Consider the following 129,697-nt stretch of genomic DNA (forward strand, 5'->3'; position numbering starts at 1 on the left):
TTTAGCAAGCTGAATTCTGAAATTATAACTAAAACTCTGTGCAGTCTCCACTTTTTTTTTACAGTCTATTATTGCTCTTTGTCATGTCAACTCTAAAAAGAGAATCTCAAAACTGAAGGACCTTGCATGGTGACTTACTAGGATTTTAAAGTGACATTTCATCGTTGCTATGGTGTCATAACATGACTGGAGGCATGACCCCAAGGATGCCTACGGTGTGCTTCCTTCCCGTCTGACGCCAAACCAATAAGCAGTGTCACCCTACTGAGAAGTTACAAGAAAATGTTACCATACTTGACAGACAGGGAAAATAGCATTAACTCTAACACTGGATATTCAGGGCATGAGGAGTCAGTGGAAAGGAATGGCAGTCATAGACCGCCATAGATTTAATGTCATCATTTGGCACAGATTTAGCTGATTGCACATTTGTTTCATGAATACATGTGAAACTGATGAAAAACACATTCAAAGACAGTGTGACTGATCTCATCATTAGGATAATTTATGTTGTGTGTGTGATATCAGTACCTGATGTGGATGAATGAGTCAGAGTCAGGGATCGGTTGTAACATCACACCAGCAGACAACTGTCAGATGTGTGTGTGTGTGTGTGTGTTTCCTAGTCTGTAACCTGAGTTGATTATGGCTTGCGTGGCGCTCTGTCACCGGGGTAATGAATCACTGGGGATGTGCGGAGGCAGTGCACTGTAATGGCATTTAATGAGGGGGTTTTGATGTTGTCACAAGGCACAGCTGTTGCATAAACTCCTTCTCAACTGTATTATGATTTTAAAGTCAGCCGGCTACTCCATAAAGTTCTCTAGCTTTTCACCAATTATCTTCAAGTAACAGATGTGTTGTGCTTCTGATGCATACATATTTAACCTACTGCCTGAATTATCCTTTGTGTGTGGAAAACAGCATATCGTTGCTGTCTTTCCACATCACTGCGGTGACACTTGCTGCTTTGTGTACATCAAGACCAAAACCTTATTAAGACTCCTTTCCAAAGACATAACCTGTGCGTGTGTGTTTGTGTGTGTGTGTCTGTCTGTCTGTGTTTATGTAATCACCATGCAGAGTCTCCATGATACTTTCCACTCTGACACCACAATCCCAGCTGAAGTAGAAGGTGCTGAATGATGACAGAGGGGACTGGGCATATGATTTGAAAATCAGGGGGGTTTCATCCCAATTTCCCTTAACCCCTCCTCAGAGTTTGGACTTCCAGTTCTCAGGAACAGGGACACAGAGCACTTGGTGTCAAATGACATTGGACACTGATTGTAGGGTGACAACATGGATCAGGAATAGCAACAGAACATCTATAAAGGTCGTGGACAGACCCGAGCCCAGGCAGAGGCAGCACAAAGAGAGAGAAAGAAAGAGAGCCAGTAGATACAGCCAGCTGGAGCATCACTGTCCCCTTGAACAAACAGCCTCATCACAGACACAACAGCAGACCTTAAGAGCGATCAATAACCCAGTCGAGGTGACAGATTTTCCTACAGCAGAGACGATGCCAGTCAATACCATCCTGGAGAAGAGTAACGGTGTGGTGGTGGGAGCTGAGCTGACCTGCAGCCTACGGGAGGAGAACAAGGCTCACAGGGAGAGCTACAGCGCTGACTGGCATAGTGTCAGTCTCAAGACTCAGCCTCAGGACAGGTGAGAGCTCACATACCAACCAACACATTCTGCATGTCCCCTTAGGGGGAAAGGTTTCTATTTCCAGCAATAACATTGTGGCGGTGATTTGAAATCTCCCTTGCCATCTTCAGAATTGGATTGAGATCTACTTGACAATTCTTTTAGAACTTTTCTTATATTGGAGGGCAGTTTAATTAAGTAGGTAAATCATAGTGAGTGATCCCACAGTTTCTGACTTCAACTTTTCTCTAATGCCCGCAGGCAGACAATGAACATGAATGACAACTCTCGTAGGGAAACTCTTTCCCGGCAGTGGCAAGCCCGTCCGCTGAAACAAATCTGCCCCTCTGGTGTCTTCAGAGTGGGCACTGTGGAAAGAGGGGTGAGGGAGCACCAGCTACTGCCAAAGAGAAAAACCCTCCCCTTGCCAATCTTCACCCCCGCAGAGTTGGGTGTCAGGCTTGGACGTGGAGCCCCACACACCGAGGTGGACCTGCATATCTTCCCCACCCCGGACGGAGTCTGTCCTAGTAAGAGGACCGTGGACGAGATCACAAGAGACCTCCCCCCAGTCAAGCCAACCCTCATGGAGTTTTTCAAAGCACCCAGAGACCTGGGTCGCTCCATGTCTCAAGAGGCCCAGAGAGGGTGAAAAACAAAAAGAGAAAGAGGGGATGTTAGGAAGGGACAAGATGGGTGACAAATGGGAAGGATTGTGCGTTGAACTATGTGTGTCAGGAAGAGCATGACAAGATATATAGTTATTTATATATATACATATATATATATATATACATACATATATATCTAATGACAGTCATCCAAAACCGTAAATCTTTAGCACTATCAAGTACAGCACCAATCGTTGTTGGCATTTGGTGGTGAATGGTACTAGAAATAGCATTGTGATGAAGAGGCAGGGTGTGTGTTCTCAGCTGTGCCATGGGCTGATCCCTGCCTGTGCTGGCCAGCTGGCCTCACCATATCACCAATCTCTCAGTGGAATCACTGCCAGCCAGCTATTCCTCAACAATGCTACGTACAACATTTTGATGCCTTTATTTTGCATTGAAATGTGCAAATATCATTGTAAAGTACATCAAAGTGTTCTTGGAGATCAGATCAATAGATTGTACGTGTAATAGATGGTGAGGGACTGCAATGACACAGAAAGTGACGGATGGAAAATGACATGAATAAGGAAAGAAGGATAGTCAGAGGTGAAGAGGAGGAGTTTGGGGACTGGGTATGCAACTTCCATACCTCTACAAGCCCTTGACAATTTCTGTGGAGAGTATAGAATTCTCCGGTGTGATCACACACTACAGCTGTGTGAAATAATTAGGTGTCTAATTAGGAGGACTTAGAAAATCTAATAACACACTGTATATTAAGTGATCTGTATTGTTAGTTGATATGTGAACAGATACTGCATTAGTTAAGAATGCACATTCTTCTGAAAGAATTTTTAATGTGTGCAATCATGTCTAAACATTTTTCCTAGATATTTTTATTTTTCTTAATAAAAGCTGAGTTCCTCTTCACTTCTCATTGTGTTTTCTTTTAAATGGAAAATGAACATATTCTCATTACATTTAATAATGAATGGAAAAGGCTTTGTGGCATGGTACTCCACCCTCTGAACAATCCCCACTTCACCACTTTACATCCTTTATTCATCTTTCATGTTCCACCACCTGTGTTTGTTTCCAACACAGAGCGCACTGTTCCTCTGTTGGCGATTGGAGCTTTGTTGGATGCACTGCACCCCCTCAATTCCTCTACTCTCTAAATCTACAATAATATGCTCAATCTAATTTATCAATTATTTACTTCTGCCATTTGCTGCCCTTCTCTAATCTCTTTTCTCTTCTGAAAATATGTGTCTCTTTAAGCCCTTCTGACTTACTGTCCCTATCTCTCTGTCACGTCACTTTCACTTGTGTTTGTTAGGCAGTGTGTGGTGGTTTGATATTAATAGCTGGGTAAACATTGGCATTACCCTGGAGACAGTGTAGAGACAGTCGTATTGGCACATCCTTCCCATTTGAGCTCTTGATCCTAGTCTTTTATCAGAGATTTGGTTGTGCTGCTTTCACCCCCTATCTTTAAAATTACCCACCCACAGTGCACTGTCAAAGTGCAATCCACTTTTCAAACTCCAAATGAACCTCCGAAGCCTGAAACTATTTTCAGTCGATGCCAAGAAATGTGTGAATTGAGATGCTGTGTGTTGTCACAAACAAATCTCGTAAATTGACTTAGAAAATTCTTTCCTATGCCTCAGCTGTCTCAGATAATTGATGCTGGTTGTATCATTCCATTTGGCAAAGTTAACCTAACTGCTACTGCAAGCAAGTTAATGCAACCCTTAAGAACAGACTCACACTGTACACAAACTCCACTTTATCTCAGTTTGAACCAGAAAACACATCAGTTTTTCTTATTTAAACATACCAAGATTATTCAATTTTATTGATGTTCTTACTTTTCTTGTTGTCACCTAGGGATGACGTAGGGATTGAGTAGTGCCTCCTCCTAAGTACACATCAGTGTATTTAAAGAAAAGGTCACATGGTGTTTAACAGCAATCAATTGTACATGTTGTCACCAGTCTATGGTTGTCACACTCTTGGTACGTCATTCAGGTGTATGTGATGGCCTACATCAGTCACTGTGAATGCTTGTCAATAAAACTATAAATCTTGCTTCTGGTCTATTTGCCATTACACTTAACATGCATTGCTGCTCCCTATTGGATCATTTCGGTAATGCAGGGTAAAAATAGAAAAGCCATAAACACTCCATTAACATAGTCATAATCATGATCTTTGAGTGAAGATGAATAAATTCCAGATTGTTTTTTTCCCTACACAACCCATACAAAAAGCCTAATTGGTGGGTGAATAGTAATCTTTTTCTCTGCTTCTCCCTCCGCAGCACTGTTCTTCTCTATGAAAATAAAAAAATAAAAAAATGTCACACATATCTGAAGCATCTTATAAACTCATCTTTTCAGTCATTCATAATCAACTGCACCAGAATCACAAGCAGCATCCGAAATCAGTACCCGTCTTATCCCGATTGATGTGAAGCCTGCTGTTGACACCTCTCTCCTGCTTCGAAGGGCCCTTTGACATCAGGGGAGCAGACCCTGTTCACTGGCTATTGGCTGGGTGTTGCTGTGCGTTTGTTCGTAGCTGCTGCAGGCGTAACGTCAGCTCCTACAGTCCCAGGAGGAGCAGGCCTGATCACACAAAACAAAAAATACAAATCTGTGTTGCATCTCCTAAATGTTTTTTTATTGTACGATTGTATGATGGGCAATGATAACAAGCCCAAAGCCCAACGATCAATTATATACAGTAATCAGTAGTTTGTCCTTTCAAATACAGATTTGATAAATAGGTGGCAGATGTAGGCTATTCTGGAGATTCTGGAGGGGAACAAGCTGAAAAAGAATAGAAAATTAAATAATTCTCTCAACTTGAGATATGGCAAGACTAATAGACCATCTCTAAAAGTAGACCTTCTACCTGAAACAATTATCCTGGAAGCTCATCTGATGTAAAATGTACATAGAAATGTTATTAAAGTACTGTGTCTGTATCAGGTTTAACTTATTCTTTGCACTTCAGACAATTAAGATGATCAAATCTAAAACATAACACACCAATTCACTTAAAGATCCTTACACATCTAGCCATTTTAGGATTGACTTTACTGGCAGAATATACAGGTTGAATCTACCTCATACTGTGTAGCCTCTGTAGAAAAAATGTCCCTTCCTTTTTCATCAAAACCTCAAAGACTTGCTCTTTCTGTCAAAATTACATTCTGGTGTCTTCTATAAAAAAAATTCTCAGCCTATTATCATACAGTATGGATTTCATACAAACACATCAAAAGTTTTATTTGACACAGGATGTAAATCTGATTAGTGTTCAGGATTATCCTTTCTGTTTCAGAATGTGCATTTGACTTTTTATTTATTCTTACAGTTATTCTCTGCACCACCAGTGGAGAAGAAATGTAATTTGCTGCAAACCCCCACCTGAGGGGTTTTGCACTACTGGGCTTAGTGGCAGCCTACTGACTCTGAGTAATAATATAATTCTGGATGAATGCACGACATAAACATTCTTTGTTGCTACTGCTATGCATCTATTAATCCTTATTATACAGTTTAAGGTAAATTGATTTTCAAATGTGCTTGGCTACATCAATGTTCTCAACAGGTGGAACAACTCATGTTAAGTGCCTTCAGTGTGGGAAAATGTGCCGCTGATTGCCTGTTGCCCAATGCAATTTGATTGGCTATTTTTCAAGCACTGTTGTCGTTGTGAATTGTGTCTTTTAGTAATTTAGTAAAGATGTAGATTATTTAGATCAAACACCTTGGGGCCTACCAACTACAGGGTGAAGTTATTGTTATCAACCAAACCACTGGTGAAAATAGTTGACGTGGAGTGCTTCTCCAAGAAGAATGGCTAACTGCTAATGTTAGGCTAGCTTGTCAGAGAATTTTGGCTTCCAGTGTGTGTAGTTCGGAGGGGATGGTACCTCGTCGAGACCAGGTATTTTCATTCAGGATCTCAACATCACTCTGAGAGGATTGACAACCTACAAAGCAGCAGGACACCTACAACAGAAAGGTGATAAGAACAGGTATGTGCTCACCTAGGCTAAATGTGAAATAGCCTCTTAACTTATGTTAAATGTATTATTTTTTTAACTTTCTGGTTTGGCATCTGTCCAAATTAGATGTTGTCCAAGCAATTTTCCCACACAAAAAAACCACTGGACACCTATAATCTATCTATCTATCTATCTATCTATCTATCTATCTAATGAGTTGCCACATGAAATGTAATGGACATGCAGGGGTTATGTCTCTCTGTGGATGAGAGGAGGGGGGTTTGATGGGGTCTTGTTAGCCCAGTGTGGCCTGAGGCCAGAACCATGCAGGGTTGGACATGCAAGGCGTAGACTGTTAATGGTGGTGGCATATCTCTGGGTAAGCCTTGTTCTCTTGAACTATAACCAGATCTCTGGGAGCCTGACATAGTGAAGAAGTAAAACAGCTCAGCTTTATTTGTGAGTAAAAACTCTACTAAGTTGTCACTGCTTAAGTTTGAGTTCACTGACACTGAACTGTAAGAAATAAAAAGAAAGAAAACATGCTTTGTTACTTATTTTGAAAATTCTTAAGGAATCCAACATGGTGGATTCTTGACTCAGGAAATTTCAATTTAAAAATGACAATGAAACTTTTTACCTGACAGGTAGACTCAGGCCTTGATTATGTTCATAGCTTACCAGTTTAATTAACAAATATGAGTTAAACACTCATGCATTTTGTCATTACACCCAGACAGTAACTTACTGTTGATGTCTTAAAACATGGTTTCACATTTAAATTTCAAGACATCAAAGGTGCACTGGAAGGAACCTTTGGGACGCTTAAATAAAGCCATAGATTATTTGTACATCTGTGAGTGAGAGAATTAGACTTTGTGTTAAAGCTAAGTAGATTTCAATGAACTTGTTCTTACATATGATTATATCAAGATAAAGGTGATACACTCAAACTCAGTTTTACATCACAAGTTATGACCGATGATATTCTCTGTTTCATTTTTTATTCCATTTTAAAAGTCAAACCCCTACGTTGTTTTACTCTGATCTTTTCTAACATGGTCGTGTTATTCATGATAACCTGGTGCATCTGGACATTCTGGATCATCATCAGCTCTACAAGGTCTGCATATTGAAACTATTACACACACACACACACACACACACACACACAGCACAATCATCTGACTGTCCTCCTATTGTCTCATCTATTGTATCAGCCTGCTATCTTGTCCTCTTCCCTCGGGTCGACCAGGTCATTAATCCACATTGTGTCAAAGTGAGGTGGTGAACGTGAGTTTTCTCTCGTTGTCACTCAATGTTTGTTTGGCAACGACTCACCTTACAAAATTATTTTACAAATGCACTTTCTGACCAAGATTCTGAAAAGTCTATCAGTTGTCATCATTCTGCTGTCATTTAAAAGCTTGTTTTATCATGTGTCTGTGTACGTTTTAATAAATATTTGTCACCCTGATAGATTATTAAATGGTTTCCAGGCAATATGAATTTTATCTCTGGGGACAAGTTGTCTTTTAGCTCAGTGATGCAACATTCAGTAACTCGACAAACTTGTGTGATTTTCTGAAGTAAAACTATCTACTATTAATAGTAAATCCAGACATACAGCACAGTACAAGTCCTGCAATCAAATGTTTACTTCAAGTTAAACGAGAGGCATTACCAGTACAATGTACTTCAATTGACCTAATGTTTGTTCAAGGTGGAGCTTTCAACTCTAATATGATGCTGGATAGTTCCATTACAATTTAATTGTGAGATTTTGTGAGTAAAATCAAAATCTGCAACACAACATTTCATTGTCAGGAAAATGTAGTAGTACAGTGTTTTCCTATGAAGCAGATGCACACAGTAAGTCACTGTAGTATACAGTTGGGTTGCATACTCTGTAAGTTACAGTACAATGGTTCTGGAAAAAGCTCCATGCAACAATACTAGACTAGAGTTCAAGCTATAGGCTCGTTTTAAATGAACACTGCAGTAGATTTAATAAATTCCGAAGGGTGGCAGCTAATTGGCAGTTAATTAACATTAAAGGTAGAATAGTAATGATTATAGCAGCCATCAAGTGCAAGCGTGTTTCCAGTAAAGAAGAATGTACAATTTCTGATACTTAAGACCTTGCAGATTAATACTTAACACCCAAGAGAAATTTGGTGATTGGTAAGGGCATTTTTAGTGTGCACAAGTTTAAACTGAACATAAAACCATCTCCATTCCAGTTTCACAATCACTGAAAGTTTGGGATTAAAGATAGATGTGCAATCTGGTAATAGATCATCAAAATACTTGATTTTTGTGTTTTGACATTCTTCAAACTTTTAACAAATTTTCAAGCATCTGCACCGAAATGCAAAGCTGCTTCATGCAGCCATGTGCCGAGCCACAAATTTGGCTTTAAATCAATAGCGTAAGAGTTTTCTTAAAGGGTAACAGAAGATGGGTTTAGGCACCCATTATGCCTGTTAAACCCCAAATCCATATTTTAACCTGTGGATTTCTAAACTAAATGCCACTTAAAAAACTTTAATTTAAATAATTGAATTATCCCTTTAAAGTTGTAAACTGACTAGGACCTGCTGCAGCACTTGGATATGAATTTAACACACACTCTCACATACAAACTCATGCACACATGTTTTATGTAATTGTCCAAGCTCAAGAGTAGACCATAAATAATATAGCTGAGAGCCTGCTACCAAGCTGGTAATGTGACAGATAAGCAAAAACGGCAGTGAGTGTGAAATCCTGAGACTTAGTTTGTGTGTGACGACAGTCCCTCCTTGACATGACCACCAGGTTTAATAGAAGGAGCAGAGCCTGGAGGCATCATGGTCGCTGGGAGCTGCTGCAAGATAGTGGTGGGCTGTTGAGGAGCCTGGGAAGGAGAGATGGGACTGTAATGAGGCTCTCTGCCTGGAGGCACAGAGTCTGAGAATAAACTATATAATACATAACCTCGATACTTGCATGGGGTGATAGCTCTACTCCACAGTAAGGAAAACGAACAAAGGATATGCTTCCCATGTGCAAACATCACTTCTTGTAATACTAGAAACGATTGTATTATGACATAAAGCTCATTGATGTGTTTTGTGTTTGAGCTAAACCGAGAGCAGCAGGTTAGTTGTTGCTAAGATAATGAGCTTTAGCTGACAGCCTAATAGAACAGAATGAGTTAAAAATAATGCACACTTACAGGAAATGTATGAAAATGATCATATGGCTCAAAGTGTGGATAAATATGTTCTGTCCACGCCATATGTGAGAGCTTCAGCTGATATTATGCTCAGTATGTAATTATAACCTGTTTGCAGAGATGCAGAGGCACACAGTAGCGGGTTGCCAAGGTGTCGAAACACAAGCGACGGTCTGCATATGCACACACACACAGACACACACACTCACTCACTAACTCACTCACTCACTCACTTACTCACACTACCTTCGTCTGTGATCTACATTGACCTACAATATGCAGAACAGGCTGTTTAATTAATCTCACTTCTGAAGCTTAAGCAGAGCAGCTGGTAACTCAAAGATCCAAAACTATTGTCTATAAAAGTATCCACCCACTAAGGACTTTTTTTATGTTTTACTGTTTTTCAACCGTGAATCACAGTGGATGTAATTAGTTTTTTTAATACACTAAACAAACGAGAGAGAGAAAAATATCTGCTATTTAAATTATTTAAAACTTAGGTAGGTGTTCTAGATACTTATAGTCTGCAATGAGGTAATGTATGAGTCATCAAGTAATCAACACACAATTGAAAAGTAATAATAATTATGATGCTAATTAGAAGTACTTTTATTCTAATTAGAGATTTTCGTGAGTGATTTTTAATATGCATTCTGGAATTTCTAAGTATAGCCTTTTTATTTTTAAATGCACTAAAATGTAGTGTGCAACTGGGACACTGCTTTTCATTTAGGTTCAACTTTAAAATTCTATATAGGAGACGTTTTTTATCTTTCTTCCTGAGTATATGAAAACAGACAGCGAGGGTGCTGTGCACATTATGGCATGTGGTTTAGTTACCCGATAAAATACGTATATGCTAGGAGTGCAGTTTGAGCTATTCATTATTTTGTTATTGTTGGAACTATTCATTGTTTTGTCATATTTAATAGTTCAAGATTTATTTATTTAATTTCAGTTTTGCTTGAGTCATACAGCTACACAAATTGGTTTTATGATTAGTATTTTCTTTGGGTTATTTTTAGTGTCTGTCAGTGCTTTTGTTTTGATGTTACCAGGCCGCATTAGCCACCAGGTGTAGTCTACATACAGTACACAGGTGAACAGGTACTGTGTGTGGGAGGTAGACACCGGGGAGGGCTGATGGTTTTTTACCAGAGCCTAGAGACGCCAATGATCCTTTTTGTGAAATGTTTGTTTGCCAAGATATTGGATTAACAAACCTCACAGAATGCTATCTCTGCCTGGACAATGCACGGTTTTAAATGGTGCAACAGGTGATAACATAGACTACATCTTAAAGGAAAACGGCAACTTATTGGGACTTGAGCTTATTCACCGTATCCCACAGAGTTAGATAAGTTCATACTCTTCTCATCTCCGTGCGTGTCGTAACTCTCTTTAGCGCACCCCCCACTAGCCTAGCTTACCAGAGATGGTGGAGGTAACCGGCTCCCACTAGCCTACTGCTCCCAATTAGGTACAAATTAATGCCAACATGTTCCTATTTACACATTGTGATTTGTATAAGCGTGTACACATAACAAGGTCCCAGGAGACACAGCCATCTTCTAACTGTATACAAACTCGGAACTATATTCTCAGAAGACGAACCAATGCTACTTGGATGGAGTGATTAGTGCAACACCTGAAAAGCACCATTATTACTCTCTGCTCCTCAGCACGGGCTTCTCGTGCGCTTTGAGCAAATCACTCCGCCCAAATAGCAGAAGTAGAAGTGCGTCGGCTTCTGAGAATATTGTTCCCAGTTTGTATGCGGTTTAAAGATGGCTGTGTCTCATGTGACCTTTTTATTTAAACAGGCTGTGACTATACAAATCCCAATGTGTAAATAGGAACATGTTTGCATAATTTTGTCACTTATGGGGAGAAGTAGGCTAGTTGGAGTTGGTTACCTCCAGCATCTGTGGTAAACTAGGCTAGTGGTGGGTGAGCCTGACAGAGTTACGACACGCACGGAGATGAGAAGAGTATGTATGAACTTACATAAAGTTCCAATAAGTTGGTGTGTTCCTTAAATTTCTCCGCCCTACTTACAATTTATTATCAGGACAACAACAGTTAATATTAGACTTCTAGCACATAATTGTAGTAAGGTTTATAAGAAGGAGATATAAGTTAATGTGGTCTTTGTGTGCATGTTTGTATTTGTTGAAACTATTTTTCCTTCTATTGACCACCCATTACTAGTGTATAGTTAATGAATGCTTGTTGACACAGCATACCATTAACATTAATTAATTAATTAATTAATTTGTTTTGATGAAATACCCATGCTAGGTGAGTAGGGTTGGGAATCGTTAGGATTTTAGTAGTTGAGTGTGACAAATTAACACTGCACGTTGGGTCTGTTATTTTGAACAGACCCCCATTCTTCCCACAGGTGATTTTCCGGTATTAATATTTAAAAATAACAATGATGTGGCCACTGGTTAGTGTTTATGGTGTGCTTAGAAAGCTACCAACTCTGTATAATAGACGGTTCGAGCCTAAGAACTTCACTGTAGCACACAACACTAATTAGCACGCAGTTTACATTCTCTGTACCAACCTGCCTTCCAACTCTGCCCCCCCCCCACACACACACACACACACACACACACACACACACGCACACACTTGCTGTCAGTGGAAGGGGCCTCTACACCCCCACCGTATCTACAGCTCTGTAATTAAAACACTGTAATCTGGGTGGATCGTCTCTATTTTTAAAATCCCCCTGTCATTGAGTGGGTAAAGTGACACAATGGGACGCATCAAGCGGTGAAAGAGGAGGAGAAGAGGGGAGATAGGAACAACCGCAGCAGCAGGTGATGACCAATTCTGTGAGAGATGAGGAAACTAATTAACTGTTTTAGTGGCGGAGTGGCCTGAAGATAAATCTCATCTTGTTATCCAGTGCAGGCCATGCCCATCAACAGATGCTTTTTTTAAAGTTCTTTACAAATACCACCACAGAAATGCAATCTACATCTTGTGAATGTTAAAAGAAATTCCAAATAAAATCATCCCTGGACAAAAAAGTAGGTAAGGCTGGGCAAAACTTCAATATCAGAGATGATCGTCTTTCACACGGATTATATTGTGATGATACAATCATATGCTGTCATTTTGTAGAATTCTGGTAATTGTTGATGTATTTAATCAATGTGATGTTGGCGTGACGCTAATTTTAACTAAGTAATAAACTGTTGGGTGGTTTAATCAAGACGTTATATTAAATTCATGTTTTTAATGTAAAGTCCTAATCTCAAAGTTAATTTACTTACTTTAGTTATCCAATAAATGTGGTAGAAGTATAAAATTGCATGAAATTAAAATACTCAACCAAAGTACAAGTACCTCAAAACTGTGCTTAAGTGCAGTACTTGAGTAAAAGTAACGTGCTACATACCAGCACTGCCATACTTTGACACATAATATTAATAACAATAATTATAATAACTGTATTTGTATAGCTCATGTCATGCATAAAATGCAGCTCAAAGTACTTCACTGCATGGCATTAAAGACTAACAAAAACAAGAGAGAAAAGATAACATACGCAAGATAAATAATTTCATTAGAATAGAAAAAAAGATAAGACTATAAAATAAGGCAGAGATATAAAGTTAGTAAAAATGGTAGTAGAAAAAAAAGAAAAAGTAGAAAAAATAGATAAAAGTGAACTTCATTAACTAAATGCTAGCCTGAATAATTAGGTCTTCAGTTGATATATTGATTTAAACCATACCAGCCCTGAAATGAAGTAAGGAATGTTATGATATAAGCTCACTCTGAATGTTGAGGTTATTATTAGTACATATCAGGAACCATATATGCGTATGACATTTGTCAAATATGAATGAGACCCTGCAGCTTTTTAAAACAGCCCCCATAGGGACTGGGCTGCTCAGGTATGATTTAATGACACACACATCCTCACTCACACACACACACACACACACACACACGTACACACAGAAATGGCCATCTCCAGGGTTAAAGGGTTAGCTCATTGCATTAGTGATCATTTATTCATCATACCCAACGGTTAAATATGGAAAACCATGCATGAAGATGGAAAACAGCGTTGACCATATTGGTCGGGTGTTCTGCTGAAGGCATTAAAAACTAGTGGCATGGCATCACTGTTGCTTAGAACTTCTTCAAATTTTGATCGCTGGTGTTGGAGTTGTTGCAGTGACAGTAAGATGGCAGTTAAAGCTGTTGTCATTAGTCCAATAGTCTGACTCACTTTCACCCCCCTTTGCCCCTCACCCCCTACGGCATCAGCTCAAGAACATGGCCATTACCTTTCCCCGTTCCTATGGCAACACCACCCTGCAGCCCTTACAGTATGTGTTGGTAGCAGTGTGTGTATGTGTGTTTGCAATCATTTGTTTGTGTGTATGCACAGGCATAGATAACGTCAGCTAAGACTACAATCAATATTTTAAAGGTTTAGTGTCGTCCCCTTTCTCTTGCCTTGTTTGTTTCTGATAAACTTTCACTGCTCACAGCCTCAAGAAAGACACCATTCAGCTGTCTTCAATTGTCTAGTGGTGATATGTTGCAGTCCAGTGAATGTTTGTGGGTTTGTAATAAGTTTACAGTTGTGTTGTAATTATTTTTAATCAATCCAGCGGCAAGTGATAATAAATAATAAATCTCTGAATTGGAACAACTGGACGGTCAGAAAGGCTCCATACCTTCTCATCAGGGGCCATACAATGTCACGCCGACCCTTTAAGGAAAACAGGTTTGGAGCCATCTGCAATGACACAATGACAACAAGGAGGATATAAAAAAGAGATGATATCTAGCAACGACAACAGCATGAGAGTGACATTACATAGCCGAAATAGAGTAAAGGACTGGGAATAGAGCGTGGCTGTTCTGTCTTTGGCGATCCACTGGCTGGGCTGTAGGATTGTGGTAGAAAGAGAGCCAGAAAAGCACTGTGAGATAAGGCTTTGAATATAGCTCCTCTCACACTATTCTTTTTCTCTTCTCCCTAAGGAGGAGGGCTGACTGACAGACACTCCCCCCCACCACCTCCTCCTTCGCTGGCTGTGGGCAAGCTTCGTATAGTGCCTACCACAAACCTGAGCCAATTAACACATCTCCATGCACACTCTGAGTTTATTAATACATAATAAACTAGTTAGAAACAGACACCAATTATCTTGCTTTCGGCCATTTAAATGTAAGTGATTGGGGGAGGTGTGTCTTAGGCAGTGGGAAGGGTTTGTAATGATGCTGCAGAATAGCACACCAGTCTATGGTCGAAATCAATGGGATGAGACATCCACCGTCCCCTTGAGAGGATGCAGCCTTTAGAGAAAAGCATATTAACGCTGTTTGACGGAATGAGCTCCCACTCTGTTGTGTGTTTGCTTTTTATTTATTGTGTGCTTGATTAGTCCCGTGGTGATCGTCTCCATCTAAGGCAGCCAAGCTGGTGTCATTGTGTCTCAACTCCCTCGCTCCAGTCCTCCTCACTGAATGCTGACTTAATCACGCACAACCTGTGCCAAGCTCCCTTTTTCTGTTTTGATCTGACATCCCCAGTGCCAAGATGTCTCCTCGGTCTGACTGGGTCTCTGTGTGTATCCAGATGCAGCATTGACCTGGCCGTGATCTCTTATTAGATACAGAAACAGAGATGAAAGATGGTTTAGAGCAACGTATGCCTCGCCATTCCTCATGAGAATTAGATCTAACCTTACTGACGAAGGCCTGCACAGACAATGAGCCTTTGTGCTATCATGCTCTATCTAAAACTTTCCTTCGGGTTAGATAATTCAATTTAGAATAGAGTATGATTTCCTGAATTAAATTATAAACTATCTGTAACAGTGAGTCACACACTGATTTACCGTTCTGCCTCGTTTTCTCTCAATGCAGAAAAGCTGCAGAGCAGAATCAGACTGTACTGCAAAAGATCACACCACCACTGACTTTCTCTTAGTTTTTTTAAATGTGAGTGCAGATGTGTTCCCTTTGAATAGGTTTAAGCTCTCTAAACAAAATAGCACAAGTGAGTTCTTGTGACATAAACCTGTGAATACAAAGTATGTATTTGCAAGGGACATTTATTGTTTGTAACATACAAAATGGAGCACCACCTTTTGAGTGAAAAACCGCAACCTCTATCAGATTAGAGTTGCAAGTAATATTGTGCTTTTTAAAAAGCACAGATAAAAGTGTCCACATCTGTAAAGAATTTAATGAGAAGGAGAAAATTCATTACTTTTAAAAATAGAGCTTTTTATCGTTTTATTGTTGTCTGTTTTCACTGGCAAATACATTGTGTGTACCAGAACCACATTTCCACTTAATTTATTTCTAAACCCCAAAAAAAACCAAGAAGGGGACAGTGATGATACCCTAGTTACAACCATCTCTTTGTACTTATTATCTCTTACTTCATCCATTAATAGATGGTGGACGACATGTTTGTATGGATACAACTGCTAGTTCATAGTTCACAGAAATTCTTGAGCGTACAGACAGATAAAAATCATCAAGAGTGAAAAAGACAGAGCTGATGGAGTGAGACCACACTGCCAGGCAAAGTTCAGGACCGGCCAGGTAAAAAAGGCCAGTGACAAGTCACATCACCTTAAAAAACTGAAAAATGCCTCGGGGTTACAGTTGACAGCACGATATTCTTACGAAATCAACAAAAGTCACGTTGGTAAATTATGCTTGCATTCACACTGAGAGCAGCATACTGCAGAAACACATTGGTGAGTGTGAAATGATGTAGGTGTATAATTTCGTCGATGGTTTGAAACGCGTTAATTGAGTAAAGTGTTTATGTGTGCATGTGTGCGTTTTTTGCCAGCTTCATAGTGATCTGGGTAATGAAAAAAAATGACGCTATGTTTGTTCATTTGCCTGCATATAATAGATTTATTTAAAATTGCATGAGTTTGAATGCAAGGACTGTTTGTTCCCTGCTGAATTGGATGCGGCACAATTTGCCTGGGGTGATTTGGAGGAAAGGTGTGTGTGTGTGTGTATGTATGTGTGTGTACCAAAGGGAGGGAGAGAAAAGACTGTTTACTTCCATTCACCTGGGTAAGAGATGAAATACTATTTCTGTTCCTCAACTTCATTGCATGTGTTGTTATTTCTTCCTCCTTTGAATGCAACACATCGCATTAGAATCATTGAATGGGGCTGAGAAAGGCCACTCCATCCTTGTGGGACCTGCATTGGCATGGAGAACAGATCTTTTGTGTATCCTGCCCTCTAATCAAAAATACTGAGGGACTTAAAAATGGCTTTCACACTGTGAGTTGACAAATCTGTCTTGCTGCCTGACATTCCTGGTAAAAAAGGGAAGCACAAGAGATCTTCACAATGATATATATGTATATGGTAATGTCAATCAGAGACAAGCTTCTTGGAAGAGCTATCTATATTCCGATTCAGTGTTAAATGCCATTGCTGGTTTAATCACCATTATTTCTGTCATGATTCCATGGCCGCTGCACAGTTCATTATTTTCCTTGCGGTCTCTGTTGTAAAAGGTCAAAGATGATGCTTGATGACAAGCAAATGTACTTTGAAACTCACAAACCTGCACAACTGCAGACTGTTGATTGGGGTGAAGAGTCAACATGTTAACATGTTGTTCCTGCACTGCCACTGGAGCATCATCCCCAATAACATCCTCCTCCTGCACTTATTATAATTAACTACATCTCAGCCTTGTCAAGCAGTCCAACTTGTGGGCCCATAACGACATATAACATAGACCATGTTTATTGCAGATCATTTCATTTGTGAAGAGAAGCACCATAACAAGCACCACCCATGTGTCCACAAACTGTTGTGGAAACATGCTAACTCTTTAGCATATGCTCAGTGGTAGTGGGCGACTCGTATTGCCTCCGAAGTGAGAGAGAGAGAGAGAGAAAATAACTTTTAAGTGGCTCTCAGGCAAGATGGTGAGTCATTTTAACTGACATTTAGCCAAGTCAAGACTTTTGTGTAAGAAAGTGACAAGACACCAAAGAATCAATTGTCAATTGCAACATTCAGTGCCAGTGCTAATAGTTGTGTGTTTGTTTCGTGCCATATTAAGTGGGAGTGTTTTACATGTCAGCTTGTTAAAGACTAGATATCCAAACTATATGAGAATATTGGGTGCAATGTTTCTATCTTTGCAGTCTTGCTGAAATGTCAGTGAGTGACGCATCCTATCGCAGTCATTTTCAGTCAATACATACAGTACATGATCCGTGGTATTGGCTGCTACAAGTAGTTAAGAATTGTCATGTGAATCGAACAATAGAGTTGTTATTTTTGTCAGTCATCTTACAACATTTATAACTGTGTCCATCTCATCTATGCTTTTTCTGTTTTTTTTTCCTGTTGCTCTGTTTCTGGTTTTAGCACCGAAAAATTGCATTCCCATTCCCAGTAACGTTACAAAAACTACAACACTACACCGGCTCTAGCTAGACTAAAAAAGACAAGACAGGCAAGCCGCACACAATTGTTTGGGCTTGCGAGCCAGCCAAAGAGTCGTAACGTTACATTTTGAGTGGGTGGCAAGCGCTGAAATGGATGCCAGTAAGATTCTGAATGGAAAGTTACTTTTTAGTTTATTTCTTAAAATGTTACATGTAAGATTTAACACTACAGTAGCCGATATGCCATCGTTGTTTTCAATAAAAAAACATTTGCACAAAGCAAGCCAATCCACTTTTCCATGTTGATAAGAGCATCAAAGTGAGAAACAAAAAGAAATCAAGGGATATTTAGAATGGATAGAAAATGTGCGATTAATTGCAAGTTAACTATGACATTAATGCGATTAATTGCAATTAAATGTTTTAATCGTTGGACAGCACTAATTTGAATATGTAAAAAACAAAGAGATCTGTGTACTAATTCCGGGGTCTGGAACTAGGCTAACTTCAGACAAGGGGTGCTGCTTCAAACTTTTGAGCCACCTAACAAATAAAACAATAACGAAAGCAATAAACATGTGTAAACCCTGCAATGTCCCGGGGCCCCAGTGGGCCCTCTGAATCATTCAGCTCCCCCTAACTGTACCCCCTGCTCACCCTGTGGGGGTTGTGTTAAGGCAATGCCTGACTCGCATGAAGCACTGCATGCTTCTTTGTGTCCAACAAGTATTTACTGGTGCATGGTAACAATACCAAATTTAGTTTTCTTTTTCCTGACAATAACAGTAAATTTGAGGCTTACAAAGAACTATTATAAATTGTCTTATTAGCAGTTCTGTTCACCCTAAATAATTCAATTTATTGCAGTGGATCATTTAGCCTGACACCTTAACCTCCTCTCTGTAAACAGTCTCTTTATATGTAAGTGAAATCCGACCTACTGTTTATACAAATGCTTACAGTGTCCTTGCATTGATCTTTGTAAGGGTAAAAAGTAATTTTTGCTTTCATATTAACTGCTCTCTTTCATGCTCTGAAAACTTAAATGCAACAATAATTAACTTACACACAGGTGGTAGTAGTAACCATGTCAACATATTTACATGCATTGTAAAAACTCATTGTGCATGCCTATATGCAAAATATGTTTTGTCTGAAATTGTCTGTAAAGTTCACAGCTGTTAAAGTCTAATTATCCAATGAGCTTTATTAATTCATGTTGTTTTTATGAGAAACTTGTTGTTGAGTTAGGACTTCGCTGGTCTGTTGCACATCAGTGTCTGATGTGTGCTTGGTGAATAGGCACATGTGTGGATGCATGGGTGTCTTTGTAAGGATTCATCTACCCCAGCTCTCCTAACAACTAATGAAATAATAATGAGAACTTTGGTTGCTTTTGAGTAGGGCACAAGAGACAAGAATGACTTGATGCAGATAGAAATGCAGAAGAAATAAAAGAGGAAATTGAACTAAAATGTTGAGCTGGATACAATATTAACCTAATATCTGACACCTAGAATGACACTTTCTGTGAACTAGAAACAGTAAAAAAGTGTGTTTTTGTTCTTGAGAAAGAAAAGAGATGTGTGCAATGTGATGACACTCAGCGGCACAAAGAATAATGATATCACACCTCATGGATGTCGCGGCATGTCCTCTTTGTGTGAAATCCTTCTAACGCTGCATAACCTGCATAGGTTTGCTCACGGCTATATTAATTCACATTTATGCTCTCTTTTCCACATTGTCTGATGGCACAAAAGAAGACCATGATCTCTAGATTAAACTCTTAAGGTGCAGTGGGGACTGCTGCCAAGTTAAGTGGTCAAGGTGAGCCGGATGTTTCTTAATTGCTGGTCACTCTTCAGAGAGATCAGATTAAATGCCATGAAGCCAATATGAGCTTGGGCTGTTGTCTACAAGATGGATAACTCAGCCTGGCCTCTCATCGCCTTTCTATATAAAGCTGCAATAAATGCCACGCTCCTTGTACTTAGTGCCTATGTATTAAGTGTGATGTACCGTTTCACCTTATTGCTTTAAATGTTGTCTTTATTTTCAGATACAACTAGTTAAAGTATCCTTTTTGTGTAACTTCCTTAATATTAATCAATACGATCCTATCACATTTAAAAGTGCACATCCTAGTGAGTTAATGTATTCACTTAATGCTTTCATATTGTGCCTATGAGTAAATATCACATCTGATTAGATGTGAATAGAGAGATGGATCAGAGAATATTTCACAAGTCTGATTTGAGTTGAGTGTGAAATTAAATCTGTAGAGATTTGTATGGTACTAATTTAGTTCTGAGTTGAAAGACAAGACTTGGAAGAAAGCAGAATTTCATTTCAGTGTTGACAAGATATGTTTCATGAACAGATGACAACACTTTATATGGTCATTTTAATGTTTTAATTGCATGCTGCAAAGTCTTTTTTTGATACAAAATAATTCATGCAGCATCAGTGATTTCAAAAGTGCAAAACGGGTCCAAAAATCACTTTACAGATTAATAAGAGAGCATGCCAAACAGGACCAGAACCACTCCATAAAGCTCGGACGGAGTTTGTTGAAAAACGTGCAAGATTTCTGTATTTAGAGTGTATTTACCAAACGAGACCAAGAAAAATACTTTGTATAGAGAATACCCACATGTCCATCAAGTCCACATATCACACTGGAAGACGTGGAACCACAAGCATTCACAATCATGCTTTTTGACAGTTTTAAAAAATATTCATGAACAATCATTTCAAATTTACAAAAAAAAGAAAAAGACTAGCTAAACAAAAAATGAGGTTTACAGCTTGTAAACATTTTTGTCACTTTGTTCAGTTTGGCAACATTAAATTCACTCAAAAGATTCTACAGATCGGCCCACGTGTAAACAATTTCCCGTTTTACCACAAACTTTACGCACGAACATTGGTCACTGGACTACTTTCCTGTAGTCGTTTTTCGGAAGGAAATGTAATGTTTTTGCATATCTTTCCTCACTAATAAACACATGGGGCGTCTTTGAGTGGCCTAGTACATGCAGATACAGATCATGACCTGCGGAAGGAAACGCGCACCAGATCCTCACCGGATCTCCGCTCCAGTTCTCCACAGGACCCGCTGTCCGTGCTCTACCTGAGCCCGATCATGACCGTCTCCACGTCTTTAGAGGGTCTCCGGTCCTTTACCAGGAAGTTAATCATGCTCTCCGATTTGATCATCAGGTTGCACCCGAGGAAAAATATGCCGAACACGACGGTAAGCGACAACACGCAGAGCACCGCGATTTGCACCACACGCATGACGAAGAGTTTGCGCTCGTCTTGCACCAGCACCAGGGACCCTCCGCCGTCGCCGGTCACCACGTTGTCGGTTCCATTGCCGGAATATGTCGCCAAAGTCCCGGCGAGGGTCTGACTGCCGTTAAACAGCGCGCCCTGGGTCACGTCGAACAAGGAGAAGTTCATGTTTCCTTGCGGGTTATCAGCAAAAAGATTCCACTAGGCAGGCACACACACAGTCTCACCACAAAACCTGGACTCCAAGTAAAACTTTGCGTCATGTGACTGTTATGACAAAAATAAGAGGAAGAAATACAAAAAGAATACGCTTTAAAAGTCCAGCTCTATATGAAAACAACGAGTTTTTGCCAGTGCGTAATGACCTCATCCACATCCCCGGACTGCAGTCAAACAGCGTCTCATCAGGTGCAGCCAAAAGTACGTTTCAACTCAAAGTCTGCGTTCCTCTGGGTTTAAGTGAGTCTTCTTAGACAGTGCGCAAGGTGCAAAACGTCTTTGCTCCTTTGTAATAAGAGCCTGTGTTCGCCTGCGAGCGCTTCTTTTGTGCCAAGTCTGTGGTGCGTTTTAAAGTGATGATGAGTTCCCCGTTGACCACACCACCACTCCTCCTCATCAGGGGAGATAGTCAGAGGTCCTCAGATTATTCGCTGCTGCTCTGATGTGCAAAAAAAGAGAAAGAAAGAAAACTTTATTTGAACAAGTCTTAATCTGTAATTCAGTCTACCTTTTCATTTTATCTTCCTGCTATTATTTTGTAAATAACTGCTACTGACGTAAATGATATCTGCTTCTAATGCAAGATAGGAATTTAACATTAGATGCACATTTTACTCTCCCAGAATTCGTTTTATATATTTTTCTCCAGTGGTGTTGGAAGTTGTTTTCAGGAAGCATGAGCATCCTTGTTTCCTAAGAAACAAAAATCGTAATAGTTTCTTATTTCCAGAAAATTAGTTTTTAAAGAACCAGTTTAAACGTGGATATTTTTAAGTGTGCACTCATTTATGCACATTAATAATGCCCAAAAAGCCTCACCAATGTTGATCCAGACAGACGTTAACTTGGAATCATGAAATTGTTTGAAAATCATTTTAAAACCTGAAAGCCTTCAGTTCAATTTGAATGCAAATGAATTGAAGATTAGTATCTGCTTCTTTGATGGGTATTTGTGTGGAGTTAAATGTCTGTTGCTGAGGGAAATATCACCAATATAGGCACAGCCAGCTATAACTTAGAAATGAAGACATTAATTAATAATCTATTATTCAACCATGGTAAATATTTATCAGAAATATTGGCTCCTCTACTTTAGCTTTTTCCGCTGTTTCCTTTCAGGGAGCAGCTGTTATTAAACCTCTGCGAAGCAGTTGGCTCTCTGTCTTTATTGAATGTGTTAATCAAACATCACTTTGTCTTTTTCAGGTGTTCTGTGTCACCAAGCTCGATTCTTGGATCAGAGCTTCAGGGGGACTCAGACCCTAATGAGAATGTGTTACGGAGACAGTGCTTTGCAAAAATGTCCCCCCCCCCCACTAAATCAGTAACTTCCTTAGTTGATAATCTCTGAGCTAGCTACTGAACAACAACATCAGTTAACGCTTTTAACTAAACCTGGCACTTACATGTCACAGTGATAACAACCATTTTGATTTTAGTTGCTTATATTTCAATTTAAGTTCTAATCTGCAACTTGAAATGGCCAATTTCCTGTCTGGGGACCTAATTTTTTAGGGGGGCTGAGTTTAATTTAGGAGGCTTGAGACCCCCCCCCCCCATCCTAAATAGGCTCTAAAATCGCCCATGTGTATAACTATTGCAGCTGCCTGGGACACCATTACTAAAGTGGAGTTGAAACCCCTGCAACCTCACCTGTAATGAAATATGAGCCTCGGGTTAGAATGTTCCAGATGCAAGTATACCACATGATGAATTAAGTAAAAAGTTGGAAATCCTTATTGATCCCTATTACAATAACAATTTAAGTATTCTCTCCCTCCTCCTGCATGCAAAATGTGAGGTTTTATTCTAGGAGGTCTATACTGTATTGACAGGTTGCATTTATTACCAGTTGAACAGTCTTTATTACCCAATATTATCTCTGCATTTTTCTAAATGATCTGACTTTAAAGTAATGCCATTGAATTTGGGAGGCTCAAAAATGATTTCTCTCTCTTTAGGTCAGCACTTAATTAATCATAATGTCCTTATACCGATAATAAAAAAATAACTCCAGTGAGTGTATTATTAGATAAATTATACATAGTTAAGCTGATTTCTACCCATACATGAAAATTCTAACTTGTTTGCAAGATTCTCCCTTTTTCTGATGAGCGGATATCTACTACACATCAACACAGATTCTTACTGGATGGATGGACAGTTGCCGAGTAACTTTCAAAATAATCTGACTGATCATTTTTCCAGCTAGTCTTTGCTTTAAAATGTTAAACATTACAAATTTATGAAAATATCTGGCCAATTTTAATGGAAATGTAATTGCTGCAAGGAGGAAAGGCCATAAATTCAATAAAATGAGGTACTAGAACCAAGTTAGAAACTATCTAACTATATCTTGGCACCTGTTATGGTTTGGGGTTTTTGTTGGGGTATTTGTCCTGTTTGGCCTTCCCTGTGTTTTTGTCCCGGTTTTCCCATTAGTCTGGTGTTGTAGATTCTGTCTTGTGTTTCCATGCTTGTGTATGTTCTGTTTCCTGTTTTATTTTTTAGTCAGCTTCCTGTCTGGTCTTGTCTTGTCTAGCTTCGCTTTGTTTGTCTGATTGTTCAGCCCCACCCTAATGTGTTTCACCTGATGTCTCACCTGTTCCTCATTACCTCATTACCTCTTGTATTTAACCCCAGTGTTTCCTCTGCCTCTTGTTGGATCATTCCAGTTTGTTCAGTCGTGTGTCCTGTCTCTACGTTGCTGAGTTCACGGTATTGTTCCTGTTTCCCTGGATGTTTTCCCGTGAGTTTTTCCCCCGTCTTTTACCCCCGGACCTCTGTGGACTTCTTGCTTGTGTTTTGGGACTTTGCTACTTTGTTTTGGATCCCTGTCTTTGTTTGTGGACCTTCTGCTATTAAAGCATTGTGTACCTGCTCCCGCCTGCCTCCGTCTCTCTGCGTTTGGGTCCTCACCGCACACCCCCCACAACAGGCACCAATGTTAATCGGCAAAGGATTACAGCTGCTATATATATATTTTTTTTAAGTTTTATTAATCCCCAGTGGGGAAATTACAATTTACACTCTGGGTACACACTTACTGTTAGTATTCACACATATTTCAGGCCTGAAATACACACACATGCTCAGGACCTATACATGCACTAATGGAGAGATGTCAGAGTGTGTGGGCTGCCAGCTGAACCAGCGCCCTGAGCGGGGGGGGGGGGGGGGGGGGGGGGGGGGGGGTATAATGCCTTGCTCAAGAGCACCTGGCAGTCCCCAAGAGGTGAAGTGGCATGTCTCCAGCCACCAATCCACACTCCGTACTTATAACAATACATATGTAAGTATATTGTACATAAACACTCTCAATTGTTCTTTAAAAGATACAAAAGAGAAACTGCATTCTCCTATTTTTATCTTAATACCTAACTTTTACTTAAAATTATGTGAAATTACACTGATAAACTTCAACTTTTAACTGTATTTTTGCTTGTTTTAACCATGTGGTGTCCTTGAGTGCTATAAAAGGCGCCAATAAATGTAATGTATTATTATTATTAACAGGTTGATAAAAAGCGGCCTCAGATATTGCAAAAAGACTCCCAAAGACTTGTCTGCAGAGCCTGTCAAATTAATCTGCTGTTTGTCTCTAAACAAAGTCTATAAAATTGAATTTGGGATGCTCCTGATGTCTGGGTAAGCAGCTTTCAGCTACCAAGTGACAAGCTTGTGTACACACAATGATTAGCTCCATCTACAAATACCTTCCATAAGCCTTGAGGTGGTTTACTTTCAGATCATTTATTAATGGCTGATAAGAACAAGGAGCATTTCTCATGTGTAATACGATCAAGTAATCTCATTAGCCTGAGGATTTGGTTGCTGCAAATGAATTTGCAGTATGTTAATCAATCCTGCACAAGTTGATTCTGTTCTATTATTCATTGCAGTGTGATTATGGAAAGTAGCCTGTACTTACACTTCATCTCTCCATCATTATGTAAATCCTCCACTACAGTTAAAACCTAACAATCAAGGGACTGGAAACTTTGGTTTGAGGAATGTGTGTGTGTGTGTGTATGTGTGTGTGTGTGTGTGTGTGTGTGTGTGTGTGTGTGTGTGTACATTTAGGGACTATGATGATACAAAATCCGAAATCCAACTTTTGCAAGAAAGGATAGTACAAGCCTAGATTTCTTTATTGTTTATTATAGGGCGATCTCCAAGACTTTACAGAATCATTTTATAGAGTAAAACATTTTTCACAATTTGATGGTGGGGGGGGACACAAACGTGTTTCTTGACATGTCCCCGTCGTCCCCAGTGGACATTACACCCTAGCTAATAACACCTCTTTGAGGCTTTAAACTACAACACTTACTAAAGAATTTACAAATGAGGGGAAAGTAATTGCGAGGTCAAGGAGGAGGACTTTTTTTTAAAGATAATATATTTGGGGCTTTTCATAGCCTTTAATGGACAGGATAGCTTGAAGACAGGAAAGGGGAGAGAGAGAGGAGGGACGACATGCAGCCAAGGCCTCGGCCTACCTGGCGCGCACACTCTACTGGGTGAGTTAGGGGTCGCCCCGGAGGAGAAACCTTTGATAAACATGCTACTCCTTTGAAGTTATTCTCAAAATATTTAGGAAATTTGCTACATCATTATTAAAAGATTTTTTGAAGAAGTTTTTCCACTTTTAAAAGCTTCATAAACGGAAGAACCTGTGGCTGATTTACAACTTCTGACTCTGGAGTATCAGCCTGAACATTTGCTGTGAATGCGGCACATTTCATTGATATACCGGTCACAGAAATAGAAACTTATCTAACCGGTGGTTATTGTTAGTATAACTGCATATGAAGATATAGTCATGTGAGGACGCATATAGACATAGTTGTGAGTGTCTGACTTGTTCCTAAGCAACAGTAGACCTGTGAGCCCAGTGACAGATGGTTGGTGAAGTTATTTTGGTTTAGAAGAGAAGGAGAAGGAGGAAGCGATGAGGTGCTTGGATGGAGGTGGGGGAGAAACATTTCCACTTAACATGGGGGAGCTGGCAGCCTAGCAACACAAACTAAGTGAAGACATCCCTAGCAACAAGGAGTTGGTGTTTGACCCCACCCACGTCCTCTCTGTACTTTACCCCTACGTCCTTTATGTCTGTGGTGCCGCCACAGGGCGGATGTGACCAGGACTCAAAGTGGACACACCCTTTCAAGCCCCTCCACCCCGGAGGGAGCAGACTTTCCTCACAACTTCCCTCTTTTCAATTAACACATTATTCCTCCTAAAATGCCCCTTTATGGATTGATTAAAGCAGTCACAGAACTGCAAGGAAGCCGCCATGTCCCTGTGTGTGTGTGTGTGTTTGTGTGTGTGTGTGTTAACAAAAGTGCGGATTGGATATTGAATATGGATGGACCAAGTAACACAAATAGCAAGGAAAGTGTTAGAAGCCATGTTTTGATACTAAGGGGCTTGTCACCTTTGGGACTCCTAATCATGGCGAGTGAAATAAGAAAAACCGTCATTAATTACACACTGATACAGATTGCAGGGACATATTGCCACAGCAGAGTGGTGCCCGACATCAATCCCACTAAACAAGCATCATTAAAGTTATTTTAAGGAAGAGATGATGCTTTGATTTCCATGGGGATATTCAACTAAGTATGTGTGTGTGCGTGCGTGCATGTGTGTGTGTGTGTTTGTCTGTCTGTCTGTCTGCCTGCACCTACTGCAGCCATCTGTTTGAATGGCTGGTGTTAGTTGCAAAACAGATTAGAGATTTCACAAATCTGATTGAAGACAGTCCTCTCCAGTGCAGACATCTCATGCACGTCCCCAGCCGCCACCCATTAACCTCATTTCCATTTAGACACATCTCAGTAATGCAGGCTATGCTGCTCTGTCTTTTAGTTCCCTTTATTTTTCACATTCTGTCTCCTTTATCCCTTCCACTTCTTTCATTCCAGGTGTGTCTCGCTTATATTTAACAGCACGCTACATTACACTTCCCACAGTTCTGGAGTCTGGATGCGCTTAAAAAAACAACAGAAATGCGCTCTTTTCTGCTTTCCATCCCTCAATTATCCTCAGTTATTTCTTTCTCTATTTATTTTTACTTTCTCCACATAAACACTCTCATCCCCTGAGAGGGAAATGTAAGCTGCCGATCAAGAGGGGCTAAAGGAGGGCAAGGCAGATCCGATAGCAAGGCATCACAACACAAATACACAATGTCCCGCGTCAGCGACTCCAGGGCACATTTCATAAGCCTGCCAACCCTTCACCTGAGAAAAAACTCGTGTCCCTCCACCTGACCCTCCCACCCGTCAGTTAAACGCAGCAAAGCAGGAAAGGGTAAGCCGGTTGCGGATAACCAAACACTGATTTTGTCTGAGAATGATTGCGTTTTACTATTGACTCTCTGAGACTCAGTGAGAAGCTTAAAGGGCCAGATAGCTCTGCAACACAGGTCAGGACCCTTCCATCCCTTTTCCCTCCTCCAGCCTGCATCCTCGCTTCTCATTCAGCCTTAATTGGCTGCCATCTGACCCAGCGTCTAGCTATTTACTCAAGACAACTGGCGCTATGTTCTTCTGAAAATGCCATTCATCTTTGGGGGTGATTGCCACAGAAGGATTTGGAGCCAATAGATCCAAATCAGTCAATACTGGAGAGGGGGTTTGATTGACCCCAGGATATTACCTGCACCATCCACCCACACGGAGAGCTTAATGCCAGCAGAACAGTTGACTGTTATAGCTGTTCTACTCATTTCTCTATCTTTGTCATTTCTTCCCTTGGCAATTCTTGGACCCGGGTGGCAGTAACTTAGCAACAAGCTTGAGAATAACAGCAAGGCACAAGGATAAAGATTCAATAAATGGACAAGTGCAGAGATAAGAAGCATTGTCTGCTTCTGCAAGCCCCACCCCCATACACACACACATACACACATACATACAACACAACACTTTCCGAAGTTCATTTCAGTCAGGCAATCTTAGCTTTTCTCTGTTTTTTTCTCTTTTGCCTCTTTTTTTTCTTGTTTTAAAAGCTGGCAAATTTTCACATGCTCCGTTATTTAGTGGAATGGGAAGAGGTTTCCTGTGGCGGGCTCTTATCAGTAATACATTTAGTAAGGAGGAGGACAGACAACTTGGCTTCACTGTTTCTACGGAACGCCTCATAGCAATTGCTTGGGGCAAAATCATGCTGTTTAGACCCTCCCAAAAAAATCAAGAAAGGACTACTTAAACTATTTTTGTATATTATATTCCCACTAGGGGTCCTTCTACCACTACTACTACACAACTTGGTCGTTGAGCGTTCACAGCTGTAAAAAAGGAGAAAAGGTATGAATGCAGTGGTGCAAATGGTCCAGTACAGAAGTTAAATAACCTAAATAATTAAATAATGTATTCATTTGTTCATTCATAGGCTCTATTTGTTTATTATCTTTTTTTTTTCATTAAAATAAAACCAAAACTTAAATAGGCTATATGAATTTCTTGCAACATAATGCCAAAGTAAAGGACTTCCAACCAAGTTGTCCACATACTGTACTTAAAGTGGTATTACTGGCACACACTGCTGTAGGTTTTGAGATTCAGAGTGATTTTTTTCTAAATAATTTGTTAGTATTTTTGTCTTAATTTGGTTATTTTTGTCGCCAAACCTACCCATCTGATTTATTTCTTCTTCTTCTTCTTCTTCTTCTTCTTCTTCTTCTTCTACTTCTACTTGTAGCTTTTAGGAGTTGCAGAGACATCTGGCCAGGTGTTTCTTGAGACGAGGTCGAAACCCAACCGTATTGGCTGTGTGTAAAGTAAGACTTTTGGTGTTGTTATATTCCTCCTCATCTTATCAAATGTTATCAAACCATTAGGAAACGAGTGTCAACATGCTGTTCCCAGATAGGCCAGGCTACATGTAGCCCACTGTATGGAGAGTTTGATGTATGAGGAAAAGCTATGACCCAACATGCGTTAAGCAAGTCGAGAATGAGGAAAGGCATTCAAGTTGCGAAGTGAACAAGCCCACAGGGAACACACACGGCTCATGTCAAGTCGGCTCCGTTACTCTCCAGCCATGGGAACTTTATCAGACCGTCCAGTGATACTGTTTCTCCTAATGTTGGCAGCATCAAAGGTTTTCGGTAAGTTTATATCACTTGAGCTGCTTTGTGAAATGTTCACCTGCTTAGGCGACCTGGGGGGTGCTTCCGCCCGAATTGTAGCTCATCTTTGAAGATATTACCAACTGTTATTATTTATATGTTCTGATGATTTAAAAAAAATATATAATCTTCTCAAACGGAACATGGAGTAATTACACTGTTCGCGTCGCTGACTTGAATGGAGTGACGTTGTTTGTCATTTGCGCTGCTCTGTTGGAGCTTTTGCCACCTCTCCTTATAAGGGAGTAAAATGGGTTTCCCAAAGCGAGGGGACCAGGGCTCCCCGGGCCTCCTCAGGAAAAAATAGTAATTAGGGAATGTACATGCTGTACATTAAAAAGGGCTACATATATGTAGCCTACTATGGAAAAAAAGAAAACTTTATGACTATGTAGACTTTATACACTACACTATCAGACTTATTTAGAGCTTAAGTAGTGTAACTAAAAAAAACACATGGTGTTTATTCAGTGTGTAGGCTACTTTAGGGGCCCTTGACCATGCCAGGTCATTTGGGAGTTAATATGATTTTGGGCAGTTATTCAAGAGTCCAATGAAGTCCATTTATTCTTCTGTCAGATCTCAGACACTTTCTACACAGGTTGATCTACCCTGGCGACTGTGCGTTTGTGTTATCTCCAGTGAGCCACACCCACAGGCCATGCTAGATGACAAATAAAAAAGTGTTTGGTGATATCTGTTGACCTACATAGATGAAAAGGAAGGTATCATTTGCTAACCTGGTCAAATGGCAAGAATAAGGATTAGCGTCAAAAATGTAATGGGTAAACTGCACCGAGACCTGCTCGATACTCTTGTGAAGGACTGAATGTGATGGACAGTATCTGCATTTGTGGTTAAACAGAGCTCATTGGCACTGCTGATTAAAAAGTGCGGTCAGCCTTTATCTTTGTCACTCTCTTGAAAGTGAAAGGAAATGAATTTTGTGCTGTGGTGGAATATAGCTATTACTCAAGAACTGTACTTAAAGTTCTAATTCAAGGTGCACTTGAGTATTTCCATTTTCTGTTACTTTCTTATTCTTCTCTTACTGTACTTATTTACAGATTCAGATTAGTAATACAAAATGTAATCAGAAAAAATGATGATGTATTATTACGGATAAAGATAAGACTTTATTTATCCATTGGTGACATTCACAAGCTACCTGTGTGGATAGTAACCTTTAGCTGCTGCAACATTTCAGTTATCAATAAACATTGTTCTGAATTGGGTGCATTCTGTATAAAGAGTACTTTTACTTTTTGTAACAGTATTTCTAGGTTGGCTAATTTTACTTTAGTAAAACATCTGAGTACTTCTTCCACCACTGATTTTGTGTGACATTTCTGTTTGTGTGATTATCAAAGGTTCCAACATCTGCACATCACAGGGAGTCACCACTTGTCAACGGTGCCTGGCTGTTCACCCTACCTGTGCATGGTGCTCTCAAGAGGTAAAAACACCAGACGCCCACATATACACAGTATCTAGTCGCTCCTCCCATTCACTGCTCAGTGCAACAAGTTGGAACAGAAACCTCATTTGCCAACAGCATTCTTCTTGTGGTCATCCTGGTTGTTCTTTAACATGCTTATACAGTACATTGTAGCCTCTGAATTGTTATGATTAAAAATAGGAAGAAAATGGGTGTTTTCCTTAGGGCTCCTGTACATGGAAGATACATAAGAACTTATGGATTTTTTGTAATGCAATGGTATTTTATTTAGGAGTTTGGAAAAGGGGGATCCAGCGCATCCCGCTGTGACCTGAAGCAGAATCTGCTGAATGGAGGGTGCAGTAAGACAGCTGTGGAGTTTCCCTCCAGCACCCTGAGTATTCAGGAGAACAAACCGCTCAGCGACAAGGCCTCGGGTACTGCTGATGATGTCACACAGATAAAGCCTCAGAAAATCCATATGGCACTAAGGCCAGGTACTTTTACACCCAGCAAGACATCACCCATACAACCAGTTGCTAACAATCATGACCTGATCTACACATTGGAGACCAGACACCAAGGAACATTGTTATTGTTGTGCATGCACTAAAAGCCGGATACACCAGAGCTGGTTGCACATCTTTAACATACTGATTCTGTATTTTATTATTATCTACTATTTAATAATTTTTCACTTAAAAGACAAAAAAAAGATTCAGGGACACACAATTGATCTCATGCAATCAACCCTCTGTTCTTTCTCTCTCAGGAGATACCAAGCATTTCACCGTGTCAGTGAAACAGGTGGAGGATTACCCAGTGGACCTCTATTATCTGATGGATCTTTCATATTCAATGAAGGATGACTTGGCTCGCCTTCGCACCTTGGGCAATGAGCTTGCAGTGGCCATGGGCCGCACCACAAGCAACCTACGCATGGGGTTTGGAGCCTTTGTGGACAAGACCACTTCCCCTTACATGTACATGTATCCTCCAGAGGCAGTCCAAAACCCTTGCTATGGGTAGGTTTAGTTAATGGTACATTTGAGGAGGAGAAAGTTTAAATGAAAATTTTTGAATATTCTGAGAAAGTGTGGCCAGTTCCCCTTCACTGATTTTCTATCCCCCATTCACCTGTTAAATACAAATAGAATTCACGACACATGCCTGGCTCAATTTGGGTTCAAGCATGTCCTGTCACTGACGGAGAGGGTGGCTCGCTTCACTGAGGAGGTGGGGAAACAGCAGGTGTCTAGAAATAGAGATGCTCCAGAGGGTGGATTTGATGCTGTCATGCAGGCTGTGGTTTGCAAGGTATAAAAATGTCATTGTATATACATGCTTGCAGAGCACGTGCATACATACATACATACATACATACACTACCGTTCAAAAGTTTGGGGTCACTTAGAAATGTACATTGCACTCCATTATAGACAGAATACCAGCTGAGATCAGTTGCATTGTTGTTGTTTTTTAACCATGGCAGCAGTTTTCAGATTACATTATGTGGTTACATAATTGCAAAAGAGTCCTCCAATGCTTTCTCAGTAAGTTCATTAAACTTATATCAGAATAGTAAACAGAATGTGCCTTTGGAACATTGGATGAATGGTTGCTGATAATGGGCAATGTAGATATTGCATTAAAGATCAGCCACCCGCCCAGATCAGCTGGTATAATGAAGTGGAATGGAAATTTGTAATTGAACCCAAACTTTTCACATACAGTATTTATTTTAATTTTACTTGTCATCTTTATTTCTGTGTTTATCATCATCAGGACAAGATTGGCTGGCGTCCAGATGCCTCGCACCTTTTGGTATTCACCACGGACGCCAAAACTCACACAGCCCTGGATGGACGTATAGCTGGAATTGTCCAGCCCAATGATGGAGTGTGTTACCTTGATAATGAAAATGTTTACAACAAATCCACTGTGCTGGTAAAGGCATAAATTAAATCACATCAATAATTCACTTTTTATAGTTTTAGAGTTGTTGGACATGACTTACTTCCATTGAAGACAATTTGCTTCCTGTATTTTTCAGGACTATCCCTCTTTGGCACTCATGACAGACAAAATGTCTGAAAACAACATCAATCTAATTTTTGCTGTGACCAGCTATGTGGTGCCGCTTTACCAGGTAACTGCACTGCTTGTGCAGCATTAATTTCTTTAAGTTATGAAAAACATTAAAAATGTTGTCATCATCTTGCTGTCATGCTTGTCATTCCAGGAGTACAGTCAGCTCATTCCAGGCACAACTGTGGGAACTCTTTCCGATGACTCTGGGAATGTTATTCAGCTCATTGAGGATGCCTATGCGGTAAGAATTTCCCAAATGTAGCACAATATGTATGTAACATCTGTAAAGTGATACAATTTAACTGTTTCACCTCATACATTGCTGTTGAGCAGAAAATTCGCTCTAAAGTGGAGCTGGAACTACTGGGAGTACCAGAAGAGCTGAATCTCTCCTTCAATGCCACTTGCCTAAACGGAGAGGTCATCCGTGGACTTAAGTCTTGCTCTGGCCTCAAGATTGGAGACACAGTACGTATGTGTTGAGATGTTGATATGCACATCTGATATCTCCACACACAGATTATCACAGAGACATTTCCTCCTCTTCAGGTGTCATTCAGTGTGGAGGCTCAGTTGCGTGGCTGCCCCAAAGAGAAGAGCCGCACTTTTACCATCAAACCTCGAGGCTTCAAGGATACCCTGGAAGTCACGATGGACTTTGCTTGTGGCTGCGAGTGTGAGGCCAAGGCCGAAGCCAACAGTCCCATCTGTAGCAACGGCAATGGGACCTACGAGTGCGGTGTGTGTCAGTGTCACCAGGGTCGTCTGGGCCCTCGCTGCGAGTGCTCAGTGGAGGACTACAGTCCGTCTGATGATGCCAACTGCATCCCAAAGCCAGAGGGGCCACGCTGCAGTGGGAGAGGAGACTGTTTGTGTGGACAATGTTCATGCCATGCAAATGAGTTTGGTCAGGTGTGGGGCAAATATTGCGAATGTGACGACTTCAACTGCTTGCGCTTCAAAGGGTTACTGTGCTCCGGTAAGTAGATACACGTCTTTCTGTTATAATCGGTGTCAGTGTTCCTTGCAGCTTTGCCAACACCAATATGACATTTTGCTTTGTGAAGGTTTCCCCCACCATCAAAAAGAACATGTGCTAGGTTCTCCAGTCAGTGCCCTTGATCAAGGCACTGGCTCAGATCTGGAGTTGGTGTCCGGCGCTGTAAATGGCTGCCCACTATTCCCTTAAGGGATGGGTTAAATGCAGAAAAGGAATTTTGCTACATGTATATGTGTATGTGGCAATAAAGTACCTTTCACCTTTACAAAAGTAAAAAACACTGTTTAAAACAAGACCAACATGTGTCAACCGCACGCCAATCTTCCTCATGGTCAAACAGTCACAAATAACAAGTGAATTAAGTGGAATCTTCAATCATACATATGATAATTTAAAAAGCCTTATCCGGCTCCCTCGTTAGCCTGGTACTCAGATCTCAATGAATTTAGTTAGTTTTGTGAGCATGAGGACCATGCTGGTGGTAACATTTTGGTCACACCCCGGCATTACTGTGAGAACCACAAACTTACCAGCATTTAGCATGTTTGCAAGAGTGCAAATATCTGCATGTTTTTTTGTACTTGGGGAGAAGCAACCCTTTACTTTATGTCAATGTTACCAGGAAAGCTAAAGTCCTTCCCTTCCTTTTTCCTCTTCTCTGAAGCCCAGTCTGACCTTAATGGGAATTACTCTGGTTGTTTCCAGTGGCTCTCAGTCTGTAAACACATCTTAGTCAGTTTACATAGTTTTCTGATACTTCACTTGACAAATACAAAAGCCAAAGTCTTTTCAAAAATAATGTTCAATTATTATTATTAGTCTTTGTTTGCTTGTAAGTTACATGTAAATAATTGTAAATGTAGCTGCCAAGCATAAACAGTAATGCTTAAAAACGATCAATCCTCTCTTAGGTCTGTAAACTTGATGTGTGTACAGAGTTTTATTCATATTGTTACCTCTAACAGCAGTGCGACATGATGTGCAATCATTCCCTGTTACAAGTTTGAACAACTCAGTGCACAGTTACTCAATCATAGTGATAAAACTTTAATAGACTTTGTCCTTTGGTAATTCAATGTAACAGCAGTGTGGGCCTTTGATTGTTAGGAGGAGCCTGAGCAATAGCAGAATTGGAAGCTGCTCTTTTATCTTTATGTACATTAAGCAGATTACACTCTAAACTTTTTAAATTAAAAGATAGATTTAAGTTGCTTGAGTTAATTATGGGAATAGTAGGAACCAGCGATTTGGGAGCTAAAGGTTGGATATCTCAACCTCTGCTGTATTGACTTTTTTAAATCTGTCTCTTGTGATACCACCAATGAAAGGGCAATACTAAATTGTTGCAATTTTACCTTAAATTCACAACTTAAAAGTTGCATACAGTTCTTCAGTAATAGACTTCAGTAAACATAACTGAAATCCCAAATTGTTAATATGTACTTTACTATACCAACCTTACAGTACTACAAGGTTACGTTTCACAACCAAAACTAAACAAAACATACTTTGGGCCCATTGTGGGTGCACCATGACCTAAGGAGAAGATGAAGGACCACCCATGTGTATGTTGGCCAGCTGGAATTTTTCCAGAATATGACACTTATATCAACAAGGAGGAGTCTTGAGTCTTTCACAAGGAAGGTTGTTTTTCACTAAATGCCTTAATACAGGCATTTAGTGATGACACCCAGGGCTTTGGCGCAGACACTCACCCATATTGCCCACCTACACACAAAGCCATGTCTGGTGTAAGACAGCCCACAAAGCTTAATTTTTCACCACATAGTTGTTGTGTCTCAATAGAGTCAGGGCGTTGTAGTCTTTAAAGAGCGAGCGTCCCTCTGCCCCAGCTCAATTGGAGCTACCGTGACCCAGGGCTCTGAAAGCTCTATCTCTGTGATATTCCCTGTGGCTGTGTATTTTCTCCTCTGCTGAGGAGGGCTGGGCCAGAGAGCAGGAGTCAGCAAGCACAGCCCCAGGCCATAAATATAAGGGAAGAGAGGACAGGAAAGTTTGCATTCCTTTCCTCGCAATTTCCCCAACCTCCCTTCTCTCCATTATGTCTCTATCCCCACTGCACTTAATTCAGTTTCCTTTCTTCTTCAAACTGTGAAATGTTCAGTTTAACTGTCCAGTCTTTATCCCTGTTTTGTCCTTTTAGCGTTTTTCACATTTTTTAAAGCCCAGGCATGTTATTAATGGGCAGGATTACTGTGCATTATGATGATTTGAACCTAAAAACCTCCTTTTATGTGTGAATCAACTTTACAATTAATAAGAAGAACAAGAAACATCGTGCAATGTGCAGCAAAAATATCCATAATTACAATAACAATGTAGTCTTAACATAAATATCCGATTTTTCAACAGTTTTAAGTTGTTGTGGAGAGATCTTGTGGAGAGAGTAAGAAAGGTGACTCAACAGTTCTTGCTAAGCATTATGTGTGACAATGTTAACTATTAACCAATGACCATGCCTGATCCCACCACAGCTATAAACACTATCTAAAAGAAAATCTATAGTATTCAGTGTGAAGACTGGGGAATTGTATGCTTGAGTTAACAACAGCAAATGATTCGTCTTAAGTTCTGGAAATGGGGACGCTTGGACCCTCTGTGATATTTCATGACCAGTTACTCCCCCACTCTGATCAGCTTGGGCTGTGACTCATTCAAATTGCCCTTAGTCATTCATTGCCAAAACATGTTTGGTTTCCTGCTAAGAACACGGCTGTCTCTGGGGCTCTGCCTATGTTTCCAGGGTATCTTAGTCTTTCTGTCTTCTTCTTATCATGGGAGAAAAGCTTGCCTCCAGATTCTGTCTGCAAATGGTTCCGTTGCTGTAATACTGTTTCCGTAATGACCTGGCTGTGGTGCTTTCTACTCATCCATAGAGTCTGAGGGTGTGTGTGTGTGTGTCTATGTGAATGTGCGTGGCTGCCTGCCTGCCTGCCTGCCTGCCTGCCTGCCTGCCTGCCTGTCTGTCTGTCTGTCTGTCTGTCTGTCTGTCTGTCTGTCTATAAGGAGTTGGTCATTTGTGTTCATTCACAAAGAGCATTTCCTGCCTTTGTCAGAGGAGGAATGATTAAGAGATGTAAAGTCCCTTAGTGAGAAATATTACATATAAGAACAATAAGTAATCAAGGTATTTAGTTATTCAGCGTTGTTCTAAAGTAAAGTAACAATGTAAAGACAAACAGAGTTGCACACAAATTTTACGATCAAGCTAAACATCTAATACAAAAGAAGCAACATAACACATAACAGATACAGTACAAAACACATCAGTAACACATTACACTAGTAAGTACATTGTTGCAGAATCAAAATACATCCACAGGTACACTTGCCCAGGCATGCAACATGTTTTAAAAAATAAATAGGATAATAGGCAACAAAGGACAACCCCCCCTGAAACACACACACTCACTGATTAATTTAGCAATTGTGTAATCTGTCTTTCACAGTTTTGTTTGCCGAACCCCTCCCATGTGACTACGGTTCTTAAAAAACATATTTTAGTTAATATGCAGTGAATTATTAGATGTATTATTTGAATTGTACAAAATTATTTAAATTGATAGAATATATTTAAAAGGACCTTTGTGTAGTATTTATAGTGGATCTATTTGCAGAAATGTAATATAATGTTGATAATTGTGTTCTCAGCAGTGTACCTGAAACTTAGAATCCTATTTCCGTTACCTTAGAGCTGGCCCTCTTCCATGGAGCCCTGCATGTTGCGCTGACAGGTTTCTACGGTAGCCCAAACCGGACAAAACAAACCGCTCAAGTGACGGCCTTTCGTGTTTTTATGCCTGACAGGCCACCGTAGGTTTTACTACATACTTGGAAAGAAAGGGGTTTTCAGTTGGTTGCAATCTGCAAACTCACTGCTAGATGCCACTAAATCCTACACACTGCTCCTTTAAATGACTGTTATAGCATTAACCTCCATCCTTTTTTGTTTAATCAGACCATGGGAAGTGCAGCTGTGGCCTCTGCCAGTGCGACGCGGGCTGGAAAGGAGAAAACTGTAACTGCTCCACACGCATAGACACCTGCATGTCCAACATCGGCATGCTGTGCAGCGGCCGGGGTAACTGTGAGTGTGGTGTTTGTCAATGCACTCAGCCTGGCGCCTATGGAGAGACCTGTGAGAAATGCCCTACGTGTCCTGATTCCTGCACTATAAAAAAGTAATTCTATTTCTCACTTCTTAACAAAGAACAGAAATAAAGGAATGGACAAAGTAACAGATGCAAACAGACTGTGTAACTTTTGAAGTAACCCATACTCAATTAGAAGGAGTCCCATCTCCTAGAAGGTTCATGTTTAAGACATCACAAACCTTTTAAAGTCTTAGCAGTCATGAGGCTAAAACATTTTCTTTGTTCTGTGGTTGGAACTAGAAGACAGATCATGGGGTTTATTTCCCTGCGACCATGAATGTTCTCAGCAAATCACACGCAGACTATCATGAAATTAGTTTTGATCTGAACATTTTGATCTGAGGGTGGCGCAAGTGGAAAGATCATGGATTGTCCAAAATAGAAGCGGTTCATCCTTTGGGAACCACAAATATGTATGACACAAGAAATTGGAAATCTTGTGGGTTTACTAAAACAATTAAAGATGGGGTCATCAAAATCAAGGAAACCATAAATATCATCAGATAAATGTATGCAAATTATACGGGAAAAAAACAATTGGTGGTCACGGAAAATTGGTGGTAAGAGGTCGGCAACTTATTAGAAGTCATCCTCTGAAGATGTATACCAAGTGTCAAGAAAAACTGGCCAGTAACTAGTTATAATTGTAACACTACTTATAATTTTGGGCGCTTTTCAGGACACCCAAGGTTGCTTACTCTGCCTTCAAAACAGTAACCATACAGGTAAAACATACAGGTAAACTGTGAAAAGATACCAGCACAGACAAAACAGGAAACATAGAAAAACATTAAAATTGTGGGGCTAACTGATATATCTGGCTCTGGACCTCAGGGGCTGCTACTACTAAATCTTCAGCAAAGGATTAGAGGCTAACTACTTTGGCTGATAGCACTCCGCAGTTCTTTCCATCATGATGTTCCTACATTCCAACATGAAAACAAACCACTCCCCCACACATTTTTAAGAATTCAGGTGTGGTTTCATGTGCAGCAGAGAAACTCTTCTTGTGGCCCTAACACGGCAGATATTACCTGTATATACTCTTAGGTTGTACTGGTAGTTTGTCCATCCCCTGCATATCAAATTGAATCGTGCACTGCTATTAAAGAACATTAAGAGTTTAACCAATGTGTGCTGTATGAAAGTAACCAAATGGGTCTCTTGCTTACAGGGAGTGTGTTGAGTGTCAGCACTTCAAGAGAGGACAGTACACCAAAGACAACAGCTGCAGTAGATTCTGCAAAGATGAGATTAAAGTAGTGGATGAACTGGGTAAGAACACTTCTCTAACCTCCTCACTACACACTGTGATCTTAATCGGTTGTGGTAATGCCTGCTCTTGTTTTCCTGTTGCTGATCATATGGAAGTAGTTGGAGGCTTCATACTTGCATTTTAGTCAAAAACATGATGCACTGATAAATACTCAATGTTTTTAAAGATCCCTTAATTCTTTTAATGAGCCTGTTTTCTTCTTGTTTTTTCATGTTTTCTACAGTTTTCCATGATAGACTTGCAGTGAATTGCTCATACAAAGATGAGAATGACTGCGTGGAGTACTTCCAGTATTACGAAGACGAAAGTGGCAAATCCATTCTGTTTGTGGTGAAAGAGCCAGGTATTGTAAGAGTTTGTGTCCATGTGTGAAACCTTAAGATTCTAAGAGAACCAACCATTATAATGCAGGTGCACTATGAGTACAGAAGAGTTTTTCAGCCTGTGTCTGGCATGCTGCACCATAAGGTAAACAGTGTGTGCATCCAGTAACTTGTCGTTTTCTAAAAACTCAGCACGTTAACCACAGCTACACTTTGTCGCACAACAGAAACTCAAACATGTTGTGATGATATACTGAACCATTGCACAATGGAGGGTTGGACACTGGACTGCAGTAGTTGCTCACAGGGTGGAAATGAGCTCTGTTTTTCCCTCTGCCTCCCTTCCTGTCTCTCGTCTCTCAGAATGTCCTCAGGGTCCAGACATCTTAGTGGTGCTCTTGGCAGTGGCTGGAGCCATCCTGCTACTGGGCCTTGTTGGCCTGCTCATCTGGAAGCTGCTGGTCACCATCCACGACCGCAGAGAATTCGCCAAGTTTGAGGAAGAGAGAGCCAAAGCCAAATGGGATACGGTGAGATAATGATAAAATTAAAACATCCGCATCCAACAACAGCTTCTCATCAATGCTGCTAATACAGTAACAGAATAGGGTTTCCTTCTAAAGGGGAAAGTCTAAATATTACTTCATAAAGTTGCATCTGTTTGGGACTGAATTAAACAGCATTTCCTCTGTTTTTATTTCCCAGGCTAACAACCCTTTGTATAAAGGAGCCACCTCCACCTTCACCAATGTAGCATACCGAGGCAACTAACGACTAAATGCAATGAGCAAAACTCAGGGGTCAGCCACAGAGATGGAATGAAGTAGCAAAGAAATGGATGGAAAGAAGATCTACACTGTAGCTGAAAAGTAGTTATTGCTGTCAATAATGATAACAATGGTGTAATAATTGTACATATTGTAAAATATAACAAACTGTTAATGTACGCCACAGACGGTTGCCTGCTATCACGCTTTCTGTTTTCACACCATGGCATGTGGCTTCCTCTAAGTAGGCTACTGTACATGCAGTTGGATAAGAGTTCATTAACATAAACCACTATGTAAGGGTGTTGCACCGAAATCTGTGATGAGTCGAGATCTGTGTCCCCCTTTTTAAAATGCGTAGCACCACTTCATAGTTAGGGATAAGGGTTTGGTTCATGTTTAGGTAGGGGACTCAGATCTTGACGGGTCAAAGCTTACAGTGCCACAAGGGAAACTGCTGCTGTAAGTGGACTTTTTACCACTTCTTCTACCATTTCAGGTTCTACCACTGCAATATTAGTTTAGGTTTATAAATTGCATTTTTTTAGTAGGCTTTACATTTTTAGTTTGGCTCACATTTTTAAATTGAAATAGAAATAACCACTGCCTTATAGTCATACTACGGATGTAACGGTATGTAAATGTGACCTCACGGTTATAGTGACCAAGATTATCACGATGTTTGGCATTATCGGTATAACTTTTTTCCTGCAAGTTCTGCTGTAAAGATAACTATCTTCAATCAGCTGTCCTTCGGCATTCTTATAATAACCAAAAATGCCCATGCTTTAGACTTAGTCCTCTTAAAAGGCTGATAAATGTCCTGAGCGCTGTCTTATCTTCCTTCCGCCATTATTCCATCTCAAGAAACGCACGTTGGAGGCTACGCAGCTTCCCGCGGTAACCACGGGAAGCTGGGAAGGTTTATACACACTGTGGTAATCCACTGTGATAATAATGAAATTTCAAATGAAAACGGTAATTGTTATCATCAACATTTTTATCCTGGTTTACCGTAATCATTGCAACCCTAAGTCATACTGTAAGTAGGTATAGGAAATGCATGAATGAATGGTCTTTTTGAAGCCCTCTTCAGTGTATGTTGTTTACTGGGAGCAAATCTCCTGTACTGCAGCCTCCAGGCTGACTTGGTTTACAATGATGTGTGTGGTCTATATTGTTATTGAAATAGATATCAACAATCGTAGCTTTCTAAATGCTTTAACATGTTTCTTTATCCCTGCAACATCACCTGTTTTTGCATAGGTTGGGCTTTTGTATAATGGCAAAAAGAATCTTGCCATTGCTGAATTGTAAAATATTTCAATTTTCTGCTAACCAACACTGTGTTACACTGAAGTGCCGAGCTGTTCTTTTGTGTATGAGCTGATTTTATTGCACATCAAGGGCCTTATTTTAACGATTTAAGCGCACGCGGCGTGAAGCGCATGGCGCAGGTGCGTTAAGGGCGTGTCCAAAATCCACTTTTGCTAGTTTGACGGAGGAAAAAAGACTCCGTGCGCCGCGCACATGGTTCAAATAGGTTGTAGGTCTACTTACTGTCTTCATTACTTCATGTATTTTGAGCGTAACATGCAATAAACCAACCAGAGTGTTGTATCATATTCCCTTTAAAAGCGCATTGCTATTATGATGGCGGATTTGCACCGTAATATTTTTATTTGTAATATTTTGAATGTGTGTTTGTGTGTGTAACATGCATAGTGTGCGCGCGCTGTGCTCGAGCCTAACCGCATTTTACTTATACAATGTTAAAAATCAATGAGGAAATGGTGCGCTTTTGACTTTAGACCAGGTTTTTGTTGGTCAATGGCACGATCACTTTCTGCTGCCGCAAGATAGCAATACGCCAAGAATCTACCTGAACACACCTTCCTTTAAGACCGTAAAGATTGGCGCAGGTGCATTTGCTATTTAAACAATGTGGGCGCGGGATGGGAAATTAACAACTGCGTCGGTCTTAAACTAGCAAAAACACTTACGTTGGGCTTCTGCCCCAACTGTGATTGGCCATAATGCAGCGTAATTGTTGGTAATGAACAAATGCGTAACCTCAATATGGAGAAAACAATGTGAGGTGTTTCAGTTGTCTTAGGAGATGGATTGCACGCTTGTTGCATAGTTGTCTGTTTTTGTGCACCTTGTTTAAAGATGCATGGGGTTTCGCTGTAGTTACTCAAAGGGATTGTTACATATTAAAAATATACCTGACTTAGACTGATCTTAACCTTTATAAAGATCAGACTTACAAGCAACAAGTAACATTACTGAAATAGAATTTTTTTTTTTTAACTCTTTCTGTATTCCGAATCTGATGTTGGTTGGCAATACATTTTGGTGTAACATAATAAATATCCCTGATGCCCTGTGTGATTTCAATGAGAGCTGAATGTTTCATTTTGCCTCCCAGCTTTATTCAGACACACAGCAAGCTATTTCACAAAGACTGAGAAATGCTCTGACAATGACTAAATTAAACAAATTAAGCAGAGAGAGATGTAGGAGGTTACCATATGAGGTTTTTCATGATTTATTTGACTCATAAATGTGACAGACGTATAATAAAGAAAGAATGATTCATTAGTTTTTTTACTTTCAAGTCAAGCAAATCCACTGTGATGTGGATGTTATACCAATCAAATAAATGTCCGTCTGCAGAGAGGAGACTTTCCTTTGACCACATTCCTTCACTTATCTTCTGTATTAGGCCATGACACATTTCCTGTTGTATTGCCCATGTCATTTTAGTTTTATTTTTGTGCACTACTCTAGTATTCAATCTGACATTGGCGCAATAATTAGCATTACCCACAACATCTGTCACCACATCCTGTTCACACCAGCCCGATAAGTCCAGTTAATGTGTTCTGCACACTGTTGCCTTTTTTACCCAGTTTTTTTGCTACTTAAGTACAGCAAGTATGTACTTAGTCTAGTAGGCTATTTACTTAATGTGTATAATTTGTTATTATATAGTAATTATGTTTAATTAATGGCAGGCTATGTAGCATATCTGCTGTCTCAACCAGAATCCTAGTACATCATTATTGTAAATGAAGAGTGTATCCATCTGCAGTACCGGGAGGCTCAATCCAGATGTTGACTACCTCCTGACTTAAAACTCTACACAACAAGTTCATCTAATCATTGTCCTTAATCTAGTAAATAACATTTTAGGGTTTCTCTTGCAGCCCATGCAAATGCTATAGTATAATACATCATATAAAGATATGTGCATACAAATGTAGAAAGGTCTCATGTCAGCAGATACCAATGAAGATAAATATAACTCAGTGACATCATTGCACTGAACACTGCATTTTCAAAGTATCAGTAAATCTCTACCGCAGGTCTACAGATAGTGAGTAGTTTCTGTAGAATCTCTGCAAAAAACTTCCATAGTGCACGAAAATGGCTGATATGCAAGGGTGAAAGCTGTTTATTTGAGAATCAGACAACTGTTAAATGCACGAGGTCACAAAAATGAATCCACAAGCGATGCTGATTTCATTTGTTTTATATCTGTGCACAAATTACGTTGGTTGGGACTGGGGAAATGTCAGGTGGATTCTCATACATGGGGCTCAGACTGACACCAGTTGACCATTGCCTTTGATAATCTTAGCAAAGGTCTCCCTCTAGTGTATGAACACTGTATTGCTCAAATTCTGCAGCCTATCACACCTGTGGAGTTGCAGCCTGACAGACTTGTGCAAATTCTTGAATTGTCAAACAGCCTGTAGTAGAGAGCACAGAGCTGGTTGATAGTGTGACTGTGACTTTTTAGTTGAGTTGTTACGGTCGTTATCGACATGTGGATATGAAAGCGTGTCTCCTTCAAGTGCTCCAAAACACATCGCTACTATGTAGGTCGCACTTAATTAGGCCTATTTGTAGCATAATGTCTATCCCGATGCAGTCTGTAGGCTAACTGCCAGTGAGAATGAAGTGTACCATTTTGTACTGCGGCAAAGAATGAGTACATGCTCTACAAAAAGTCTAGAGGTAAAGATAATGGGGAAATATGCGTATAAATTACACGCAACCTGTTTTACAAAGTGAAAAAATGCCAATAGCAAATATTTAGATCAAAAAACAACAACATAATCACATAACCATACTTTCTGCCTTTTAAAAATGCATTGCGTTGCAACTTTTGTTGTCAAAAAATCTCGACATAGCCTAGTAAAATTGTATTTACATGACTGCTCCGATAACCCATGAACGCAGCACTGTTGGATGCACGGCCCCTCTTCCGTTGCGTCAGTTCGAACATGGCGGCGCCCGATGTCGTGGTTGCTGTGGCTGGAGACAGCAGCGAAACGGGGCTTGTTCTGTCACATTCAACCACCGGAGATGTGAAGAGACCTCAGTTCGGGACACGTTTCCTCACGGACCCACGGCAGGTCTTCCAGCACAACGCATGGTGGGTCATTTATGCCAGAAACCCAAAAGGGCAAGCGGTGTGGTCAGTGTCAGTGTCCCCTGGCTGAGGAAGCATCACTACTTAGCCACGTTAGTTGAACATTAGTTGTATTGGATGGTCTTTTGCTAAATTGACTGTAACGTTATTTAACCATAAGCAAACGTAAAAGCTAATATTTAGTAACGTTGGCTATAAAATTCTGTTTGTTGTTTTGACAGAGGGGTTATAATTCATCCTCAGGTAATGGTGTCATCTCATCTGATTATATTTGCCATTAACTATAATATATATTAATTCCAATAAGTATATGTGGATGAAATGACATTACTGGTATTCTGTTGAACAATATAACATTACCTGAAGTTTCCTACTCCTTTTTTGGGTTATTTTATTTTGTACTGGTTGTTTGGGTTTTTTGTGAGTTTTTAGAGTTTTTAGAGTCTAACAATATTGGGTGATGCATGCTGTGCAGTTTGTAAAGACCATAGGGCTACAAAACTTGATCCACACTGGATAACAGTGTCCTGCTATCTACAGGGACAATGTGGAGTGGACTGAAGAACAAGAAGAGTCTGCTAAGAAGAAAGTCTTAGAAAACAATCAGCCACTACCGGCAGAGAAACAAGGTAGCATTGCTGTTGTCAAGACTCACTGCTCATACACATGACTGGCATCAGTAACAGAACTATAAATGATTCTAATGTATGTAATTATTTTCATTTTATTTGAGTTTTATGTAATCAATGTGTAAAAGGTTACAAAAATTGATGTTGTCGTTGATTTGCAATCATGATTATGACTTACTCTTGGTCCCCTGCCTTATCTTTTTTTTTGGCAGAGGAATACGACAGCCGGGCAAATGAGTTCTGGAATGGTTTTTACACGATCCATGAGAATCGTTTCTTCAAAGACCGTCACTGGCTCTTTACAGAGTTCCCAGAGTTGGCCCCACAGTGTAGCCTCAACCATGAGTCCCATCTCAAGGTCTCTGGCACGGATGACAGTCAGCAGGATTCTCTGGATCAAGAACAAAGAAAGGAAGTTGCACCTTTGTCTCCCAGCGATGGTGACATCCCTGGCTCCTCTGCCTCATATCGCATTCTAGAGGTAAGACATTCATTTTAAAGCTAAAGTTAGCTAAACTTGAACCTTACAGATTTAATGACAAAGCCAGCTATCTGCTGTTATACACCTCTTGTTTTCAGTTCTGTTGGCTGTCTGTTAGTAAGTGGTCTAAAAAAGAATGTCAACAGATCTTAGTGGAAATTGGTGTAAAGAATTTCCTGAAATTGCAAAATTTCTAATTAACTACTGCACTTACTTATATTGATGAAAAAGATGGCACATGCCCCGTGGTTGTCTACCACTGTGTTGTTGATGCTAATCTAGTTCCAGATACAGACAGAACCTTTTGTAGTAGAAACGTTAGCAGCCTCACTCAATACATCATCTCTTTTTTTCTGTTTACTAAAGAGCAAAAAGTGAAATATGATTAGCCATCCAGCTTTCATCATCTAACTGATGGGGGGGATGGATGGCCAAAAACATTCTGTGCTAAACATGTTTTGTATTGTGCATAAGCAGCCTCCTCACGTGGATCACATTGTGATATCTTTTATAAGTGTGCCAAATAAAAACTTATCAACATTTTCTAAAAAATAAATAAATAAAAAATATGAGCAGAGATGCATTTCCTAGTAATTGTATCAATCTTTCAGACAGTATTCATTCTCTTGAAACAAACTTTGCTTCTGTTGGTGTTGGGTAAGATTGCAGTAAACAAAATAAATGGTATATTAACTGATGTTTATTGGACAGGTCGGCTGCGGTGTAGGCAATACAGTTTTTCCAATACTGAAAACCAACAAGTAAGTGAAGGCACTAGCATGCCGTTTCGAGCCACGTTTGATAAATACTGTTCTCTGGTACTGTCTAATGATGTGCACATATAACTGCAGCTTTGCTCTTTGCAGTGACCCGGGACTCTTTGTTTACTGTTGTGATTTCTCCAGCACTGCTGTGGAGTTAGTCAAGGTGAGGTGGGATTCCTGAAAAGATGATGTGTTGATAGATGTATTCATCTCTAGGGTTGTAGGCTAACAGATGAATTAACATTGCTTTCTTGTCTTCAGAATAATCCAGAGTACGACCCTGGGCGCTGCTTTGCCTTTGTTCATGACTTGAGTGATGTGGGAGCCAATTACCCCATCCCAGATGGAACCCTTGATGTTATAGTGCTAATCTTTGTGCTATCAGCATTGCATCCCAACAAGTATGTATCTATCTCTGTCCTTCTCCTCTTCGGTTTTCTGTCTGTCTGTCTGTCTGTCTGTCTGTCTGTCTGTGTTTCACTGTCACTGAATATAGCACCTTTTGTCTTACTTATTCACCCTGTCTCAGGATGCAGGCATCCATCAGTAGATTAGCGCGGCTGCTGAAGCCTGGGGGAGTGATGCTGCTCAGGGACTATGGACGCTATGATATGGCACAGCTTCGCTTTAAGAAAGGTCAGTCAGGCGGAAGTCCAGCGAGACGCCATTCCAAATAGCTGTTCAGAACGTCCAAATCCAGAAAGCTACATTTTTCAAGATCTATTATGAGTGGTTATCCTTAAAAATGTGTTTCACTTAGGTCTGTTTTTCTGGTAGCACCGTTTCAGAATTGACTGCTGCATTAAGTCACACCAAAGCAACTTTGTGCGTTTGGTAATTTTAAATGACAGTCAAAGTATGCTGCTCTTAAATACTGTATGTTACAGAAAATGATGGACCACACTTAATGTAGATAGTAACAATAAGTCTGGCTGCACAAGACCTGTCAGACTTGGGGTACATATGCAGTACAAATGGCACTGCAATAATGAATAAGTGTTATTTAATGTTTGCAATTTGTTAAATAATAGGTACTGTCTGTGCATCCTTTATAATTCTTTTAGGACGGTGTCTGTCAGAGAACTTTTATGTCCGAGGTGATGGAACGAGAGTATATTTCTTTACTCAAGGTAAAATTCTAGACATATTAATACAGTCTTTATAGAATTGTCCTTTATTATATATGAAAATATTTGTGTGCCTCTTTGTATTTTAGATGAGCTCCATGGGATGTTCACTGAGGCAGGATTTGAGAAAGTGCAGAACCTTGTGGACAGAAGGCTCCAGGTGAATAGAGGCAAACAGCTCACTATGTACAGGGTGTGGATCCAGTGCAAGTATCGCAAGGTTCTAGCTACTTGAGACCCTGGATAGAGACAGGGAAGAAAACACACCTGGTTGGACCTTTAACTAAACCACTGAAACTAGGAGATCAAATCAAGGCCTTTTTCTGAGGATGTATGGAATTGAGAAGTGATAAAGGGATGGAACTGGATAGGTAAATGCTTTTATGGCCTTCCACTATCTCAGCTCCCATAGTGTTGGACTTGTTTTATGGCTAGAGTTCCATATGGTGCTGCAATTCTACCTGCAAGAGTGATGATTTCTCATTTTGTGCTGATGAGTTCAGTAATCTGAGAAAGGACTGGTTACCCATGTTTAAGTGTTTCTATTCTGCGAAAAGCAGTTTCTAATGAACTGATTTTTTAAAACATTGCATGAGTTTAAAAACAAATTCATTATCTTTTTGTTCATGCAAAATCAATAAAAATCTATTTAAAATCAAAACTGTAAATCTTTTTTACATCTGCATTTTAAAGTTGCTTTCAAACATGTTTTGTTGAACAAAGGAATCACTTAATGATGTTGGTCCATGCTTACTTTCCATCACAGTTTCAAATGGTTAAATACCTATGTATGATTGAATGGCTACTTTAAGGGGGAAACCCCCAATACTATGGCAATTCACTGGTATTATACAAATGCAATGTGTAGACGTGAACTTAATGGGAATGGAAACTTTCTGATAAGTGATAAGTGATTTTGGTGGTTGCCTGGGTGGGCGCTGTAAATTGTATTGTGTACAGAGGGATTTGCCATTGGTCCAGTCAAGAGATTTGGGGCAGGCGTGGACTGAACGAAGGTGAAATACTTAAAACAATCTCACGAGAAAATATGAGATTTTACAGATTATTGTTTACATTGTAAAAACATGGGAAACGAACCGAATCGATCCGGATTCAACTGAAACGACTGCAACAGCACAACTTCCGAAACAGATTGGTTTCTTCCCTGCGGCGAGGAAGACGACTGGAGCCGAACTTTGTTTTGATCGAGCTAAAAGCCAGGACCCGAAATTGATCTCACCACCGGGGTAGAAAAGATAGGGGTAACTTAAGCTAGTTTTAAAGACAATTTATACCTGGTGAAAAACGCAGAATCTCGAGGGTCGCCATTGTGTGGAAGGAGATACCCGACATAGGCATGGTCCTCGGCGAGAGGGATGTGATGGGGATCCCCGCCTAAGGAGCACAGCAAGGCGGGTTTGGGTTACCCGGAGTTGTCGAGGCCTCTGAGGGGAATCCACCGTCGTCTACCTTGAGCTACACCGCACACTCCCGTGTCTCGATCGTTAATTGTCAGCACGCGAGACACGTGGATGCGGCCTAGCCTGGGAGGGTCTATCGAGCACCGGGGAAACAACGGGAACGGTTTCAGGGTTAACCAAACCCTCCGAAGGACGCATAAAATATTTAATTGCAGTAAGTATCTCGTTAGGTGGTCGTCATAAATCTGGGCAGGTCTCTTGTCTTGTTCCAGTGATTCCAGGCGTCGTGGCACCAGAAGCACCTGACAACACAGAACCGAGAGGATGCTTCTTTTTGACAGACGAGTTAACGTTAGCATGTTTGCTACTAACGCTAGCTATCCTTAGAGTGTGTTTGTAAAATAAACTATTGCGGACAGTAGTTGTAATGGGTTGAGCCGTTATCTAGTCAAGCAGAAAAATGTAATTTGGCCAACATTAATTACAATTTGCTTTGTTTGGGTACATTAACGTTATTTTACAAAATCAGATCTAATGTCACTAGCTAGTTAGCTAACGTTAGCCCTTAGATTGTAATGCTAGCTAGCTATTGCCCAACCTCGGTATGCTTGTTAGCTCGTTTATCCAATGTTAGCCAGCTATCTCGCTTATTATTCACTGATTCACTTTAAATTGTTGTTAGCTGAGCCAGGAAACTCAATCCCGAGGTGAGGTACACACGAATAATGACTAACGTTATGTATCCCTAAATCGAAACGAATGCTGCACGTTAGCTAGGTTAACGTACACTATTCATTTAATGTATGCACGTAAATGCCAGCTATAGATAACAAGAAATACATAGCAATCAGTATTGGGCGTGTGACGTTAATTTAAACATTAATATTTGCACAGGCTGGCAAGCTGGGCACTTATTTTCTGTTGTTGCATTTTCCATTTCTGAGAGTATACTGGGCAGTCCCTCCATTGGTGACCGTTCACAACTCGAGCGCTATGTAACTTCGGCCTAAAGTGCCAGGGTGTTATCACATGATGATATACTTTTGCAGGCACATCTTGGCCTTGTCTTTGATGAATATTTAGTATCCATTATTGGTTATATTGCTGTGCGTTTTATCTCTGTGAGTATGTTACTGAATGTTTAGGTTGCTCTACTGGTGCTTGCTGTACAAACATGATAGTGGGAAACATTATTGTCAGGCTTATTGATGACTCAGTACAGGAATTTTCCACATCCATATAGCTAAAACAGCTATGACTCATCACAACTAATGCCTTTTGAAACAGTGATCGTCACTCACACTTGAACATACCAGACCCTACTATGCCTTCCTTAATGTGTGCTCTTGTCTCTGCAGCCATGATGGAAGAACTGCATAGCCTGGACCCCCGACGACAGGAGCTGTTGGAGGCTCGCTTCACTGGGGTTGGTGTGGCTAAGGTTTGTGTTACAGCAGATGTCGCTGAGGTGGAGCATGAGAACTCTTCTCCTGTCAAAGTGCTTATAATCACAGATTTTCTTGGTTACACACTTTTGTGAATCTCTTCCTTTCTTTGTCTCACTCCGCCTCAGTATAATTCTGCTGTATGGCCTGGACAAGCTTGGCCCCCACTCCTTTTCTTTGTCTGTCTCTGGAGAAGGTTGAGCTGTGTCTGTGTTTTTTGGCTGGTGTGAAATGGCATCTCTTCCTGGCTCATGATGTAGAGGCTGCATATGCAAGTGGTGATGCCTGCCAAAAAGGCCAGAGACAGGACAGAGGTGGCAGGGGGAGGAGGCAAATGAGGAATGCAGAAATAGTTCTTGACCAGGTGTGAGTGGAGGCAGCACTTAGCTTTTTACCCTCTTGCTTGCTACATGGATGGAGCCGTCTTTGTGGAAGGTGATCTTGGAACAGTTAGTGAGCGAGAGTCAGTGCCAGGAGTGGGCCCTGTGCCAGCCATAGGCAGAGCTGAGCCCAGAGCATGGCATGGCTGCTGCCGCAAAGAAAATGGCGGCTTTTGCTAAGGCCTCATGCCACTGCCACCCTGTAGGACAGAGATGCAATGTGTGTAGGGGGTATTGAGAGAGAAGTGTGTCAACAAATGGCTATGAAGAAATATGGGTTGGTGGTCCAAACACCCTTCAATGTCACAGAGCAGAGCCAAGTTTTTTTCTTGACCTTGGAACAGCACTGGGGCACTGCTGCGCTCTCTGTTATTACTGAGTTGGTAAAAAAGAAAGGGAAATTGTTATCCTTTGAGGACAATATGGGCTAGCACACCTTTTGGAAATGGTACCGAGATGGCCTACTTATATTTTTGGAAAGTACATTTCTTTTTGAATAGGTCTGATCAAACAACCAATATATGTGGCAGGGGTGAAAACAAGCTGTCATTATTAAACCAAGCAAAGCGCTGGCGTTTTCCAGCAAGTGAGAGAGAAGGAACAAACGGTTAAGACCATGGTGAACAGGGGAAAAAATGGATGACATTATCTAAAGGTGACAGCCAGATGGAGGAATACATCCCCTGCAGCATGCCTAATGTTCAGCCATTTTAGGAGGGTTCAGTGAGAGAGCTCTGGTGTGCTCTGAATGACTAAGTATCTCTCCCTGATTGGACAGTGCCTGCAGAATTTTTATGTGATTCATATGACTGACAGGCATCACCTAGGGAACTGCATTAGGGCTGATGCAGGTCTAGATCCAGTGTCAAGTTAATGGTGACAGTAGCCAAACCTCTGCATCCCTTCTTTCTGTTTCTCACCCATTTTACTCTTTTTTTTTTTTCTTTTTTTTTCTGTGCGCACCCTCTCTTTCACAAGTTTTATGCATACACAATAAGTCCGTGTGCACACATAAAAAAAAAACACTTATATGAATGTATTCTTGCATGTGTTATGCTTCTTTGTGTTAAATTGCCCCTTGTGCTTTATTTGTATGTATTTTTTACCTCAATTTAACAGGGCTCGGGTCAGAACCAAAATGAGTCATCCAATCAGAGTCTATGCAGTGTAGGCTCCCTAAGTGACAAAGAGCTAGAGGTTAGTGTCTTTTACAAATGAACGGGATTTTGTTATGCCACCCATCTCTGTGTTGCCCTATTTTACATGCAGTTAATTCACACTACTTTCCTGACAGACTCCTGAGAAAAAAGGCAATGACCAGAGAGTAAGAAAACGGAAAGCAGAACATTTTGACAGCAGCCAAGGTAAGATTGTTCCACATTGTATGATCCTCTCATTGTGTATCCCAGTTATCAGCGTCTCTGTCTGAACTCCCTGTGCCTCTCTTCTAGGCAAAGCAGGTACAAGGGGACATAAAATTAGTGATTATTTTGAGGTGAGTGGCAGAAAGGTTTGATTGTGTATGCAACAAAGCTCATAGCCTCTGCTTCAGTATTAACTTTTCATACTTTCTAACATTTGTTTTTTTTATTATTCCATCTTGGTCTTTTCATTGAACTCCTTTCTTCTACCTTTGCTTGCCTGTCAGTTTGCGGGAGGTAGCGGTCCTGGTACCAGCCCTGCCAGGGGAATTCCACCAGTGGTCCGCTCTTCCCCACAGCACTCCCTCTCCAACCCCCCTGTCACGGTGAGCATGTTTCCTCTTTGATCTATCTTATTCTTTTTATATCTCAACATTTTCCTGCCGTTCTCTTCTTCTATGCTTGTTATTAACATCAATAGGTCAAGTGGTTTATAGGTTTGAAGAAGTTTGTTATATTTTGTCAGGACTTGCAGCTGCAGGTCTCGATGACTTCTTTAATGGGATGAATTTCACACATTAAGACTGTAAGTTTTTTTTTATTGGATGAATGTTTCTGCCTCCCAGGTGCAGCAGGGAAGCCCTTCCTCTGTAAGCTCGGCCAACACAGAGCACTCGACGTGTTCACTGAAGCCTGCCTCTCTTCACATGCTCCACAAAGCCACACAGGTACTTGAAATGCCACTGGCTGTTTAATCTAATTTAACTCTTATTAAGGCTGTTGTTAAATAAGTGGTACATATAAACCAATAAATTTGCAACTCGAAACCAGTAAGCAACTGGAAGAGTTTATTAGATGGGACTACTTTTATTACATTTTTCACTGATAAAGAATGATTCACCATTAACATAAACACTGTTTTTGTGCTCACTGTACCCTGTAGTCTGACCTTACTATAGAGAAACTAACAGCAATGGAGAACAACAAGAACTCTGACCTGGAGAAGAAGGAGGGCCGAATAGACGATTTGCTGCGGGTACTAATCTCATTACATTTCATCCCTGCTACTCTGCTTGCCATTTTCGATGGTTTTGAGAATATTATGGTCTCTGTTGGGGTTTTTCACTCAAGACATGTCAGAGCTGAAACATTCTTTCTGTCTGTATAACTGTTTATTTTACCTGAACGTTTTCCTGCTTGTTCTGTTTCAGGCAAACTGTGATCTGAGGAGACAGATTGACGAACAGCAGAGGATGCTAGAACGATACAAGGAACGCTTAAATAAGTGTGTGACCATGTCCAAGAAGCTGCTGATTGAAAAAGTAAGTTCATTTTTAAGCACAATGACTTATTTTAAACTATTAGTTTCCAGCGAGTGGGTAATTGTGGGTTTTTGACGTGAGCTGTTTTTAGAAGCTTTTAATTAAAGGCAGGGTTGGTAACTATTTCCAATATACATTGTTTTTATATATTGTTTGAAATGGTCTTTAAAATCCTACAGCAATAAATAACTCATGGTCTCTGAAAATTGAGTGAAAAAAATCTTTAATTTTTAATCCTGTTTAAACGTTCCCCAATTACTGCCTCGTGGTCCGCTTTAGAAAGAACCAATGAAATGCCTCCTTGCCCCGCTGCGTGTACTCTGCCCCTCCAGTGTATGAGCCTGAGCTCAATACCTGTTGTCTCTGCAGTGCTAACAGTTGTCAAGCTTGTTGTAAACATGCAGTATGATAATATTAGGTGGTTGCTTAGTGATGAATGAGACATAAAGTAAAATTGCAGTCCTTTCTGTGCTCTGCTCTGAAGCAGCGGTGCTCGTGCACGTGTGTGTGAGTCGTGGCCTGATGGAGGGGTTAGACAGAGCCCCGAGGAGAGGCTACTTTAAAGTCTTGCTAGCATTCCAACATTACCAACCTTGCCTTTTATGCCACGAGGAATCAACACTACTGGTTTGATGTCTATATTTCTCTACCCTTCCTCCAGTCCAAACAGGAGAAGATGGCGTGCCGGGACAAAAGCATGCAGGACAGGCTTCGACTGGGTCACTTCACTACAGTGAGACATGGAGCATCTTTCACTGAGCAGTGGACAGATGGATATGCCTTCCAAAACCTTATCAAGTGAGGACTTTTTTGTTTCATCTTTAAGATCCTCATTTCACTACCAGATTTATTATAACTATAAAGCTGCTAGTTCGAGGCAAAACCACACTAACCAGTCCCATCAGGATTTCACGATGTTGCGATGGCGCAAATTCAACCAATCACCGTGACGTTAGTGCGACTCGCAATTTTGACAAATCTCAACTTTTTAGCAAATTTGACCAAATACCAGAGTTTCCCACAAGAACCAATTCCAGCAGTCCCGCTGGCCAGACTCTATATGAGTATATGACTGAGAGTCAATGACCAAGCAGTAGTGAGAACAAGTTGACGTCACACACATACATGGCCATATTTATTTCCTTGTTTAACAAAACGTGTGTGACTCAAACATCTCACATTACCCTCAAAATGTACTGCGAAAGACCTAGGTACGCTGTAATGATTTTTGCTGTTTCAATCCTGCCGGCTCCCTGCAGTTTCCCCCGTTACGCGCGCACACACACACAAAACACACACATGGATGCAAGAAAAAACGAAGACGATACGTACAGGATGACCTAAATTTAGGACAGCTACACTCGTTATTGTAAGTGCAATGATAAGTTAAAGTCTAATAAGTCTTTTATCAAACCGTATGAATGTGTGTCCCAGGCCAGTAAAGGAAAATAAATATCCATGTACAGATCAACAAGTCACTAACAGACACGTTCAAATTTGATTCATTCAATAAATTAGAATTTTTTGTCTTAAATTCACCAGCCGTTTTCATGATATACCAACATTTGCAGCATCCTGAGCCTTTTTGGCAAGGTTACTAGGAAAACTCAACCTACAGTAGTTTATTCTCCCCAAATTTAATTTAACTTTTAAAGAACTATACAAAAACAACTGCAACTTTATTTTTTGAAACATAAACAATACATCTTTGTCTTGTGGCATTGTATGCAGAATGATTTGCATTGTACATAAAATGTTTCATGTTTGAAAACAGTGTTGATGCCGTTGTTTGCAAATGATCTAATGTAAGCACATCCTACATAGAAGAGGCAGTATCGGGACCAGGGCCAGAGCGCTTACAGTAGATCATACACAAACTGATAAATGCATTAGGTCTACATGTCATTGCAATCTATGTTTTCTATTTTCAGACAACAAGAAAGAATCAATTCCCAGCGAGAGGAAATTGAAAGACAGAGGAAGCTGCTGGCCAAACGCAAACCGCCCTCCATGGCCCAGACTCCACCTCCAAGTCTGGAGCAGAACAAACGCAAAAGCAAAACCAATGGAACAGAAAGTGAAGCGTATGATGCATTTAAAAAAAAATATTATTATTTTTCTTTCATACCAGCTGTTTTTCCCCCTGCTCGCATATTCGAAGTGGCACTGAGGTTTGTTCTGTGTGCTTGTAGGTTATCACAGGCAGAGTACCACGAGCAAGAGGAAATCTTTAAGCTAAGATTAGGCCACCTTAAGAAGGTAATATCTGATGTATTTTGATTTTCTGTCGTTTCATTGTTTTGTTACCTGCCCAGGTTTAGATAAAAGTTTGGGGTCCTTTGCAGGAGGAGGCAGAGATCCAGGCGGAGCTGGAGAGGTTGGAGCGAGTGCGGAACCTGCACATTCGCGAGCTGAAAAGGATCCACAACGAGGACAATTCTCAGTACGACTTCTTCTTTTCTAGTTTGTCTGTAATTATGTGTCCAATGCTCTGTTTAATTACATGACTTGACTTGCTTCTCACTCTGTGTAGATTCAAAGATCACCCAACGTTAAATGACAGATACTTGCTACTCTATTTACTTGGACGGGGAGGTTTCAGTGAAGTTTACAAGGTGAGAGAAACTTTCCCTGTTTAGGCAGAACGACTGCTTTTTGAGAATAGCTTATACACTATGAATACATTCCAGTTTCTATTTTTGAATCAGTGTAGTGAATACCTTTGCCAAGACATTCTGTAAATTAGACAGAGAAACTGTAGCATTAGTACTCAGTATTTACAGTTCTACCAGCTTAAAATTGGGTAAAATCATGCACAACTCAATACAGTCTGCTATAACAGCCTTGCAAACACTGCCAGTTTTAAGCTGCTTAAGAGAGTGCGAGTTGACTCAAGTTTGGTCATTTTTGTTGTGATAGATTGTGGTGTAACTCTAGGGAAAACCAACTTGCTCAGTGAAACTTAAGAAAATATTTGAGGATGCATGTTTCGTTGCTTTGCACTAAAGCTTGGCTCAGACGTGAAGAGTTTTGGGCCAATTTATATGGGCCAAATCTTAACCCCCCCAAACTCGTTATCTCTATGATTACGTCAATACTTTCACAACAGAAAATGAGCCCCACAGCAGCTGACGGAGTTGCCAAGCAACAATAAACAGGAGGCAGAAATGGTAAAAAAAACATTTACCTCCAGTTGTTTCTGAAGAATCAAGAACAGACAACCCGTCTTCCCAACCACTTTTAATCTCTGCTACAGAAAGATGTCGCCCCACGGCAGACCCATTTTTGTCGCATCATGAGGTGGTGCCTTGCTCCCACAATCATTTTAATACTATTCTGTAGTATAAGATGCACATTTTTCTTTCTTCAAATCTTGTAGTGTGTGTTTAGGTCGGAGGAAAGATTATCTGGGGAGATTCTCATGTGCGTGTTGCAACTTGATTTCAAAATCGGTTGTGATTTTAAAACTCCTGTAGTCTGAGCCCAGCTTAAGCTGTTGTGTCAGAATGCAAGACTATTTCCAAGAATCTGCTGTCATCACTGTAAAAATGATGAAGCAAGAACTTCACTGCAGTTAAAACAAAGTCAAGCCAAATGTACTTCCTAACTAATATGTGCAATATTTTCCAGGCCTTTGACTTAACAGAGCAAAGGTATGTCGCGGTCAAAATCCACCAGTTAAACAAGAACTGGAGGGATGAGAAGAAGGAAAATTATCACAAGTGAGTGCGGTGAAATTTTTAACGCAATACTGTAATATATTTTGAATGACTATAAACTGTGTTCTGTTCATCATTTATTAACACATCAGATTCACCGAATGTAAAATATCCACATTGCAAGTGATTGGTGTAAATTGGAAATGCTCTTTGTTTCAGACACGCGTGCAGGGAATATAGAATCCATAAAGAGTTGGACCACCCACGGATAGTTAAGCTCTACGACTACTTTTCGCTTGACACTGACTCGTAAGTCATTTCCTTTGAAACAAATGTGTGCCTTCCAAAATATAGACTCATGTTCGTGCAGATTGTGTTTAGTTTGAGCCAATATGTAGAGCCTGTGTTGAGAGAACTGTGTTTTGATTTGATGAACCAGATCCTGCTGAGCTGGATAAATACTTTCCTTTATTTTGGAGCAGGTTCTGCACAGTCCTGGAGTACTGCGAAGGCAATGATTTGGACTTCTACCTGAAGCAGCACAAACTTATGTCAGAGAAAGAGGGCCGCTCCATCATCATGCAGATTGTTAACGCCCTGAAGTACCTCAATGAGATCAGACCGCCCATTATCCACTACGACCTCAAACCTGGTGGGTCTCCACACCACAGTGGCTCTTTAAATTAAACTTTCAGTTAAATTAACCACTGCAGCTTCATTACTGATGATAGCAAGGCAAATTGTAGCAAGGCATTGTCCAATACAATTGTTTCAGGCCTTTAGTCCAGTTGCTGGCCATTATTACATTAAGATTGATGTGATAATTTTTTTTTATATATTTTTTTTAAATCATAAAGTGTGTTTACATGCACAGGGTATGGTCTTTCCCCCGGTTAAGTGAGTTTAAAGGTTTGAAGCTTGTGTTGTTGCTGTTGTATGACGCATAACTTGAACTTACCTCTGTTAAGGTGTATACATGCACGAATAACCCAGTTACTAAAGGAGTTACCTAGGTCTGTTAATCGAGGTATGAGAACTCCGATTTCACCCAGGGTAAGGTGAGAAACCCGGGCATTGCTTTAACCCAATACAACCAGGTTTTAAACTGGATGTTAACATATGGATGATGCACTTATTGTGCATTCAACCGAACTGAATCATCCAGAGTATAGTTTTTCTTTTCATCTCAAAATGTGAATATAAATCTGAACTATACAGGCTTTTTCATTCATGTCTGAAAATCCTCTCCTCACCCGGCTCAGGTAACATCCTCCTGGTGAACGGCACTGCCTGCGGAGAGATCAAGATCACAGACTTTGGCCTGTCGAAGATCATGGATGATGACAGCTACAACTCAGTGGATGGTATGGAGCTGACGTCACAGGGAGCAGGGACATACTGGTGAGATTTACAATGGAAGAAGATGCCACTCAGGGGGCCCACCATCTGTGATATAATAACTTAATGCTATTTATTTTTAACTACCAAGCGTTAGTCCTCGAGGGTCAACTTTATGTTCGGTTGTCAGGGCTGAAATATTTCTCAATGCCTGACTGCTTTCTCGCAGCACAGTGCGTTAGGAACTAAGTCATAATTTTGCTGTGTGAAGGCATTTTATGTTTTAGAAGGAAAAACAAAATGGCGGAATCTAAAGTGTGCAGTATGAGTGTTTTCAGATGCAGAGTCAGAGTTGGAGGCCTGCTAAAACATTTGTAGAAGAATCATGCAAAGAAATATCACAGGATGTGCTTGAGCAATAAACAACATTAGGAGTAATAAAGATGTATGAGGTAATCCATCCAGAGAACAGGGCAGCAAAGGATATATTGCAACAAAAAATCACATGTTACAGTGTTAAATGACCAATAACATCTTGGTATATGGATGTACAAAGCTACAGCGTCTATCTAGTTGAGTGCTTATTTTCGTTTCTGTCATGCTGCCTGGTGTACAAGTTCTCACACAACAGTCACTTAAGCAAGATGCCCACCACAAAAATCCTCACAGAGCCTGGTTCTCACGAGGATCACCCTGTGCACATTGTTTGTTGTTTATAATACTACTTCATATGTGGGGACAGAGAGTTGAGATCATGTTAAAAAAAGATTCTTAGTCTACAAAATGCAATTTGAAACTGGACAGTTTAAGTGTATCTAATGAAACTGATAAATATTAACATAGCTCCCCTTTTCTATTTTTTAGGTACCTTCCCCCAGAATGCTTTGTGGTTGGAAAGGAACCACCCAAAATCTCCAACAAAGTGGATGTGTGGTCTGTGGGCGTCATTTTCTACCAGTGTTTGTATGGCCGCAAGGTAGGCGTCACACTGAAGAAAATATGGTGCAACAAGACATTTAAGCTATCAAGTCAGTTAATAAAGTTGATATAAATGTCCCTGGGTTACATGAATTCAATGTTTTAATAATTGTAAAATAATTTTAAGACAAAAGAAGATTAAATAACCTTTTATTACGGACAGTGTACTGAACATCAACACACTTAAATTATTCATAGTTTTGTTTTGTTTCAGTAACACTTGGTTCATTCTCTTTGCTCTTTAGCCCTTTGGCCACAACCAGTCCCAGCAGGACATCCTGCAGGAGAACACCATACTGAAGGCAACAGATGTGCAGTTTCCGCCTAAACCAGTAGTCACACCCGAAGCTAAGGTACTGGTTCCGCTCTCTCAACTTACTGCTTTTGTTTTCTCTATTTAGTTTTTGCATCATGTCTTTGCATCTTCAACCCCCACAATACCCTCCTTGCATTTTCTCTTTACACATGAACTCACGTTCACATACATAGTTTTAGTTTCTTTTTTGGTGTGTGTATATCTTTGGGAAATTCTTATGTTTTTACCAAAACTTTGCGAGGGCTGATATCTGCGCTCAAGAGTTTTTTATTTTTCTCAGTCATTCCAATGTCAATTTGTCTTTGTCCAGGCCTTTATAAGGCGCTGTCTAGTCTACCGTAAGGAGGACCGCATCGATGTGCACCAGCTGGCCAGTGACCCCTTCCTCATGCCCCACATCCGCAAGTCGGTGGCCACCTCGGGCACCTCGGGCATGGCCGTGGCCTCCACATCCAGCTCCTCCAACAGCAGCGCCTCAAACTGAGCCCACACCCCTTAACTGACTGACTGACTGACAGAACCATTTGAGTGTGGTGGGGTGGGGGCGACGCCTAATTGTGTCCCCCCAACATGGCAGTACCCACATTGCTGTGATGAGAGAGTAATGGGGTCAGATGACGGCAAAGGGTGGGTGAGAAGTCATGGACAGGTTGGGAAGGGAGACCAACGTCACCCTTCATCCTTCTCATGTCCACCCATCCCAGCCTACCCCTCCTTTCTCCAAAGGCTGGCATTGTTCTGGGGGTCAAAGCCCTGGACCACTCCTGCAGTAAGGGCCGAGGTTTTTCAATGTGTTGGTGAAAAGTGGGGTTCAGTGATTGGGATTTTTCTTTTGTGCTTTAAAAAAAAGAGAAATTAAAAAGAAGTATAGAACTGCTTCAGCTTGGGTTGATGAACAGGACTGTGGAAGGGCTCATACCCATACGCACTCTCACACACCCATGCATGAGCCATTCTGGTCTGAGATAGTAGGAACTGCCCAAGCTCAAACATTATGTTTGTTCTCATCTCCCTGAACCTAACTGAAAGAACCAGTCTGGCCTGTTATGTTATTGAACCCTAATTATCTATGGCACTATGTCACCAAGCCCGCTGTTCTGGGATCCCCTGCCCCGCTTAAACTCCAGACCAGATAGTTTGCAACGAGGAGGGAAAGAAGTTTTAGGCCCTGACGCTCTCCCATCTCCTCGTCAAACTCCTGTGACCAAAGCTTAGAACTTCCAGCTGGTGGCAGTGTTCCACCTCCGTTTTTATAATGAATGGTTTTAGAGTTGTGTTATGTGGAGTGGAAGCTGTTGAGAAACAACCCCTTTTACATTTTTTTAAAGACTTTTCAATTGAACCAGTTTCATGGCGAAAACCTGTTGTTTTTTCAAGTTGCCTTTTAATTAGAACTGTTATTGCTTTGATTGACCCCCCCCTACCATAAACACATATTTATTTAGGTATGTTTGAATTTATTTTTGGCCAATAAAATGCAAGGGACTGGTTTACCTAATAGTACTGTCGGGGGAGATTGGGCCTTAGCAGAGAGTTGCATAAACCATTAAATACTATTGGTTAAAATGTGTTTGTTGTTCTGGGCTTCTGTTTGACTGGCGTAACCATCACCGCTTTCTTCAAAGGAAAACCTATTAACACCACAGCTGACACTATAGTCATGAGTATTATCTCTGTACTTGGGTTTTGTGTTATGCTTTTCTAATTAAAATGAGCTTTACAGAATATAATTCAAACATATGTTTAGATAATACTGTACATCCAGCCTCACCTAGCTAGTGTTTTATTCTTCATATTCAGTTGTATTTAATTAAATTATATTCTCTGATTAGTGAGTGAGTGGAACAAACAACTCTCTAATTGCCAGAAAACAGACTGTAAACTTGGACCGTAATCCCACATTGACAATGTTGATTTCATATAAGCTGACTTTATGGTTTAACACAAATGTTAGTATAGTACAGCAGTCAAGTATGATAAATACTGTCTCATTCATAAATCTAGTACTGGTCTGGAGTCTATGTGCCTCTGTCAGAAGGTTGAAGGATTACATTAATACAAACGCCATTTTAAAAGCCAATATTCAGTGGGTTTTCATTTGTCATCCGTCTCTCTGGTGGCATGTTGAATGATAAGACACAATAAGGCATTCTGCACAAATTTGCATGCTTGTGAAACTCCATAAAGGGCCACAAATTATAATTTGCCTTTGTACTCAGGAAAGAGACATCAAACATTGATTTTATATATGGACGCAAAGTTGCTCTCTCCTGATGCATACTGTATACATTTATGGATTGGGATACATCAGCTCTGGGCAGTCCTACCATCCATTTATCCTTCCATTTTCTGCCGCTTTTCTCGGGCTAGGTCGTTGGGACAGGCTAAGCTAGGCAGATGTCCTTCTACCCAGCAACGTTTTCCAGCTTCTCCTGGGGGATACTGAGTGGGTCCCAGGCCACATGAGATATTTAATATCTAGCATGTTCTGGGTCCACGACCAGTTTGACACGCCCTGAAAACCTCCAAAGGAAGGTGAGCAGAGTCATCCTAATCAGATGCCCGAACCACCATAACTCTTTGCAGCACAGGAGTAGGCGGCTCTGCTACAAGCTTTCTTTTGGACGTCTGAGCCCCTTGACCTACTATACTGTATCTCTAAGACTGATTCCAGCCACCCTACAGGGAAAACTAATTTCAGCCATTTGCAATCTAACTTATTAATCACTACCCAAAGCTCACTGTAATTTTACTACTAGATCAAAAGCTTTGCCTTCCGGCTCAGCTCCCCCTCCACCAAGATAGTCCAGTACAGGAACTGTATCAATGCTGAGCCGCCTGTTGCCCTCAAGCTCCATTTTACCCTCAGCCCAATCTCAACTAATTAAACCAAACCACCCAAGTGCATTTTGAATGTCAGGGCCTGATGAAGCTAACCGAACCACGTTATCTGCTAAGAGCACAGAAGCGATTCATGTTCCTCAAACCGCACACTCTCCTTCCCGAGATGGTTTTAAGATCCTGTCAATGAAAGTCACAAATAGAATCAGTGACAAGGGACAGCCATGACGGAGCCTAGAACCTACCGTCCACTGAAAATGTCTCTAACTTCCTGCCGAGAATGTAGACAGAGCTGTCATTACGGCTATGAGGACCAGGTGGCTGACTGTTAACCATTGGCCGTTACCCTACCACTGCACCCCCCTGTATTTCTTTTCTTTTTGATGATTAGTTTTTGCAGCTTTTTCCCCTTATATTATAGTGATAGTAGACTGGGAAGGGGGAGAGAGAATGGGGATGACACGAAGCAAAGGGCAGCAGGTCAGAGAGAGTCCAGACCCAGTGATGGGCCAAGAGGTAGGGCCACCTGTATCGAGTTGATAACATAAGCTCTGGTTCCTTCCCCGCCATGAGGTTCCACACCCCTCGGTCAGCAGGGCCAGGGGTCAACAAACCTACGTCCCTGCCTTTGTGTCAGTCTCTGGCTAAGAGACACACCTGCAAAGAAAAGAAGAAAAAAAATAGTAAGTCCCTTATAGTGTTTTGTGCAAAAGAGGCAAAACTCTAAAAGTAAATTAAATAAATAGGAAATAAGAATTTATGAAAATATGTTGTAAAAATCTCAGATTTTATCTTAGATCTTTTTCCTCAGATACAAGTAATAAAAAGCTTGAAAATTTGATTTTCAGAACTTTTATGAGATTATATTGTTTGTTTTTATTTACTGTTTCCAGTTATTTGTACTTGGTTGGTATTGAAGAGTCCCCTCACAGGCGCCTGGAGGTCCCCGGACCTTATGTTGGGAAACGCACACACACACACACACACACACACGTTGTTGACGCTGCTCCATTCATTCCGCTCCGATCTGACTGAGAGGCAGACGGAGCTCTAGCGGTCAGACTCGCCACCAACTCGCATCCTCCGTCCTCAGAGTGAACCACCGGGGCAGTCGCTGCTCCTGCTTCGCTTTTTTTCTTCTGCTGTGTGTTTTTCGCAGCGTGTGTGTTGTAGTTGTGAGCATGCAAAGCAACGGCCATCACCGAAACAATGAATCGAGGAAAACATGGACAAATCGGCAACTTACATTTTACAAATGCACTTTATATTTATTCATCTTTAGTCTGGAACTGAAGAGGAGCCTTACGGGTGAGAAAATATCAACTTTCGCGTAATTTCATTGATGTAAAGTCGAGAAACCGGGCCGACGTTGAACAAAGTGTGCATGCTTTTGTTTTTGACAACGAGTTCCAGTTCCAAAAGGCTTTAAAAGGGGAGATACTGAGTAAGAGATTAGTTCCGCGTATTCTGGATTTGGTGCCTCGGTATGCCACGAACCAAAAGTCCGAGCAGTGAGTGGAACCAGATGTGGAGAAAAAACGGGGGGAGGAGGGGGGCTGCTGGCTTAGTGTCTCTATTGTGATGTCTATTTGTGTATTACGTTTATTTAAAGCTGCAAAGCAACTCACTTTTGAACTGTGTTGTTCCATGTTTGTGCCGGATGGGTTTTTTAAGGCTACATTGTAAAACTGACGTGGGGTGACGCTTCATTTGGCACCCTGCGGGCAGATGTGACCTTTACATCCGGTTACAGGCTGCAATTAACACATTCAGTCCAGGCCTGCTCAGCTGTTAGACCTTAACATGTTGCAGGATGCTGTGGAGGCTGAACCCACATTTATGCACATTTATAGAATGTTCTATTGTTTTTGTTGACCACATTGTTTTTCCAGAGTTTTTGATTGGGCAACTGGAAACAAGTGTTAAGCAGTTACCATGAAGAAAATGATTACCCACACATTTAAGCATATCACTTTAAGTTTGATCTTAAAGTTAGTTCAAGTTGATGAGATTGTGTAGCTTTACATTCCCACTCTTATCCCTGAGAATATACTGCACGTCCTAAATAATCTGGAGCTCTTTTTGACAAGGCTTAGTTTCTTTATTTTACTTGCACCCATCTGCCATCAAATTCCAAACTTTAGAATCCCTTTTTAATGTTTTTGGGGACCAAATGAATGAGCTGTATGCTGATCAAAGTTGAAATATAATCCTTGTTGATTTGTTTTATGAATTGTCGTCTCTTTGGGTTTGTTATGTGCTCAGCATTTTGTCATCAACTTTCATGCAGTGTTTAACATCATGAGAAATAAGAGTTTACTGCTGTCTGGTACCATGTATTGTTACTTCCCACAACACAACAGGAAAGAAAAAGAATGGCGGCGATACTAGATGATTTATAGGATATCAGGATTTGTTTCCCCTGATTCATGACTGGCAGAACTGCAATACAACAGAGTTTATTTAGGCATTAAAAGTTCTGACCCATGATATATTACATGTGGAGACTCAGCTCCAGCTCTGTAGTGGTCTCTGGTGCCCATGCTTTATAGAAAAGATGATTCATGATCTCACACAAAATACCCATCAACATCCCCTTTAACTACTATTGTATTGTATTGTAACTCTTATCAAACTATAATTTAGCAGTTAAACCTAAACTGTGACGAGTCGTGAGCCCTCCTTCACCGTGCGTAAGTGTGCGGAATGATGAAAAGTTTTGACAGTTTGCAAATATTCACACTTTGGTTTCTAAATTTGATACGCACTTTCCCAGTTAGCTCTGTTTCTGAGTGTGGCTGGGAGATGTTGTGTGTCTTCCCCTCCCCACCCCACCCCCCCTTCTCCTCGCCCCTGTCCCATGCTTCTTGGATGATGTTAAACCTAGCCACAGTTTGGGTTGCTTCAGAGGCCAGACCACCATAAAACACCAAAGAAACCAACACAGCAGGCTGGAATTCCTGCCTATTTGTTGGTTGCCATTTTACACTGGCCAGTAAAGGCCAGTTCTTGTAATCTGACATCTGTCAAAATACGGAAGGTTTACCAAAAAAGTCTGCTCGAACATCAGTCTAGATCTTTAAGCCATAAGTAAATAAATGAATGGTAAAAGTAGGCCACTTAGTTTAAATTATTGTGCAACTTGCAATGAGTCACACTTTGGGGAAGTCTGAACTCGTCATGTCTCAAGTCGAGACTCGCTGTTGATTCTTCATCCAGGTTTGCAAATACTGTCCTCGAACCTAGTCCAACATATGGCCATAGTCAGGAGGTGGAGGTTATGGGAATATCTGCCTCTCTTGGCGAGTGTCCTTGGCCGTGAGTTTCAGCTTTTTTTTCAGCAGGAAAACTCTCCAGCGTTGAAAAATAAAAAAGAGGTGGCAGGAGCAGAGAAGAGGATGAGATCACAGCAGGAGAGCTGTTGTGGCTTAGCTTTCACAGGGCTCAATGGCTTAAAGTTAATCTGGAATTCTGCACTCTCTCTGATTGCCCGGGAGTTTTCTCACATCAAACATCCAGTTGTGTTGCCTCCAGACTGGAATTAAAACTTCTTTTGAATGTGCTTCTTTCTCTCTGGAACTTCAGCTTCAGGTTGCCTAGTGGTTCAAAAGCGTTTGCCAGGAACTTGTCATTCAGTCATCATATTAATCCTGATCTTATATTCACATACTGAAGTGAATTCAACACCCACGTAATGCAGATTTTTACTGGGCTGGTTCCGGTGTGAATATCATTTTACAGGCACCGTTGAAAGCGGTGTGGTCCATTATAAAACATGGCTTTAATCCCCGTTTGGCATAAAACTGACTTATTTGCATACATGCCTTGTCTCATTAAGAAGTCAGCATTGGGCAATTCCGGCTATTCAAGTGCTTGCTTGCAAAGAAAAGTGTAACTAAATCCTGAGCTAAGAATTATAGATCAACATTTTATTGTGTGTTTTTGCAGAGTAGAGATGAACTACAGCTAGGGTTGCACAATTAATCGCAATTGTTTTTCAAAATCGCAAAATGGACTGGTGCAATATCCAAATCGCAGGGGGGTGCAAAATTTGTTAAAGGCAAAAATATATGTCAAATAATTCTGAATGAAGTATTGTGGCGCTGCAGAGACGTCCCGGCCTACAAATAATATCCTACAGACTAATGGAAAAAACTCTTTGTTTGGTACAGATCCTTGCAAAAATCACACTATAATCATTTAAATTTAAATTTAAATTACATTTTCAATGAAAAGGAGAATAATGACGATCATTCCCTCCAACATGGTGAATCATATCACAATCGCAATCAGTCAGAATAATCGCATTTAGATATTTTCCTCATATCATGCAGCCCTTCTTAGAGCAGAGACCGGAGGACATGTCTATCAAAGAGGGTTTTATCTGAACTATCCTGAGGATTTAATGCCAAATATATAAATAAATACTTAGAGCTGTAACAATTTGGCCATGGACAGAAAATTTATCAAACTATTTTGATAATCAATTAATTGTTTAAGCCATTTTTTAAGCAAAGAGAAGTCAACAGTTCTATCTTCACAAATTCGAATATTTACAGTTACTTTTTTTCTTCAAAGATATTAAACTAAGTATTTGAATGGACAAAAAAAATTTAAATTCAAAAACCAATTATCAATTCATCAAGAAAATAATCAGCAGAAAAGGACCAGACAGATGTCGGTGATGTTTTTGCCTTTTAACACTTCCACTTTCAATGGAGATGCATGGGATTTTCCACAGCGCTTTGCTCTCTGTTTTATTTTTTTTTATTTTTTTACATTTGATCCTACTCTGGATTATGATGCCTTAATAGAAGTGATGAGAAAATAACAGCCTCATGGAGAGATAATGTTGCACCAAAAGCAGCTGATGTTTTGTGTTAACTGGACCAGTTTGGATACAATAAAAGTTCTGAGAAGATTAAATGTGTGTGGGTGGGTGTTTGTGTGTGTGTGTGTGTGTGGTGGGGGGGGGGGGGGGGGGGGGGGGGGGGGGGGGGGGGGGGGGGGGGGGGGGTTGTCACTTGCTCTGATTTGCATCTTTTAGGATTAAAACCATGAACTGGAGTAAACAAACCTAGCAGCTGGGAGTCACTGTGAGAGGGATGGCTTTATAAAAAAAGAGCAGGGTGGTGATTATATCTGATTACACTGTACAGAGCACTTTCAAACTCAAGCTGAACCACCGTGCCTCTACTGCGCTCCGTTACTCGGTTTGCTACCGACCAAATGAGCTAACACTGCTTCTGAGAAACTCAACCACAGAGGCTGAGAGCAAAAAGAGGGGTGTGCCTTTCGTCTCCTCCAGATTACAGGGAGTTTTATGAGGCTCTTGATGAGACTCCATTGTCTCTGTGTCTATAAAAGCAGCACATGAGGTTTGGAGGGTTTTAGCTTTTAGGTCGGAAAACTAGAAATTGCTGCTCATTGAGACGAAGTGAAGTATCCCAAAATAGGAAAGTTGTGTTGTTCAAACCAAATGCACAGTGATCTTTTCCCACCTTCCCCACTTCCTGGCCTCTCGCGGGAGCTCGCCGAGTAGGAATGCTGAGGGTCTCACTTTTTTCTCTCCAAATCTCAGATCTGAGAAAAGAGATGTGTATTTTGTGGATATTTTCTTTCAAATCATTTTAGCAGGACCGCCATTTAGAATCCCTCCTACACTCCAGAGTTGTTGTTTTTTCTACCACCTTCACACAGACTGTACTTACAGGCGCACACCATTCTGTTCACAATCCTGGCTTCTAGGTTACCAGTCCTTAAATCTCTCAGAAAAAAAAGGAATGGCGGAAAACCACATATATATTTTTGAGAAAGGATGTTGGGTTCTGCTCTGAATATGTTAAGTTTAACCATCCCCCCCCCCCCCCCCCCCCCCCCCCCCCCCCACACCACCCCGTTACAGATAAGTGTTAGGAGAGGGTTTTCTGCTTTCATTTGTATTTATTACTGATACTTTTGTACAAGTGTATATGAGAATACTGGAAAGCTCTGTTTGTTAACACCTTGCAGGCGGCTAATAGCTCCACAGAGAATCACACTGAGGTGGTACTAATAAAGGCGTCAGTGTACAGCCGTGAGATGTCTGCTAAACGAAAACAGCTAACCATTTCACCCCTGAGTATCATTACAGTTTCATCAACTTAATCAAATTCAGACGTGTGAAAACATTCAGTCATTTGGGTCCAATGTATCAGTCTCACTCCAGTTTCTCACGATAAAGACCTTTTCCCCCAAAACCACCAAATGCTGCTCTCTCCATAGTCAGACCCGACATAAATAGACACCAAGAGAACAAGATGAGGGTCTTGGGAATGGGGGGATTCTAGACACCTGGTGGGAGCAGGTTAAAATACTTAAAAACGTGCAAAACCATATTATTACAGTTTATTGCATTACATTTCGGCAATGATGTCCTGCTGAGAGCTCTTTTCAAATAATGAGTTTACATTTTAAGGTTATTACAGGGTTGAACCTAAACATCAAGGCATCATTGGTGGTAATATTATTATTACTGTTAACACCACTGAAGTGTATGATGCAGAACATCTAGATCTCACCCAGCCCTGCATCCATTAATGGAGATATTGATCCAGCCGCTGACCCGTTCACTTGCCACATTAGCTGCTAACATGGAATCCCATTTTCATCAGCATTATCGACTGATGCAATTGTTTCCCTCTGTTTGCACAGCACCGTTGGACTCTGACGAGTTTGCTTTCTTCCATGAGGGTGCCCAGGGGTGCCTGGGGGTGCGGGATCACTCCCTCGTCTTGTCAACCTCCTGTGAGGAAGACAACCAGCGCTGGAAGTGGGTGACCCGGGGTCGCCTGTTCAACCTGGGCTCGTCGTTGTGCCTGGGCGTGACCACTGGTAACGTCACCTCCAGATGGGACAGGTCTCCTCTGGGTGTGTACACCTGTGACCGCGAGCCCCCCAGAATACGCTGGACTTGGAACTGTGGCCAGGTGTTGGACAACCTCAACAACTACCTTCCCTCGCCGTCGTTTTGGAACACCTCCTCAACCTTCCCTCCTTCAAAGCTCAAATGGACGCTGCATGGTGGCGTGCAGGACCTGTGCTCTAAAACGTATCGTGGTAAGTATGCGTTTCATCAAACCACATCAGATTTGCATCACAAGGATTCTTCCGATTGGTGCTCACTCTTTACCTGTGTGTTTCTCCCAAAAGGTTTTTGCTAAATATGGTTCAAATTGGTAGAAACCTTCTATGTTTGTCTGTTTTAGTTATTATAATTATTTGTTGTGTGCCGAGCCGGCTCAAATTCTGATATCTCTAAATATATTAGAGATAAAACTTGGGGGAATAACTGGAAATGGTGTGCAAGTGCTTCTATAGAAATATGAACCCAATCGGCCCCATGGTGGCGCTGTAATTAAGGCTTTAAAATGCAAACTTTGAAAGGCCACGCCCCCCACACTGTAAGTCCAATTAACTTGACATTTCTCACACTGGTGCAGCTTAATGTGCTCTACAGAAAAGCTGCAAGGATCATTAGAGTCTGGCTCTGATTCCCACCGAATTTTAAGTGAATCATCAATGGATCAAGCTTATGACAAGTTGTATAAAGCATGTCTATATCTCAATTACTTTTCAAGTTATTGACCAATGAACTTCAAAAGTGGCATGGCTCTGGACATAAATGAACGCAAATCAACAACCGTAAGGCCAATCATCACAAAACTCACAGGGTTCAGCCGAGTGTACAAGACAGTTTTATATGCATATGCCACTAGGGGGCCCTACGAGCGCAAGCTAGTTGAGTGGCATAACACACATTTGACTATAAATCACAACTAACTACACTTCCAGATTCTCTTTAAAATGCTTTCATTTTAAAAGACACTTTACACAAGCTCCTTATGTAAATAAGTTATTTATTGTGATAAGATCTTTCAAAATTTGAATAAAAAAATAGTATAGGAACAACATTAGTCAGGAACAATAAAAATACATAAGATGAAAAATAAAAACATTTAAGTATTGATAATACCAATAGATAAAGTAATTCACCAAAACCAAATTAAATCACTTTAATATAAGATCCAAATATTGACACAGTGACCCAGTGAGCAGCTCCTTTGCGGAACATGGACTTACTGTTGTGAATGCCACAGCTGCATCTGATCAAATGGATATAACATGATGTTGCTTCCAGGGCATCTTTGAGGATGAGTGGCTGACGCCAAGGAAAACATTGCTAGTGTTTTTAAACTCCAGTAAACACACAGGGTTGTCCTTGCCCTCAAGTATATATGTATTTACTTTTCAGTCCAGATTGAATCTAACCATGGTGGTTGACAGCAAAGCCCCATTTACGCTGTCACTGCCATTCTTACCAATATCAAATGTCCCGGTTGTTCATTGACAAACTATACTGTGAGGCTCAGTCATCCGTACGAGCCTACAGTTAACAGGCTCTGCTTGACTGCAATAAAAACCACATCTCCCATAAACGGAAGACAAGAAAATCTCCCTTAACTTTCTCCTTTATCCCTCCTCTTTCCAGTCTCTGTAACTTTGTTTGTGGCAAGGGAATTGGGCACATGGACATTTTTGAACTTTTAGGTGCCGATCTTCAAAAGTTTCTTTGTGAAGTCAACTCGCTGCCGGAGAGAAATGCCTCTGACATTAGTCAGCGAAGGAGAGACTCGGCTGCAACCAACCTACCAGCCAGCTGGCCAGTGGTGGAGCAGTGAGGGAAGTCAGGGAGGGAGCTTCAGAAATCTTTTCTTCCTCGTTTAACATGTCTGCCCTACTTTCCATTACCCCAACTTGTTCTAGTAACACTGCAGATCCAGCCTCTCCCTCTTTCTGTTGCCCTTTTCCTCACACCATGCTTTACTTCTAGAGATCAGAACGGCAACCTCAGAGTATTTGGTCAAACTGTGGAACTATAATTCCAGATATACAGTAGTTTATAGGGGAAACTAGCCTGGTTCCAAAATTGTGTGTGCTCTTTTAGAGATCTTTCTTTGAGATATGAATATTTGATGAAATCGCATGAAAAGGAAAACTGTTAATTCTGTTTTCAAATATAGTTCATGATATCAGCTTCCTGATAACTTGATTCATTCTGTTTGTTTGCTCTTCCTTCTGCTGACCACCATTTGACTTCACTGTTTAGACTGTAACATCACCCTCTGTTTTTCACATTGTGTTTGATTATACAAGTCACTAGGAAAACAGATGAGGTATTTCAGTTCAGCACCGTTCCCAGGCATGACTTCAGGCAACACATGCATGGCCCCCTTCTCCTGCCGCATGCAGGGATTCAAAGACTCTCCTCTGTTTCCACCTCAGAGATCTACACCATCCAGGGGAACTCTCATGGCCGCCCCTGCTATCTGCCCTTCCTGTATGACAACCAGTGGTTCCACAACTGCACCAGTATCGGGCGCGAGGACGGCCACCTCTGGTGCGCCACCACCTTTGACTACGGAAAAGACGAACGTTGGGGCTTCTGTCCTGTAAAGAGTGAGTTACGCATAAATACATACAAAATGATTCATTACAGAAGCTCAGCAAACTTAACCACAGTTTTCTCTCACCCAACTGTTTACTTCACTGTTATTTCCTCCACATCTTATCTTCTTCCCTCACTGTCAGCCAGTGGCTGTGAAACATTCTGGGATACTGACCCGCTGACAGACAGCTGTTACCAGTTTAACTTCCAGGCTACGCTGTCATGGAGCGAGGCTCGGATCAGTTGCCAGCAACAGGGAGCAGATCTGCTAAGCATCACTAAGCTGCATGAGCAGACGTACATCAATGGTAAAGTCAATGTGCACACATGTACTTTTATGTGCAAAGACATCCACTCATGTTTTAGCTACTTGTTTGAAATACACATTGATAGTGTTTAGGGAAGACAAAAAACTACTACATTTAAAATGCAATACAAAGCACACCCGCAAATACAACCTCAGAAATACGCAGTAACTGCACATTAATCAACACTGAGCAAACAGTTAGACAATTAATCATTGGTTTACATCCTGGCATACAAAAAATAAGAGAAAGTCTAATTATAGCCTAAGAGTCTAAAGAAAGATAATTTGGAATGTAATGAATTCTGGGGGGTTTTATCTGTAGGGGTGCAATGCTGTTTGCAGCCCTGATTAAATCAGCAGTGAGGAAAATAGTCTTGAATTCTTAATACATTTCTAATTTCTAATATGAGAAATCACCATGTTACCTTTTAAAAGGAGACTGTGTTATCGTGTCTGCTGATCAAGCCTTTCTATCTTAGGCAATTTAGGGCTGTACAATTTTGTTGTGCAGCATAATATTTACTCAAATCTTCTGTGCACATTCACTCTCCCAGCAGGAAGAATTGATTTTTTTGAATGTTATGAGCCTGTAGCTGATATAAGTCAATTATTATACAATAGTTCTGTCATCTGCCTAACACAGTGTTGACTGTTGACAAATCGAAAATGAGGGTCGCTGACACGGGGGGAACACCGGGTCAGTTGGGCCCTCTAACTTTTAAATAATCCGTAGGTATGTTAAAAAAATAAGGAAAAAACATAAGAAAAATGATCTTCTCCTAGGAACGAGCAAGACACACTGCGGCCTTGGTTAAAAACGTAGCTAACTTTTATTGTGTTCCCTTTCCCAAAGGTACACTGGGGAAACACGCTTTTCACATTTCACACAGTTTTCTTCATTTTTATGCTGTTTTAGGTTTACTGACAGGCTACAGTGCTGCTTTGTGGATTGGCCTCAATGACCTGGACATTAATGGAGGCTGGCAATGGGCCGACTCGTCACCGCTCAAGTATCTCAACTGGGAGTCAGGTTAGACTGTAAAAGCAACTCTCCCTTTTCTTACTTTTTAAGCTCGAAGTATCTGTGGTCTATTTCCCACAGAAGGCTGAATGAGCATGCTTGCTCATTTTGAGCACACACTGCTCAGAGTGTTAATGCTCTATTTGTGGCCTTCCAGCGCAGTCTTACCGAGCAGTCTTTTACGTTTGAGCACTGGAGTATTTTTGAGTTAAGTGCCTCGTACCTTGGCATTAGCGATGTTTTCAAGAGTTTCTTTTGTTAACTCTTGTTGTCCAGACCAGCCAAACCATGCTGAAGAGGAGAACTGCGCTGTGATCAGAACTGAGTCATCAGGTCGTTGGCAAAACCGTGATTGTTCTGTTGCTCTGCCGTATGTCTGTAAGAAGAGGCCCAATGCCACCCTGGACCCCTTCACTACTGGTCAGTGTACAGACATCTGAATTAGTACATTGAATAGCAGAAACAGTCCCGCCACCGTGCCAAAGTCCAGCATTTGTTGGGTTTTTATCATTTTTTCTCCCACAGACTCGTGGGCAGATGATGAGAAATATGAGTGTGATGTGGGCTGGCAGGCCTTCCAGGCTGGCTGCTACAAGCTAACTTCAGATAAGATTGACTGGGATACAGCTCAGAAAACCTGTCAGAGGATGGAGGCCAACCTGGTCAGCATCCACACCCTCCCTGAGCTCGAGTTCATCATTCGCAACCTGAAGAAAGGTCTTTTGTCTTTTTTTTTTATTGTACTGCACCTTTTCCTCTAAACTTCATTGCTATTGGAAGCCAGAAATTAAATGGCATTCTCTTAAATCAGAGTTCAATCTCTATACCACAGGATACTCACTAGTAGTATACTTTAAGGAATAAAATAAACACAAAAAGAACCTGTTCCAGACAGAGGAAGTGACTGAATTTGCTATTTTTCTGTATAACTATAGAAGGTTAAAAAACATAATGCTCAATCAAGGAAAAAAGAAGGAACAGAGTTCAAAACTGTTTAAGCTATGCCTTCTTCAGTTTGCTTTCTTTTGGATTTGGACATATATTTCTGTGTAAAAAAAATAAATGTAAATGGACTGTTCTTATAGCGCTTTTCTAGTCTCACTGACTACTCAAAGCGCTTTTTTACACAGGAACCATTCACCATTCACACGCATTCATACACCGTGGCGAGGCTGCCGTATAAGGTGCCACCTTTCAACCCTGTTTCTGTGTTCCCTAATTGTCTTCCTAACTTTAATGTCTGTCTGTGCTCTCTGTCTAGTGGTGGATTCTAACTAAGTGCATTTACTCAAGTACTGTACTTAAGTACAATTTGGAGGTACTTGTACTTTACTTGACTATTTCCATGTTATGCTACTTTATACTTGAACTCCACTACATTTCAGAGTGTAATATTACTATCATCAATCATACGTTTTACTCCACTAACACATTCATGCTTCAATGCTAATGCAAATTTTTTTGTACTTTTAGAAACATATATTAGTAGTGTTGCTACTTAAGTAAGAGATCTGAATACTTCTTCCACTACTATCTCCATCAGATATTGACCAGCTATGGATCGGGCTCCATGATACTGATATGCAAATGGACTTCCAATGGACTGACCACACGCCCGTCATCTTCACCTACTGGCACCCCTTTGAACCCAACAACTTCCGCAACACCCAAGAAGATTGCGTCTCCATTTGGGGATCTGTAAGTAACCCCCTTTACCCTCACACTGACCCCCAAACGTCTGGGGCCCTAATCATCTCAAGTCTCCTCCGTTTGTATACATTCAACACCTGTTTTCTCTCTTTCTGTTTGTGTCTTGGTCACATGTGCAGGAGGGCCGCTGGGATGACAGCCCTTGTAATCTGACTCTGGCCTCCATCTGTAAGAAACCGGGAACAAAGAGTGATGGGAAGCCGCAGCACCAAGACTGCAAACAAGTATTACTCTTTTTCTCGCTTTGCTTTCAGTGCTTCATGCTTTGTTTTGTCATTGACATGTCTGTTTGTGCTTTGAATCACTGCTTTTTTTTTCAGTTCTGGACTAGATACATTTAGTTTTTTTTTTTTTCTTCCCTATATGTTTAGGTTTTACTCCACAAAGATTTTATTCAAATCCCCTGCAGCATTTCTGTGCTCTTATTTCAGCTGCTGACAGTATGCAGTGAGCATAATTATTATTCGGCTGAAGTATTTCAGCCGCTCCTTTACCTTTGACCCCTTTTCCCAGAACTCTCCTTCATCTCTAACCCTTCATCTCTCACCCTTTTCACTGGTCCACCCCCAGTCTGTGACTGTAATAAATCACTCCCCTAAGAACATGCACGGCCCTCATAAAACAAAACAAAATACAATATATTTTTAAGGTATTCAAATTGGGACATGCTGTTTGTGTCTTCATTTAACAAGTGTGTTCAGTAAATACAACAGAAATCACGCCCACTATTTGTATGTCCAGTACAAGGCCAAACAAAACCCCATCCGGAGGATCCACCTACATCTGTCTCTGATTTCCCAGTCCATAATTCTTTCCATATGAGACTTAGGCCTCTCATACCTTACTTGTTCCTACCTGACCACTGCTGCTGATGGCCACTGTCTAAGTGGACAGTTTAGTTAATTCAATCAATGTTTGACATAAGGGATAATCTTAGTGAGAAAAGGAATCTTAGTTTGTGTTTGTGTGTCTTTGTGCCCTTCAGCAATGTTACATTTTTGCTAAGCGTTGATTCATGTTGTAAATGATTTGATGCTGGGAGTCGTGCTGTTTCTCATCTGTTACGTTCAACAAAGATCTTTGTATGGATTGTTTGGTGTAATGAATCTTTACCCCTCCCTGGGGGAGCGAGGCGTCATGGGTGGTAATGTGACAGGGGTCATTTGGCATGGCACACTCTGCAGGGCCCTGTGGCGGTTCAGTTGTTCTCAGGCAGATGAGCCTCTTCATACATGTGAAACAACAGTGACAGACCACTTCAGCAATATGATCCCCGAACCAATACCCCATCCGGCGCTTGGCTCATTACTACTCAAATAATGTAATGGATTGCTCATCACTGTAATGCCGCCATTGTGCCCACGCACTAAAGTGTTGCATTTCTGCTTTATACTTCCAAAGAAGGTGTTTGTCTTATGAGGATAACTCAGTTGCTTCAAGTGTGATTGAACAAAGAGATGAGACAACACTGATCTCTAATGTCAGATGTAGCCTGGGGCGTAAGCAGCTGCTTAGGGCCCCTCAGTCACCATGGGACCACTGCAATAATTGAAAATAGGAATAAAAAAATAGGGAGTACTGCACTGGGTCAAAAACAAGTTGTGTTGGTGAAGTAAAAAACCAGGTGCTTTTCATGGATAGGGCAAGTTATTAGGTGAGAATAAAAAAACAAGGACCAGATTACTTCAATGGAAGTCCATGGTATTTGTTTTCAGTTTTAAAAAGTATCCGAGGCACTCTTATAGTAAGTCAACAACCAATGTGTTTTGCCTCAAAGTATCTTCATCAGAAAAAAATGAGCTCTTTTGTTTGTGCTCATTTTTGTGTGATTATTTAACACGTTAATAAAGCCACATTCAGATGTTGCCTAAAACACTCCAGATGTCTTCCAGGATTGGAATTATAGCTAATTACACATTCTAGAGGAACAACAGCGACAAAATCAGCAAGCGTATGTTACAGTGACTAATCGATATTTGTTATGACAAAATATTTAATGACAATGTAAAAAAATGTGAAAGAAGACGGTTGTAGTGATAAACCTACATAAAATGATCATCTGAATCTGCAGCTCCCCTCAGTTTTACAGAGCTTTAAAGTGAGTTTCAGCTTTGTTTATCTGTATTAGGTTTTGGGTCAATCTCACCGCTCTCATAGCGTCAATATCCGCCAAACCCAGCAGCTGAAAAAGCTTGAAAACCCACCGAGATCAGCAAGTGAACATAGTGGAGCATTTAGCAGCTAAATAATTACATATTTCCCTCAGGAGTTGGTAGAGACCAACAACAGAGCTAGCAAGAATATTGGACTTTTTTTGTGATTTTTTAATATATATATTTGTAAACATATTTAAGAAATAAACAGTGACAAACAATACACTGAGACAGAGAATGCAACCCAGGGCAAAAATAAATAAATAATAATAATTAAACAGATAATGGAAATATGGGTGAAATCAGGTGTGGTGTTTCATCACATGACTACATTATAGTTTATTCTGGTTGAAATTCATCCCAATACTGTTACAGAAGATACTACAAGACAACACTGATCTTGTGACTGTAATGAACAGGGAAAGGAAGGATAGGAATGAGTGTTTAAGAGACGTGAGTTTGAAAAGATGAAAATCCCCAACAGCTGTAATCTTTTAGGGTTTTGTCCTGGTAAAAATGTGGTTGTGCAAAAAGCCAGATGTTTGGTTTATTTCCACAACTGTATACTCACTGTCTCTCACTATTATTCTGCAAAATCTCAACCCTTGTGACCTTAAGCGTGTTGGCTGCGCTCTGCAGCCGTACACGTCCCCAACTACAGTAGGCCTACATGGGCTGTCAGGAGGGAAGTTATTTCTGTATGCCTAGACAATGTCTTTTTTTTAATCTGCATTTGGGATACTGGAATAAGTGGACTCACTTTTGTTTTAACTGGTAAGATGGCAATGAAATTATTTTCTGAGAGACACCATGTATGTGATTTACCTCTACAAAGGAGGGGATGTTTAAGCTGTGGTTTGCTTGTCTGTCTGTGAGTTTTTTTCCTTGATTCTTATTGCGGCTGTTAGCAGTCCAACAAAGTGCTGCTGCAGAGGAATAAACGCAGATGAACACTGTGAAGCGATCAAGATTGTATTGCAAGGATTTTCTTCTAAATACACTTAGCGCTGCATTTACCAAATGTAATAGTTACCTGGTGAGTTGAAATAATTGCGTTAATGCGGCATGCTGGTGTCATTAGAAAGCGTTTGCTCCCAGGCTCACCCCCTCGCTGTCAAAGCCCAAAAGAACTCAGGCACACAGGAGAAGAAAACAAATATATCACTTCCACTAAAACCGCCATGAAAACGCCCACAACCTACAATATCAATGCACAACACAACAATCAACAAACAACATAAATGAGTCCATAAACAACATACAACATGTGGCTCCTACAATTCCTTGGTCAAACACATTTCTTTCACATATCCATACATCACCTAGAATTATTTAAATGTTATTTGTTTCTCTATTTTTCTTTAACAGTTCTATATTGTCGTTGGTCATAAATTGCCAAAACCTCAAATAGTCAAGTGGTGCTACCGAAACATGATTTATTTAAATGCCTGACTCACTTGAATTGTTGTACTTGCCATTTACAAAGCACCAATAATACTGGGATTTAGACAGTATCCAAAAAATCAGCATGATTATAAACCTCATGTGTATTTTGACGCACTTCTAGATTTTAAGTAGCCTGACGTTGTCATACGCAGATTCTAGTCACAATACGAACTTAATGAATGTCTTGAATGTTGTGGGCGGGGCTACGTTTGGCTAGCATCCAGGCTGGGTTTTAAGTGATTGAATTAGCCAGTGTTGCATCTAAAGTGTTGCACAGCTATTGTAGACATTACGAGTACTATTTGAATGGGTATTTTTTAAGTTTTGTTATGGTTATGTTCACTTTCTCCTCGTTTCTTCTCTCAGGGCTGGAAGTGGCACAGTCCAGCTTGTTATTGGGTGGGAGAAGATCTGTTTACCTTTGATGAGGCCAGGAAGTCCTGCGAGGACAGTGGAGCCGCCCTTGTTACCATCACCAATAGGTGGGACAGCAACACAAACTACATACACACACACACAAGCACACACAAACAGACACACAGACATTACAGTGGGTTATGTTAGCTCTGCCTTTCTAAAATTCCCTGTAAATCTTTAAAGGTTCGAGCAGGCCTTCTCCAACAGCCTTGTGTTCGGTCGCTCTGGTGATTCCTTCTGGATTGGCCTCCATGACCAGGTCACCCCCGGCTCTTTCCACTGGCTCAGCGGGGATGAAGTGTCCTACACTAACTGGAATCGTGACCAGCCAGGTAGGTCAAATATGCCATGTTTGAATGAGCAGAATGAACTGCAAATGTGATCTGATAATGTATTACAGGACGTACACTCACAAGATTGGGGTTGATACACAATCTTCCCACCCACCACCTATTTATTACTTTATTCCTGTTGCTGTGATAAGTTCACTTCTGTACCATATTTAACATGAGGTTCATTCTGAACCAGAGCCAATTTTGAATTGCGTTTACAAAGAAGTTTTTTTTTTCTTCGGCTAAAATACAAACTTGGAACTACACCCTGATATCCTGATTTGGCTGTAAAGCATTGTGATTAGCTGACAATGTAGGTATTTAAATTTTACGTATCAAAATTGGACCAGCTTGTTGAGGAAATCGTAAACTGTGTTTTGTCCTCCAACAAATAGGCATTAGAGCTCCACAGAAATGAGGCAGCAAAAAGGAAAGAATACAAGAATACTCCTTGCATGGATTTTAGATTCAGCATTATTTCTAAACCACACATGAAGACGCAAAAAACAGTTGTGGGTGAGTCCTCTGGCTTTAGAGTCATTGGTAGATCCAAAGATATGAACTGGTTGACCTCTGCATAGATTATAGCCGCACTTTGTTACTCTTGTAGACTTGGCTTGTTAAAAGACCTCTACATTTCTACTATAAACACTCATATACTTATATTCTAATGATATTCATAACCCCCTATGATTGTATCATTACGTTTTAGGAGAAAAGCCCTACGATTTCTATGTGATACAGAGACAATCACATAGATAACACAAATATACAGACAGATATCTTCATAATGACATTTAAAGAAATTATCACATTGAAGACCACTGTTTTCTTTTAAATATGGTCCATAACAGAGATCCGGATGGAAGATTAGACAAATGGAGCCGGTTTACATGAAATGTTGCCCTTGTTTTGAGTTGAATGTAACAACAATAGTAATATGTATCTCAAGAAATTTATAATTACATATTTTTCACAATGTTTTTCATTCTTCTATTTCCACACATTTCATCATTGTAGCCTGTTTTTCTTTCCACTCACCTACATTTCACCCTGTATCTATTTCAGTGAAAGTCGGCGGCGGCTGCGTTTCCATGGCGACGGGCTTCGCAACAGGTCTGTGGGAGGTGAGGGAATGTGCGTCATCGAAGGCTAAATTCATCTGCCGTCAGAACCAGGACACGTCTCTGAGCCCTGAGCCCCCCGTCCCCCAGCCCACCCCGAGCCTCAGCGGCTCCTGTCCCAGCGGCTGGAAGAGCAACAGCGACCTGCGCTACTGTTACAAGGTTTCACACCATCAGTACTGCTGTCTTTTAACTTCTGGCACACTCGTTCGTAACTATTAAAAAACACATCTTTACAATGCATCAGAAATTAGTGTTGTGTGAACTGAACAAACTTGAATAAACTACTAAATGTGTACAAATAAAATATAGTGTAGAATAGGGCTGGGCAATATATTGATATTATATTGATATTGTGATAAAAGACTAGATATTTGGTAATCGTTATATTGTTAATGGGTTGTCTTTTCCTGGTTTTGAAGGCTGCCATAAAGTAAAGTGATATCATTTTCTGTGTTACCAGACTTCTGGTAACACAGCTACCAGACAGTTCTAGCTCTTTTATTATATTTACTTTTACCCACTTAGTTATTATATCAATGTAACTGAAAATTATTTATCTTAAATGTTATTGTAAAGATATTTAGTTCAAGCACCAATTGTCAACCCTATAATATCTCCACAATATCGACATTGAGGTATTAGGACAAGAATATCGTGATATCGGATTTTCTCCATATCGTCCAGCCCTAGTGTAGAATTAGAATTATCATTTAACTCTGTAAAGTCTAACAAAAAATAAGTTAACTGTGAAATGGCGGACAAAGGAGTGGATGTAATACTACTGCTAATACTAATTGTTTTACACCAGTAGTGCATTTTAATTGGACTGCAGTTACACTTGTATCACTTGTGTGCAGGTGTTCCATTCCTCCCAGCTGGAGAAGAAGCTGAGCTGGCTGCAGGCTCACCTGTCCTGCCGGAGACACGGAGCCAACCTGCTGAGTATCAGCAGCCCCGAGGAGGAGCAGTTTGTTCTGCAGGTCCTCCATGAGGCCTTTGGGTGAGTGTGCACCTCTGCCCAGGTGACGTGTGATGTAATTTCATGATAACAATGTTGTTGTTGATGATGATGATGGTGATAATGGGGCCCACAGGGAGTCAGAGGACCATGAACAGCACTGGTTTTGGATCGGACTGAACCGCAGAAACCCAATGGACAATGGCAGCTGGAAGTGGAGTGATGGACTGGCTGTGAGTAAACACTAGATGCAGCCCCACTGTGTAGTTGATTCTTGAAACACAATCTGTTTACTCTTTGCTTGTGTCTCAGTTCACATACCAGAACTTTGGCCGCTACTACTACAACGTCCGGCAATGTGCTGCAGCAGACTTGGGCACTATGACCTGGCTTGCCATGCACTGTGACTCTGAGTTAGACTGGATCTGCAAGATCCCCAGAGGTACAACAACACTGGACCTATTCCTTGGGTTTATTTAGACAGTCCCACACTGTATTTGTGCTGTCAAAATACAGTTATCTATCTTTGGTTTGTTTTTTGAAATACCCTTTCCACCTACATCATCACTCTCTGATTTGAGTCTCTCAAGTTGTCTTTCCTCTTGTTATTCATTGCATTTTGATTCTCCCACGCTTTTGTGTTTTCTTTATTTATCTTTTTTTAATTTGTTTTTTTAGGTAGTGTTGAGAAGGAACCAGAGGTCTCTGAAGGTCTGTCTCATTTTCTTAGCTTTGAACTTTTCTCAGCGTACTAAACTGATTTCCTCAGGGCTTATTTCAAAACCATCCATTTCTATCTCATGACTGTCTTATCTCATCCCTCATCTGTCAGGCACAACTTCACCGGAGTGGATTGGCTTCCAGGAAGCGGAGTACAAATTTTTTGACCACCGCACCACTTGGGACCAGGCTCAGAGGATTTGCTCCTGGTTTGGTTCCTCGCTGGCCTCGGTCCACTCAGCGGAGGAGGAAGCTTTCCTGGCCAACACTTTACGCAAGGCACTGCACACTTTATCAAAAAGTTCATCATTGTTTGTAAGAGTTGATATAATCAAGTGCAAAACCCTCTGAAATACCTCACAAGCGCCAACCTGTGTGTGATGTGTGTAATTATTGTGTCTATATTCCGCATGGCAGTCTTCCGCCGGATTTAAAAGTCTGCGAGGCCTCGACATGTCTTTTTACCGTTCCTTTCTCACTGTCAGATGGTGAAGGTGGAGGGTGACAACTGGTGGCTGGGGCTTCACACCTATGAAAATGATGGCCGTTTCCGCTGGTCTGACCACTCTGTGCTCAATTATGTGTCCTGGGCCCTTGGGAGGCCGCACCCAGTCAGCCGTGATCGCAAATGTATCCACATATCCGCGAGCACAGGTGAGAACAGCCAGAATAAGAGGCCTCAAGAGTGTAAATCAAATGCAGTACCCTCACATGAGCTCGTATTTTTCACTCTTAAAACAGCGGACTGGGCTGATCAGAAGTGCCAGTCTGACCTGCCCCACATCTGTAAGAGAGTGAATGTCACAGGCACCATTCCTCCAACTCCGTCATCACCCCACCTACCTTCAGGCTGTCCTGATGGATGGTCTTCCTATCAACATAAGGTAGAGCTGCAACAAACCAGGAGTTCAGCACAGTGCAGCTATTATGTTAAGTTGTATAAAGGATGCTGTGTATCTAGAATGTATCAAATATGTTACCACATAGTCAGTGAAGCTTAGCAAGTAAGTACCTAATGTTTTATTTCATGCACCTGCTTCTGTCCTAACTCAAACTAAGTAATCTGGTTTGCAACGACATCTGGTGTTTCTGTAGTGTTTCAGAGTATTTGGTCAGTCATACCGAGTGACCTGGTCTGCAGCCAAGTTGAAATGTGAAACGCAGGGAGGTGTACTGGCAGTGGTGTCCAATCATCTGGAGCAAGGTAATTACAGCAGAATACTGCCGACATAAAGTTAGAAGCAAGAAGGTGTTGCTGGACTTAACTGAAGTTAATGAACTTACCTCTCTACTTTAGCATAGCTTCCTTTTTCAAATTTTTCAAATTTTTTCTTATTCATAAGGTAAATGTGTGTGATCTGCCATTGTCAGCAGCATCAAATGGAGGTGTAATGTTCTGAGAATTAAAAGAAACATTCATTTTATTTTAAAAGGTTGATTTTACATGCTTGCCTTGTTAATTCACTCATCAGTGTGTGCTTTAGATACTGATGTCTGTATTTAACAATGCCTATATTCAACACTGATTGTGAGTGTCTCATTTGAGTATACCCACATACTACATGCACACTGATGCAATTCATTCTACTCCTCACAGCATTTGTCACCACCCTGCTTCAAAATGCCAGTTTTGACCTTTGGGTGGGTCTAACCGCAGACTCTAAAGGTCATTTCCACTGGGCCAAGGCTGGCCTGCTCAGCTACACCAACTGGGCTGCTGGAGAGCCACTCGACAACAGCGGACCACACCACAACAAGACTCCGGTACTCCTAACACGTACCAATCAGCGCACGCGTCATGTTTTTGTCCTCAATCTGTTCTTGTTCTGATGATTTCACTGTCACCTCTCAGGGAAACTGTGTGGTGATGATTCATGGGAACCCACAGAAGAAAACTGGCATGTGGGCCTCCCGAGCCTGTGAGATGGAAAGTAATGGCTTCATCTGTCAAAGGCAACAAGGTGGGGTATTAAATAATAACCACAACAATGTCTGCTTTAAAAGTGCAGAATATTTGCACTGCAAACAGAATCTGACTTACTATAAATCATTGTTGTCGTTTCTTCAAGACAACGCGAGGCTTTCATTCATACAGCACATTTAAACAAGGCAATTCAAAGTGCTTTACATAAAAGATTAAAAGGTCAATTAAATACAATTTAAAAAATAACCAAATGAATAGAAACATGAAAAATTAGAATAAGACGGATGTAAAACACAAAAATAAAAGTGTAAGAGAATAATAATGATTTGATTTATTAAAAGGCAGCGGCAAACAGAAATGTCTTTAGTCTTGATTTAAAGGAACTCTGAGTTGCAGCGGACATGCCGTTTTCTGGGAATTTGTACCAGATATATGTTAAATGCATAAAAACTGAACCCTGCTTCTCCATGTTTCAGACTCGGGTCTTCCTCCGGGCCCGGCGCTTATTCCTACCTCCCTGTCAAAGCCTTTGGAGCTCGGTGGAGTGACATACCGGGTTGTGGAAAAGCGTCTGGATTGGACCGGCGCCCTGCACCTCTGTGAATCTTTGAATGGGACCCTGGCCAGGGTGAAGAATCCCTACCAGCAAGCTTACCTCACACTGCTGATCAACAGCTTGCGTCGGCCTGCCTGGATCGGTCTCTACAATTACGGGGTGAGCCTATTGACTTACATCAATGTTATTATAATATTAATAGAGTTACACACATGCAACAGTGTTTTCCTTGCAGAGGGAAACTGATTTTTTTTTTTAAATTTTAGGGACGAAGCTTCACCTGGCTGGGTGAAGAAGAAGTTGGGTATTCAAACTGGAGAGACGGGGAGCCTCATCAGACGGCTGGATGCGGACACATGACCACTACCGGCCAGTGGACTATGACTCCCTGTGATGCTAAATTGGAGGCTTCTATCTGTCAAATTAGTGGTATGTCTGTGTGCAATGTAACTGTTATAAACATGTTGCACAAATTCACATAACATCACCAAACTGTCACACAGTGCTGTTGTGTTAACACACATCTTGTAAAAAATTAAACAGCTTACCACACGTTTTTTTCTTCTTTTTTCTTTTTGCCAGATGAGCCTGTGCTTCACGAGTGGATCTACCCTGGCCAGTGCCCCCACTCTGTGGGGGAGTGGCCGTGGGTACCTTTCAGAAACTACTGCTACGCTTTTAACCTGCAAACTGTTAGACTGCAGCAGGATGCACATACATCCTGTAAACAAGGTAGGGAAGAGTTCCAGATGCCCGCACAGCTCATGACACTGAATTGAAAGTCAATTTAGTGCAACACTTCTGACCTTCTCAACTGCGAACAAAATTGACAAAAGGCATCAATATGTCTAAATTTAGAAATGCTCTTCATAGAGCCGGCTGCACCATTGTTACATCTCCTTAAATGATCAATTCCCATTTGTCATTTGTTCCATCTGTGTGTGTTCCCTTACTTTTTGTCTTTTCTAGTGGGAGCTGAACTTCTCTCTATCTTGGATGAGACAGAGAATGGATTTGTATGGGAACACATCCAGAGCTATGCAGCGCAGGCGCATGGAGCTTGGCTGGGCGTCAGCGTGAAAGGTCCAGCAACATTGCCTCAGACAGTCTGTCCCACCTCTCTCTACAGCAGCAAACTTATTAACCTTCAGTTTTAAATCCAAGCTTATTAAATGTTCGTAATCTGCTTGCAGATAATTTCCCTAATTTAATAGGTTTTACCTGATTGATTAGGATTTCTTTTTTAGAATAATCATGAGACAATTAATTATGACCTGATTAAGGTCATACAAAACCTAAACCTAATTAAGACTGTGTCTCTTGTGTCAAATAAATGTGATTAAGAAAGGTGCATTATCTATGAAAATTTAATTAATTTAAACTGCATTATTATCGCTCAGTAAAATTAGATAATTAGAGTGAAATGCCCTAAAATATGCTTGGTAAGCTAACGGTAATTGAATCCAATGTTGGTAACCTCTATGATTGAACAGAGATGTCAGGCAAAACATGATAGGAGGAATTATCTCTCCTTAAGATGAAACTAAAGAAAGAGTTCTGGCTTCAGTGTGTTTGCAGCTCCCCTGAGTGTGTGTGCATGTGTACCTGCTGCAGGTAGAAGCCTAGTCTGGAGCGAGGACACCGAGATGTCGTACACCAACTGGGAGGCGCATGATGTCGCTTTCTCTGTTCTGTCCCCAAACTCCTGCTTCTGGATCGAGAGCAACAGTGGCCTGTGGAAGCCGGGCTCATGCAGAAATCGCACACACGGAGTCATCTGCAAACGGCCTCGCAGTAAGCACACACAAGACCACTTTAGCCAAGGGGAGGTTATTCTCAGAACCAGTCTATTTGAGTTTAAGTTTGAGATCACACTATGTCAATAATGGGACCAGAGCCAATCAAATCCTTTGCAAGGTCTCACAAATGCTGAAGATGTTCCAAAGCATGATGAACCATTTGCAGGAGCTGACATGGTGTCTTTTCAAATATTGGCTAATCAATTAAAAGAGGCTCACATAGTACTATAGAAAAATTGAGAGAAAGTGTTGAGAGAAAATAAATTAACAATGAAGCAGCCAAAGAAAAACAGACAGTGGAGATCAAGTGCAATTAAAGTCAATGCCAAATACTAAAGCGAGCAATTTTTACTAACTGTCCCTTCTTCCATTTGCAGCTGCTGAAACCTCAGCTGTAAAATGTAAGTGTGATCATCTGCCGCCCTGGTATTCTCTTCACTTGCATAAATGAAGTGAATAATTTATACTAATCCTGACATCCATCTTCTACCTAGTGGATAACGACCACCTGCCCACTCTGATTGTTGTCACGGTGACGGGCCTGTTGCTGGTGGTGCTGATTGTTGGCGTGATCTACTTGTACCGTCGGCGAACCGTTGGCTCCCAGGGGTCCTATGAAGGGGCCCGCTACAGCCGCACCAACTCGAGCCTCACAGAGCAGTTGGAGAAGAACATCCTGGTGTCTGACATGGAGCTGAACGAGCAGGCAGAGTAGCAGAGCCTCCCCGGACCAAACAACCAATCCAGGATACCCTACCTGACATAGAAAAAACACACATTGCAGCATTTATGCTTGTGTTGTTTCTTTTGACACCCGAAAAAAAAAAACATTTTTAAAGAGCTGTGTAGAGCGCAGCAGATGTTAAGTTTAAATTGAATCCCTGCCTTCTCAATCCTCTTCTGCCAAGACTTAACAGTTTAGGCAAGTTCTCTCCAGACAAACTTAGATCCTTCCATATGTACCCTACAGCTTATCCCCCCAAAGCGTTCGGAAAGGCCATAAGTGGATCTACTGGGAGTTTAGTTTTATCGCTGCTGGAAAAGTTCAACACAAATCTGTTTACTCAAATGACTCCTCGCTGTCTTCCCTGGTGCCAATGTACATTTTTCGCTCGGTGTATATTTCCTTTGTTGTTCCCATTTTGATTGAAAGATTTATTTTAAAAAACAAAAAAGAAAAAAAACAGTCCCATCCCAGCCGCAGATCAACTAATAACTAAAACCAGTTGTCTCTGTCCTCTAAATACACAGTCACAGTCTTCTTCAAGACCACATTCACTTTTTTAAGTTTTATTTTTTTCTGTTTTGCCATGACAGTATTTACCTGAACACCTTGAGGTGTGTTTTATTGTTTTACTGCATTCATGTTATTCCCATTGATTTTTCATTAGAGAGCTGTTGCTGATGATGCATGCGTGTGTTTTTGTGAGTCTGCCTCTCTCCTCCTTTCTGATCTGACACGTCAGCACCAGCTGTCAGGCAAACAGAGGAGGAAGGCCAAATGTGAATGTGTGGAGGGTGACAGGGACCATTATTAGTGGTGACCGTCTGAGGGCAGTACACTAGAATTGTGCACAATACTAATACTAAGTTCTGTACTTAGTATTGAAAGCTGGTCTGTAAGTAGATTGCATGATCAGACTTTCAGCTTCCAGCTCCTTGTACATTTTGGCACTTTCTGCTAATTCTTGAGCTAATTCAATCATCCACTTGCCTTTAGTCTTTTTCATTGAGACACTGTTGATGTCCTGTAATTCTTAACTTTTGTTTGCGTTGGCTCTTCATGCCACCATTTTCTGCTCTTTCAGCAATTTTTAAGACCAGTAATTCTCTTTGTATGCATCATGAAAAAGTTTGATTTTTGATATTGGTCTGATTCATCTTTTTATGGACCGCAGTTCACTTCTCTGTATGTTTTATCTCTTGGATATCTTTTTAACAATGCAGGTTTTATTATGTGTTTTGACTTTAAAATTACTGGTAAAGACATTTGGAAACTTTCCTACTTTTATGGGATACTTGTCAACACTTGAACCTCTCATTGCCCCACAAAGGAAAACATCCCTTAAGTGAATAACACTATTGTATATACAGTATGAGAGCCAAGGAATGTTTTAAAGTGAAAATTGTATACAAGAAAACCTTTTTTTCCACGTCATTTTAAGATTTCACATTTGCACAGCGTAATAATTACATTTATCAGAACATTTATCCTCCAACATTTTTCCTTTTCCCTCAGCTCATGCCTCTGAGTGCATTTCTGTCTTTCTGCTTGCAGGAATGCTTTGGAGCCGTTTCAGTCTGAGGCTTTTGGTGTCTCACAGAGCTGCAAAAAAACAGCTCTTTTTGCTATGTGAGTTGGACTTAGAAAGAGGGGGAAGGGAGGAGGTGGATGGAGTAAGAGAGTGTGTGTGTGTGTGTGTGTGTGTGTGTGTGTGTGTGTGTGTGTGTGTGTGTGTGTGTGTGTGTGTGTGTGTGTGTGTGTGTGTGTGTGTGTGTGTGTGTGTGTGTGAGAGAGAGAGCGTGTGCAGTCTCCAGCTGTGGAATGTTGAGTCGGCAAGAAGAGCTCAGTGGCACGTCTGGAACCAATCAGAGAAGGAGGGCTCAGGGACATGAAGGGTCAGGAATGGGAAGAAGATTGAAAAAATTGAAAACTAGACCAAGGAGAAAAGGGGGAGGGGGGGGGAGGAGTGTGAGGAGGAATCAGAGATGTAGGAATAGAGGAGGGCAGGATAGGAGTAAGGTTTCAGTGGTCTGTCCTGGCTTACCCTGGCCTCTGCTGGTAGTTTTACTGTACATGTTTGTCTTCATATGCAGTAAAATATGAACGGATTGAGCTGATGATGTGAAGGTGTGACGACCTTCTGTGTGTTCCCCAACGAGATCACGTCTCTGAGGCAGGCCGGCTCTTGTCCCTGTGAAGATTAGCTAAAGCACCTATTCAACTTTTTTTTGAAAGTTTTGTGTCTTTTTTTATATGAAATGAATAAAGTCTATGTTCTCAAAGCTTCTGCTTTTCACAGTTATTTGTGGATTATCAGTCAATGTGGAGCTAATCCTCATGTGAAAGTGTTTCCTGTTTACTCTCACAAACAGAGAGAAACTGTATACTCTCCATTTGTTTGTGACTTAGTGGGAAGTTTTCACTGTTGTGAGTTTTACAAGTCAGTGGACTGGGAAATGAATGAAGGGATTGATGTGTAAAATGTGGACTGCGATGTTGATGTATTTCCACAAGAGGGCACACCTCGACCACTGTATGGGACACATCCTCCTGCTCATGGTGTCATTTGATTTACTTACATTTATCTCTTGAGGCACATGTCGCTGTGTTTTATTTCTCTACTAAAGTACACAACTTACATGTAACTACCAGTTTTGTGTCGTGCTCAACGGCAGAATTTCTATTTCTGTGTGATTGCAATCATGTTAAAGCGTTTTATGCAAACAACAAGATCATGCCTGATAATATGCTGCTATTAAGGCAACTACAACCCATACTCCCCCTCCTGACTGGAATGTGTTCAAATAGGCAGACCACGACAATGATAAGTGGGGGTTTTAAACCCAACACCTTGTAGCTTCCATTACACCAGGTGTTGCCTGAGACCTGCCCCTCTGCAGCATTACATCCCAGTAAATTGCTTGTTATTCAAATCCAACTGGCTCTCTGTAATCCATCTCACTTAGGATAGATGTCACAATACATCCGACTGCATGCTGCAGGCACTCAGTTTAAAGCATCCAGGGATTATGTACTGCAGCAGTTGTTAATAAGTTTCACAGCCCAGCCGCCTGTCATTTTGAAAGTGGCTGGTGTATGGAAACTATCCTCTGGGAACTTTTACTCTTTAAACACTACATTCTTTTCTGTCTGTTGCATTTTAAGCTCTAGCTGTGTTAAACAGCCTCCAGTCTTTGTTGTGTTATATTTATCTTTGGCTGCATTGTACCCTAATGTTTTTAAAGAATGTTTTGTGGGCTTTTCCACCTTTAATTAAGTTGACAGGACAATTAAGTGAGAAAGGAAAGGGAGAAGACCGACAGGAAATCGTCACAGGTCAGATTCAAACCCTGGACCTCTGTGTCGAGGCACAAACCTCGAAGTACAAATGCGCCTGATCTACCACTGAGCCAACCCAGCCACAGTACCCTAATGTTTTTGTACAATGTTGTCCTTGCTAGTTTGCGTAACACCTGAATCTTTCAGATACACTCAAAAGTATCACAACAGGTGGGTGCCCAGAGAGCTCAGTTGGTAGAGCGGGCGCACGTCTATGGAGGTTCACTCCTTGATGCAACGGGGCCGGCGTTCAACTCTGACCCGCGGCCCTTTGCTGCATTTCATCCCCCCTCTCTCTCTTAAAAAGAAGACAAACAAAAAGTATCTCAACAGCTGATTTAATTGAAATGTTTCCATGGTAAAATCTGAAGGAATTTTTAAGTGTTTATACAGTGTGATCGCGTGTGTGTGAGTGAGTGAGTGAGTAAGTGTGTGCTCAAAATTTTGCCATCATCTTCTTGATAAGAATACCCGACCTGTTCACCAAGGCTGGAGCTGTTTGACTGCCTACTTATCATTTTAATGTTCATTAGGATTCTTAACTAGCAGCAGTGGCACTGCTTTGCCCTTATTTACTCATTTGATGATGCAGTAATGGCTCAATGAAAGGTCACATCTAAAAGTGTCAGTGTGAGGTGAAAAGAGTCAAATCCTGAGGCTTCTTCTTGCACATGTACAGCAGCCACAGCTAAAGCAGCAGCTTGCCTGAGGCATCTTGAATTCACCTGTCTCGGGTTTTAGAGTTTGAAGACAGACAGCGGTGGCAGGGATCTCTGCTCAGGGAGTAACAGAACAATATCACTGCTCCAATCGTCCTGGCTCCCTCTGAGATACTCTAGTGAAACCCTTCATCATTAATTAAAAAGAAAGGAAAATGAAACACACTTCACATATCTCAACTCCTGCCTAATCAATGTCCTCTTAATCTGAAGGGTTGAAGGTCAGATCAGGCTATTGTGTTTTTCCCAAACTGTTGCTGCTGTACCCCTCCTCCCTCCAAGTTTTCTTCCTGTGTGGTTGGCTGGCACTACAGGTTGAGATAGGGGAACCAGAGAGAAAGCAGCGTTAACAAGTGAAATTAAAAACCCATTCACTCTCCTCAGTCATCCATTTGGAGGCTGGCCAAAAGAGAAGCAGCTGTTAGGCTGGCAATGGAGGGAGACCGAGAGCGAGAGAAAGAGAGAGACACAGACAAAGAGAGAGAGGAAAAAAGTAAATTCAGAAAAAAATAGCAAGTTTTGAAAGGAATAGGATCATGCACTCTTTCCCCCAAACAACAGCAATGAAACGGGCTCTTTTGAAAAGAATCTGCCTAAAAAAAACTTGTCTCACATTTAGAATTGCTGATATGCTTATATAATCAATGTCTTTTAATATGTCTTGTCCAAAATGGGATCTATGAGAGTGACTCTGCAGCTTATCAGCAAACTTCTCATGCTGACAATCACACAGCCCTTCCATTGAGTTACCATTCACAGAACTATATGTACTGATTAAGGTCCAAAGTGCAACAAAATGTAGCTTAGTAACAATAATAGAGGTGGATGCAATCTTTGCCACAGGCATTGGTTTTCAGGTACTCTTCACTTCGTATTTTTGTCTTGCTCGCTGCTTTCGTTGTAATTTAGTCTAATCACTTCAGACACAATGACCATGTTGAGTCTTATTTATTCTTAATCAAAAAGAAGAAACAAGTTGTTCTCCATTCCTCTTTCTTATGGCTGTTTTTAAAGGGTCAGTTTACTCAAATCACACAGCTCTGGTGGTGTCTAGCTATGCAGAAAGCTTTGGTTTTACCTGCATGTTCCAAAATGTTGCTTGGCTGCGACCCCATACTAGGTGTTAGAGATTAGCTAGTCTATCATTTTAGCCTGTGTATTTATTTTTCAATAACGGGGGTGGAAGTAATACATCACATTTAATCTCATTACTTTAACAAAGTTGTTTTGTGTGTAGGCCTACTAAATCAGTTAAATCAGTCATTTTACCTATTTTCTGGAGAACAGTTTGCTGCATTTCAAGCAGCCTGTCTTATAGAGTTAAAACAAAAGTTTAAAAAAAGTCATGATAAACTGTGTGGGAATCAGCAGCTGCAGCAATGCATGGACCGTGCACCTTTAAAGTGGGTTCCCAGCCCCTAAAACACTAAAGAAGAAGAAGCTGCTGGTGTGTCTGCGGCCACATGAAGACAACTGTAGGCTACCAAATGTTCACTTGAACTTCAACATGGCTAACGTTAGGCCCAGCAGCAGTTTGGGAAAAGTAAAACAATGCAGTATATGGAGAAATGCGTCGTTATGGGAACCCATGAGGTTAGCATTGTTATTAGCATAGGAGAAAAGGCTAGCACCCCAGCCGTACGTTGCGTCCACAGGCGCATGCTAAGTGTGGCTAGCTGGCATGCTAAAATGTTGACGGTGGATCCCCCAGCGCTGAGTTTCTGTCTTCAGAGGTGTGGGAGGCCTTTCTGCTTGTTGTGACGATAATCCCTGATGTGACTGCAGGGCCTCGAGTCTTTCTGCTGAGCGCCCTTTGTGGACCGGTTATACAGCTCGAGAGATTGACAGGACTGGTTTATGATTTATTCTGCGAAAAACGAGCAGCTAACCTGGGGCAGATTGTGGAGGACTTCGCGGTCCTCGATTGACAGATCACGTTCAGACAGGTGAGCAGTCCTACAACAACACACTCAACGTGCGTGCGTGCGTGCGCACTACGCCTTGTATAACATCCGTGCAGTTCTCTTTTTGCTTCAACAATGTGCTGCTGTGGAATATATTGTTTATACATGCCTTTGTTGTCTGCCTGTGTGATGTTTTATTCTGCTGAATTCTATAATAAGTGTCAAACTAGGCACTGGTTGCAAATTGAGTCTATCGAAAAGGGCTTTGTGGTGTGTATATGGTGACATGCAAACGCAATATATGTGATCTTTACTTCCTTTCTTAGTAATGTATGTATGTATGTATGTATGTATGTATGTATGTATGTATGTAATGTATGTACATATTATCAGAGAAACTTAATAGCAACATGTCATTATTGCCCAGTCCTACGCAATACAGTATTATGGAGGTGAATGGAATTTGGCTTCTGGTAGGCCTACATTGCAAACTAACGTTTGAAAAAAACTCAGAAGCAATATTTCCCTCTAAAAACTGGTTCCTTGTTGCCTTCACTGGAGCTACTTTCAAACTAACAAATACTAAAGTCTCAGTAACTGATGGTCAAAACCTCATCATACAAAGCCAAACTGCATGGCTAGATATTGGCGAGGAAGAAAACGTTTTTGTGTGGTTTGGGTAAACTGCACCACAATTCTCTGATCCCTTAGACTCTACTACAAGGGGAGCATTTCTAATATTTTGCTTTTTAAGTGGTCACAGCGTCCTCGCGCTGTCCTGCTTCATTTTATATCAAGGCACTACAGGGATGATGATGTCCCCATCTGTTATCTGCAGTGGTAAGACCTCTTGGCTGAGATTGCTTCTGGTGTGTCATCATGCAGTATGACGGCTCTCTATCCACCTGTTACTGCTAGATGCTTGTCATTGCCGGACCCCTCTGAACTGTGAGTGTGGAGTCAATATAATAATCTCCTCGGCCAGTCGCCTGATAAACAGACACACTGACATTCGCAGAGATGATGCACTTGACTTCCAGCAAAGAAGGCCCCATCTGGAATCAGCCATTGATTTTTTTTTTTTTTTTTGTCAAAGTGAATTTTTTCATTTTTTTTATGGCCGTGAAAACAAACCTTTGTGCCAGCTTCTTTTAAATGGGGATCAAATTCCCTAATCTTTATCCAAATCAAAGGCTGCACACTTCAAAGTGACTGGATCAGCAGAGATACATACAGAGCAGCAATGCCAGAGCAGTAGAAAAGAAAGTGGGGGGGGAGCTTTGCTCTCACTTTGCTGTTCAATCTAATTTCAACTCCTGTCTTTCTTCTCCCTTTTCATATTTCAGTGGTGTGTGTGTGTTGCGCTGTACAGTTGTAAGAGAAAAAAACTGGGACCCCCAGGAGAATGGATGGTTTGCAGAGGTTGGCGGTAGCGGAGGGGGGAGCGTGGAGGACTGGAGGCTCGGTGTGGTGCAGTTATCTCCACTGTGCAGATGAGAACATGTCTTTGCCTGCGGGATGCTGTTCTTTCTCCGGCCAAGGGCAGCATCCATGCGGTGAAAGGAATTATGGGCACACTCTCTCCAGTCTCTCTTTGGGGAAGCCACAATCTGCACTTGGTTGTCTTGTTTGTTGGCCATTTTTCAGGTATGTAATTACCATCCTTAATGGGTGTAATTAGGGCCTGCGCAGCTTGTGCTCATTTGGAAAACAAACTCTTTTTTTTATGTACAGATGACAAATCGATAAGGGAGCTGAGATTTAACCACAAAAAACTCACAGCTCAAACAGAATAGCAACCAAGATTTTGAAACAAGCATTTAAGATTGTTGAGTTCTATTTTTTTATTACCGTTTTATGTGCCTGAGACACAATTTATTGAACTATTCTGGCGCTTCAAAAAGAGCATTTGTGTGCTATGTCCAAAGCCTCAAAATGAAGTAAAGTGACATAGCATTGACGGGATCAACAGGAACATGTCCACTCCTCCACCTGCCTAATGATAATTCCTTATTGCAAACAACTAAATGTACCATTATCACCCCTAACCAGGAACGGGATTAGACCTCCTTATTTGTGTGGTTTCCCACCCGAAAATAATAGTAAGGAGGCACAAATAAGAATTAATGGAGACAAAGGTGAAGTTAATTTATGGAAAGCTCAGCTGCTCCGATGCTCGCTTCTTTGATGCTTAATCTGTTATTAAACCCCACAACATTGGGCATGCACACAGGAACATGCATGTGCACACACACTTTCTAATGCACACACACCTTGAAGAGGTGAGGATTCCTGATTCAGGGAAACCAGGTACTGAAGCCAATATTACCCCTCTGGGAAATAATGATAGGCCGAGGGTGCAGAAGGTTTGAGATGAGGCTACTATGAAGACACACTGAAGAGTAACAACCCAATTCCACTTGTGTTTACTCGCGCGGGTTTCTAGGGCAATGGCAGGAGGCTTTGCCTTTCCTGTAGAGGCAAACCAACTTAGAGGAAAACATTTCAGCCTTGAAAATAAAATGTTCTGTGGGGAAAAGGGTCTATTACTGGGAGCTTTTTCTCTTTGCAGACTTCTCAGAATGTTAAAATATAGACTGTTTGTTTGAGGTGTACCACCAAGGTTTTGTAGACTTAATCTCGTTATTGGCTTGCCTTTTAGCAACACAATCAGTAACCATTGGCGGATTTCTGCCATTTCTACTAATAAGGTGTGTGTGTGTGTGTGTGTGTGTGTGTGTCTCTCTCTCTCTCTTTCTTTCTCTCTCTCTCTCTCTGCTGAGTGTTTTCCTCTGTGAAGCAGTCAGGATATGCAGAGATGAGCTCCATTGTTGGCATAAATTGCTTGGCCCAGGCATGCTGCCTCTCCACCGGGCATCTCCCCCCTCATACTGATCGATCTAATCCTTAGCTGTAATGAGTTTCTCTGTCTGAGAGCGAAGGGCCAAGCCATGAAGTGGAGAGCAGAGTGAGCAGGGTGAGGTGAGAAATGAGGGGTACTGGCATCAACAAGTCCTCCAAACCATACGAAGATAGGGGTTGTTTATTCCTACCCTCTAACACGACCCACAGGAGCTTTTCAGAAATTAGCGCCCCAAGCAGTGTCGGGAAATACAACCCACAGGAGAGTTTTTCCATGCTCATGTGTAAGAGAACGTAATGGTCGCTGTTGTAAAGACGCTGTTACTGTTAAAACGTTCAAAGTTTGGTTAGGTTAAGGGACAAAAAATACGTAGTTACATTTAGAAAAAGATTATGGTTTCGGTTGAAATCAACTGTTACTTAATTTACGGTGACCCAAAACTGGACTTGGTTCTGCTTGTTCCGTTTGTTCCTTTTATTTTCAAACGGGATGGGAAAAGGACTTTTACCAGGATGTGGGCAAAAGTCCTGTGTTTGTTTCACCCACCATCCTACCTCTCCTCCTTAGGCAGAATTTGGCGCTCTTGTACATTGTCACCTTACTTTTTGCTTTGCTTCCCGCTGCAAGTCTCAAGCGTAAATATGAGTCGTAATTGCTGCTTTAACAAACCACTTAGGGGACGTTTTTTGGCGTGGGGGTGGGGTACAAAAAGCTACAAAGTTATCAAGTTACAGGAGATTATACCTGTTTGTGAGTTGATGTTCTTAATGAGACGTGACTAAAGAGAATCTCACACAAGATATTGCATTGCATAATGGAGTAGGTTGCCTCAGTATGGTATGTATGGAGTAACATGACCCCTCTAGATCCATCCGTAAAAGTTGCACTTTCATCCAATTACTAAACAAGACATTAAGACGTAATTTTTTTAAACTCAACATAATTAGCAAAATGAATTTGGCTGTAATCAATTAAAGAAAATCTTGGTCGACTGAAGTCCTGAAATATCGACTAAAAATCGACTGGAGGAGGGAGGGTGCGGAGGGGCGGAAAAAACCCATTAGATTAATTAACTGTACTGTCCCGCAGTACTTGTCCTTGTAGGCTATTTGCTGTAAATTAAATCGTTTCTGACCTAATTATTTTGCACTGAAATGACTCGTCTGTCGTCTCTGACAGCGCTGCAGCAGGTCTCTGTGCACGTCGTCGCGCGGAGCGGCCTAACATCGGAGCTCGGCTTCGCGGCTGAGACACGAATAGACTATTAATTTAAAGCTTTTACTCTTAAACACAAAAGGCACGTCTACTTTAATATACACTGTATATTTAAACATATCTGTGGTCAAGCTCAGTGCCTCGCTGTGTTGCATTAACTCTGAAACTTTCTCTTTGAGTCCCTCACATTTTGCGGTCAGTCCATGCATGGTGGTGTGGCGTGCTGGTTCTTAAAACCTCAGCCCTCCACAACAGCAATGGGCCTCATGTCCTGAGCCAGAAAGTCAACAATTCCTTCCGTGATATTATTTTTGCGTTTGAATGATGGAGGCTTAACATCCAGCGTGGTCTGGCTGTGTCTGGGGAACGCTACTGTCGTTGCGCGTGGGTGCACCCAACGTTATAAAACAATTATTAGACTATGAACTATGCCAATTCTGATATGTTAATATGGCCTACTCCAAACAGACAGGGCAACCTAACGCAGACAAGTTAGCTTACCGTTGATATGCCATGTTTGTAGCCGAGCTGAGATATGAAAACTGTTGCATGCAAACTTTGAAAACAAGGGGGGTGTTCTAAAGACAGACTGTTACCTGTAAATAAGGGATGCTCTGATAACACCCCCATTAGCAATTAGTGCTTTCCACCCTTGGACAGTTATGGTCTATGCTTCCACCTGATGAAATAACACGGGAAGAAATCAACCAATCAGAATTTTGGGTCTAGCCAGAACGTATCGACCAATAAACCGACTAGTCGACTGGGTGATTACAGCCCTAAAAATGAATAAATCAATTAACATTGCTGTTCTCTATTACCCAAATAGGTTTAACCACACAACAAGCTAGCTAGCTGCCTAGAAATTTGGCCACCATTTGGTCAAGAAAATAATGCAAAATTATGGAGTTTGTCTATATACATAATAAATGCAAATCTAGACACTCAACTCCAGAACACACCAACAACAACCCCAACAACTTCCTGCATGGTCAGCTGGATCCATGTAGCCAAGTATGAATGAAAGGCAATGTTGCTTCCCTCTTGCAAAGAACAGACAGGACTGTCTGTAGTTCACAGACTCAAATGTCCATCATCTCCCAGAGAGCCGGCACTCTGCACATCAAGGTAGAAGACATGAAGATTTCTTGCAACATAACAAGGAGCAATAAGTCACACAGAGCAAACATCTCTGTGAATGTACAGTATATATCACCCCTCTCTGAACCTTCACACACTGCGTGAACAGGCCTCTACATGTCGGGTCGTATCTTCCTCAGTCCTTATTGTCATCTGTTATCAGGTTTGGACATGATGTATCAGAACTTTCCCTCTTCTAAGAATAGGACACTTTTTTAACTTTCTTGTAAGTGTTGGTTCTCTTACATCTGTTCCTGACAAATAGCTGTTGGTGAGCAGGTCTGCGACCAATGGAGATTTTCATTATTTTGCATTATAAATGTGACCGGTGTTATTCTGCATTGTGTATAATTATTTCTGTGACACCAGGATCTCCTTTGAATGATGTCCGTTTTATTCTGGTGACAAACACGAATACACAGATCTTGTCATGCAACAGGACGGCCCGCTCCAACTTCTACAGCACACACATTCACACTCTGAAGTTAGCTTTCTCTGCTGTGAATTTAGGCCACTTCCACTAAATCTTAATAACTCATAAAACAACAATAAAGTTAAATAAGTCTCTTGACATAAAGGTGTAGAAAATTTGGGACCCCCAAAAGTGTGGGAAGCAAAAATGTAAACAGAAAAATACAATAATTAATGGAGTTAGGTAAAATAATAAATACACTGAATTGTACTTACCTCTCCCAAATAGTATTACAAAAAGGGGAGAGGCTCTGAACTCTAACATATAACCTATAGACCTTACACCAGATATATTTTATAGACCTTACACCAGATATATTTTATGACAGTTGTGTCATTTGTATTTAACGGGATCAAATTCTTCTTGGCTACTTTAAAATGTGTGCTGTGGCTAATGTTGCCCGAACAGTCAATGACCATGTCAAGAGATACAGAAGAGATGCAAATTTCAGGAATCAAGTGTGTGTCTCTGTTGTACACATGTTTATGTATGAGAAAAGACTTTAGAGGGGATTGTTGAAGTCAATCTTGTGGCTACTTTCCTCACTAAATCATTTTAGGCTTCATTCTGATAGTTAGGTTCCATACAGAAAATAAGATATCCACTGTATTCCTAGACCCATGATACCCATCATACCTCTCGGCTGACAGACAAATTATTTTTCACTTTTACATTAACATGGCGAGAGAGGGCATTTGTGCTGCGGTCAGGTGGTGTCAGAATAATCACAAAAATGAGTTCCCGACTAGGAAAATTCACATCAACGCCCCCTCAAGTTAGAACGTTATTGCAAGACAGGGCATGCCTTGGTAGAGGTCTGTTCTCTCCTGATTGCCCTTCTTTACACCTTTTGTCTTATTTATATAGTTTTGGCCCTGATTCCTATTAGTTATGACACTGGACTCACTGATTAATGCTGACATCTGGGAATGTGGTTGTAGCAATGTCAAGCAAATACCGTGGTGAGTCAAATGTTATGATAGAAATCATGGCCGCACAATTAATCACAACTTTATCAAAATTGCAATATGGACTATAGTACAATTTCCAAACCGCAGGTCAATATTCGTTAATGGCAAAACATTTGTCAAACCGTTTGAAATCGAGTGTTGTGGTGCTGCAGAGATGTCCCACTCTACAAGTTATAGACTACAGACTAAAGGGAAAACAACAACTTTGTTTTGTACAGATTAGGGCTGAACGATTTTTGAAAATAATCTAATCAGATTTTTTTTTAACCAATATTGCGATTGCAATTTAATATGTGATTATTACAAGATCTTTGACTTCTGTATTATTCAACAAAGACAAACAATAAATCATTGTATAGTATAAACAACACAACATGAGATAGATTAAACAAACTGTTCTTTCTTGGAGGCCAGGCCTGTATGTGATGATGAAATTAGATTATGCGTGAATGTACTATATGAATGACCTCTTTTATTTAACTACTTCAATCACGGTAGTATATTGAGCACTAACCACGCCTGATGTTATTCACATGAAAGTCAGAAACGCAGCACACAAACTAAAGTGCAGATTGTAGAAATATAAAATCAAATATGTGGCTTTACCACACTTAGTAGTATTTAGATAATTATTTACTGTAATAAAAAATATGTAAACATGTGGATGGCACTTTTTAGTGTTCCTTTTTGCTGACCCATATTCAGTCTTAATCACAGACCTCCTCTGTCTGTTAGCCTTCTGGCTGTGTTTCCCCTCCTCATAAACAAGCTAGCACTCTGGGCTTACTGAGAAAGAGAAATGTTGACATTGCATTATCACAGGAGACGCATTTGACGCAGGCAGAGACTGGCTGTTTAGCCAATAGATTACATCATACAATTGCATCCTCCTCAGCAAGTTCTAAAACAAAAGAAGTAGCCATGTTTGGCAAACGGAATCTCCCTCTTAAAGTGTTGTCCTCTTTATCAGATGATACAGGCAAGATCAGACGAGTAGAAAATTGGTGCTATGAAAATTGCAGTTGTGTCAGTTTATGTGCCAAATGTTTTTGATGGTAATTTCTATGATACAGTTACCAGTCAAATGCTGGTGTTAATGGACTGTAATGGACTTTTTTTTTGGTGCAGATTTCAATGCTTTGTGGGACCCAAATGTTAACCAGTTGAATGCAAAGGCCACTGTGGATGAGGTTCTGGCCACAAATACGCTGAAGTCATTGGCCAGCTGCTTGGGGCTTATAGACATTTGGCGTGCAGTTGATCCCACCTGTAAGGATTATTCCTTTTTCTCAGGTAGACGTAAATCTTTTTAGAGAGTAGATTTTCTTTTTGCATTCCCTCAATTATTTCATTGAATTAATAAAGTGTTTACTTCCAATGGCATTATCTGACCATAAAGGCGTCCTTTGCGCCATCACCCTAGGCCAATTGTCTCAACATATGGCTAGATGTTTCAATACTGTACTAAAAAAGTAATCCTTTATCAGTCAGTGTATTGCAGAATTACAGATAAAATGAATGTTACCCATGATTAATTGTATGAGCTCTATGCTACCTGTTTCCCCTCCTTGTGGTTATTGGCATAAATGGCATTCAGCAATGTCTAAATTTATCTGGAAAGGTAAGCAACCGCGGATTAAGATGTCCATTCTACCGAGGAGGAGGAAGGAGGATGGTGGCCTTTCAGTTCCCAATTTTAGACATTGTTTGTAATTTTTAAAGAAAAACACATTCGCAAAAAATAAATAAAATAAATGATGGCCAAACTATGGCGATGAGACACAAGTTATAAAAACCCTGAAACGTTCTTAATACAAATGTTGGTTTTTCATCATTAAGAAAAGTTCAATCATAAAAATGTGTAAATATAGCATAGATTTTCATGTAAAACAAAGAATTGGAGCTTTAACCTTTACCAACCCCTAAACTCAGATGCTGTGTATTTGTCAAAATGTGTACTTCAAAGATTAATAATATTTTGATCTGTATTTCCACATTGAAAACTAATTTTCAGTCAGCAGCGCTCAAATTGGCTGTGAACCTGCAAGCCTGCCAGGCAGTTATATGTCACAGTCTGGCCTTTCTCCTCTTCCTCACTTGGAGAAAGGCTGTCAGAGCATGCCCTGATTACACTTTGGCAGCATTGACATCCACCGTCTTCATTATTATGGCAGGCACACAACAGAAAATCAATAGGGTCGTTGTAGACTTAGTAAATGTAATTTCTCCCCAGCCCTGCTCATGCAGCGCCAAAGACACAGGCTTATTTCTTTACTTATTTTATCCTTTTTCTACTTTTCAATTTGTAGCAAAAATGCAGGAGGGATTGATTCATCAGCCATTACAACTTTCAAAATCAGATTATGAAAGAGAAAGGTGAAGGTTTTGTTTTAGTTTTATTTTTGAATTAAGCAGAACTTTTCAATCAAATGGCTTGTTTAGTTAGCTGGATAGGACATTTTATGAGCTGTCTTGGCCTTTTTTTGGAAAAATGTTACAATATGAAGGTGAATATAAATCAAACTGAAGAGGCATTTCTGTCTTTTCCATAGCAACACATCAACATTTAATATTAACTGTCTTTGTACGACTGCTAAGGAATCATTTTGGAAGAATTGCCCATGTTTGTATGCTCTTCTGAGTACAGCTGTGCCTGTGCTGTTTGACTCATCAGTGTGTATACAACACTATATTACTCTATATACAGTATTCTTTACTTTATATACACTATTGCTACATTTTTATGTAAAGTTGATTGCAACTGTAATGGCACCACAGATCAGTGCACACAGTCACAATTTATGTAAATCTTCCGTCTCCATCTACTTTTTGTTTTTGTTTACAAAGAACAGCCAGCAACACTTGCATCTAAATATAAAAAAAACTTATCTACATCAGATACACACAGCATGTTATCATCATCTTTAATGTGGCTATCAGATACATAGTGCTTTCACAGCTCACATTTACATACACATCATTTCTGTATATACACTACATATGAATCCTCTGATTGGGCAGAAGATTGTTGTGAATAAGAAAATACTAACAGAAGTTTTTTTTCATATTATTAGTATTATACTCCTGTTATGCAGTACATTAAGTCCAATATTAGAACATATTGATGCACTAATCATCGCCATGTTCTTTGGTCCGTAAATTCAATTCCTTTTTTTCCTTTTTTGCACCTTATTGAAGCTTCAATCCATAATGTTTTACACATTTATACACAGCATTTACAGTTTATAAACACAATGTTTGACCTGTTAAGTGTGTGCTTACCTGATGCTTTATTTTTTAACAGGCATTAATAATGTTTTATTTTAACCTATTTATTTGTTCAGAACATAGTTTGGCATTCTGCCTGTATATTGTTATCTTCTAGCCTGGAAATCCAGATCCAAATCGGAAAGATTAAGGGTCTGGTAATTCTCAACTCGAGGGGCAGCACCAAGCATGCATTTGAAAATCTCACTGCACACAATTGGATAACCCTACGACCAATCACAACAAGACACAGTGATGCAGATCGGCTACAAGGGCATAGTTAATGAGCAGCATTACTGAATGCCAGAGTGACTCGCTGAGCAAATTCAAGTTGTGCTCTTGCAAGAACTGTGGCTTTCCAGGATTGTTTTCTGTCCCTATAAATGGAGTTAATGTTGTCCCTAGGAAAAATGGTCAGGCAAAAAAAAAATACAAGAAGAGAGAACATGTCGCAGGGTGGACATGAGGCTGGAAAAGACGCTGGTTAAAAAGGATTTAAGCTGGTGTGTAGCCTTTGACGAGAGATTATAATTTAAACAGGATGCTGTACTAGAGCTTGCCTCACAGCCAGGCATGAGCGCAAGGACAGTTTCAGCCTGGACACTATTTATTTAGTGACAATGCACTGACAATGCATCCTGGCATTGTCAGTGTCATCCTCAATATCCAGGAAAAGGTTAAATGTAAGTCAAACGTCTCTCTCTTCGTCTCTTGCGAGGCAGTTTGACTAGTCTGTGTGGACATAAACGCCCTTGGTGTGCCCATGTGAGTTGACTGAGAAGCCTCGGGCAAAAGCAAGGCCCGGGGCTTGTTGTCTGTGCATGTTGACCCGGGGCTCACATGTTTACCATCTCATCTCTCTCGGTTACCAACATGCCTTCGAATTTGAAGAACTCTTTTTATAAATTTTAATGTCCACTCCTGATCTTGACCGACTGGCTAGACTGAATATCTCAAACACTGAACAACATTGACATACTTTCCCAGCATGTGCATGGTGTCCCAATAACTCAGACACAAGGGAGCATGGGTCGGTGGTGTTCACTAAAAGCGAGGAGTGTGCTGAATTATTTAAAGGACATTGAGAGGGAGAGTGGTGAATAAGGAAGGAGTCGGAGTTGAAGGAAAATTTAGTTAGTATGAATGGGGAGTTAGCTGGATATATAAGATGAATAATTAAAATAGTCTGTTTTGTCTCTCGATGAAATGCAACATTAACCAGCTAGCTTACAAGGGTACACATTTCCTCTCCCTTAACTACGAGGATAGTTCAGGTTTAATAAAACATGGGTCTCAGTTTTGTAGTTTTGGCCGTTATTTCCTTCAGTAATAGGTAGGATACATTCATCGAAGTAATTAACCACATTGCAAGAAACTGGAACATCTCTGAATTTGCTATCTTGTTGAAAAGCACCATAGCAGTTATTTGAATGTGTGTGTGTGTGTGTGTGTGTGTGTGTGTGTGTGTGTGTGTGTCTGTAAACATGTAATTAACAGTGGGGGGTAAATGGGGAAACCTGCTTTCGCAGAGCACCAGTGACATGATTGCTTACATCAACGTACATATCCCAGCATGCATGCTGTTTTTATCCATTCTATCCCTCACATTCCATCTCTCTTGTTCACTCTCTCCTCTGCTCACTCTCCTTCCTCTTACACATCCAAACCACACGCACACTAAAACAGACACCGGTGATTTGCATGGAACACGTTGCCAAAGAGAATTAGTATTTTGAAGCAAATCGGCCTACTTTGTCTCAACAAGAAGTGACGCTGAGTCAGTGGGCAGTCAAAAGCAGCACCTCACTGCCCTGTGTGACAGCCGCCTTTTTGACTTTGAAGGCTGCATCTGCTCACCTTTAGCAGAATAGCAGCAGAAAACAAGCAGTGAATACTGAGAGGTGTCACTTATTGTTTTGCATGGCACGTGCTGCACTGAGGCGGCAGTTTTTCTTTGCATCGTCATCCTCTCGGCTTATTTGTCTCTAGATGTACTGTGTGTGAGTGGGAAGGCAGGGGGGCTAAACTTGCCGGCATAGAGCAAACATGAGCAACGTATGCCTGCGTTTTTGTCTAAAAGCATGCAGTCCTGTTTGTGTGTTTGCTTGTGTGTGTGTGTGTATCATTGTGTGGCTGGGTGCTTTAGGAGCGGTTCTCTCGACAGGCCGGGTTATAATGAGATCCCTAGGGCTGAACGCAGGCTGCCTGTAAAACAACAGATGTGACTGGGCTCGCTTAGTCTCCCCTCTCGCCCCAGTAGCTGACAGAGCTGTCACTCAGCAGGAAGGAGGATGACAGACAGGTGAGGTAGGCTTCTGTGTAGGGCCGGAAAGGGGAGGCCGTCACCTGGGCTAACACTTGATCCCACTGCTCGGTGCTCTCCAAAAAAAACTGCCTGACAGCTGATGCATCCAAAATGTCAACAGTTCAGTCGCAACGGTGATGAGATGAAGATGATGATGAGACCTTATACTTCTGCTACTGATGCTACACTTCAAGAGCAAGCAGAATAACCTGACATTTAAAAGGCATTTGGAAGCTTTCAGATAAGGTGCCATCTATAATCACGTTGGAATTGACCAGTTATTAATGTCTTAAATGCACAAGGCTTTTTAGCCGGGGAAAAACATCTAATTTCCCATAAATAAACTAAAAACAAATCCAAAATTTATTTCGCCAATTTGCCATTCTGACACCCTAGACTCTTTTTGGGAAAGATAATTTAAGATCCGATTTTTCACCTGTCTTTCTTCTTTAAGTCCAGAGAGAGAGCCAGGCTTGGGGAACTGGCAGAGGCCCCCAGTCAAATGTTACCACAGAGTGCCAGAAACATCACAATAGAGGTTCTGTGTGAGGGAAAAGAGCAAATGGGTGCACACACACAAAAACATCCCTCTGCTCCTGGGCATACAGCCACTAGCTCACTGCAGCCTGTAAGCCAATAGACAAGCATTGTGCTTCCTCTAACAGGAACCTGCTGCAGAAACCTGTTACTTTGCCATGTGCAGGCCAGAGCAAGATTTAACAATTAGCCAAATGTTGCGTGATATACAGCCCTTTTTTTTTTTTTAGGGATCCTTTGAATAAAAAGAAACACATTTTGTGCCAGCAATTTTCACACCATGTAGTCAACAGTTATAAAAGGGTTATCCAGAGTAACTAGAGCATGTTTCTAAAAAGTTGTGCTGTTTTTAGCCAGTGAATCTCAGCATTTATTGATTATTTGCATTGAAATTCTGTGCAGACCTACATGGTCCCAAGAGGATGACGCCTAATGATTTAGGTGATTCACTGACTTATTCTTAACGGCATCAGCAGGTTGACATTACTCTTTTTGTAGAGTATCTCATGTATATGGCTATACACTTGTTGTCTTTTAAAATGTTGTTTCAATGCTGTATTCTATTGAATTCTATTGGATTGGAGGAAGAAATCTCTGAAACTATATGCATGGCTACACCAGTTGTGAGAAAACCTTCTCTTTAGTAGCTTGGTGTACTGACACGTTAACCCAATAGCAGAGTCCGGTACACTGTTGTTCATCCATGTTTCCACAAAAACAAAAACACAGCAGTCTGTGAACCCCTGTTGGGAGTTTCGTTGAAGTTGGATGTAGTCAAGTTTGTTGTCTAATGATCGGACACTTGCAAGCAGGATGGATCAAACAGGTGGCCGTGCAGTGTTAGCTTTCCACCAAGCTGGAACTCCTGCCCTCGTTCTGAGTTTTCGCTTAGCGCACACCGCCGTCGGTGTCCCCCTACCCGGATAGCAGCATAGGGCAACACCGCTGGCTGAGGTGCTGGTCTCTGGAGCAGGCGAAGCTCGCTTAGTGTATCAAGTTTTCCGTCTGTAATAAAGTTTCTTGTATATTCTCTGATCTGTACCTATGTATCCTGGTGGTACACATGTGTTGTACTTTGAATTTACATAATTGTTGTTTAATTGAAAGTTTGCTGCCAAAAAGAGCTAGCCTGTAAACGTAGCTTCAAGATGGCTGACACTTTGCTCGCTTTGGCTTGCTACGGGTAAAGAGTCCAACCCCTTTTGGGGCGTGTTAAAAAGATGCGGAACTAGCTGGTTTATAGTCCACATCCATTTTTATATATTTTTTCGCAATATTGGAGGCTTTTTTCCAGACACAATATCCAGAGATCTCTTGTCTCGTGGACATGAGAGAGGGGAGCACGGTCAATGGAAAATACTATCGGGTTTCTACTGCTACAAAGCTAAATGCTAATTGGTGAAGTATCCCTTTAATCCATGTACTGGAGCTCTCTGGGTTCTTTATGAAACATGTCATTAGCTAGATAATCAAGCTTGTACCCATTATTGCTGCTCATTTTAATGAGCTGTGTACATCCACAGCATGGCCTCAAGAGATGAGCCATCATATAACAAAGCCTGGTTTTCTCCACCACTCTCTAATGCTTTGTTAATGTGTTTCAAAAAACATTTTCTGTGTAAATCTGCTATCTTTGGGGCATGAAACATAATGTCACTCTGTCAAGCATTATTGTTGCAGATTGCTTTTTTAGAACCATATCAGTAACAGAAACCTGCCCACAGTGGCTGGATATTTTGCAAGCAGAATATGCAGTGTCTCCATCATCAGAGGCTATGATGCATGACCCGCTTGACTTGGTTGATAAATGATTAATCAAAAGCACACACATCCAGTCAAGGTAAAGGATGTGGACACAGAGATGCAAGCAGGGAGAGAAATGAAAGTGAGCGCTGAATCTGAGAGCGAAATGTTGAAGCTCCAGATGGTGTCAGTGACAGGTGTGATCATCGTTGGGAATTACAGTACACTTGTGATACTCTGACTGCACAATAAGTGATAATTCAGCTCTAATTTCAGCTACACATCTCACCACAAGCCCTTCATGCCTTGAACATGAAGGGCTTTTTAAATCAACAAGAGCGAAATAAGTGTCTGTCCTGTAGGTAGACTGGATTAACTATGATTTCAACTATAAAAAGAAGTTTAGTAATCAAACCAGCTTGTAAAATCAAAATGTTAGGTTTTGCAAATTTGATTTTGTAAAAATGTATTGCGATTTGTCTTTGTAAACCTGGAGGCTAAATTCTGTTAGCTTTCTACAAATCCGTTTAATAATGTTTTATTATAATATATAAATTGCTGCAAACTCAAGCCCAAGGCCCTCAATATTAAAATTGCAAACTGAATTTAAAAAGCCCCTGTTTAGACAAACAAGCCCAAATGGTGAGTAACTGAATCAGGGGAATGGTATTGTGCCAATGGGAAGTCATTTTTTATGGTTGACCTCCTGCCTTGATGTTAATGGCCATGAAAAAGACCACATTTTATTTTTACTTCAAAATAGCTAAAATAACAACTTAATTCATATCCAAAATTTCAGTTTTCAATTTTGCATTGGATTAAACATTTTCTTTTTACATGGAATTTGAAAATGCAAAGTCAATTTCATGATCATTGTGGCCGTGTTACGTTGTGTAAAAAAGAAAAAAAAAAGAAAAAATGATTTAGGCTGCAATTCTGTTTTTCCAAACATCAGCATGGAATTAAAATTGCGTATACATTATGAGCATACAAACACTAGATTAAACTTGATGAAATGATTTCATTTGGATGATAGCAGATCTGAACATCATACTATCATAAAATATATTTGTTTTTTTGAGTTTCAGTGCGTTGTTTATTTCACACTTTTGAATGCTTTTTTTACTCTTACGGTAATAACAAGACATGCTCTTCTTGACTAACATGTAAATTCAGTGTGTGGAAGTTTTAAACTGTCGCCAAAATTTTGAATATTTTCAAACACTCACAAGTGGAAACATAGTTGTGTGTGTGTGTGTGTGTGTGTGTGTGTGTGTGTGTGTGTGTGTGTGTGTTTGTGTGTGTGTGTGTGTGTGTGTGTGTGTGTGTGTGTGTGTGTGTGTGTGTGTGTGTGTGTGACTCAGTACATTTATTTCTCCAAACAATCACTCTGAAAACTCTGGAAGTCTGTCAACTCTGGCAAAATAACTGTTTAGATTCCCATCTCTTGGTGGTGATTGAGCAGCTACAGCTATATAGATTTGAGGGGACTTTCTTCCAGCAGAGTACTTTGTCACTTTTAACTTCCTTCCCAAGTGCCATTTTTCTCCCTCCATTTATTCTTTCTCTCTTCTAGAAGAGCACTTTGTCTCACTGTTTCTCTGCCCTTATTCCTCTCCTAGCTGTTTAAACTTCCATTTGTACATGATGGGGAAAAAATGTTGCTCTTACCCATTTTTACAGGCTGTCTTTCTAAATCCAACACTGTGATGTGAAGACAGAAATAAAGAAAGTGGTAAAGAAAAGCGGGATGAACGAAATGATGCAAGTGTTGTCCATTGCTTTGAATACAAATTACAGCTGTCAAAAAGTAAAACCTAGTAATATTACCATTTAGGCCAGACAAATATACTCCTTTGGCTCAATATATAGCTGCTGTTTTCACTGCATCCTCATCTCAAACACCCATTATAATTGGCATTAATTCAGTGTTAGCAAGCTGTGAAAATGTAATTTCCAGTTCAAGAGCTCCAATTGGAGCTTAGCTGAAGTGGAAAGCATTATACTGTCTGTTGAATTGGTTTTGCCAGCCTGAGATTACCCCGGCTCCTCTGCTGAGAGGGACGGGTTAATAGATCAACGGCGGAGGAGGCTGCGAGAGCGATATGGGCAGAGAGAAAAGAAAAGCGCAGGAGTGTGGTTATTTAGAGGTAAAGGGAGGAGAGAAACATGTGGAGGGGTGAGGGGGGGGGTGAATGATTGGCTTGATTTCCCCTGTGCGACTCTCATCATTTGGGAGCCGATCTGCCTCCTATCAGCCCAACCAGGAGCTCTCTGCATCTCCTAATGCCACTCCTGCCTACATTACATGGCTATTTGCAGGAAGGTGCTGTGCTTTGATGGTCAGACATATTGGTCATCATTGCCTCTTTGCAGAAAATAAACAGAGGGGAAAGGCAATTTCTTATTTGGGGCACCTTTCCATCCTCACTCCTATAAATACAGTGTGGATATTTGCTATAGTGTGTTTATTCATGCTTAAAATCTGTTATTAGGCCTTTACTTTGTGGACAGTTGCTGTTTTTTTATGACTTTTTTCCCCTTGTTCTTTGCATCATGATTTAATTTTGTGTGCGCGTGTGTGTGTATACGTGCTGCCTGTCTGTCAGCTGCTTTTGTCCTGCTGTGTTTTAAAGTTTCTTGGGATTTGTTCTGTTTATTGCCTGTCTGTTTTCTCCCTGAACCATTTGGCTCAACCACATGTGTGATAGTTGGATGTCTCTCAGGACTTCTCGCAGCAAACCGGGCAACGCTGGCACGTCTTTGTGGTTATGAGACAGCGGGCATGTGTTTGGTCCCACCTGGCAGGAGGAGATAAAGAGGGAGGGGGGATTGAAGGAGCCTGAATGAGAGGCCTGTTGTGCCACTGTGGGGAGCGGGTGGGCATATTGGAGAGCAGCAGGTGCTCCGCCAATCTGGGAGGTGGCATGATCTCCCAAAATGGCCACCTCAAAGGAGAGTGAGCCTCTGATTGGCTGGCGATCAAAACTGACAGGGGCTGAAACCATGTTGCTTTGCCAAGGGCTCAGTCTGAGTGCACCTGGCCTGCAGTCCCATGACCGGAGATGTCTCAGACAGACCCTGTGTGTGGCATTTGTGTGCGGCTCCTTTGAAGTCCTTGGTTCTGGCTTGTTTGTGTTGTGAACACATGGGGAGTGGAGGCCCAGCTCTCAGGGGAGCCGGTGGGAGTGGCTTTGTCTGTCTGCCATTCGCCATAGATGTGACTTCTTTTCAGTGGATGCCTCTTTGTTTTTTTCAGCTAATTTGATTTTACTCTCACACCTCTCGTCTCTCCAGGGGTGGCCCGTCAGTGTTCAGCCCCTTTGCAGATTATAATACCAATCAAACACCCACCAGTGCCGACTAAACACTTGACCAAACCCTGAGCCAAGAGTGTCCTCCTCCTCATCTTGTGTCTTTTGAGTGAATACTTGAAGGCCAGCAGAGCCATCTGGACACAGAGTATGTCTGCTGCTGCTGCCCATATACATTATTGGTTGAAGTAAATACAAGTTTAGGATTTCAGGCAAAAATAGCTTGTTCAAAATACCAGAGGTGGCCTCATTTGTCAAAAGAAATCTGAAGAATGCACAGCTTAAAGGACACATGACATGGTGCTCGTTGGATGCTTTTGTGTAGACCTTATAAGTCCCCTAATACCATATCTGAAGTCTCCTTCCGAAAATGAAGCCTTGATGCAGAATTACAGCCACTAGAGCCAGTCCCACAATCAGCCTACCTTAGTATGTGCTATAGTATGTGGAAGGTGGAGGCTCGGCGTGTGGCTTTGACCAGCTGCCACTTTTTTTGTTTGAAAGCCATGGTGTCTCTCTCTCACGGGTGGGTCAAATTCTCTGGGCAGGCAAAGCAGAGAAATGGGGAGGTAACCTTGCCTATTATAACTTCATACGGGGCAAGATTCCAGATCGGCCCATCTGAGCTCTCATTTTGTCAGAGCAGGATACCCAGGGCTCGATTTACACCTATTGCCATTTCTAGCCACTGGAGGACCGTAGGCAGGCTGGGGGATCTCATATTAATGTAAAAAAAAAAACTCAAAGGGAAATTCTCCTGCAAAGGGACCTTATAAGTGCAAATGTATTTTTTAATAGTGGTGTAACTCTGGACCTTTTGTCATGTCAAACTCCACAGCTCCTACAAGATGCTACATGGGCTTTTCAGGAATAGCCACATGCTTGAGGTCACACTGAGATTACTCTCCCATTAATATTTACTGTATCTAGGAGTTGTGTTTTGTAGTTAATGGTGGATCATATGTTTTCTACCAGAGAGAACTGCCTAGTTCAACAGGGCAGACTCATTCACTCCATGCCCTTTCTCTTCTCTTGGACTTTTCTCCTTGACCCTGAATGACTCCCGACTCGTGAGCGCTGGGACCCAGGAAGATGAAATTCCCGAAATTTCTGACTGCTGCTGACCCCCATCTGCAGCTTTCAAAGGAAAAACAAACAATCGCTATTATGTCATTATTTCCAGCCTCAGCAATAAAAGTCTGTAGAGGAAAATGAAGAGAGATAAGAGCAAGGGAGAGAACAGAAGACTCAATAGGACTGTCTGTTGTCATGAAATTGTTCGTTTTTCTTTGTCAGGACAAAAGGGAAATCAATAGGAGATATTGATGTTAAGCTCTAGGCTCACTTGTATCGTTGCTGCTTTATCATTTTCTCTCTCTCTCTCTCTCTCTCTCTCTCTCTCTCTCTCTCTCTCTCTCTCTCTCTCTCTCTCTCTCTCTCTCTCTGTGTGTCTGTGTGTTTTTCTTCTCTTAGAATGACATCAGAATTTTTTTTTTTGGGAAGATTTAAATAAATGAGTTTTCATCAGGGTTCACATTAATCCCGAACAGATTAGGATTATGTATATGTCAATAGAATGACTTTGTCCCAGTAATTTAGTGTAAAACACTCACGTGTAACCCGATACAAGCCTTGGTGTCAACAAGAGAACCACTGAGTCCTGTGACCTGCCCTGTGAAATTCACTGACCCAATCCTCATTCTGCAAGGGTGTGCATGTTCAAATGTGCATTTCTGTATGTCTGTTAGTGTGTGTGTGTGTGTGTGTGTGTGTGTGTGTGTGTGAGATTGCGTGTGCTGCCCTTGAGCAGATGGGAGAAGGACACCCCTGTGCTCAGCACCCTGCCCATCACTCACCTCTGTAAATAATTAGTGTAGATGCTGTGAATGACACAGTGTGTGTGTGTGTGTGTGTGTGTGTGTGTGTGTGTGTGTGTGTGTGTGTGTGTGTGTGTGTGTGTGTGTGTGTGTGTGTGTGTGTGTGTGTGTGTGTGTGTGTGTGTGTGTGTGTGTGTGTGTGTGTGCTTTTTTAACAAATAAAAACCTGAAAAATTGGGCTTGCAAAATTATTCAGTCCCCTTAAGTTAATACTTTGTAGCGGCACCTTTTGCTGCGATTGCAGCTATAAGTCGCTTGGGGTATGTCTCTATAAGTATTGGACATTGAGAGACTGAAGTTTTTGCCCATTCCTCCTTGCAAAACAGCTCAGTGAGGTTGGATGGAGAGCGTTTGTGAACAGCAGTTTTCAGTTTTTTCCACAGATTCTCAATTTGATTCAGGTCTGGACTTTGACTTGGCCATTCTAACACCTGGATATCTTTATTTGTGAACCATTCCATTGTAGATTTTGCTTATTGCTTTGGATCATTGTCTTGTTGAAAGACAAATCTCCATCCCAGTCTCAGGTCTTTAGCAGACTCCATCAGGTTTTCTTCCAGAATGGTCCTGTATTTGGCTCCATCCATCTTCCTATCAATTTTAACCATCTTCCTTGTCCCTGCTGAAAAAAAGCAGACCCAAACCAAGATGCTGCCACCACCATGTTTGACAGTGGGGATGGTGTGTTCAGGGTGATGAGCTGTGTTGCTTTTACGCACAGTATATGACTGATTGCTGTCCCATGGACAGAGTCTCCCACCTCAGTTGTAGATCTCTGCAGTTCATCCAGAGTGATCATGGGCCTCTTGGCTACATCTCTGATCAGTCTTCTCGTTGTTTGATCTCAAAGTTTAGAGGGACGGCCGGGTCTTCGTAGATTTGCAGTGGTCTGATACTCATTCCATTTCAATATTATTGATATAATTATATTATAATATATTATCAATATTATAATATTATATTACAGTATCTCGGACCTGCCTGGTGTGTTCCTTGTTCTTTATGATGCGCTCTGCGCTTTAAACGGACCTCTGGGACTGTCACAGAGCAGGTGCATTTACACGGAGACTTGATTACACACAAGTGGATTCTATTTATCATCATTAGTCATTTAGGTCAACACTGGATTTTTCAGAGATCCTCATTGAACTTCTGGAGAGAGTTCGCTGCACTGAAAGTAAAGGGGCTGAATAATTGCAGCTGATTTATTCTGAATAATTTCAGAAAAAAATCAATTTTTTTTATTTGTTAAAAAGGTTGAATATCCCATACATTTTATTTCACTTCATAATTGTGTCCCACTTGTTGTTGATTCTTCACAAAAAATAACAGTTTCTTATCTTTGTGTTTGAAGCCTGAAATGTGGCAAAAGTTTGAAAAGTTCAAGGGGGCCAAATACTTTCGCAAGGCACTGTAAAAAACACAAGTTTTGGGAAAACGCATCGAAATAGATTAATAGAATATCAAAACAACAGGTTTTACACATACGCTGTACCACAGTACGGTACGTGCATAGTGCATTAGCTTGAGCAACATCTATTGGCTTAAAGCCAAAGTACTTCCCCGCTGGTGAAGAGACATTACTCTGTGCTACTAATGTTTTCTCTTCAATCTCCATAATGTTGTCCTCTCCCTGAGCCACACTCATGCTCTTATTTTTGTATGTCTTCTTTCCTCTCGCTCCACACAATCACTTGCTCACTCACTCTTGCTACTTTTGGTATGTGTATCTCTTCGATCTCGCTGTCGAAGTGTGCACCTGTGAGAGAACAACTGGCCAATTAAATATATGGCTCTGAATTGATCACACACCCACAGGTGCATCTCTCCACAAATACACAAAATATTGCATACTATTCGGGACATTATCGATATTGCACAGCGTGATATTGGAAAAACCATATTGAGTCGAGATATCGTGCACCCACTAGTACGTGGTGGTATTAATCTCTCAAGCGAGCTTCTACTATTTTATGTAGGACCAGAGGCTACGATTTAAATACTATATAATTAAAGTGACTAATTATGTTTTTCCATTACATGGTACCTGCTCGACTCTCCTTGACTCTACTCTCCATTTTTGGTTTTCCATTATGAAAAAATGTCCCTGGTACCTGCCAACAAGTACTTTTTTAAGTGTCACCTCAGGTTCCAAGCTATAAATAGTTAAACTAGTTAGTTAGCCTGCAGTGTTTGTTTTTTGCTGCCTCCAGCTTCTTTTGAGACTAATTTGTCTTCTGGCTGTGGCAACAGCCACACGCTGAGAATCACAAAACAACAAACCTTTGACACTATGTGTGTTTGTGTGTGTGTGTCGCGTTTCCTGCTGCGTCGCTATGATGACCAGCTTTGCTCACGTCATGCATGAGGCAGTACTAAATCTGCAATGGAAAAAGGAGGATGGGGCACCGTGGCCAGGTCGAGGTGAGTCGAGCGGGCACCATGAAATGGAAACTTATGTAACTTTCAGTTTGTGTCGATTTCACCGGCCCCTTTGGATAATAGCTGTAGTGTTTTTACCACACTTGCTGTTGTAAAGGTCTAGGAGTTAGCATTACTGGGATGTCATATAGTTGCAATGAATTTTTTGCTCAAACAGATAATAATTTATTGATCATAAGAGAGTATGTTATAGGGGCATCGTTGCTTTTTAAGTGTTGCAAACGGGAACTGAGCCTCCTTTGGATGTATTTTGAGCTAGACCGGGTATCACTGTTACTACCAAAGCAATAAGAGATAGTTATAACAACCAACGTAATAACTTAATGTATTTATTATGAAATCCATGGATGCTTCACACAAGTACCGGGGGTAAAAAATAGTAGGCCAACACAAACATGGACTAAAAGGACAAAGGTCCGTGCTAAATGGAAGGGAGGGCGTAATTTAATGTTGGCTACTGATGTACAACCACATTGCGCAATCTCAAGTTATTTTATGAATGAAATAGACATAATGCATGCTTGAGGGCCAAATCTGAGACATTTTTGAATTATTTACAATCCAGAGTGTGACTCGGCAAGTTGTCTTTCACTTTCCCTTTTAGCTTTTATTCGTTCTTTGTCTAATTTCCTTCTTTTCTGTGATGGCCCTGCCCCACTGTCAGCCATAACTACAACAGATAACTTATAAAAAAAAAAAAATTACAATTAGCCCTACATAAAAACGTCTCATGCTACCATTTTTTGCCGGCATACTCACTAACACAGGCTTCGAAACCTGTGTCCCTCAAATGCTTTTGTGACTTCACAGGAAATATCGGACCCGGGCAGAGGCATTAATAAAAACTATGTAAAACTAGTGTTGTATTCACTGTTGGTTATAAGTCGTTTATGATCATCAGATGGAAAATTACACAGTTTTCAAAACATTTAAAAGTTACATTTAGTCACTTTAAGTTCATATTTCAACACCAATTGAAAATCAAAAAAAAATGTAAGCCTGTTTTCGCAGGGTATAAAATGTTTGGACCCTGTGAACTCCTAGTGACATTTGATCATTCCACCTTGGGATTCACGTCCAATGCCAATGCAGGAAGTAATGTGCTCTTCGTGCAGCGAGGTGGGGATTAAAGGTGTTAACGTCAGGGTGGTGAACTAGCATGTAGCCCATATGTCTTTGAAGCAGGAGAATGGAGTTAACATTTGCATTTTCATTAACCGTAACCAGTGGTTAAGCAAGTGTTTTAATATCCTGCCTCTAACATGTAGTTTATTTGGTATAACCACAATCTTTCCCTAACTTTAAAGACCAAAAGTCTGAAAAGCATTGTTTTACTGCCCTCTCTAGTTGAAGTTTCAAATCCATTGCACCCGTAACCGCACCCAATGTGATGTCACATTGCACTGACACACCCTGGAGTATGTGTGTACATCCCTGCAGCAAGGTGAAGTTAAACCCCTGGAGGTTTTCAGGGGGTGGTAGGTTGCTCTTTAAGCATACCACAGTTGCCATGTGCAGACATTCTATGAGACGGCAATAAAAAAAATGTTTGTAGTATCGTCCAAATCAATATTCCTATTTGGATGGTGTTAAGTCAAAGCTTAAAGGTATTGTAGGTAGGACTGTCAAGACATTGACAACTTCTTAGTCCCTCCCCCCCCCTTTCCGCTAAAGCCGAAACAGTCTCCTAAGCCCTCCCCCCCACAATGGAGAATAAATGCGTATGCATGAGCTGTGATTGACACGCAGTTAGACACCCACTAAAGATGCATCATTTTGGGAAAAACACGTTCATTCTAGAAATGTGAAAGCTCTCAAACCTTGTTTTCCTGGAAACAGACCTGAGTCAAGCTGTCTTGAATAATTACCTTCATCTTACAGTGCCATCATTGTTTGGTGCCCACGTGTGTGCTATGCTGGAGGCAATGTACATCATTTTTCTTTTCCACATAGATCCTGTGTGTGTGTGTGTGTGTGTGTGTGTGTGTGTGTGTGTGTGTGTGTGTGTGCGTGTGCAACACAGTGTTACACCTACAATCATCTAAAATCATACACACCTACACACAAGTAATTAAGTCTGTAAATCTGAAATTAAATCACACAAACAGGCTAATTTCCTTGGCAATGGCACAGTGAACAGATTTCTCCTCATACCTGGGCATTTAGAGTGGGCCTGTGTGTGTGTGTGTGTGTGTCATTGTCTTAGTAAAAGAAGTAATCAGTGCTAGAGAGATAAAGACTGACTTATTGTTAAATAGAAGATAAAAAGAGAGGGTGGGAGGCTGATGGACGAGAAAGACAAGACATTTGTGAATGCGAGTGCTAGATGTACACATCTATAATCTGCTTAATTTAACATGCTGTTTAATTAGCCAATTCATTTTTTAACACTGCCATTTTCCTTGGCCAGCACTTTATGTGCCGAGGTAAGAGAGCTCTTTCTTTACGTCCATGTGCTGTCTGGCTTAGCCACGGAGACATTGGGGAACATTCTTCATAACTGTAATATCCGAGTGAAGCTTTGTCCGTCACGGACACACCTGTACTTGAACACATACACTGAAACCAATCTAAAGGCTTTGTTTCTGTGTTTTGCTTCTGGGAGGCTCAAATGGAATTTTTAAGTTCATGATAATCCATTTTAAAACTATTCTTTGTTTCTCTGTTATCTCTGTCATTTTCCCTCTCGCTCTTATCCAGTCAGACTATACAGCTTAGCATGTGCAGACGTCACACCTCTCTGAATATTTAAAGATAAGCACCATCAATCCACATAAAGTGTCTGTTTTATTTATCAAGATCCATTTCCTTGTTTGTTTTATCGATGAAAAAAACAACCTGAGTATGCAACTGCCAGTTGGCAGATATTTGACAAAAAATTAGTTGAGGAAGACAAATGCTGCTGACGTTGAAAGTAATGGCTGCACGCTTTCCTTTCACCCCAATAGTATATCAAGTAAAAAGCATTTATCTGCTTAGATAAGTAGATTTTCAGCCTGTACAAGAAAGCCCTACACAGAGAAATAAATTGGAGAAAAGGGAAAACAGAAGTGCATCAAGGGAAATAAACCACTAAGTTAAGAGAAATCATATTTCTTTCAGCTAAACAAGCTGTGTTCTTGCACTTCTAACAAAATCCCACGTCTCTGTGGCTGCCAGCTTTAGCTAAGTCAAGAAACCTAAACATGCGCTTGTTTTTGCCGCAGGAGATCTTCCCAGTGTGAGATGTGTTTCCGCTCGTGTGGCTGCAGAGGCCAGCTCTGAGCGTTCAGCGTGGTCCTCTGACTCGGCCGAGCTAACTTTCCTCCAGTTTGCCAGACCCTGACCCTGGCTCCAGGCCTACCCTGGGGCTGCAGGACTCATTTATAAGCCAGGATGACATTCTGGTGTTGGAAACATCGTCATATTCAGCTTGGTTGGTTTCTGACTGGTCTGAAAATGTTATTAGAAAAGCCACCAGCTGCAGCTTACATGTTACAAGAATGGAAGTTGGCTAAGAATCGTATGAGGGTGGGAATGTAAGCACCTAAATACATGATCTAACAGTACCTAATTAGGAGTACTGTATCATTTGTTTTAAGAGGACTGCAATACTCTGTGGTGTTATTGCTTTTTTCCTATTTAGACCATATCTACAGTAGATGGTGTATGTTTTGTGAAAATGTATTCTTAAATAGCTATCAAAGAGGTTCACAAAAATTTGGGCGAGTAAATACTGTGTTGGAATTTTTTTGTTGTTGCTTTGGCCGGTTTCTAGGTGATGGGTTTGTGTAAGTGTAAAGTCTCTCTGTGGGGGAGGCAGTGATTTATGTGTTGTGCAGGAGGGAGGCTACACGTATTGCTGACACATCTCAGCCATCAACAGGAGTTATGTCCACCCAAAAACACAAAGCAAACTGTTAAGGTGGACCAAACCAAGGCATTCAGTAGGCTTTGGTTATTATCCCTCACTCTAACACACACACACACACACACACACACACACATACAAGCCTGCCCTCCTTCCCTCGCTGTTTGTTCATCTGTTCCTCTTTGCCCAGAAAGAAATGCATGCATTGCATAACTAAATAAACATGGATGCAAAGGCATGGATGCAAAACAAACAAACCAGATCACACTGTAACTAAGCATATTTAAACATACTCACACAAGCAAATGGAAATGCCCTCAGAGTCTATAAATGAGCAGTAAACCTACTTGCAGTATGCTGGAAAGAAACATACTAATTTGTTTTTTATTAATTAGCAGATTGTTGCTTAACAATATGTCTTATGAATGAATAAAGTCTATATTTCTCATCTCATCAGAAACACACTCACGGATGGATGCAACCGTTGTTCTTAAGAGAGTGGAGCAGAACTCAAAATAACACGTTAATGATAATGTGCATGATAACATACATAAATAACACATCAATTTGTGGTCACGGTCTTGACGTGTCAATCTCTCCCTCTCTTCACTCTTCTGAATCAACAACTGCAAGTAGGACCCAGCCAGTTTTAGCAACTTAGTGATATGCCATGCCAAACTGGCAACGATGGCTTGGCTGGGGCTTATACATGCTCACAGAATAATACACAGCTGTGCTTGCATAGCCAATGTAAAGATTGATATGATATACAGAAACAAGTGTACAGTAGGCGGCCACAAGCACAAACTCCTAAATCCACACAGACAACAGCAATCTGCTGAAGCCGATCTCGGTGCCTTTATCCATCTTTATATAACGTTGAAAAGTTTTCTAAGTGAGGAGTTTTGGGGAGTACAATCATGGCACCATAGTGTCCTGAGTAGCCAATCAAGACCAAATTAGTGACCCCTAATGCAGAGGAAGGCAAAGCAGGAAGAGGGCAAAGGAGGTGGGCAGCCTGCGGAACACACTTCAGCATTTGCGTCATGTTGGTGTGCGTGCTCAGGGCCACGCAGGTCTGATTTAAGAATGGCTTTTTCACTATCAATAAAGTCCATGTCTACATTTCCTGTGTCTCTTGTTTTCCTCTGTCCTCATCTGCTATTTCCTCCCAAAATGCTTTGCTTTTAGTGGTGCTGCCGTGTCTGTGAGTACTTCAGAGTGACTCACCTCCGCCAGGTAACTGACATGTCTTGGACATCAACAAGCTCATTAACATTCTGAAGCATCACTGCCATGGTTGCCATGACGTCAGTATCTCTGTGGAAACCCATTTGGGGATCAGGGTCAGATTCCCATTCTGCCACAATTATATTACCATTTATCCCGCCAGGTTGTCAGAGAACACACTTTTAGAAATTTGTTATAATTTGTGTTTCTTGTCTGCTTTTTTGTTCTCTTAATAGTTGTAATTTACAGCCAACACTGTTTTTCTGAGCTGTGGATGATAAATAGTCCACCAGTCTGAAATGCCTGCAGGGCACATGTGTGGAAAGAAAAATCCAACAGCAGTGAGAGGTGACAAAACACCTGACTGGCTCTCTAATGTGTGTTTAATTGTCCAAACCAGATTCCTATTGTATCAGAAAGCTTGGTAGCTCATGTGAGCAAGAAGTAGGATTTCAGCATCAGATTAGCTAGCCTGCCAAACCTGTTCTGAGACACACAAGGGGACATGGGCTTTATAACTTTATAATCACCTCCACTGTGCTGGCAAGAGGCTGAGACACTTTGTCCCCAGAGAGACGATGAATGAGGAGCCTGTCTCCTCGATGATATTACGTTTGGTCAGTCTGGGTAACTTATTCTTATATCCAAAGGTGCAGCACGATTACAGTTATCTAAAATGCTAAATACTAATTCACATTGTACATGGTATTACATACAAGCAGTTTTTAATATTATGATGATGGATTGCATTATACAAAGCAACAGGATTAGTTTTTATTGTTTTAAAGGCCACAATTATGGCAGTTACAGTTTCTTAAGCCAGAACTGTTTTGGGATTCAAAGATTTTTCATTTTATTTCATCTGCATTGTTGATTGCTAAAACTGGAGCCTTTACAACATTTACAGATGTTGGCACTGCTGTCTGTACAGCCTCATATCGCTATGGGTTACGGCTCGCTGCTCCTCTGGCAGACATTACTAACAGTGTTTGTTCAAACCACAAGTGCTGTCATAGATCCTGTGAGCTTATTTTTGTATCACAAAACAATCTACAAAATCTACATCGTGCCATTAGTGTGTAATTCCATCACTATAGCAACTAATTATTGAGCATATTTCATGTTATGCTGTCACTTGGTGTGCATTGTTTTAAATGAGCTTTCATGGTGGCTTATGTTTTACACATTTTATGTTCTACCTTGTCTTTGCTCTGCTACTTAATATTTGATTTTAGATTTTTTTCCTCTTTTCTTTAAATGTTTTAGCCAGCCTCATGCCAGAGATGCTGGGATGTGATGACACTGTTATTGATCAAAAAGATTTTCTTAGTTCAGTTTTACCCAATTATCTAAACTACTTAATTGGAAGTAAAAAATAAATTTAAAAAAATAAATAAGGCGACCCTATTTTTGAAGCATAAAATATTTAGGTAATTATCTAAAAGGTCTTCCTTTCACAACAAATGAGCATGGACTGACCCCTGCAAACCTTTTTTTTTTTTTTTTTTTATTTGCCAAAGGAAATCATAATAAACGCTATCCTTTTTTATCCAAATGACATTCAGCCTAGTTTCCTGACATATTGCAAGATGTGAATTTTCTTAAACATTTTGAAAGAAGTCCTCTTAGCAGGCCAGACTCTAACACGGAGGTGTTGGTTACTGTATTTTACATTATTGCCAAGAGTGATTAGATGATGTTCTCCCCTCCCTCGGTAGTTGACAGCGACGTGACATTTAAGGCACTAAACCTCCGACTGCTCCAGTTGAGCTGCTTGGCGGCAAAACTGTGAACAAGTAAAAGGGCATCACTCTAGTGTGTGCTATGTAAATGGTGACACCCTGTAGCAAATATGACAATGCATGTGGCTGAGGGGGTGGGTGGGGATTTTTACATTTTATTGACCTACCCCAAACAACACAAAAAATTGAGACTGTTTAAATAAACATTCATTGTGTCAGATTAAAGGTGCTCAATATGGGGCGACGTTACTTGTTGACATTTGAAGTATTTTCAACCCGTCTGAAATGCCTGCAGGGCCTCCCTACTCCTCATTCCCTCCTCCTCCCTTCTGTGCTCGCGGATAGTGAGGAGATGTTTGCTGTATGTGACAACAAATGTTTTTGCCTAAAACCCGCACAACATCGCTTAGAGCAGCTTTCAGATCTGAAACGTGTACGTTTACATGCCCATAATCAGTTTTTTGTCCTTATTCCGAAAAAAACAATAAAGACTAAGCTGTTTACATGGCTAATAAAGGTTCATGGATGGATAAATGGACAGATACTTTATTCATCCCGATTACATGTAGCCAAACAAAATAAGTTTTCCAGCGGTGTTGGAGAGTCCCTCTTTTATTCCTTCAACCTGCTTCTTGAAAAGGTTGATGTAGTGATGTTTGCACATATCCAAAAACCTGTTGATATCCAAGTCTTTAATAATGTTTAAAATTAGTTTCTCCTCCTTATTGGGACTGGAACCTTGCAAACTATTGGCTGGTTGATTTGTGTACAGAAACCATAGCAACGCACAGAGCTGACCATAAGCCTTAAACATGCAAGAGGCCGTAAACTGTGGTAAAAACCCTGATTGAGACCCATATTCTAAATGCGCTGTATGCATGTTCAAAGTATGCCTCTAAAACCTGAATTATACCAGAACATCCCATATCTTAATCGGAGCAAAATGCTATATTCAGAAAAAGGCCTTAGTCGGAATATCCAGCTAGAATAAGCTGTTTACATGACCTGTATCAAATTCGGAAGATTGTCAAATTCGGAATAATAGTAGAATATTGGGGTGAATGTAAACATACTCAATAACATCTTTCAAATCACTTCTCAATCATTTTATTAATAGTAGTACACTGTTTTATTTCCAACATGTCTAATCAGTTGTATTTATTAGGATTTTATTAATATATTTTTCAGTATAAAATGTTATACTTAAAAAATTGTTCAGTATTTTAATTTAATTCATTTTTATTTGCCATTCCAGAAGTTTTAATCCTGCTTTAACCATGTAAAAAACTTAAATCACTGTAACTTAAAGTGCTGTATGAATAAAGTTTATTATTATTTAATTGTCTGAATAATAAAAGCCAAATACACACAGGAAACTCAAGCAGTCTGCTGGATTGTACCAAATATAGAAACAGGTGCCTGCAAGGTCACACATTATTTCAAATGCCACTTGCTGCCTTAGTTATTCACTACATAATTAACTGCTGACAGGTGGTTAGTTTGCCAGCTTGATCATATGGGCAGAAAACAAATATCCATTGGATTCAGACAGTTATTGGAGTAGAAAATGTACATCATGTAATAGACTCTGTAGCTGCTGAAATCTAACAGGACTAATGGTGTGTCTCTAATTGTGCACTTCTGTATTTACATTAGCTTTTTTGAGTGTATGGTGCGTTCACACGGATGAAGTATAGCAGAAGTGCCATGTGAGTCCCAGTACCTGGGTAGTGCACTCATAGTGGTCAAAAAGTTGATTTTGGAACTCTGGACACTTCTCACACACCCTGGAAATCCAGAGTTCTCACAAGAGCACAATTTGAATTTGCTTAGCGAGTTACTCTGGCATCAAGTTATGCTACTCGTTAACTATACCCTTGTAGCTGAGCTACAACAACCACATCGGTGTAATCTGATGTAGGTGGGCCAGAGGTGAGCTAAGCATATGGGGCTCTGGATACATCACCCCATGTGTTGTTGTTATTGGTTGTAGTGTTATCCAATCGCGTGCAGTGAGGTTTTCAAATGCACGCTTGGTGCCGCCCCTCGCGATGGGCTACTTTCATTACTCCATGCCAGACCCTTAATCTTTCGGATTTGGGTCTGGATTTCCAGGCTACTATTCACTCTCAACGGGCGGAGAATTTGACCTTCCTCGGATAGTAAAGGCGTGTGCCGCCCTTCTCTCCCTCTGATTGGCTTTCCCTGGTATTGGTACCTTAGCTTAACCAATCTCACTTGTCATACCTAAATCTAACCAATCCAACCAGCCAAGGCAATAAGAACTAACCAATCAGAGGTAGAATAGGGCGGATCATGCCTTAGCCAATCTAAGAATCGCAAATTTGCTGTTGCCATCTTTGCAATATAGCGGAAGCTACAGGACCACTGACGTATATTCACACCAAAACTATATCAATGCAATTCAATAAGTATCACTATACTGTAGTCGGATAGTGAGAAAACAAGCCGGTATTTTGGCAGGCAACAAAAGGTGGCGGTAATGTTCTGCCCGGATGTAATTCACGATCTATCTATAAATTTCAGAAACAAACATGTGTGCGTGATATGCGCACATCTCTAGAACCGATCAATGGATTTCAAACTTTGCAGATGTCTTGCTACGGAAACTGTAGCAGTGCCAAGTTTGACATTGTTAGGATTAGAAAAGCAAAAGATATTGTTAAATATATATCGGTAAAAGAAGCACACATTGACTTTTGCCACTCTAGCCCATGTCCCCTCCTCACACTGCACATCGAGAGAGCACAGCGCAGGACCAGACACTGAGAGGGTCGCAGAAAGCAGCAGAGCTTTGGCAGCTAAAATGTGAACACCTCAGACCCACAAAAATGTGCAAAGTAGCACTACTTACTGGACTGGATATCAAAAGTAATGTTCTGATAAGAAATGTACTCAATGATTAGAAGTAAATAAAATCTTTGATTCTGAACTTTATTGCAGCTTCCTAATAGTATTAATTAAAAGTATTAATAAGCATTATATTCAGGGTTTCCACATCCTTCCAAAGATGCTTAGGGGAAATGTAGTGAAGTAAAAGTATGCATTTATTTAAAAACTGTAGTGAAGAAAAAGTAAAAGTTTCCAGAAATATGAATAACGAAGTAAAGTACAGATACATTAACTGACTATGACCATGGCTAAAAACAACAACAAAACAGCTTTGAATCAGGTGAAAGCACAGCTTCTTTGTCCACTTTATGAAAAAACTGCCTATCTAACTTGCCACTGCCATGCAATTCTTCATAAATAGTCACAATTTGTCCCTCAAAATCACAACTATGATTGTGTGTGACAAATAATAAAAGTTTCTAAAGCTGGAATACTGGTATTTTCCATGGATGCCCTTAAAGATGTTAATCTGTCTGTGGAAGCAATTTAAAAAATCAGGAGCTGGATACTGAATATCATTGCCAAACCACTCCATCTTTCAGTCACACAAGCAACTCATACACATACCTCTAATCCCTCAGGGAAATACTGTATGAGTGCATCCACCCTGAAAACATATGATGAAAAAAAAATACGCCTTCTAAAATATAAATAACCCATCAGTTAATCTCTCCCTGCTCAGCTTTTAATGTTGTTTTTTTTAATCTGCAATACAGTGCTGGTTGCAGATGTAAATTTAGACACATATTCAGATAAAGACAGACAGTATATACACACACACATTGACAAACTTTCTGAACGCACGCTAACACATTTTAATTAGCAGCACTTTAGTGCTGAAAGCACTTAACCATAGGATAATTAATCCAGAGTCAGTGTTTTCCCTGGTAAACCATTTCAGGGAGGAGCCGGGTTGTTGTCAGTTAGTTGAATTCGTCTGCTGGGAAACGGGAAACAATAAGTTCAAAATTTCAAAAAGGTAACAGGGGAAAGGTTGTCAGATGAATATGCGGTTGAAGGCATTTGCTTGTGCGCTGCACTACACTCTGTGTGTGTGTGTGTGTGTGTGTCTGTGTGTGTGTGTGTGTGTGTCCGTGTGTGTTCAGCTTGGTCACACACTGCTTCTCATTACAAATCCTCTCATGACTGTATGCAATTTGTAGCTCTGCTCTATTGCCTTTTGTCAGCAGGCCGCTAAATTCTGTCTCTGTCCATAACTTGTCCTCAATGTGTCTCTGTCAGACGCTCTGTCTCTCTTACTCTGCCTGTCTGTGATCTCGTGCTTCCTGTGCACGTGACGTCAGCTCTGGCCATTCAGGGACAACATGACTGGGCTCTCTGTGCTTGTCAGAGCCGCTAGGAATAGCAGAGAATTGAAAAGGAAACTCAAGAATGCAGAATCGGAGCATGAACCCGGGAAGGTACTTCTAATCCTCCTGCTGTCTCAGCGTTAAAGGGCAAATGGCTGATCAGATTGCTGAAATCGAGGCCGGATATCCTGCAGTAATAAACCTGCCTGTGAGTTGGAGTAGATTGTTAAGATAAATTCCAATGCCTAATTATTCAAAGCAAAGCAGCAGCTGATTCGGCCAGATGTACACATCTGTGTGAGCGTCTGGGTCACTGCTTTATTTGATGGATATGCAGACTGATGGGGAAATGCAGGCCAGTGCAACAGAGGTGATGCTGCCCAATGCCCACTCTCTTTAACGCACAAACACACACACACAGGCACCACAAGACTAATCCTCTTAAGTCTCTGTCCGAGCTGTGGGGCACAGCCGGTCTTGTGCCCCCGCTGTGGGTGCTGGCCTTATTTCCATTGCTCATTTCCTGCCCTAGGCGACACCTTCCTACAGCTCCTCTGTGACTCATGTGTTCATCCAAAAAAATGCCCCACCATATTTTTTACTGCTTACGGAATACACCACTAAAACCCTATCGTTTGAGTATCAAACATTCACCTCCTTGTAAGCTTGAAAGCTGAATCTGAAAGATAGCTTTTTCCTTCTGCAGAGTAGTGTAGTAGCTTTGATTCATAGCAGGTATAATAGATTACAATGAAAAATCAGTATCAAAATGTCTTCATGTCTACATCCCTAATCCTAATATCTTCAGTTTGTTTTAAACGCCAATAGTTTCACCACAAGCCATAAAGGCAGATACAAATTTATGGCCTAGAACATACTGACCATATGGATTAATGGCAGTGAAGATAATTATGCTGCAGAAGTGGCTTAAATTGTTCTTAAACCCTCTTTTTCTACTTTTTCCAGGAGTCCACAACTTATGGCCTGTAGAAAAAATAGTGGTGCAATATTCTTTTAATACTTCCCTCCATCCACCGTCTGTCACTTCCTATTTCGTTTCTTGTCTTAGCTTGTTTCTCTCTTCATCTATTCCAGTTTCTCTGACATTTCATCCACCATTTGAGCTCATCTTGTCAATGGTTTAATGTCTAGCAGGGGTGCAATGATGGCTAAGTTGACAGACAACACTGACAGTAGAAAAGGTAAATCTTTCAGTTGCTGCCAGTGTTCTGACTTACAGTACACAGAGCCTGTCAACGTCGACTCTCACCTCCACCTAAATGCTGTCAGGATACAGCAGCTTGCCAATTTCAAAAACAATCCAGAATAAAAGTCCAGCGCTCCGTTTCAGGAAGGAGGTTTCGTCCTGATCTCTGAGTTGATCTACCCTGAGATGGAAAACTCGAGGTTTTGGTTCCAGGACAACTGATTCCAATTGGTTCAATCAACTCTGAGTAGGTTGACTCAGCGTTAAGCGCGTGCACCACCACAATGAAAAGACAGCATGAATGGAGCCATGATACTACGATTCACCATGGTAACATCCACAAACAATTGGTCAGCAGAAATACTCATGCGCACATACAGCGAGGTTGAACTTTTTTTTTTTTTTTTAAAGCATCACAGCGGCTGCAGTAAAATGGCAAGACTGGGTGTAGGAGAAAATTGCTGCTTGAGTCAATACGTAGGCTCTCTATAGTGTATTAATATCATATTTAATCACAGGTAAACTATAATATTACTGGTGAAAACTGGAATGGTAGTAGGCTACACCTATCATTTCATTTAGGTGCAGTCCTGCAGGCAAAACAGAAGCTACTACTAATCCCATTCTGAGGTTGCAGCACCATCATTAACAGAATTTTTTATTTACCGTCATTGATTTCTTTTTAATGTATCTTAGTGGTTTGTGTGCATGGAACTCTAGAAAAACATTTCAAACGTGTTTGAGAGTGAGTCACCCTTCTTACGGCGCATTGCTACAGTGGCTTTACTAATATGCTCCCTAAACCCAATGTTGTAAAGAAAACCGTTGTTTACAAAAAAAATGTAATGGGACACAAAGGATCTGACGTTAGTGATATGAGGACGGATTATGTAGGCTATATAGCTGATAGACTGGGAAGAAAAACGATGCCGCTCAAATAGGTAGTTATTTGGAAATTAAAATACATCAATAGTTGGAGCCTCAATATCCTCTCCCAACTCGTGCGAAGTAGCTTCTTCATCAATGGGATCGTTGACTAAAGGAAATGCCATGTTAGAGAATAAAGCATTTTATAGTCTGCCTAACATGGTTAGTAAACCAACACTGTCTTTTACTTATGCAGATAACAAAGTGCGCTTGATATGGACTAAATGACTGAATAAGGAAATGAAAGAGCACTGTGTCAGAGGGAGGAGACAGAGATCAGAAAACCTGCTCCCGACCAGGTTAGGTTCACAGACTCAGTTACCATAGAAACTGAGTGAGGTAAACGGGCTGGAGTTACCCCTCTCTCTGATGTTTGATCAACCTCCCTTTCTGAAACAGAAAACCCAGAGTTTCCCTCATGTCAGGGTTATCAAACTCAGTTTTCACTAAACCTGCTTACTGAAATGGACCCCTGCTGCCTAAGAGACACTGTCCACATTGACGCCAACCAATGGAAAGTTTTACAGAAAGAGCTCAGGGGGGGGGGG

General features: G+C 40.9%; 6 protein-coding genes across 11 annotated transcripts; 5 read left to right on the forward strand and 1 right to left on the reverse strand.

Moving 5' to 3' along the window:
- Window positions 1-1,342: 1,342 nt before the first annotated feature.
- Window positions 1,343-2,723, forward strand: tcap (titin-cap (telethonin)). Its single transcript, XM_034894857.1, has 2 exons — window positions 1,343-1,671; window positions 1,915-2,723. The coding sequence occupies exons 1-2, from the start codon at window positions 1,523-1,525 to the stop codon at window positions 2,303-2,305; spliced, it is 540 nt and encodes a 179-aa protein (XP_034750748.1). The 5' UTR covers window positions 1,343-1,522; the 3' UTR covers window positions 2,306-2,723.
- Window positions 2,724-20,318: 17,595 nt separating this feature from the next.
- On the reverse strand, window positions 20,319-21,849 carry rprml (reprimo-like). Its single transcript, XM_034894884.1, has one exon. It carries the CDS (start codon window positions 21,412-21,414, stop codon window positions 21,079-21,081), a length of 336 nt encoding a protein of 111 aa, XP_034750775.1. The 5' UTR covers window positions 21,415-21,849; the 3' UTR covers window positions 20,319-21,078.
- A 7,458-nt stretch (window positions 21,850-29,307) lies between these two features.
- Window positions 29,308-41,256, forward strand: itgb3a (integrin beta 3a). Its single transcript, XM_034894774.1, has 15 exons — window positions 29,308-29,584; window positions 30,976-31,061; window positions 31,336-31,540; window positions 31,816-32,068; window positions 32,198-32,360; window positions 32,829-32,990; window positions 33,097-33,192; window positions 33,286-33,375; window positions 33,468-33,602; window positions 33,684-34,113; window positions 38,114-38,336; window positions 39,484-39,584; window positions 39,809-39,928; window positions 40,272-40,438; window positions 40,614-41,256. The coding sequence occupies exons 1-15, from the start codon at window positions 29,488-29,490 to the stop codon at window positions 40,677-40,679; spliced, it is 2,394 nt and encodes a 797-aa protein (XP_034750665.1). The 5' UTR covers window positions 29,308-29,487; the 3' UTR covers window positions 40,680-41,256.
- A 3,655-nt stretch (window positions 41,257-44,911) lies between these two features.
- mettl2a (methyltransferase like 2A) lies at window positions 44,912-48,744 on the forward strand. 2 transcript variants are annotated; one of them, XR_004659717.1, is made up of 10 exons: window positions 44,912-45,122; window positions 45,660-45,748; window positions 45,961-46,229; window positions 46,941-46,990; window positions 47,096-47,156; window positions 47,255-47,394; window positions 47,523-47,629; window positions 48,058-48,123; window positions 48,210-48,491; window positions 48,524-48,744. XR_004659717.1 is itself a non-coding variant. In XM_034894845.1 (9 exons), the coding sequence occupies exons 1-9, from the start codon at window positions 44,917-44,919 to the stop codon at window positions 48,353-48,355; spliced, it is 1,134 nt and encodes a 377-aa protein (XP_034750736.1). In that variant the 5' UTR covers window positions 44,912-44,916; the 3' UTR covers window positions 48,356-48,744. The 2 variants fall into 2 exon arrangements, 1 of the variants encoding a protein (XP_034750736.1); XM_034894845.1 differs by having other exon boundaries at window positions 48,210-48,744.
- Window positions 48,745-49,048: 304 nt separating this feature from the next.
- tlk2 (tousled-like kinase 2) lies at window positions 49,049-61,910 on the forward strand. 5 transcript variants are annotated; one of them, XM_034894790.1, is made up of 21 exons: window positions 49,143-49,755; window positions 50,900-50,982; window positions 52,486-52,563; window positions 52,661-52,730; window positions 52,818-52,861; window positions 53,015-53,113; window positions 53,354-53,455; window positions 53,671-53,763; window positions 53,939-54,049; window positions 54,711-54,847; window positions 55,981-56,133; window positions 56,242-56,308; window positions 56,395-56,492; window positions 56,583-56,664; window positions 57,680-57,771; window positions 57,928-58,017; window positions 58,191-58,360; window positions 58,971-59,109; window positions 59,911-60,022; window positions 60,270-60,377; window positions 60,651-61,910. In XM_034894790.1, exons 1-21 carry the CDS (start codon window positions 49,653-49,655, stop codon window positions 60,822-60,824), a joined length of 2,205 nt encoding a protein of 734 aa, XP_034750681.1. In that variant the 5' UTR covers window positions 49,143-49,652; the 3' UTR covers window positions 60,825-61,910. The 5 variants fall into 5 exon arrangements, with proteins under 5 accessions (XP_034750680.1, XP_034750681.1, XP_034750677.1 ...); XM_034894789.1 differs by lacking the exon at window positions 49,143-49,755 and adding an exon at window positions 49,049-49,136 and having other exon boundaries at window positions 55,981-56,308; XM_034894786.1 differs by having other exon boundaries at window positions 55,981-56,308.
- Window positions 61,911-64,199: 2,289 nt separating this feature from the next.
- On the forward strand, window positions 64,200-90,144 carry mrc2 (mannose receptor, C type 2). Its single transcript, XM_034894752.1, has 29 exons — window positions 64,200-64,489; window positions 69,875-70,279; window positions 72,506-72,679; window positions 72,812-72,976; window positions 73,892-74,005; window positions 74,273-74,416; window positions 74,522-74,713; window positions 75,540-75,694; window positions 75,826-75,930; window positions 79,672-79,787; window positions 79,906-80,054; window positions 81,123-81,340; window positions 82,039-82,181; window positions 82,276-82,372; window positions 82,452-82,581; window positions 82,818-82,850; window positions 82,972-83,138; window positions 83,345-83,513; window positions 83,601-83,743; window positions 83,955-84,063; window positions 84,457-84,623; window positions 84,712-84,820; window positions 85,260-85,498; window positions 85,606-85,768; window positions 85,922-86,071; window positions 86,309-86,422; window positions 86,954-87,133; window positions 87,516-87,539; window positions 87,633-90,144. The coding sequence occupies exons 1-29, from the start codon at window positions 64,363-64,365 to the stop codon at window positions 87,851-87,853; spliced, it is 4,422 nt and encodes a 1,473-aa protein (XP_034750643.1). The 5' UTR covers window positions 64,200-64,362; the 3' UTR covers window positions 87,854-90,144.
- The last annotated feature ends 39,553 nt before the right edge of the window (window positions 90,145-129,697 follow it).

Source organism: Etheostoma cragini, chromosome 15, assembly GCF_013103735.1.
Source record: "Etheostoma cragini isolate CJK2018 chromosome 15, CSU_Ecrag_1.0, whole genome shotgun sequence".
NCBI classification, from domain to species: Eukaryota; Metazoa; Chordata; class Actinopteri; order Perciformes; family Percidae; genus Etheostoma; species Etheostoma cragini.

What these genes read in the sequence shown, in the direction of transcription:
- itgb3a (XM_034894774.1), top strand. Translation starts at nt 29,488, where the DNA reads ATGTCAAGTCGGCTCCGTTACTCTCCAGCCATGGGAACTTTATCAGAC. An exon ending in TCATTGAGGATGCCTATGCG is followed by an intron (nt 33,376 to 33,467) that starts GTAAGAATTTCC and finishes GCTGTTGAGCAG; the next exon opens with AAAATTCGCTCTAAAGTGGA. An exon ending in CCAAAGCCAAATGGGATACG is followed by an intron (nt 40,439 to 40,613) that starts GTGAGATAATGA and finishes TTTATTTCCCAG; the next exon opens with GCTAACAACCCTTTGTATAA.
- mettl2a (XM_034894845.1), top strand. Translation starts at nt 44,917, where the DNA reads ATGAACGCAGCACTGTTGGATGCACGGCCCCTCTTCCGTTGCGTCAGT. An exon ending in CCAATACTGAAAACCAACAA is followed by an intron (nt 46,991 to 47,095) that starts GTAAGTGAAGGC and finishes TGCTCTTTGCAG; the next exon opens with TGACCCGGGACTCTTTGTTT. An exon ending in ACAGCTTCGCTTTAAGAAAG is followed by an intron (nt 47,630 to 48,057) that starts GTCAGTCAGGCG and finishes TAATTCTTTTAG; the next exon opens with GACGGTGTCTGTCAGAGAAC.
- tcap (XM_034894857.1), top strand. Translation starts at nt 1,523, where the DNA reads ATGCCAGTCAATACCATCCTGGAGAAGAGTAACGGTGTGGTGGTGGGA. An exon ending in AAGACTCAGCCTCAGGACAG is followed by an intron (nt 1,672 to 1,914) that starts GTGAGAGCTCAC and finishes TAATGCCCGCAG; the next exon opens with GCAGACAATGAACATGAATG.
- rprml (XM_034894884.1), bottom strand. Translation starts at nt 21,414, where the DNA reads ATGAACTTCTCCTTGTTCGACGTGACCCAGGGCGCGCTGTTTAACGGC.
- mrc2 (XM_034894752.1), top strand. Translation starts at nt 64,363, where the DNA reads ATGCAAAGCAACGGCCATCACCGAAACAATGAATCGAGGAAAACATGG. An exon ending in TGGCCAACACTTTACGCAAG is followed by an intron (nt 83,139 to 83,344) that starts GCACTGCACACT and finishes TCTCACTGTCAG; the next exon opens with ATGGTGAAGGTGGAGGGTGA. An exon ending in ACATACATCCTGTAAACAAG is followed by an intron (nt 86,072 to 86,308) that starts GTAGGGAAGAGT and finishes TGTCTTTTCTAG; the next exon opens with TGGGAGCTGAACTTCTCTCT.
- tlk2 (XM_034894786.1), top strand. Translation starts at nt 49,653, where the DNA reads ATGCGGCCTAGCCTGGGAGGGTCTATCGAGCACCGGGGAAACAACGGG. An exon ending in GCATAAAATATTTAATTGCA is followed by an intron (nt 49,756 to 50,899) that starts GTAAGTATCTCG and finishes TTGTCTCTGCAG; the next exon opens with CCATGATGGAAGAACTGCAT. An exon ending in GATTAGGCCACCTTAAGAAG is followed by an intron (nt 56,309 to 56,394) that starts GTAATATCTGAT and finishes GGTCCTTTGCAG; the next exon opens with GAGGAGGCAGAGATCCAGGC.